The sequence below is a fragment of the Oenanthe melanoleuca genome, chromosome 11, assembly GCF_029582105.1.
Source record: "Oenanthe melanoleuca isolate GR-GAL-2019-014 chromosome 11, OMel1.0, whole genome shotgun sequence".
NCBI lineage: Eukaryota > Metazoa > Chordata > Aves > Passeriformes > Muscicapidae > Oenanthe > Oenanthe melanoleuca.
The window spans coordinates 12249002-12392767 of NC_079345.1; the positions used below are offsets into that span (position 1 = coordinate 12249002).

Below are 143766 nucleotides of genomic sequence, written 5' to 3' on the forward strand. Positions count from 1 at the left end.
CAAGTACAGACCTTCCTCTTGACAGAAACACATGAAATAAATGCCACTTAACTCTCTACCACTGAAGTGTCCCAACTCCTGTTTCAAACTATGCCTGTGAGTGCAATTTTCCCTTCCATTCGCATTCATTGCATCAGAGGTACTGCAACCTAGACTTGTGATGTGACTGAACCACACACACGTGGAGTTTCAATGAAATGAGAACTACATCAATGAAGAAATATTGAGATATGACAGGTTTGGGTCTTTAAGGCAATATAAAGTATATTTCATTATTTGAAATTGTTTTGCTTTGTTTTTTATAATTAAGTGTAAATATAAAAATGCCTAAGAGGGGAGTGAGAAAAAAATACTTTAATTGCAAAATTTACTTAAAGCTTCAACAGTTATCATCTCCTACAGGAGTTAGCAAAAATATAAAAGACAAAAAAACCCAGACCTGGAAGGGGGAGGAAAGGCACAAACAAGGAGGCATGGGATTAAAGCAGCCCAGGAATGCAAACGTCTGTAACAAACTGAGTTTTCTTGTTTTGTTTTGTTTTTTTTTTAACAAAAAAAAAAAAAAAAAAAAAAAAAAAGAAAAAGAAAACAATCACCACCATCAATCAAACAAAAAAAAAATACAACCCCGAGTGGCCTTTTGTTTTTTCTTTAAAAAAAGAAGGAAGGGTAGAGGAGAGACCACTAAGGGAAGGAAGAGAAGGATGCAACTAGAAAACCCCATTGCCTGAAATGATGGCACTCTAGAAAACAAGGTGAAGTTACTTCTCAGAGATGACAAGCTCAGTGTCTACACAAAGTACATGTACACTTTATACAAATGAAAATCTTCATTTGCCACCAGAAACCTTTCTTTCAGAGGAACAGCTTTTGCAGATCAAAAGTTCTATGAGCTCTTCCAAATGCCAAGAAAAGAAATTCTGAGCAATATAACTAGTAATGTCTCTTTATATGGATGTTAAGATGACAATTCAGATTATTTTCCAAACTAATCCTGAGAAAAATTTATGTTTACAATTTAAACAGTAATGTTATGTAAAAAGTATTAACAAATCCACTATTACAAATGTCAGTTTTCCTATATGGTCATCTATATATACACAATAAAATGGTAAGTATATGCAAAAATAATTAAAAAATCATGCACAAATTACTTTCACCTTTAAAGGCTGGGTTTCCCTCAAAATACAATTTTTTGCCTTTTTTTTCCTATTTTTTGTGTTTTATTTGTTTGTTACCACCCCCTAGACACACTGAGTACTATCTCTACAAGTCAGCATGAGCTGATGGGAAATACATTTATTTTACATTCAAGCTTTTATATCCTAAATGACCCTGTTGTAGCATATGACTTATCAAATGAGCAGCCTTTTTCCTCTTTTAAAAAAATTATTTTTTCCTTTTTTTGTCCATTTTTTTCTTTTTTTTTCTTTTTTTTTTTTTTCTTTTTTTATTTTGCAGTGATCAATCTTCATGTTCCGTTCCGTGGCGAGCTGGGAAAAAAAAATGCAGTTGCTAATCTATGTCTGAACAGTCTGAAGCTCCAGAAGAGATCCAAGGAGTCACTATCAAACTATCCTGTAGCATGAGATCATTGCACACAGAAGAACAGTCATAAAGTAGGCAACTATCTACAAAGGTCTGACAGGGCTGCATCCCTCTTGTGTTTCCTCTTTTTGCCGTGGAAAAACTGATGGTGTGATTTGCTGCCTTGGTGCTGTTTGTTTGTGACTGAGGTACCATGGCTTGAGTTTGTTGGACCTTGGAAGCCTTTGTTGGACGAGCGAAATAACCGTGCAGATCCATGCTGTGGAGGAAAGAGAGCAGAGTAAATGCCTGTGATGGGAATAAAGCATGGCAATCACACATCCCTGCTTCTGCACCACGAGCATGTGACTTCTGAGAACACACTTCAACAGCTTGCCATGCCAGAAGAAACCTGGTCATTGGCATGCTGTGCTGCTCTCAGCAATCTCCCATTTGGGTGGCTGCAAACAAATGTTCATCTCTAGCCCCAAACACGTCCAGAGAGAGGAGCAGAGCACTTGGAATTTTGGAAAGTATAAAGGTATTTTACTGAAATGTCCATAATCCAAGACAACACAGGAAGATTTCTCAAATCCAGGACTAATCTTATGCTACATCTTTTCAGAGCTGGGGTATGTCAGATCATGGACACCCACATTCCAGCCTGGAATTGATTCTGCCCAATAACACAAACATATGCTCATGGCATAGCCAAGGCCAGGTGTGTGAATTGTCTTATTAAAAGACATATCATCAGCAAATAAGATGAATGTCTTCAGAATTATTTTCAGGGGAAGTATTCCAGAAGGTTCTGGACTATGTTTCAAACATAAAACATTTAAAACATGTCTGAAAAAGTGTAAGAACTTAAACTGCATATATCCAGGGTATACTGTATATAGAGGCATGGAATAGTTCCAGAATACTGAGTTGCCATAGAAGCATTCCTCAGCGTGGGAAACCTCCTAAATGCATAAGCTCTGATAACATCTGATCATAAGGATGTTTGGCTACAGGGGAAAATGAGGGGGAATGTCATGCATCAGCAAAGAATCTTCACCTCCCTTAGTGGAAGACAGATCAACAAGTATCAACAGCTGAAAGAGCAGCCAGTCAGAGTTTTAAACACACATTTTTGCTAACTGCTTTCACTAAGTGTAGGCATGCCTCATTTCTCAAGTTTTGCAATCAAAACTGGACTGACATGCTTTTTGCAAAGGAGGAAATGGGTGCAACACAGCTGAATACCTCTGGCAAATCTGGTGTCCCAGAGTAAAGTCAGACCAATTTCATCTGTTCTAAAGCTGGGAAAGCCACAGTTGCAAATTCATCTATGCTTAACAGAGAATCAGGTGGCTGTAGATACCATCAGTGCTGAGAGCTTTTTAATGGAGCAAAAGGGAGGTAAAAAATGCAGTGTTCCCTTTCCAGAACAAGTACCTTTCCATGGGGAATATGTGTAATATTCAAATAATCTACACAGTTGTTGTTTTAAACATTTCACAAACCTGAGATTTGTTCGTGTTGCTGGATGTATTGGCTGTTTGGCTATTTTGTGTTTTCCCACTTGACTGGGAGGATTCCAGTGACACTTCTTGTGACCCCACTCTGTTTGTGGTAGACTGACGACAACTCAACTGTTTAGAGGTTTTGCAAGGTGTTCCATCAGAATCCTTCAGGAAAATGTAAAGGATTAGTGAGTTTTTCTTAAGAGTGAGTATTTCTAAAGGTGAATTTTCCTTTAAAAATAAAGAGTGGACAAAACTGAAAACTTTTATTTTACATATTAAAATTCTTTCAATCCAGAATTCTTATAGAGTAAAACAGATTTAAAGATGTATTGATGTGTGATTCTGTTTTTGAGATTTCCCTTTTATTTTTTAAATGGAATTCCCAAAAAGATTTTTTTCAAAGCTTTTGGCCTGTTTGTTTTTTAAAGCACATGGCTTAGGACTAGGAGTCTGTTTTACTTTTGAAATACAGTTTTCCCAGACAAAAAAGAGGGCTGTGGAACTTTGTATCTACTATATTCACTTTCTACATGTATTGTGTCAGGAACACACTGCAACTTATATGTGTGGAAATTGCATAAGAGTTAACATCTTATGCAAGTTAGGATTCTGGATGAATTGATTGACAAGGATTGTGAGCTCCCAAAATGTATTTTGTGACAATACAAATCATAAGAAAAATAAATAAACAAAGAAATTTTAAAGTGTAGTCAGAAAACCTCCAGTACTTACTACATCACTAGAGCTGGACAGAGTGGATGATGATGATGATAAAGGACCTGATGAAGAATTTGAAGAATGTTTACTAAGTGTTTCTGAGGTTTTATTTCTAGGTTTTCCCAGTGCTTCATTCTCTTCAGCAATATTATTGTTGCATTTGTCCAGCTGCTGAGTATCTACTATCAAGGTTACTCCATTACCTAATAAAAACAAAAGAGAAGCATCATAACACATTTAAATGCAAAAATATGTTGCCTTGGGTTTTTTTAATACAGCCTCTAAGATACAAAATATGTGTTATTTTGTTATCATAGGACATGCACGGATATCTGGACACATCCTCACCCTAAATCCATGCAGACACACATGAATGCATCCTGTGTGTGCAGTGTAGGCCAGAACCTCCCAGAGGGATGGTGGCTTCCTGATAGGATCCATTAATGCACTGAGCATTGCTCATGGTTTGAGATGGAAGTTAGGGACAGAAGACATGGAAGAAGGCAGTAACGAAGCTCAGATGTACTGCTGTAGATTCAACAGCACTCAAACACATAGGTTTAAATTCTGTTCCTATATCCCTGATACTCAGCAACTACAATTTTTCTTTTGCTAGGAAGCTGCCAGGATCAGAAGAACTCCAAATAAGCCTCATTGTTTTGTAGGATTTCCTGCATTGAAAATTCAGGATACAGAACTCTCATACCTCACTAAGCTCTGCCTTAAAAAAAAAAAATAAAAATTGGAACTTAAATATGAACTAAATCAATAAGACAACCACTGCTACTGTCACCATTACTTTCCTAATATGGGGTTATTTTTCTTCTTTTGATCGCTGTTTTATCTCAAATAAGACACTTAGGAGGTAGAGATTTACATAATGTCCATGCATGTAGGCAGGTAAAAGGGAGGTGATGGGAGCTCCTGGGACTGAGCACCAGCCATTCCTGGGGACAGCAGGGCCACCAGGGCCTGTAGGCTGGCAGCTCAAAGGCACAGAGCAGATTCAGCTGACAAATCACTAATACAAGTTCTAAAAGCAAGTAAACAAAAACCAGCCTAGGCAAAAGAATGGGTCCTTGCAACACTTTCTCTGATTAATGGCTAACAAGAGAACACTTCTGATAGGGAACATTCTAAAATTAACTGGAAAGTATAAAAATTAATTCTGGTTTGAAAACTTCTAGACAGCAGATACACCTGCATCAAAAGAGGGTGGCAACTAGCTGCTTGAGTCAGAAGATGGGCAATGGATTAAAGGTGATTCAAAATGGCATTGCCAACAAGTTCTCTGGCTAGATTTTGTGTGTTTGTTAAAAACAAGATTGATATTTCAGAAGTTTTCTGTTTAAAAGATTTATTCCACTTGCATAGTGAATCCTGACTTAAGTATTGCTTCCTTACACAAACGGAATGTTAGACTTTAAAATGAAAATAAAAATGCAGAATTTAAGGATTCAGATCGAAACTAGTATGTCCAGTAATTCTTGTTAAAATCTTGACCACACTTAAAGGACAAAGGAAGTGTGACACTGACAATGTGGTAACTTAACCAAAGTCTCTTTTTGGAAGGCAGCACTCGTTATAGACCTCTCTACTGACCAAATCTATTGTAGCACAAAAAAGATGGGGATATTTTACTCCTGTACAAGTCTGACTTTTCTGGATGAAGAGTCAGGAATACTGATCAAAAAAAGGAAATTGCTATTAAGATGCACACATTAACTTATGTGAGGCAAGAAAAACAACAAAATCTGTACAAGTAAAATATGCAGGAAGTTTCCCCCATCAGCCCTGCTGAGTCAAAACTCACCATTACATGAAGATTCTGTTCTGCTTTGCATTCCCCACTGCTTGGATATCCAGTCTCTGTAGGTGGCCACTTCTTGTGTTACTCTAATTATTCTCCCTAATATACTGCAAACCAGGGAAAAACCAAAACCATAATCACAATTAAACTTTAGACACAAATATAAGCACTGAATGTCAGAGATTTAGACTTGGAGACTTTACCTTTCTGTTTCGTTGTTAGGATAATATTTAGCTATGGGGGAAACCGCATGGCTCAGAACAACATAGGCATAATCAAAAGCCTGCTTCACTTGCATGGCACCATAGGAACTCCTCCCAACATCATTACCTTAAAATAAGAATATAAATAAGTGAGTAAGATTTAAACTGTGGTTATCACCTTTCAGGCAAGAGACAAAAATCTGTTTTTAAAATTGCCCTTAAGTTCCAACTAACTGCAGCCACCTCCTGTAGAGCAGGATTAGCATAAAGTATAAATATTTAAAAGAGCCTAAAAGATCTACAGATATTTTAAAGAAGTCTAAACCAGCAATTCTCTGGGTAACAGTACAATACATGATGGAAAACAAAATCCCTCAGTGCATCTATTAAACATTTAACAGTTCTGTTATTCCATTTTGGTTTCTGAGGATACCTGGCTGTAATGGATCCTCAATGTACAGCATTGATGGTCTGTAGCCATCCAACATGCTTTTCTGCACTTCATCCTTGGCAACATAAGAGCCACCATCCTTTATTCGGATTCCAGTCTTCAGATAATTGAAGTGACGTCCATATAATTCAAAAAACTCTATTAAAAGAACACCATAGTTGGCATTGGGCATACAGGCATCTTCCCTGGGATGCAGCTATTAAGAAGAGAGAGAAAAAATTCATTCTTTTAAGACTTCAAATTTTTCTGTTTTTCACAGAAAACATGTCTAAATACAGTAATAAATAATATTAAAACAGATATGTCTAAATATAGTATTTTCCCTTGATAAAGTTTTGCATCTTTAAAATAAGATGCTATGACAACGTTTTTAAAATAATTACCTCTTAAAAAAACAGGCTATCAAGTACTAATCTTTTTGCATTTGAACTTTCAGTCCAATAAGTGAACTTCCAGCACTAATGGCAGGGTTCTTGTGAAAAAGGAGATATTTGCACCTCACAAACCTGGGTCTGCAATATAATACAGACTTCTCACGTGCACAACTACATATAGGATTCCCTCTGCTGTTAAGTAAGCAGCCTGAGAGACTGAACAAAACCAACTCAGAATTGTAACAGATATGAAACTTGATTTTTTTAAAAAAATATATTTTTAAATGAGCAAATGGAAGTGCTGTTATTCAACATTAGAAAAATGTGAATATGGAGAAATTTTGGTTTTAAACTACATGCATATTGCACTTATTTCTTTTGTGCTCATCAGGGAACTGCAAAGACACTCAGCAAACACCAAGCTGTACTTCCAGGCTCAGGTTTTAGAGTAATTAGTCTGGAAAAGTATGGACATATACTTGCAAACACAGTTATAGATAACATTTAGTTCAGGAAAAAGTACAGGGTTGACACAGCCAGAAATCAGCTACTTCATATCTGTCATGTATTTCCCTCCCCAGGAACAGCTATATAGATGTAGCTCATGCATTTTGTTCTATTAGATTTAAGAGAAAGTTGTGGAACACATTTGTCTGATATCAGCTTAGAAACCCAGAGAACCAAGATTACACTGCATTCATGAAAGCACACACAGGGTGTGTGACCTGGAGACCAAGTGTCATAAAGAACAGCTGCAGCTAACACCAACCTTATGGAACTTGTTCCAAGCAAGTTATACAATATTTAAGTTGTTTTACATGAATGACACATGTCATATCATGTGTATCATATCTATCAGTGCCCAGCATTGGTATAACAACTGATGTTCCAAACATCTTTTGTACCAAAAGTATCAGCATCAGAGAAAGAACAGAAGACAGGTGGGACATATCTAATTTTAAATGAAAAGGGGGTGCAACCCCAAAAAAATGATAGCCTAAATGATTCAATTTAAGGGTTGATCAAATTCTTTCTTAAAGTGATGTCCTTATGCACCAATGGCATTGATAGATTCCATTGAACTTACCTGAAGGAAACTGACAGCCATTAAAAAGAGACTATAAGAACCAATTCCACCTGTAAATACTTCATTAAGGTCCCTCTGCAACAGGAACTGTTTCAATACTAAAACTAGAAATGGCAACACAGGGTATTTCTGAAAGAGAAAAACAAAGCTGTTACAATACTGTGATGCATGCATACAGTGGATGCTAAGAGAGCATACTGAAACTATCTGGTTTATTGTATTTTGTCTTAAAGCTAATTATAAATCCAACCTAGCATTTTTAGTAACAGTGGAGAAGTCAATGCCCTGCCTGCGATACCAACACAGGCATTTTACCTATTTGACTCTGATGGCAGATATTAACAACAGAAAAAAGTTATTACATCATAAAATCTGAAGTATTTGGATCAAATATAAATATATATATATATACACACTGGCTTTTCTCATACAGGTGAAAAGTATAGCTAAGGAAGAACTGTGGAGATACCCAGGTCTGTAACAAAACCTTCTTGCTACAATTGAGAGGTAGCTCAAAGTGCACTGAGAATTTTGTCCTGCAAGTACTTTGGATACCCAGAGTTAAAGAAAGCCCTTCAGAATTACGACACCCAGGTAAAATTTTCAAACAAGTGAAATACCTTTGGGTAATTGATCCTTTAATGGGTTTATCTGCATGGATTCCCCTAAGAGGTGTGAAGAACACAGACCCTTGGGACAGCAGTGGAGGCTGGGCTATGCCTGCACTCTGTACACCCTCCACAGGGGAGGAGCAAAAGAGGCTCAAAACTATCACTGCTTTTATCAACACAGAGCCAAAAAGTTCCTTAGTGTCACAGATGAAATATGGGTCATGATGTCCATGACTGCAAAAAGATTAAAGGGAAAGAATTTGCTGAGAACTTCTCTGCATGAGCCTTACAGTGAGTATTGGGAGTCCTATTTAACTGAAGATCCCTAACTATCTAACTGAAGATTTTGTATTATTAAGAACTCCCAGTCACAAGCTGAAGTGTTGAATATGAGTATATACCAAAATTTAAAGATGAGATTTTTCTCAGAAAACTGCATACCCTTAATAAAGGCTCCAACTGCCTCAGACTTCCTAAATAACCTGGATGAAGAGAAAGAGGCATTTCCAAGCATCATGCCAAATATGACATCTCAGTTAGGTATTGTTATGTGGGACAAAATAAGACCCAAGAGAATGCCCTGCAAGTGTTTTACAGAGAGTGCCTCAAGAACACCACTGAAGTCACTTGGCAAGAACACAACAAGTTTTCTCCAAGTCACACAAAGGACCCTCCACAGCAGCACAGCTGCCTGTGCCCAAGGCCAGCTGCACAGCCTTGGCTCAGCCTGCTGGGAAAACAGCCCTGTGGGAAAGCACCGTGTGGGAAGCCTTGCTGGGAGTGCCTCCACTCTGCTGGAGAGCTGCTCCCCATCTCAGCTGTGCCTGCTCTGTCAGCCTGAGCCACTGCTGCTGATCCTGACCCTACCCACAGCCTCCACATCTTCCTGGCCACTGCTCTGCCAGGCACTGGCCAGTCTGGGAGCTGACTCCAGCTACTGGCACCAGACCTGCTCTGCCCTTTGGGCTGGGGGTACCACAGGGCTGCAGCCCTGCTCCTGCTGCCACCCGCAGCTCCTGCTCCATCCCCAGAGCACAGACCCCTCTCACCCCCTGACCCAAGGCCAAAGGGCCACATGTAACCCAGGCAGCTTGATTTTCTATGCTTTCACACACAGAAACTCCTTCAGGCTTTCATGAGAAGACTATCTCCCATCTTGAAATTCTGAAGTGCATAGTTCAATGAACTGCAGCTAAAAGAGCAGAACACTTAAAATAGGGATTAGTGCATTTTCCTTAATCATTGTACCATTAAAACTACTCCACATTTAGTTCTTGTATTTTAGTATCTTCATGCCTTTCAAGACAATATATCTAAAACTTAGCATTATAAAACTCAGCATTATCAGACAACAAAAAAAACAACAGAGTAAAAGTGCATCTCTAGTAAGGATGCAGTCTAAGTAAGAGAGAAAATAAAATTAAGTTATCAAATACTCAGCATGTAGTTCCATGAGAGTGTTGCCTAACCTTGATAAAATCTTTGATGAGCTGGGCTGCTTTAACCCCATTCTGTACATTAAAGCTTATATCAACTTTTACTTCAGTGAAAGAATCTGTCAGTTTAATAATAGGTACCTGCAAAAGAAAGATACAATAAGTCAATATAGATTTCCAAGACACACTTGGTTTCATTTATAACTTATATGCACCAGTAAACCTGGAATTTTTCATGAATTTATAGAGAGGAGGCAGGCAGTGAAATCAGGACTCCTATTTATGAACTCACTCGCCTTGCCAATCTGTTTACATAAACTTTGCTTTTCTAATTCTTAAACACTATTTTCAATTTAGTGTCCTGCTGAACAGAACTTAATGCTTCACCTCCCAGGTGATTTATTTTGGATTGCTTTGGGTGAGCTGCTGTTGCAGAAGCTCAGCGCTGGTGGGGACTACAGACACCAGAGGGTGACAAACACTGGAAACACAGAGAAATGATCCTGGAGACATCAAAAATGACAACTCATGTCACTGGGGTCTTCATTTCCTCACCAAAATGAACTTCAATCAAGAAGTACAAGCTATGGAGAGTACTCTGATTTATCTCCACCTGAGTAATTGCCAAATTACCTCTCTCGACTGATAATAGCTATGACTTAGATGTCCCAATACTCTTTCATACTCTTACAGAAGGCTGTACTTAGTACTTCTTTGTGAAAACTGATTATACATGCTTACTTGCAAAAACAAAAAAGAAATTATTTACTTATGTAAAGACTCAGTCCAGAAATGCCCTAGTTTAAACACATCAATGCACAACACTGACTAGTCCAATCTCTCTTAAAAGCAACATGTTGTGCATATGAAATATCAGACAATTTCCACAATAGAAAAAAATGCTTTTATTATTGTACTATCAATTATTTTGTCAGTAATAAAAATCATACTAAATAAAAAAGTTCTATATGTTCTATTGCAAATTTAATATACAAAATAGTTTCTGCTTATGAAAATTTGTTCTTTTAACCAACATCTTTCTTTGATTAGAAATTTAGCTTGTAACAAGGAAATACCCTCTTCCCCCAAACTTACAGTTGCTTTATCTAAAACTTTTACTGAGTTTTCATCTGCTACATTGTGCTTTCTAAGAGCTTCTTCCAGGGTCCAGAGAGGTAATGTCTCCCATTTTCCAAACACAACTAAATCAATATCACTGAAATGGAAAAAATAAAAAAAAAAATATTCAAATTAAAAGACCAATACACATAAAATACAAACAACTGACATCTATATATAACTCAAAGTCGACAAAATATAGCTTAACTTAAATAATTAATTCTGATTTTTCTGAGGAAATTGTTGGAGTTGAACTCCTACACTTGGGGAAATATAGACCATTTCAGGTTACCTAGAGGAGGGGACATATAAACATAAATCAATTAGGCTGCTAAGCCTATGATTAGTCTCCTCAGGCCACACTGTGAGCAGAGAGGGATCAGCTCCTCTGGAGTGATTCAGAGCAAGAAATTAACATCTTGTGAATCACCACCTTTGGGCTGTATTCATCAGGAATGTTGATTTAACAGCCTAACACTGAAAAGTCCTGTTTCCCATCCCCTACCCCCAGAGGCATGACCCTGTCTCCTCCTTTGCTCCAGACCTGGTGTTTGCCTAATCCACAGCAAGTCAGTTCAACCTATAAATGGGTCTGGCAGAATCCTTCTTCACTCTCCCTTTAAAGAACCCACAGAACATTCTGGGATAATTTCCTGCCTCTTTGGATCTCTAAGTTGGTTTTCTGGATAATCAGAGCACCAGAGGACACAGGGTTAGCTGCTGGCCTGTCGTGCCAAGAACAGGGGCAAGGAAAGGGAAAACATAGCAACTTGGACTTCAGGAAGCAACAAGCTACTAAATAAGATCAAGCCACCTAATTAACTTCACTCACTAACTCAGCTCCTTGAAGGAGCGTCTCCATCCCACTACACTTCCTCCCTATACACACACACACAGTCATTTCACTACACAGGGAGCTGATACCCTAACTCAATCCCTGAATTCAAATCCAAAAGATGACTGGTGTCACATCTCGAGCCAGTGATGGCTACTGTGAGATGCTGAGCTTCTCCCTCTTTGCTCCCCAAGTCCTTTGATTTCCCTGCTTGCCCAGGAACACAAAGGAGGTGAGCTTATAACCCTATAGTTATGCTAACAGGATGCTTCAGTGACATGGAAAACTAATAGAAAACACTGAAAAGTTTAGAAATACTTCCCTTGAAACAGATTCTATAGATCTCCTGACTGCCAAACAGCACAGCTTTAACAATCCCAAAGAAACTACATCTGCATTAGATGAGCTGTCTCCTGCCAAGCAGCAGCTCAGCCACAGGCCATTGGGCTGACAAGGACAGGCAGCCCCAGGCCACTTTCAGAAATGTGTTCAAAACTGGCCTGGAGAGCAGGAAACACTGCTGGACATTTCTCTTCTAAACCAAATTAGTGTTAAACCCACTTCTGATAGGTAAAAACAGGAGACATTTTTCTGATGCACATCAAGAGAGAAAAAGCAGCTCTGTTGCCACCTTGAGCGTAGATACTGCCTGCAAAAAGATGCAGGGATCCAGCAGCAAAGCAACTGTGTGCCCAAACCTTCAACAGCAGCTTAAGTTGATGGATATAGAGCAAATCCCAAAAAAGAGACACAGCATGAAAAGCACACTTCAAGCCTTTCAGAATCCCAGAGCCTGAAATCTAAACAGTTACTCAAGAAGTAGGGAAAACCTAGGGCAAAGGGAAGCTTTGATAGAAGGCAACAGTGAATTAATGACCAACACACATATGATGACTATTTTGAAAGTTTGGCAAGCACTGCCACAGGAAGGTTTTCTATGGATTCATATACTATATTTGAAGTTTCTGCATTTTTCTCCCCCAAAACCTCACTTCGAGAAAGGTGAAACACTCAAGAAAGGCAGTATATGACAACAGAAAACCATTTTTGTTACATCTGAAAAAAATCAAACAAATATAGTAAAGCATCCATCAGCTGGCCATGAATATCTCTCCAGCATTCCCAGCACTAAATTGAATTTAATTAAGCCTATTTAAAATAAATTTTAAAAAGGCCAGGAATGAGGCCAAATGTGAAAACAATGAGTATTTGTACACCTCACTTCTGGCTTTACAAACAAAAACTGAGAAATTAAACTCCCTTACAACTCCTGAAACTAAAGCAGGTACTAAAGCATCTGTCAGGTTCTTTCTTTTACAAATAGAGATGAAACAATAAGAATATCCCTCATCTGCAGACTAGATGTCCTCCTGTTCCCAGAGTATGGAACTCAGTTCAAAAGTTATCCTCAGATTTATGCTATTTAAATGTGTTTATCTCCTGCAGCCATTTAAGCCTTTCACTCCATTGCTGTTTAATTGTTGTAAATATTCACAAATTCTACACAGAAGATACCAGTGTCACTGATTAAAGACTCTTTATGAAAGCTAGCAATAAATTTGGAAAAGGTAGATGTTGACTGTTGTACAGATTTCACAAAAGAAGACTGAAAGAAAAAACCAATTCCGTTTGTAACATTTTCTCTTCAGTGATAACATTGCCAATGTGATGTTAAAGGTTTCAACTTAGTTGTCTGTGGAGATAAAGTTTAGCTTTTCTTCTAGGGCCAACAGCTTCTTTTGGTATTAATGAAGTCAAATGCCAACATAAGCCTTTTGTGACCACATGGTAATTCAGATCCTTCTACTGTTACATTCAAGATCTATATAATGCTACAGTCAATAGTCTTACTTATTGTATTTTTGTACACTTCATAGAGAACCAATAGCTTAACACTTTCTTAGCATAACATTTGACACAAGTATTGACACAAGTAACAGATCTTGGGAGAGGAGAGCAGATAAATAACCCCAGGGTTACAGGTCCAACAAGTTACTTTTCTTTTGTACGGAATTTAAACTGAAAAAATACTAACCTTGTAGGTAAATATAAACCAGTTTTAAAACTTCCAAATATCTGCACCTGAAATAGAAGAAAGGGATATATAAGAAAACATATAGGAAGAAATAAGAAATTTTTCAGGCTTCAGAAGATAAAGAATTCTATTAAGCTGCTTATAAAAGCTGGCTATTGCTACCCTCCATTGGTAGATTTTGGTATTGCTAACAGGCACTCAACAATTCTGTTAATGCATACTCATCTTCAATGTACTACAAACAGCTGATCCATTGTTTTTACTCATAAAACATTAATAACTTTGACTTTTTAAATAAAAAACTGCTTTGCAATGTAAAAATTGTTCCCATGACCAAATTTGTCAAAAAACCAGAACCCAAGATTTTAAAATGTTTAACGATGGCAGAACATTTAAGAAAAGCATCAATTTAATATATTTTTTGTTTTCACATCTCAAAGTATACCTCTCAGTATTTAAGTATTTTTGAAGTTCAACACATTTCCATTGCTTTGCATACTTTAAAAAAAATCAATTCTATCATGACCCATTTTTTTCTGCATTACAAAGCAAGTAGCACAACTGTCTATTTCTGCTTAAACAACAAACCAAAGTTTCACAAAGCTTCACATCCCACAGAATTACTTTATTAGCTGGATTTTTACTAGCACTGGAGGTGTAAATCATCAGGTTTCCCCTGTAAGCTGCCCAAAACCACACTCTCATTGCCTTGCAGGGAGGTCAGACTCATGTGCTGAGTCTCAAAGAGGGGGTTGGGGAGACTTCAAAGGAAAAAATATCTACACATTTGGGCTAATTTTCAGCCATTCTTCTGATGTGTTTCCTGGAGCCATCTTATACAGACTTGAGTATTCCACTTTAATGAGTCTCATACAGCAGCTTGATTGCCACCTATTTGTATGTCAAGTGACCCACTTTTTATGTTTTTCCCCTTCAGGATACGCAAAAGTGGGAGACAGGAAAAGATGATGCTTTGCAAGTGTCTTAATACTTTAGTAGACTAAGAAGCAGTTTGAGTGCTTCTTCCTGATTATTTTTTACGACTTCACTCCTCTTAGCCTCTCACCCCATGCCAAATAAAAAGTACATACACAATTTGATAGTGAAAGTTCATAGCTTCTCAAACTGGCAAAGACTGTGAGAGGTGCCACAGCACTAGCATCAATACTGTACAAAAGCATATAGGCATCACAAAGCTAAGAATGTAATAATAATAGTTATGACTATTTTTAATCCAGGATAGTAATAGAAGTACCCTCTATGAAACTGGGTTCAGTCAAATCAGGACTCATTTGGGCACCAAAAAAACCAGAAAAGTACTTTTGCACAATAAAACAGCAACTGATGGGTTCAGAAAATACTAAATGTGCTTTCACATTATCAAACAAAATAGTGTGCTCAGCTGAACAGCAAAGAGAGCCTTTACTGAATAAACAACCCTGAAAGTATTCATAAACTTACTGATACAACATATATGACCTTTACCAAAAGGAATGAGACAACATCTGCTCTTGTACAATAATTTGGAGCATGAGAAACACTGAACTATTAAAAAAGAAACCCACACCCACACTTCAACCACTCTGTCACAGAAATTGGAAAGATAAAAGAGGAAGGGTGGGGAAATCAGAACACAAATTTTAAAGCATTTTGATTCATTATCAATTTGGAATTTAAACTGCTGAAGCTCTGTAGCCACGCATGTATTTAAAGCATCCCAAACACAGAACACTACTATGGCTTGAGACATGAGCATTATTAGTTTTTGTGGTGTGCCAACACTGCCAATCCCAATCATGTTTTTATAGTTTGTGGACAGAGATCTGTATTTGCACTCATGAGGTAACTTTAGTCTTCACAGTACTGTAATGACTCCTGCTCCTCTATGTTATTGTTACTGTTTATCCCACATTTCAGTGAACTTCTTCATATTAAATTCCACAGTTCCTGAAGGAGCTTTAATTACAGTATGTGTACATGCTCACTGAGCAAAACAGAACTTGGAAACTCACAAAAGCTTGGTAAATTTCTGGAACCAAAATCCCTCTGTCAAAACAACAACAAAAAAAACCAATCCATCCACAGCAAATTTAATTTCCCTTTCTTCTATATCTTCCAGTAGAATTTTCTGAAGTTTGAAGAACTAAATAGAGTTCATCTTTCAACTTTCATTCCCATAGTTTTTTCATAACTGAGGTGTGTGAAATATGCAACATTTCCTCTTTTCAGATCTATGTGGTCACATGGACACAAAGCTGAGGATATTATGACAAATGTATCCTAAATGCAACTGTGTAAGTACCTATTTGTTTAGTAGCCAAATTTTCCTACTGAACTGGTCAAAAATCTTTGTCTTGAAAAGTTTTCATTTAAATGTTTTGGGTTGTTTGGTTTCAGCGTAATTAAACTGTTTCTTATGGTCAGAGCCCTGCTGATGCCAAGAACAGTTCTCACTTACTAGGAATGTTTCCTTCTAAGCACATTCCCTTGAGTAAGACAGCAAATGACACAATTGCAAACTTCTATAAATAAAGTAACAGTTTAGGATACCTAGTTTTATCCCCCCTCCATCTGCTTTTTCAGCCTTTTCCTAAGTGGAACAGGGGAGGGGGAAAAAAAAAGGACATGCTCAGGCACATTCCACATGTACATTCTCAGTACATTTAAACTCATGAAGCCTTATTTTCCTTTTTATCTGATTTTTATGTATTTACATATTTTTAATGTCTTACCTATGTGTTTAGTGAGAAACTACAAGCTAAATGTGCATGTTTAACTTCCAAGTTTTTTTAGCAGGTTTGGCTGCATCAACGAATCAAAATGAACAGCTTAAACATTAACTCATCACTTTACACTACAGCTAGAGCTGAGGACATTGGACCAGATAACACACCACCTTCTCAGAGCATGTACTCAAATCTTGAATCTTAGAAGTAGCTAAACCAACACAGATTTTCAAAAGGTTAGTGATTAACTCAAAGGACTGAAAAATTACAAGAAGCGACTGTCCAAGTCGAACACAGTTGAGTTCAGCAGTTCAGTTCCCAAGCTGATCTGGCAAAGCAAGTTTTAGAAAAATAACATCACAGTAATGCTGCTGTCACCGTTCAATTTCCTTTTAGCCTCCAGAAAACGGAAGGACATACAAAAGGAGAATTCTTCCTCAACGTAACAACTGCAGACAAAATGCAGTTGGGCTTTGAAGAACAGCTACTGACTTGGGAAAAAGGAACTGGCACGCTTTCGTTCTCTAACATTTTCAAGCACAGCAGAGAAAGACAGTCCTGGCAGTTTTAACTGGCACTAATTGAAAAGTGAACTTCAGATTTTCAACTACACAGTGTGTGCTTCCTCTCAGTCATGTTACAGTGGTCAGCTGTTGCTTGTGGTAGAGCTTTAATTTGTTTCCCCTCCTTAAATACCTGGTAGCTACAAAAAACTTTCATCAGCTTAAAGAAAGACTATTTTCTCAAGGATGCAAAGTTATATATATATATATACACACACACACATATATGTATGTTATATATGTAAAAAGTTCTTTCTTAAATACAAAATACTTTTACAGATCAAGTTTGTCCTACAGAGTATCTCTGGAAGCAGTATGTTCTTGTGCCCCAGTCAAAGTGGTAGTGGAGTGGTAACAGAGATCCCCTGGTAATAAATCCATTCACCCCATTAGACAATTAAGTTTGCAGCACACAAACTTGCCCAGGAAATGGTAACATCTCTAGGCTGAAGCAACCAGTGGTTTTGATGAAATCCTCTCCTCCAAGGTACTGGCAGTGTATAGCTCAGCATACAGTTTCATACCCACACTGCTCCCTACACTATTGCCTGTCAGACCACTATTCCTGCTCTTGATTAGGGTCCACCTGACTGTTTCACTGGGTTAGAGGAGAGCTGTGCAACACCTGTGACACATGCTGCTCTCTTACACAGTTCCCATGGAAAGGTTACTGTGTTTGCTCAAAGAGAAAATTGCCAAGTACGTGGAGTAATGACTCAACGACCTCCCTCCAGCTGTGCACAGGCAGCAATCGGAGTGGAGAGTGCTCCTTCCCTACCATACTCACTGATACATTGTCCATAACAATAATCACTTTGAAAATGTGAGTATATTTTACACACTAACCCACACACCACATACACAGAGCTTATACAAAAATCACATTCTGTCGTATTCTGCCAATTTCTAAAAAGGCACTCCAAAAAACAGGTTAACAAGATTTGAAATGAACAGTGGATTTAAGTCACTCATGTCAAAACACTGTCTTTTACTGTGGCAGGATCAAAGAGCATTCCTTATACTAGAGATTCTGCTGTCTGAATCTGGTTTGCTATTCTGGCTAACAAGCCCTTATTTTCAGCTACTGTCATCTACAAATAGATGACTACTGCTAGAAATTTACATTCTGGAAATGAACACAGTATTAGTAGAAGAATACAATTAAACTAGATTCAATTATGCCAGAAACACAACTGTGTCCCCATAAAAACCATATTGACTTAAAAACTCAACCTCTCTGTCTTCATTTTAATCTAACCTTTATCAAAAAACTAAGAACTCTGCATAGGAGAAACTCTTGTTTTGAATGAGTATGTACTAACAAAAACCCATCTTCAGTAGAAAGAGGCATTACAGATTTTAAGCTCAGCAAACAGATCTACAGATTTGTTTCTCCTAAACACATACAATCCTGAGATTTTTAAAATTTGCAATATATACCAATTTAGCACAACTGACCATTAAAAATGCCATGGTCTATGTAATGTGGCATTGCCAGTCCACCACTTTAACAGATTTATGCAAGATCACAGATCTCTGGACTAAAAGCTCTCCTACCAATGACAGGAATTTCATAAGATTTTTTTAAACACAATACATGCATACATTTCTGATATGTTCCCATTTATCTTATCAAATAAATATTCATGACACTGAACATTGCCACATCTTATGCCTTTTCTTTGAATACAAGCAGGACTAATTTGTCTTTATCCGATGTATGACAGAAAATATTACTTTGCATTATTTGAGAAAAAAAGATCACCTCTCTAATTTTACCAGAAGTCTTTTTATGTTTAACATGGAAAAATAAACAACATTTGCAATATTCAGTATTCCATATAGTAAACATGCACAAAATGTTGCTTTTATATATTAACAAATAAAATAAGGTCCTACTCACATCTGCATTAGGCCAGAGCTCTTTGATAACATTTTCTATTCTGGTCACCACTTCCATCCGCATTCTCTCTTCTTCAGGTCTGGGAGACATATACTTATAAAAGTCAATGATTTCTTCATGAAGACTAATAAAGAGAAAAAGAAAAAACAAAAAGTCAGAAAAAAACCATATGCAAATGAAATATCAACTACTCTAACCGAAAATGCTTTTTAACCTCCTAGTTTCCGATTTTGTTAAGGGGCAATTTTAGAGCAGCATGTAATTAAAGAAAATCCACATTCAGAACACTTTGTAGCATTTAGTTCCACATTAGCTTCTTATGCCAACAGGTCAATATTGCACTTGACTTGCTAAAAGCATGGAAACAAATCTAAATCCAAGTGCTTTCAACTCCCATTGAAAGTCACACTCTATTCTAATGCCAGCATAACACAGAAATGGTTCAGTCTTCAACTATGAACGCAGCTGTAGCTCTGAGTACACACTTCACAAAAATTTAAACAGGAGGTTTTTAGCCAACACTTCCTAGTCAGCCCCTTGGCACCAGGCAGGGAGTTTCAGGCTGCAGTCTGTATTCAGTACCATGCTTGCAAAAGTTGACAGTAATTGTGCCAGTACTAGAGCTAGAAAAACTGCTTCTTTTACTGCTTATAGAAGTCACATAAACTAAAAATGTACTCTCCCCCCATAACCCCAGAAAATAAGTAGTACACATGCAGCAGCACTTGCTCAGAAGAATAAGTGACTGACAGACAGTTAACCCATATATAATTTGCCATATTACATGTGTTTTTCATTGTCAGTAAGTTATGTTTACCTTGCCTGTAATGAGAGCTGAAATAAAAATGTCTTCATACCGTGCTACAAATTTCTGTGCTTCTGTAGTACCAGAAGCACATCATCAACTTGACTAATAATGTAATTCCAGCCACAGAGTAACTAAATTAATTTCATTTGTTTCCTGCAGTGACCATTATAGTAATAGCTAGTTATCTTCCAAGAGTGTATTGTTTCTAGTTACCAAGTACAACTGCATCTTTCATTAAAGCTCTGAGGCACCACCAGAAGAGGGCAATTTATAAAGACCAAGCCCTTAGCTGAAATGGGGAATCTAATACTTCCCTACTGCACACACACTTAAATAAATCAAATGTTAATAACTGGAAGCTGTATACAGGTGTCAACAAAACTGATTAAAATACCTGACAGTTGTGTTTAACAGAGTCAGAGCAGGCAAAGAACTCAAACCACCTGTGTTAAGTTCTTCCAATACTGCAGTGTCATGAACAACACAAGCTTCTCTCCCTTCATCCCCAAGTTAGGGGAAAATTATAAAATCCTGGCAGCTTGTGGTGGCCACCACCATGACTCTCTATATAGATAAGGCTAAGAGAAAAACTCCTCTGACAGAGGAAATCTCTTACCTCCTCCTACAGCTGCTTTCTTGCTTTTCCTTGGAAGCTCTCATCCTGGAGTTAATGTGCACGTTCCAAACCACCACTTACACTTTACACCACAGGCTACTCTGCCTTCTGCTTCTCAGCCTCTCCTGTTCTTCTACTCTTCACTGCTATTCCACGTGTTGGCATTTAAACTATTTTACAGTCACCTTCCCAGTGCAAATACTGGATTCAGGTGAGAAGTATGTGAAAGAAGACAAGCTGAGCACTCCAATGACCAAGTTCACTCTCTGGCCTCACTGCCAGTCACATGTACTGAATCACTAATTTAGTTTCCACATGACTGATCATTAATCTAGGTTTCAAAACCAGAAGCAGTAAGGAAAATGGGCAAAACCCCAATAATTAAACTCCTGGAAATAAAAATTATTTTTCAACTGTAATTTGGTGAACCAGCTTACAAGAAGACCTGGGAGTCAGGTCTGTCTTTAGGGGGTAAACAGTGGGGATGTGATCAAGAAACACAGCCCCATTTCTGCCTCTGCTCCTCTGGACTAGCTGAAGCAGACTAGTTACGTGCACAGGGCACAAGATTTGCCCCAGAGCAGTGTTTTCAGCAAGCACTGAATGCCCACAAGCACTGTGAGCCACAAGGAGCAACACCATGTTGTCTGAGGGCACTGAATGGTGTGAGACATGCTGGGATGATACCAAGGGAGTACCCCTGGGGAGAAATTCATGCATGGTACAGCACAAATCCATACTGCCCATCATTAGTGGGCCCAGCTGCTCTTGGGCTCGTGCTTTATGGGAGTTAATTGTTGCCCCATCCCATCAGGGAACTTTGAAAGAACAAGGCAATCAGAAGAGAGGTCCCCAAAGTGCTCAGAGAGCCAAGCCATACAGACACTGCAGTCCTCAGGGCACTGCTCTTTATTAACTCCACTGACACTCTTAATCCAGATAATTAAATCAATTGGTGCATTCTTTAGAAGCACATAAAATAATGATGTATTGTCAGAACCAGATGTATCTCTTTTTCTAAAAACATAAATAACAGATGTCTGCATTTCTTTAAATGGGATCCTTCTTATTCTTCACTAGTCATGAAAAGCTTTGTCATAAAACAAAGAATTAAGCTACCTGCAAACACACAAATTCACATTACACATGCACAGAATGTTAGCAAACACTGCATATGCAGAAAAAAATGAAACCTGAACTCTTTCAATGATAGAAGAAAGACTTAAAGACTTTACTAGAGAGAGTTCTCATCAGCACTTCAGTTGGAAACAGCACAGACATATCTGTGCTTCACCTGCTGCAAGACTGCCCACTGCCAGGACCTCCTGTGCTGCACAGAGCCATGGTGTGCAAAAGGCACACCACAAGGGCTCATGACTACACCTGGATCCCTATTTCCCTGCCCAAAAACAGGCTGCTGCCAAAAAATGAGGGAATGATTAATTAAAGCCAAGACAAACAGAAGTAGGCACACGTGGATTTCAGAGCAGAACAACATGACTTAGAGGCGTGACTCCAATTACTGTGGAGTTAACTCATGCTGTATTGAAAATTAAAACTCAAGGTTATTCACTGTCTTAATCAACATCTATTATAGTCACTGTTTTTCAAAACAATTTGTTAGGATTAATGGAGTCTGTTTACAAAAGTCTCTAGTGAAATTTTCTATATTTAGCCAAAATGAAGATCAAAGAGACTGAGATGTTCTTCCTGGCATCATAACAGTATTTTATTACTTAATACCATTACATTCATCAGTAATTTCAGATAAAAGTTCTTAAAAGGAGACTTGTTTATAAAAGGAAATTACACTGTAATAAACCTGATTTCACTATTGAAAGATATTTCATTTGGCTTTATAGCCATACTAAAGCATACCCAAAACATACTCAGGATACATGGAGACAATTCTCTGCCATGCATAAGAGCATTAGCTTGCCATTTTTGTTATAGCAAATAGGAGTAAACAAGTGGGTCTTTGTCCTGTAATGCAGGAAATCTTTACACATGGGGAAAAGTAAAACAAAAAGTTCTCTTATGTGTTCTCTAAACAGGTTTTAAAACAAAGTTCTACCTGAATCACACCTGTTTTCAAGCCTGGTAAGCTGATTCCATCAGAATTTCAAAGAGAGAACAGAAATATAGAGAAGCAACTCAATTTAATTTCATGTTCATCTGAGGGGGACAGTGATGCATCATTAAAAAATAAACTATGGCTGCAGAAGTTGTAATCACAAGAATGACTTCCCATGGCAACATCACTGAATAACCCCACAAGGAACACAAGACTGTGAGACTCAAGTCTTTTAGGTGAAAAGTCACAGCTTTTGTGAGGTGTGAGTACCATGGAACACAGTGTATTACATTACTTCCTTAGTTTGATCACCACTTACTTTATTTTGAAGCACAACTTGTGGGCTCTACATACAAAATCAGGAATCTCAAGCTCCTTTACATAAGATGTTGTTCTGGAGCATGAATCTTGCTGCACGTCTGGCAATCAATTAAAAAATAATCACGTATGAACAAAATGTAATTTCTGTTTGATACGCAGAGCACACAGATAACGTGGCCAAGCACATACACTTGATGTATGCACTTCAGCTACCTGACACCTAAACCAACACAACTCTCCCCTGCAAGTCCAGAATTCGAACCAAGACTGACACTGGGAGGGACATCACACTGTGAAACACAACTGGAGATACTACAAGTGTCACTCCCCTGCACTCAGATCCGGATGCAGAATAAATGAGCAGCCTGCTGTCCTCACAGATTTTGGCACCTTGCAGGAAGCCAGCCTGACTGAACCAGTGCCCAGCAGCAGCAGCTGCCCTGGTGGGACCATTCCCTCAGCCCTCACTGTCCCGAGCAGCTGAACAGCAGAGCCCAGTCCTGGCTAAATCAGAGCCCAGTCCTGGTAAAGCTGAGCCTGGTCCTGCCTAGAGCACAGCCCAGTCCTGCCTAAAGCAGAGCAGCCAGCAAGGTCAAAATCATCCTGAGCCGTTTTGCTTAATCACAGCCTAGCATTTATGTGTTGCTTTGTGTGTCAACATGCCATATTATGCTAACCAGAATAATTGGTTTTAATTGAAAAAATTCTTGCTTTGGTCATTCTGGAATTGTGCTATACTTCCACTCTCCTCTGGCTCTTCTTCATTCTTCATTTCACAGGAGAAATTACACAGGCATGCATGTTCTAATTTCCCTCATCAGGGCGTTACCCATGGCTTCTGCTCCAACTGTTCAAAATTCTGCTCATCCATCCCAAAGAGCTTATCTGCCCTGGGCTTATATATTCCTTTGCACACAAAAGGCTATTTGCAACATCACTGAAGATAATTTAAAACAAAGGATATCAACTATACTAAAAAAAAAATTATCTCATGCACTACAGTTTGGTTTTGGCAGGATTTCTGAAGGAAGTTTCATCTGCAGATTGATGAAAATCTAAATTATTTAGAAACTCTGTGGATGGTGGGCTGAAGCAAGCAATGAACACACAGACAACTTTCATCCTCCCAAACTTTAAGAGTTTAAGGTATATTTGCAACATAGTCCTGCAGCACTAAATAAGCCTTCTGTATCTGAGTTTTCTTTGAATAAATAATTCCTAAAGGACAGTATTTAATTGCCCCTATTATTTGAAGTCTCCTCTGGACTAGAAAAAAAACAAAAAACAATGAAGGAAGCAAGGAGAAATACTGTAGAATTTCAGGATTATAATTGTTTCTGGAGAAGAATGTGAAGGAGGAACCTGAGGTATTTTAGCCACTGAAAGCATCAATACTTAAGAATCCAAACTGCATCCATCCTTCCACTCCCAAAAGGAAAGCGAGCATTGCACCAGAGAGAGAATAATTTCAGTTTGAAGCATCCAAAAGTATTTTACTAAGAAAAAGATGGCACTGGTAAAATCTGCCAAAATTCCCTAAGCTTCATGAACTAAACAAACCTTTCATCTCTACCATTCATGACCTACTTAAATTCTGAAATAGTTTTGAACAACAATTGTACTAAGGTAAAGGAAAGACACAGAGAGCCCAATCTTCACTCTCCCCCTCACAATTGTATTGGGGAATTCAACACCTTCATAAATTAACCTTCAATTTTAACACTGATCTTTCACAATCTTAATAAAATAATTTCTAGATTGCTATTACTATCTACATGTGTTGAATAATGAAGTAGGAACAACAGCAGACACTGTAAAGATCATAAATTATCTTCCCACCTACAAACTCAGGCAAAACCAAACATGAGAGTCTTGATGGGAACTGTAAATATGAAGCATCTGCTGAGGTCCTTTCCCTACACCTGGGCCTCCACAGCAGACAAATCCTTATAATATTTGCTAGCTTAAGCTACTGAAAAAAACCACTTAACTGCATTTGCAGGTGATTTAATAGGCACTTAAGTTTCATGGTGACTGACCCATCAGTCTTCATAAGAAAATAAAATTATGCATAATAAAGGAAACAATTTTCAAAAGCCTCAGAGACTTTGACCATCATTTTTTATATCCCTAGTTACTGAACCATATCAATATATTATAGGTCACATAGTAACCATATTTTGAGACACATATGCCCTATGGGAGCTTTAAAATCAAACCTCCCAAAACATGTCCACAATAGCAACTTGACAAAACCAGGAAAGCTTAAGGAGCTGGGTTTTTGATATCACATTTTTTCTTCGGTTCACCCATTTGATTACAGCTTCACAGACCGTCTTTTCACAGTTTACTTAAAAACAGACATGCAGAAAAAACAGGTATTCCACTGCCATATGATTGCTAAACATCACTAAAAATCAGGATATCCACTGTATAAGCAGTTTCTTAAGGTGCAAATCTCATTTGCAGACAGGTAGGCAAATGAGATTTGTATCTGTCCCTGTCCATTGTAGCCCAGGTGCTTGTAACCACTGCCTGGCTTCCAGACACAGGGTCTGTTATAACAGGATTACACAAACCAACCTAATCCAGCCAGGGCAAAGTTAGCCAAGTTAAATCCCACCATCTTAATCAATTCAGGTACAGCAGCCACTTCTGAGAGCTGTGGGAAGCCCAAGGAGGAGCCTGAGCCCCCTGAGCCCCCAGATGGCAAAGGGTGAAAAGATGCAAGCAGAACTCCTTCAAAGGGCACAGCTACACCCAAAAAATCACCTCTGGCAACCACCTCTGGTAGCTTCCAGAGTTTACCCAACAGCAGCTTGCCCTCTCTAATATTTGTTGTCTGCTGAGAAATTCACAGAATTGCCTTTTAGGACCAAGGGAGAAGAAAATTTCCACAAATACACATATGATTTAGGAACTCTGATCTTGGTCTCAGGACAAGAGTCTTTTGGGATTAATCTGATACTGAGTTTTGAAAACATGGAGATACTTTGTTCTCTTCCACCAATTAGGGTAAACTGATTATGCATGTTTCTTCAAAAGCTGGGGAGAAAAAAAAAACCAAAACACTAAATGCACACTACAAGACCTACACCTTCTATTTCATGCAAATACCTGAAAGCCTATTTCTTCCTCCCAGTTAATACACACTGCCCCAAATCCCTCAAATTAGTGTTGCTTTTTTCACTTATGTTCTGTATTTTACATTAACTTATGGGTTTAACTGCATCATAAAAGGCAATAAAATAGCACTGCTTTGTAGAAACAGCATAGTGTAGTAGAGACATTAAAACATTGGACAAAGAAGAAATGTGGACAGTTCTTTTTAATTATTTAAATTTGTATCTCTATCTTTCTGGTTTTTCAATTTATTTTATAGACCTTTGTTCCAATCAGCATGAGTGCTCACTTTTTTAAATTCATTTGAGCTACTTCTAACTAAAAGTCCCAAGCATATTCTTTAGTCAAGAAGTAATGCAACAAACTCCCTACCAAGGTAAAAGTTAGCATCTTTTGTCTGTTTATAAATTTCATTGTGTGCTTTGCCTTCCTAAAATACACTTGGATGTACTAGAATCTTTTTACAGGAATTTGTCTTTCAAGAGGAGGAAAAATCCTACTGAACTTTAATTATAAATCAGATGCTCGAATTAGTCCTACCAGTAAGTGATTTGAAGTGTAACTCGGCAACTAATCCACTGGCTTTTAAATCCATGCCATATGCATGCTCAGTCTTCCCCTTTATTTTTGCAGTATTTCCAGCAAAACATCAAATGCCAACTGGAAAGACTGTTTTGAGAAATACCCTTACTTCCCACTGTTTTTTTTGTTTTTTTTTTTTTTTTCCCAAATCACACTGTACATAAAAACAATCTGGCTGAATCACTGCATGTGTGGGAATAACCTTCTATTTCTTCCCTGGAAAGTATCTACATATCATCCCTCCTTCCCATCTCTGTAAGCAAGTGCTGTGAGTCTGTTGCTTCTCTTGCCTTAGGTGATGGAAGATGCATTTTGCTGAAAGAGGAGTGAAAAAAAAAAAAAAGAGAGGAACTGCTACCTCAACTATCTGAAAGAAAAAGTACTTACAAAACAAAAAAATGAAGCAGGAGAAAAAGGTTTTGTGCAAAAAAAACAAAGAGGGAAGAGCAGCAATGGGAAGAAGCTGATTTATTTCATAATGACAAAGAGTTCAACTCTAGTAATATCTAATTATCTTGAAACACACTAGTAATTCTAACATCTCCTATAAAAGACAGCCACACGGTTTTTCTTCAGCTCACTTACAAAACAGTGTTAGTCTGCTGGAACAGTTGTACGTACAGACTATGCAGTTTGCAACCTCATCATTCAAAATACAGATACATATTTTCAAAGTCTTAAAGTGCAACTATTAGCATGCACTTTGTATATTCTGGAATTACAGCTTCAAGTAAATTTCCAAACATTTAAAACCACAGAGAAGTTGAAGGTATCTTTTTCCAACAGTGGGGAATTAGTAATTCCTCAGCCTGCCAATTCCCTTTGCTTAAAAAAGCACTCAGAAAGACCAAGCAAGAGTTTATAAGTTTGCTTTAAAACAAGAACTTAACAAATAAAAGTAATGATCAGTATCAACAGTAGTACAATTAATATTAGCTAAACTTTCCCAGTAAAATAGCAAAATTTGGGGTTGTATTAGAGCTCTAATAAAAGCTACAGCTACTAAATTACTGTAAGACTCAAACAGCTCTGACCCCCTCTGAACCAGCACAACAGGTACGAGCAGGGAGTTTTAAAACAAATAAAGATCTATTACATCATTTCTGCAAATCACACCAGTGGTGTTAAACCAAACCAGAAGGAAACAGCAGGTCAGGTAATCTGCCTTTCTGTCTGTCTCCATAAAGCCAGGCAGCACAGATCTTTATAGAGCTCTAGCATATTGCTCCTATTTTGTTAGTGTAGTAAATATCATCCCAAAAACAAACAATCTGTGACCTTCTGATAACTAGCACCACATGCTATCTAGGCAGAGGCGAGACTAACACGCTCCCAGCAGACTGATGAGCACTGCTGGTGGATAACAGGCTTGGGAGAAATCCTCCACCTGGAAACTCTGATGGGAGCAAAAAACCTGCAGCACAGACCTTTGCCACCATGTGCACAGCAGCAGGTCACCCAACAGGAAGTCTGGCAAGCCTTGCACAGGGTTTTCTCACACAGAACAGTGTGAAGAAAACCCTACTTCCACACACACAGTGGGTTCTGCCTGGCAAATATTCTTGTTTATGACTTGATAAATTATTTGACTTGAAAGATTAGTTACATGAAAGAATGGAGAGCAATGTAATTATTAACTCCTGTCCCCTTCCATCAGAGTAGATTCACATTTTTAAATGTCCACTCCAAACAAGCCCACACCTGTCCCCAGGGAGAAGGAAGGGACAATACCAGGCTTACCCTGCTCACCTCAAAGCCAAGACAAAAGGCAGTCTGAGGTCCAGGTTCCACACTTGGCCACCAGATCAGTTACATACCCTGAGCACTGTGCTGACTCCAGAAACCCTCTGCACATCCATCTGTGCAGCAAACCTGCTTTGTAACTGCTCAATAGGCAGGGCAAGAACAGAATAAAACTCTGAACCCTTCTCCTTCAGGAACATGGAACCAAACTGAAAATAATTTAATATAAATATATTAGGTCCAAAAACAGTTGCAGTTCATTAATAACGTTCAGCTCCAGAATAAGAACATTTTGAAATTAAACCTGAAGTGCCAGAATGCCATCTGGAAAGTCAATGCAGAATCCCAAGCCTTTCCAGCATCTTCTTAAATTTACAGTCTTTTGGACAGTGAGGGTTTTATGGGGTTTTTTTAGAGGAGGGATTTTTGCACAGCATTTTGGAACATTCAAGGAATACAAAACTGCGCCCCAAGTTACTTTGCTACATTTCCCATACCAGAAGTATTCAAAACTTCTTACAGAAATATCTGAAGCTAGCAATTACAATTAAAACCACGAAGTTGAGTTTGTAGGTTAGATTTCTATTCCCTGAGCAAAATGGAGAGCGATCCCAAGTTACCTGTTTTAAAACAAGTTTATCACCTGTTTATTACTTGTTACATTGGTAACACTCTGCTACAGTACTAATACAAGTTTAGATGCACTGCTGTGGTACCCAGGCAAAAAGAAAACAACAGATGTAGATCCCCTTCTCACTTGCAAACGTTTAAAACCAACTGCAGTGGGTGCACTTTGAAGGGGAAGAACAGTCACACCTACTATGGTAAAAATACAAGGAACATTTCAGGTAACTTTTTACTTTGATGAATTGTTATCTTTACAGTAGAAATCTGCACAGTGAACTATGTTCAGATTAAACAATGCAGTATTCATTTTGGGATTCATGATGTAGTATTATGCTCCCTTAAAGATATATATTAAAACTACTTGTTCATAATCTGATTTGTTCTCTTGTCCTCAGACACTCTACTTGCAAGGCAGGATGCACAGGTACCAGAAACACCATGGACTGGGAGAAGTAACACTGTGAAGTATTTTGGGGTCAACAGTTCCCTTATCACCCCAGCATAGAAATCTACAAAAAGTAACAATCAAAAGAGGATCTAGGCAGATCACAGCAAAATGTTTCTTGTGGTCACCTCTATAAGCCCAGCGACAAAAATGCACACTTAAGAGCTTCCATGTCATGAAGTACAAAAATGCTTCTTCCTCTAATGCAGGTGACAGATCTCATCCTTCCAAGTACCTGGAGAAGTTGGTCTCTGACTAACCCTGTGGATCAAGTCATGGGGTTTTTTCTTCTAATTTCCCCTGAAGCTTCAGCTAGCATATCTGTCAGAAAACTACTGATATAAAAACGAGAAGAAAATACTAGAAAATATTGCACTGAAATACTTCTCATGAGTCCAAAATGTTAAAAGACCAATCCACACTGAAAGATGACTTAGTAAAGACTCCACACAGCTACCTCAATTGCTGTGTTTTGCTTGGACATAAAGACAGAAGAATCAGCACATGATGGAAAAAGGGCATCTTTTAATGGTCTGACTCAGACCTAGTATCACAAAGGTGACTACTGGAACTCACTCCAGGATGGAGCATCCCTGGCATGGTACACCTGCTCACAACATCCACATGTGCATTAACACATCTGCCCACAGTCTTCCAACAAAAGTAGCAAATGTAGAGTGAGAGGCTGTGCAGAGCTCTGAGAAACACCCTCAAGATTCTTCCAATTCATTTGCTGGAACCAGTCTCTAAAAATAATTTGAAGATTACACAAAAGTGTCCTGTGTACCCGAAAAAGAGTAGAAGATGCAGCAGTGACCATTGTAAGAAAGGTGTAAGAGGGTTGCTGTGAGCTCCACAAAGTGCAGAATCAATAGCAACTGAAAGAGCAGGTTTCAGCATGCCTGATGAAGGTTTGCTTCAGAGGAACAAAGGCTGAAGTGAACTATTCCAGCATATAATGTTCAGTGACTTGCTGCCTACAGGCAAATACCACACAGCACAGAAAACAAGGGAGGAAGTTTGTTAATGCAGTTATTCTCTTCTTTACTCCCAGGTACTTCTGTGCCAGGAGCTGACACTGTTACTTACCGCCAGTGAAACTTTATTTTTTATCAACTGGATGTGCCCTGTCACATTTGTCCAGGTTGTAATAACAGCAGCTTCAGAGGATCACTGCTTAGTTCAAATTTAGATAGAAAAACAATCCAAATTATGTACAACATAATTACAAGAGAGCAAAAGAAGCAGGACTGTACTGTCCTTTCTGCCTCATCTCAAAAACTATCCCATAAGAAGCAATCTAACAGCTTGTGGAGGCAAACTTCTTTTCCACCTGATGTTGGAAGCAGAGGTGCATGTAAAGAAGCTGCTTACCTCAATAACAAACTAGTTCTTCAAGGCAAATATCAACATGAAAATTTTTTCATGGGTACCTGCCAAGTATGACTACTACAGTAGTCATTCCCCATGGATGAATGAGTGTAAGAGACTGAGTCTGAAGCACAACCTGAGTATACAGAAGGATGAGTATGTAGAAGATCCTCAAGCATATGAGTTGAATCTCACAACTGGAGAGTGTGACAGAATAAAGCAAAAATTAAATAAAATTAACCTTAGGACCTAATTTTTTCAGCCCGACTCAGTACTGTGACCTAAGACTGTGATCTGCAATCACGACCATTATTCAGATCCAGACAGTTCCTTCACCACATTATGCTTAACTCAATACTTTAACTGGCAGCTGTGGAAAGCTTGCCAAGCAGGAGTGCCTCTGAATACAGAAGAGATAAAGCTAGATGCAAGGCACGAGTCCTTCACACCACTTTCAGAAACGATATGCATACTTTAGGTTAAAGCCAAAATCTTACTGAGGGATAAGGGGGAGGAATGCAAATGCATAGAAAGGAGTATACTTTTTATAACAACCCTGTTGAAACAAAAGAAAACCTCAAAACCAGAACACAAAACACTTGCTTTTTGTAGTGCACAGGAAAATTTAGCTGTTCCTGAAGTAACATAGGAAGTGAACAGCTCTAAAATTAACAGTGAGAATTAAGAAAGCTTAAGAAAGTAAGTTATCACACTTCCTCAGTCTAGCTTAAACACAGCATCAAGAGGTCAGGCAGGGTCAACAAGCTTTGATTGAGGACTCCCTGTCTTCAGACTATACACACTGACTCATAACAGAAAGATCAACACCTTAGTCATCACTCAAACTGCAGCACAATATTCCTGCATGCTGTATTTTAGAGGACATTTAAAGAAGGGCTTATCTATACTTAATATTTGTGACAGGTTAATACAAGTTCTTTCAGGTGTTACTGCATCCATAAACAAAGTAATTCTAAGAAATCATGGGATACTTTCAATGGGTGTACTTAAATGTAACCAAAAGTCAATATACACTAAGTGAAGGTGATGAGCCAATGTTACTACTCATCTGTACACCTCTCACCTTATCATAGAATACTACCCTCATTTCCCTGATTTGGAAGTTTTTAGAGGATTTTAATGTTTGAATTTATCCCTTATTATATTATATTACTTGTAGAATCACAATACTATCTCCTCCACACTGTCTTAAAATCTTCCATATAGTGTTGGCTACTTCTCCCCTAAGAGATCACACTGACAAGACAGAAGAGTGGAGGTGCACAAACGCTAACTTTGATTTTATGCCTCTGCTACCATTGCTGTCCAATAAAAGTCCTAAAAAATGCAATGTGAAACACTGCACAACACAATGCACTATGGTGATGCAGAACACCATACCATAAAGCCTTCTCAAGCAATTGTAGCAAGACTGTGCCTCTTTCACTGAACATCACTTTTTAATAATTCAGATACAGATGTCATACCATGGAGGATATTATGAGAGCATCAGAGAGGCTGACCTGGAATGAGGGCTGCCAAATAATCCTAATTGTCATCATGGGAGGAAGAAAATTAACAGATGTTGCATCCCAGCATAAGACAACCCCAGCCTCAGGCAGCCTCACTCTGAGCTGCTGTGTAGAGCTGCCCTCCCACCAGTGACCCACCCTGAGAGCTTGGCAGCCTCAAAGGACACAATCAGGGTGGCACAGTCTTGCACAGATTTTGTGACACAGCTTTAAGGGTCAGGAAGACAAGCATCAGGGACTGGCAGTATCAGAAGACCTGTACTGAATGCAGCAATACTGATACCTTGACTGCACAGCTGTGATACAACACACCATTATCACCAATACAAAGTTCCTGGGAAGATTTCTACCAGCTCTAGTGATCTGTAGGAGAGAGTTTTGTACAAACCTATAAACAAGAGTTCTGCTCCCTTGATTCATGTCTCTTGTTTTGATATCCTAAGTTCATAGTATTGCCAGAAAAAAATCCTGCTGTGTTATCTATTGCTTAAAGTTACAAAATGATTAAAGTTCAAATTGCTCCTGCTACAGCTATTTGCAGCCTAGGAAAAACATCTGAAGCTCATATCGAGTTCACCAACTTTTCTCCCTTTTTCTTGCTTATAGAAATATTTCCCTTAGCCCCCATTTCTAGGCAAAGGCACAGAAAGTAATACTTAAATGCTGATGACATTTTGAGCACTCGTTGACAGCTCATCCAAAAAGATAATTCAAAAAGAGAAACACTCATAATTTAAGAATTCCTAACATGTTCAACTAATAAATTAACATTCTAACTGCCCACTAAGAACAGCAATAGCATTCATTTGCTTATAATATGTAAGATTTCCACTGGTTGTGTTGCTCTATCACTACCAGCACAATTCCCTCCCTCAACACAACACCTAAGCTGGCTCCTGCTGCCAGTTCCAACATCCAGAAAGGAGAGCATAGGAACCACTGTTTTACATCACATACAACATAAACAAAAAGCTTTGAAGCAACAGCCAGCCCTGAAATTTTGGCATATGAATAATTTTGGGAGCATGTACAGCATATTGAAAGATGTGTTCAGAAAGATGTGATGATGAGATCAACAAAAAAGAAATATTAAGTATTCCAATTATTGCCTATTCTATCAATTTAATAGTAAAGTTATGCACACAACTCCTGAAAACCCCATTTAAATTTTCCAAAGTAAGTTCCCAAAGTGAAAAACAGACTTTAATTCTAATTTAAGATAAATTATTAGAAAGGGCCAAGGAACAAAATATAACATGGAGATAGCAGAAAAAAAATTGAAGGGGAGAAAAAAAGCAATAATGTGCTCTCATGATACAGGTCTCCATCTCTGTTTCCTAGTACTGACAATATGATACCAGGCTTGCTAAAACTGACCTGAAGCTAACAGTTTGACAATTAAAAAATAAGAGCTACAACCCAAAAATGGTTTAATATAACACTAATAAAGACCCAGGGTGAAGAGATCCTCCTTCTTCAATGCATACTGCTACGTAAAACACACAGCGGCTCTTGGGAATCAGCAAGCACACAAGAGGGAATGACACACGCTTCCTATTACTTAATATAGACATCTCCATCTCCCAAAAAAAGTCTGCCAAACTTCTGTTCCTTATATAGCCACTCCAAGGTATATAGGTATCCAAGTCCCAAAGAGAAGATATGAATTGGAGAAAACAGAACAGTTCACAAGAATACATCCACATGCTGTTTCCTGGCACATGCAGAAATAAGCAGCCTCTGAAGCTCTCCTTAAACTGTTTAAGCAAAATGTGCAGAATGTTGGCCCTATTCCAAAATCCTGCAACCCCAAGTAATACTGTTATATAATATTCACCATATATTTCTCAAAAGGTTTCATCAAACTGCCTTTAGTCCGCATCTTCATCCCTAGTAAAGCTGTTTCTCTCTCCCAGCCCTTCCAAAAGAGGTCATTTCCATTTCTTACTACAGGAGGCTGTGGGGAAATATCCAGTTTCACTTCCATAAAACCCAGCTGACTGCCTCCAAGAGCTGCACAAGCTGTCACAAGGGGAGTGCCAGCACGGTGCTGTGGCATGACTCAGGACGAGACAGTGACAGTGGATCTCATCAGACGGGTGCAAGGAAAGGATCTGCACTCCAGTCAGATCCCTGCACTTGTACCTCCCAGCCAGCATACACAGAGTGAGCACAGAGCACTGCTCTAGGAGGCTTTCTCAGGAAGCAAGCACATTTGTGTCTATGGATTCTTCCAAATAACTCCTTTTTACATGTGATGTACACCTGTAGCCTATGTTTCAATGTACCTGAGTTCACACATGCAACAACTCTAACAGAGGATGTATGAAGTCATGCACACACCTCGTTGTTTCATCAGAAGTCTGTGCACAAAGGTGTTTGTTTCACCTACATTAAGCTTTTGTGTCAAGTAATGTAAATCAGTCAACAAGTCTGCATTTGATTTAAGCACTTAAGAGTATATGATGAAAACCAACACAAATTGTTAGGATTTTATCAGATTTCCCTAAGTCAGGCATTCCAGCTGGTTTTACATTTTGCTGGAGGTTCACAGACTGGCTCTGCTCACACTACACTCAGCTCTTTCTGTTTGTGCTCCAGCCCACATGGAAATCGTGCTCCCATGGCTGTTACCGTGCAAGGGCCTGAGCAAACAGAGCTAGGGATGTGCAGGGTAAGTTATCACAGGCAGACAGCAGCCTTAATGGGGCTCCATGTCCTCTGGTCAGCTCACACCTGGGACAATGGGTTTGTGTCTGTCTAAATGTACTTTGCTTCTTTCAAAAATGAGACTAAAATACCTGAAAAGCTGACAAACTTCACATGAAAAGCTCATAATGGAATTTCTGTAGCAAAGACTTATGGCTTGAAGCTATTTTCTTCCCTCAAGTAGTTATGGTTTTATTTCATGGTATCCTCTGTAATCCTGGGAACCCTTCTATTAAACAAGCAGAAGTCTGCTCAAGTCTGTGCCAACCAGTTCAGCAGCATGGGAGAGTGTGCATGTCTGTGTGCAACCCCCTCCTATGGGGGTCACAGGATTCTCTCCCTTTCATGGCCAAGTTTCCATCAGTACTTCAAAACATGAACTCAGTATTTCAAAATGCAGTTTTCTATCTAATCCGTGTTTCTTCTCAGCAGTATACACCACAAATTTACCTCCTTAAACTCACACATTAACTGGTTTCTTGCCTTCAGTGCAGATTAGTGTGAAAACAGCTCCCTGCCGAGTCCCAAATCCACATCTCCTTCCTGGGAACTGTGTAGCACTGGGCTCTTTCCTTTGGCACAAGAATCTACAATAAACAGGCCAAACTTAAGTGCAAGTCTCTATTTTTGGGTTTTGTTGCACTTCAGGCTTCTCATTTCAGGAGGTTTTTTTTGTCACATTTTAGCCAGGCTCAATCTAAACACGGTGAAAGCTGTAAAATAGCCATTTCAGTATCCCAAATACATTTTCTTCCTTTCTAATTGTGACACTTACTAACATTATTTACTGCTGCCCTTGAGAACACACACACACACACACACACACACACACAGAATCCTGTCCAAAACCCCCGACCCACACAATCTCCTACATCCTTGAGTTTTGCTACTAACTCCCCTGCCAAAGTAAACCAAATTTAACTCTTCAAAGGCATGTATTAAGTCAACAGTAACATCATTCTCATGCTGTGAAACTTTTCATTCATATTCTGCATTATCTGTTCTTTTCAGAACTGCTGCCTGATGACAGTCCCCTGAGGATGGAAGACATGGAAGCTGACACTGACTGGTGCAAGGCAACTTGCAGGCAGCACCACACAATTGACTTACAGTGATATTTCACAAGCCACCACGTTAAGAGTGCCACAACAAAGTAGAGTACCTGTCATGCCAACACCTGCATTATTAATAGAACTGCAAGTCTGAGGACTTAGACTAAGGAAAAATATTAAAGATGAGCCAGAAATCAACATACACAACAGCACCATTAACTCTAATGGAGCAAAAACTCCCTTGTGTTGAATGCATTTCAGCACAGGTAAATGTTAGGAAATATTGTGAATATTTTGTAAATAATCTATCTTGAAACCAAACCAAATACTGTTCTGTGTTATTTTTTAATTATTTGATTATCTCTTTATATGTGCACATAGCATTACCTAAGAGAGTATATTTCTCAATAATAAAAAAAAAATCTCAGAAAAAAAAAAAAAAAAAAAAAAAAAAAAATCAAGATTTGACTGAACAGCTACTTAGCTTTTAACAAAAATCTCTATTTTAACATGTTTACCTTACCCAAATCTTTAGACAGCTAGTTACACACTATTATGTGTTTACATAAATCTGTTCAACTTGCTAAAAATTATTGGACTGCTTTTCCAGACATCTGATCAATATAATTGCATATTCAGAGCCGGCTTTGCAAAGCCATCCACACAAGTGTCATCCTTGCACTGGAAATATGAATGCCACATGTCAGCTTTCAACTGTGTTTGTCAGCAAATCTGGTCTCATCTTTCTGAAAGTGGGACTGTTCCACAACTCCGTTGTATTCCAAAGATTCAAAAGTTTAAAGTGATCAATTTAACAAAATGGCATATAGGGAAAAGCACAGAGAGACGTTATTACATTTTCACAATTTGCACAGTAACAATTAGGGAAGAAAAAGATAATCATTAACACACAGGTAATGACATAATAGCAATGCCTGTATCTTTTTTTCCCCAGCAACTTCTAGAACTACTGAACACAATTTTGGAAATTTGCATTGGAAACAATGAATTTAAAGTATTTACTTTTGCAACAACCCCATTTGCTAGGTTACAAAGCCCTCTCTCCATCCTTACTGCCCAGCGTCTCAAGATGCAGAAAAATACTTTAGAACAGACAGGTGATGAAGAGAAGCTTGCAGTGGGGAGAGAGGGCATCACCTCAGGTCACACCACAGGCACAGAAGGCTTCACCCAGCCTTGCCAGCAGGTCACACTGCAACCTCCACAGCACCTAGGCATTGTCTAGGCTTTCCTAGGAAGCATTTCCACTATTTTTCATTCAAGATTGTTAGCCAACAGTCTCTAAAACTTGTTATAGCTTTTTAAAAAGGAAACTTCCACAATTTAGGAAAAGCAAGGTAGGGGTGTACTTGAGAGACACTCTACCTTGCTCTCCTTGGAATAAAGGAAATAGCTAAAACAGAAGCTCAGCATCATGTAAATATATGCCACAAACTAGACAGTCAATGCACACGCAGACTAAGATATCAGAGTATGTCTTGATGCTGTTAAAAAAAACTGCACAAGGGCCTACCACTTGGAGTTTGAAACTGATTCCACCAACTGATTCCAACACTGAATACTTTGGCAAAGTTGTTGTTATTATTGTTATTAATCTCTTGCTGAAGCTCACTCTTTTTTCACCCCATTATTATTACTATTACTCTCTTGTTGAAACTTACCCTTTCTCATCCTATACCTTCAATACAGAAAAAAAAGTACAAATTTACAAGACAGAGAGAGAGCAAAGCACTTCTAAAAATGTTCCTCAGCCTTCAAGTAAATAAGTTACAAGGCAGAATACGACCAGAGTCCAAAAACTAACTTACAAAAATTCAGTACTTAGTTCTACACACATTACTTTTGTGTGAAGAAAGTTGCAGAAAGTTCCAAGGTACGGTGACTAAAACATTTAAAACAGCATACTTCTGCCATGCTATTTTATGAATTATTATAACACTAGCAGTAAAGTTAATATAGGAGCTGGCAAGGAAACAGGGAGCCAGAGGTGGTAAGAACTTGCCTTCCAAAACAACCAGCAAATTCGCATATAGTCATTTTGACAAATCTTACAGAACAGCAGTTTCAGAAGGCAAAGACATCATTACTTTCCTGTGTGAGGGGGCTTAAGGACCCTTAGGTACAAGCTGAGCACACAACTCATGCAACTAAATCACTAATGATTTCTCAAATGAGCTCTGCCAGGCCTTCAACTCTCACCATACACCTCTGTCATCTAGACCATGGAGGGTTCAAGGCAAAGGTTATGTTTTGAAAAGCGTGAACTTTACAAAAAAGAAAAAAACACAGAAGTTACCAAATGGCCTTTATCCAGGGCATCGCCCCTATCACAAGCCATCACTGTGTTCTAAAAAAGGGGAGGGCTCAAGCCAGTTTCCAGATAAACAGAAGATAGGTGATTGCCTGCCCTCCGTCTCCATGGGCTCGTGCAATGCCAACTGATGACCCCTAAGCTAACAGAAAAACGCTAATGACAAAATTTTCAGATCAACATATGCTGATCCATAGTCAGGGATCCATGACAACCATTAATAACCCCACACTAAAACCCACTGCACATTACACATGCATGGAAGTTATTTCTGAGAGCAGGTGCCTGCCTGTATGCATACCTTCTCCGTCAGGTCTCAGAAAACACACTCCCTGGGAAATTATCCAGTCTGTGCGCTTTCTTTTGACACCAGCAGATGATTATTGTTTTTTTTAAGTTCTAGTTCCTACCACGCATTTGTTCCACAGGCAGCACAAAGCGTTCGAGGCGAGCTTGACAGCGCTGCGGAGGGCAGGCGTGCCGGCCGTGTGCCTGCCCCTGCGCCTGTTCCGGCCTCTGTGCCTGTGCCTGCCCCTGCCCTGGCCTCTGTGCCTGCGTCTCTGCCTGCCCCTGCCCCTGTGCCTGCCCCGGCCTCTGTGCCTGCCCTTGTGCCTGCCCCTGCCCCTGTGACTACCCTTGTGCCTCTCCTGCCCCTGTGCCTGCCCCGGCCCCATCGCACGTGTGTGAGCAACGAGGGCAGCCCCGGTGCGACAGCAGCGAGCACAGCGCGAAGCGGCGCTGACAGCGGAACGCCGAAGAGCTCGGCGGCAGCGTGTAACACGTGCACGGGCGCTGACAGCGGAGGGCCGGCGGGGCTCCGGTCCCTGCGGATAGGCGTGCCCGCCCCATCAGCATGCACACGGGCACCGCCGCCGCACGCGTGTGGCCCCGGCCCCGCGGAGCCGCCGCCCCGGCGGGCGGGACGCTCGGCGCAGGGGCTACCCCGCACAGGCCGCCCGAGCCCCGGCGGGGCGTAGTTGTCAGGCCGGCACCCACCGCCCGCCGCCCCTGCCCGACCCCGCGGACGCGGCCCGGCTCCCTGCGCCACCCGCCGGGCCCGCGCCGCGCCCCAGGTGCCGCGGCCCAGCGGCCCCTCGGCGGCCGCTGCCCGGCCCCGGCGTGCGGCCCCGGGGCGGGGAAGGACCTCGGCCCCCGCCTCCTCCTCCTCCTTTTTCTCCGGAGGCCGAGCGCGGCCGGGCCCGGCGACCCCCTCGCCCGCCCCGCGGACGCTCACCCCACGACTCCCTGGCTGTAGTTCCTCTTCTTCCAGGGGGTGCCGGTGTAGAGCGGCTCGGCCAGGCCGGGCTGGGCGCGGGCGGCCGGCTCGTCGGCCGGGGCGGGGACGCGGCCCAGCAGCAGGCTGTAGTTGAGCCCGAAGGTGCTGGCCTTGTTGTCGCGCTTCCTCTTGTTGCTGGCGGCGGCGGCGGCGGCGGGCGGCGCCCCCCGCGCGGGTCGGGCCCAGGCGGCGGCCCCCGGGGGCGGCGAGGCCTGGCGGTGCCCGCGGCTGTGCGGGTTGTTGGCGCTCTCGAGCGGCAGGAAGTCGGGCGGGGGGTCGGCGCGGGGGGCGCGGTACATGCCGGGCGGGGAGGCCGGGCCGGCCGCGGCGGGGGCGCTCTGCTGCTGCTGCTGCTGCTGCTGCTGTTGCTGCTGCTGCTCCTGCTGCTGCTGCTGCTGGAAGTAGAGGTTGCGGACCCCCTGCGTGGTCTCCCAGATCTGCATCCACAGGCGGTTCGAGGGGCCGAGCTGCTCTGGCTGGAACCAGGCTATCCGGGGATCCATCAAACGGGGACCCACCCCGGCTGATCCGCTCCCCGCGCCGCGCCGGCCGCCGCCGCCGAGACCCTGTCAGCGGGTCCCAGCGCTAATGGCGGCTCCTATGGAAGGGCAGCTCCGCGCCTGCCTGCTCGCTGCTGCCGCCGTCGCTCCACAGCCCCCGCCCCTCCTGGCGAGCGCGGCGAGGCGGGGCCGGGCCGGGAGAGCCGCCGGCACGCGGGCCGCGCGCAGCACGGGGGGCGGCGGCGCCCCGGCCGCTCCTGGCCCGGCTCCCCGCGCTGCCCCCGGGCCGCCCCGGCCGCTCCTGGCCCGGCTCCCCGCGCTGCCCCGGCCCGGCCGCTCCTGGCCCGGCTCCCCGCGCTGCCCCCGGGCCGCCCCGGCCGCTCCTGGCCCGGCTCCCCGCGCTGCCCCGGCCCGGCCGCTCCTGGCCCGGCTCCCCGCGCTGCCCCCGGGCCGCCCCGGCCGCTCCCCCGCGCTGCCCCTGGGCCAGCCCGGCCGCTCCCGGCCCGGCACAGCCGCTGCCAGCGCGCAGCGGCCCCGCGCCCTACGGGGCAGCAGCCGCGCTCCCAGGGCCGAGCGCTCGCTCCGGGCTGCGGCTCGGGCACACGGAGAGCGGGGGGCAGACCCGGGCCAGCGGCCTGTCCGCACACCGACAGCTGCCGCTGCCCCCTAAAACTCTATTGAGGACGCCTAAGGGTAGTGCAGGGTCCTGCTGCCTTTCATTCCGCACCAAAGGAGGGGCAAAGGCACCTAGGTGCAGCCTTTTTTGTAGGTGGAAAAATACATCACGCACAAAACCCCAAACAGCAACACTGAGTAGTACCGGTTCTTGTCAGACTCGGTTTTATTTTTAGCGTTTTCATACGACAGCCTTAAAACATCTTTAATATCAGCTACAAAGTTTCCAGCATTTTGCAGGAAGGGCCTGGTGCTTCCCCCACTTTCAGAATTGCATGGGAGATGATTTCTCTTTAGGAAGCTGGAGGTGGAGGGTTTAGAATTAAAAAGTCACATTCCAATTTCAAGCATTCCGTGAAGTGAATATTTTGCAAAGAAGACTTAGCACCATTTTCTGGTGACAACCAAAGGCTGAAGTTCTGGCTTCTCCCCACCATCCCAGAGCAGAAGACACTGCCCTCCGCCCTTCTCTGTTATGTCACAGCATGTCTGATGTGCATTGCCCAAGAGAAACAGAACCAAATCAAGAAGGTGAAATCTGTGGGTTGCTTTGAAATTTTTGAAATTTAACTCCTTTGAAAATTAGGACGTGTACCTAAAACCACTACTGAAAGCCAAATGGAAACTGGTGGGACTTGAACACATCCTGGAATTGGAGAATAGCCACTATGAATAACCCTATTTTTCAAACCCCACATTCTTCAGTTATTCTGAGGATTATAAGCATAGCAGGAAAAGGTAACAAGAAAAGTCTAAATTATGTTCCCTGTATATCAAAATTTCAAATAACGTTTCAATTAATAAACTTTTTAAAATGCAACAAAGAAAAGGTGTAAGTCAAATAAAAGATTTCCCTAACAGGAAAAACAACTGACTTGTTGCCTTTTCTTTTTTAGTAAAGTTAATTCTGCAAAAATCCATTAGTCTACACTCATAGCACATAAATGCCAACAAGTTTTATTATAGGACTGACGTTTATTAATTTACAGGATCCCTCAGTAGCAACCATAGTCCCAAGCAAATATAGCTAGGATGCAGGTGATGTAGTAACACAAATGCTTTAGACTAGCAAGTATACCATGGGGGACATAAAAAACAAAAACCACATTTTCATATGGTCAAATTGGATTTTTTTGATCACTGCAAAAATTTTAACTCTTTTATTTACTAAAAAGGGAACTTCCCAGGAGAGGTTCTTTGGAAACATCATGCATTTACTAGCTGAATCAGCCATTCTTCCATGAAGTTCTAGAAGTGCTTTTCATTCTCCATTTGAAGGGACAGAGAGGAGGGAAGAAGCTAATGCAATATTCCTTAAAAGTTAAAAAAATTTAAAAAAAATCACATCAGAGGAGAAAGAAAACAATTCTCAATGGGATTTTTATCACAGCAGGAACACAAAACCAGAAGCTTTACTGGAAGCCCAACACATCTTTCAGGATGGTGCAGGGATTTATGTCAGCACTTCACAATGCCAGGGCTGCATCAGGACCCTCATTGTGCTGAGAACACGCAGCAGCCACAATCACTCCAACAGCATATAGGTTATTACAGGGGGATCTTAATTCAGTTCCCAAGTAGTGTGATTTAAACCCATAATGTAACAGTAGTGCAAGGAGTTCCTGACACCCAGATTCAAAAGCAAAAAGCATCTTGCTATATCCTTGTGTGTTCAAGCCTCAAACTACAGTTTATGTGGTCACTGATTTACATCTGTATGTTTGACAAAATGCCCCTCACAGAGACAAGAAGCTTACAAAACTGATACAGAAACAAAATGAATTTTAAGTGAATTTACTTATGTCTCCATTTTTTTCTCAGAAGGTACAAAAATTAACAGTTTTAAATTATTGAAAATTAGACCAAAAATAACCCCACTACTCAAGTACAAGCTTCTTCAAACACAAAGGCTCACCATGTGTCAGCCCTGGTGGAAAAACTTCATGTTCCTTAATCTATTGTCTGTCAGAGACCTCAGATTTTGCCAATTATCTTAAAGTTATATATCTTAACAGCTTGTCCAGAACAAACTATATATAGATTGTTTGCTAAAGTCACTTGTGCCAGAAAGGAACAATTACATTATTTTCAATTACCACCACCATTGCTTGAATTGGAATTTGCAACAGTAAATGTAAGGCTAGACATTTCTATCCAGTCCTTGGGAATGTTTTTATTGAAAATCTCTCACAAAGAAAACAGAACTTGAGTTTATGGGCATTTTTGGTTGTTTTATGTTGATATTTCACAAGATATGAATTTCATTTATAATACTTAAACTACAAACTAATTTTAAATTCATGTGTTCTCCAACACAGTTCTCGTTTTGTAATTTTACTGCTCTCATTCTTTTTTGTATTTGTCTCTCAAAATACAAACATCAAACTAAGCCAAGTGGTACTGGTTGAAGTTATTCTTGTTCCTCGAAGAAGACAATCTTGAAAAAAGTAACAGCCCATACTGTGCAAAAAATTACCTTCAACACACACCATAACCCCCAAAAAGTTAAACTGTTGACTCGACTGTGGTATGCAGCCATCTGCTTGTGAATGTCAAGGCAAGATGTATAAACAAATGCACATTTAAATCTTGCCACTTGTTTCTTTTCATAAAGAGGAAGAATAAAACCACACAAGTGATAATTTCTTGTTTCTACAGCCGAGAATTCAACATTTTGCAGGCTACAGAAACCAAGGCAGCAGAAAATACCAGTGGTCTTGCTGCTCCTGAACAAGGCAAGGGAGCCACAGCCTTCTTCACACTCTACTTGATACCACAGAGCAAGGTAAATTCAGCAGCTATTTTGGTATTACAGCTCAGCTCAGAGCCAGTCTGTTGTGCTCAGCGTCAGACAGGGACACAAGCAGAGCAGCAATCCATACTTTCAAAGGACTGTGGTTTTCAACTGAAGCAGACAGATGATGCCTTAGGGACCAGAACAAGCTACCCAATTCAGATATATGTTTTGATACCAGTCTTATCTGTATGATGAGATTAACTGATGAAGATCACTTACATCTATTTAGTATCTATTTACTTATGCTACACACTGTCTACATCAGTCCAATTTCTGCCACTCTCAAAGTATCAGGATCTGTCTTTCCCTTTGTAGGCTGTAAAGGATCCTGGTCTTTGTCTGAAGCTTACCCTAGACCTATTAAATAAACCAGTGTTCAAAGAGTCCCCAAAACATTTAATTTGCACATCATCATCACTTCTGCTGCTGCCTTAATTTTCCTTAGTTGTGTCAGAACAACTTTTAGCCCCAATCTTGTAGCTTAGCTCTTTTGTGCCAGTGTATCTCATCTGGTTTTAGTCCCTGATTTGACACTTCTTTAAATCACTCATAACTTGCCTTGTCTTCCATAGATGCATTACTATTCTTCTTTAAGTGATACGGTTTGTACTATGCACCAATCTCATTATAAAAATATTTTTTCAAGACATTCAGCTGATCACTGTATAGCAAAAAAAAATAATCTATGCATTACTATTGCCAGAATAGTTTAAGATTTAAATGTCAGTCTGGGTTTCTTTCACTTGAAGGAAAAAAACCAGGGCCTGATTATATTAAGGAAACCATGTTTCCATGGGTGCCCTATCCTTTGTATATTTACCTGTAACTTTGAGATTTGTATTTGTAGATGAAATGTTTCTTGTCATTATCAACCTAAAAGAAAAACCCAAACCAAAAAATAACATACTTTGGTTTTTTAACAGTCTCCAGGAAACAGATTCTGGCTACTACACTTTTAAAATGCCAAGTCCTACATTTGTGACAGTGCTCCTGATGAATGAGCACAGGACAGCTTTGGAGAGAAGGACCAAAGGGTCCTGGTGGACAGTAAGTTGAAGTCAGCAGTGACAACAGCTAACAAATAACAGGCTGCACTGGCAGGAGCATGGGCAGCAGGACAAGAAAACCAATTACTTCTCTCTATTCAGCACCTAGGAGATCACATCTGGAGAAGTGTGCTCAGTTTTGGGCCCTCAGTACAAGACACAGTAGAGCAGGTCAAGAAGGCCACTAAGATGGTTGGAGGGTGAGAGGGCATACAAAGAACAGCTGAGGGAGCTGGGTTTATTTGGTCTAGAGAAGAGGGAAATACAATTACTGTTTTCAGCTGCCAAGTGGGGGTTAGGAGATGGAGCCAGGCTCTTCTTCATGGTGTGCAGTCAGAGGACAAGAGGCACATTTTGCAGCAGGAGAAGTCCTACAAGGCACAAGGGGAAAAGGGAAAGAAACGTGTTTCCAGTGAGAACAGTCAAGCCCCAGAAAAGGCTGTCCAGAATTTCCATTCTGGGAGATGTTCAAGGCCTAGTACAACCTAAGTCAACCCTGCTTTGATCAGAGGACTAGACTGAGAACTTCAGAGATCCCTTCCAATCTAGAATATCCTGAAATTCAAGGTAGCACCCAGAAAATGAGAACAGGACTTTCCATGTGGAAGTCCTTTAAGTGCTCCAAACAAATATTAATACCCTTCATCAGGCTAACAGTATAGTGTGGTCAGTGTACAGCAAGTATAACTAACACCAGGATTAAAATCCACACACTGTAGGGTATTATGCCATAATCCACCTTTCCTCAGCTGTTACATTCCAGATCTCTTCTCTGCCTGCCCTGCCAAATCCCTGGATAACCTCTCATCTACTCCATGCTCAACTTCTCCTGGTTTTCTCTAGTCCAGCCTCAAAGGCCCTTGAGCCCCCCCAGTCCCAACCTCTCACTACTCCTTTGACTAGCAGGCATCACATCACACATTTCATCTGACTCCAGTAAAGTAATAGCAGTTCCAGGCAGTACAGCTGCTTAAACTCCTCTTTCTCATCCTCTTGCATTTGACAAAATGCCTTGTCAGGATTTTAGAAAGTCAGTCATTTGCAAGTTACCAGTTAGTTCTCAAGTCTACTTTCCAATCTTCGAGAATGAAATCTAACAAACAGAGCAAATTTGGTATTTTTAAATTCCATGCTTCTAACATGGGAAAAATTCTGCAAAAAACTGGATGCTAGAGCTAAGGCAGCACACTGAGAGAGGAGGAAAAAACCTCCCATTTCAAAAACCAGCACAACAAAATGTTTCCATGTTTAGTGGGGTTTCTTCTTGAAAAAGTGAGAGGACCTCACTGATAGAAACAAAACCAGAGTTTTGATATATGGAATATATCACACAATTCACATGGAACGATATTTTTAAAAAATATTTTCTGTTTTTTACAGCTTAAAAATCTCCATCACAAATATTTGCAAAAGGTGTTTTAAGCAAATATAAATTTACTTCAGGTAATACCTCAGTATAAAAAATACTTTCTGCTAGGTTTACTACTTCCCTGAATTCAAGTTCATCCTGACGCAGAATTACAAGGAAGACTGTAAAACAGGAGACTTAATTTTCAGAAATACTAATCAAAATAAAGACAGGGAGATGTGTCTCAGTGTAGAGTCTGCTTAAATGGATTTTCACAGCAAAAAGCTATCATACTGAATTTATCATAAATGATAAATCTACACATTTGTCACACATTCCTTTTGGGAAGTCTGCCATAAGTGCCTGTGCAATTCTAGGAACAGGTAAGAGCAAACAGCAAATATGAACATTCTCCCACTGCTCCATTCCCTGAAATAGATCTTGAGATTTTACTTTTTTCTTTTTTTCCCCCCAATCCATCACACGACAAAGAATATTTTTGGAATTACTTTTTTACGCAAGTGTAGTTTTCTGCCAAGGTACGTGAAGATATCCAGCAATGACAGTGGTGCTATGTACAGATTTCAGGACCTAAAGAGCACCTTCTTATCACTCCAGCAATCTTAGGGTATGCTATGGGGTTTTTGATGCTCATATGTCTTTCATATTGCATCAACCCAAAAGTATAAAAATACTGAATGTCATAAAATGTTGCATTAACATCAAAGCAAAACTGCTCTGCTCAGTAAAGTTGGGAACTTCAAAACAGTTATATTTTTTGTAAACGTTTCTTAGTAATGAAAACCTTAAAGTTCCTCAATGTGTCAAGTTGGGGTTTTCCCTAGTGTCTCCTGATATGCAATGAATCTTCTCAAATTCATCTTCACATTGTCAAGAACACACAGTTGATCTGTACTATATTGTCCTTTGCCTTCTTTTCGCATCTGTAAAACCAAAAGAATGTGATTTACAAATGGAGAAGTTTCTCCTGTTAGATCACCTCAAGTTTACTGTAATTCTGCATATAGGTGTTCTATCAAGAAATGTTACCCATGTCTTGTGAGAACTCCAAGGCATTCCCATGTGCACATGTGCAGCTTATTTCTGCAAGCCAATTTACTGTAATACACTGCTGCCTAAAACTAGACTAATGGCACATCATTTCACCCAAAAATCTGAGACATACACTTCTTTTCTGTGGCTTTTTATATGGAAAACCTTGTACATTCAACCTAACAACTGAAGCACCATCAGGTATGTACTTTGTGTGAACAGAGCTGAGCCTTCAGACTATGGAAGTCACGCCTCAGGCTGCATCTGACCAAAGAAACAACATGTATGAGGTCATTCTCTGTTTAACTTTAGGATGTACCTAAAACTACAGTTTAGAATATCAGCCTTGCTATTGTTGAAAATAAAGGATACATAAACTGTTTAATTAAACAAGAATGGAACAAAAACATCCAACAGCAACTAAAAGTTAAAAACCAAAGATGTCAATATAACTTTAGAAAGAACTTTTCTCTCACCTCCAGAGACATCTGTAGGATTTTTTGTACAACTGTCTCAGAACAATACAGTGATTTGGACATTAGTAATACTGATGGTGTAATGCAGATGTTGCAATGCAGGTGCTGCACTGTTACCTTGACACTTCCATGTACTTTTAAGGTAAGTGTATTTGCTTTCCTTTAAAGTGGTGCATCAGAAAATCAAACACTTTTTTTCTGTCATCTTATAAACTAATCACCTCTTCTAGGAGCCCAAAATTCAACCTTTAACCCACATTGTGTACTGAAACCCTGAGTTGGCTGCCCTTGATGCCTACCCTCATTCTGAACACTGGCTGAAACTCCTTCAGTGTTGGAAGCAACTTGATCTGTAAGGCTGCCTTTTCTGCTTCTTTACCATCTGCAAATACATCAAAAAGTGCATCCAAGGCTTCCCCTGCTACCACAAGAGAAGATTCCTTCATAGCAACCTCAAGAAGAAATTTTCCAATCATCTGTAATAAGAAAGACGATTTTTTTTTCAGCAATGCTAAAGAAAATTGAAAGAAACATCAAAATGCTTTTAAGCTTGTAATGCAAAGCTTGCTTTTTCACCTTCAGTGTTTCAGCTGTATCTTGTCCTTTTGCCAGGACACTGCCAGAAATTCCAAGGATGCTCACCACATTCACTCTAACACTGGCATTGCTGCTTTGAATACCAGCCTCACACAAAGCCAATAGCTGCTCAGGAGTCATACACTGGTCAGCAAGAGGAAAGGAGGGGAAGAAGGAAGACATATACAGTTACATTTTCATGAAAATTTTGAAATACGGCATTTAGACACCATACTTTTACAGAACATAGGCAAATTCTTCACAGAGAAACAGAGTCCTAAGTTTCAAAAACTATATGAATTCTGAAAATGCAATTACCAAGAAATTAAAATTCCCTTTCAACTTGTCTCTTACAGAACATAACCAAGGCTGACAGGAAGTTGAAGGAAAAGTTGAGATTTTTCACAAATTTATCTAGGTCAATAGCTGCTTCCAATTCATTACAAATTACAGTATAGAAGCTCAGTTTTCAGTTTAATGCCAAAAAGGACTAGCAGACTATCTAATATTGTGTCTTGTATAACAAATCATTATGATCCATTCCTGTATTCAACTCACTAATTCATATCCAACCAGCTTCAACTAGGTGACATCAGGAAATAAAGAATCCACATTTCTAGGTGCTAGTTTTCTAAATATTTGTCATTATAACTATCTTTAAAAGATACCTGTGGCTTATTCTATTCTGGCTTCGAAATACCATTCATCTGTTTACATGTTGATGAGGTGATATATTAAAAAAAACACTCCTGTAAGGTCCATGAAAAACAGTTAATCCTATTGAATCTGTTCTTCCAGTACTCACAGTTGCTGAAATTTTGAACTAAATTTATATTGTTTTGTTTCAGAAACTTTCCAGCCCAATCTCACAGGAATTTGAACCTACCAGAGCATTTGAGTTTGAAAGCTTTTACCTGGGAGATGTTCTTTGATGCCATTGTTTGTAGGAGAGCCCTCAAAGCACTGGTTACAGCTTCCAGGAATTCTGTGTCTGTAGGGAGTTCTGTCAGAGCCAGAAGTTAAACAGTAATATGAGGGACACACAAAGCAAAGAAATACAAATTCCTTAATCCCTTAATTGTTCCTCCAGGTACTACAACAGGAAAAGCTAGATTTTCAGAGACTGGTCTTTGTAGGTTGTAACCACAGTGATTTGTTTGAATTCAGTGTTGACTGCATCTGGAGGTTAGAATGCAGCTGGGACTCCTTTTCAGGCACATCCCTGGTTGAGACACTTGTGTGACCCAACAGACAGTGCCAGCCACTGTCACCAGAACAGCAGCTGAGGACTGGTATCACATGGAGGGCATAATACAGGAACTGAGAAAACTACAGAATCTGACTGCATACTTTACCTCCTTTTTTCTGCCTCCTTAAGCAAGCTTTTCAGACACCCGAACACTGGGGTTCTTTCCAATTCATATAAAGAACATGTTTTCTGGTGGTTTAATAACATTTCAGGAATGTATGACTCAAGCTCTGCATTATTCTTGTTTAACTACAAACTCTTTGGTAGCAGCCATCACCTTCAATCTATGTTCTGCATTTCTTGAGGCTTTTCATTTTTCTCTAATGTGTTTATTTTCTGAACCACTCCAGATGCAGAACTTCTTGATTTATGTGCATCTCCTCCCTTTTCATGTAAACAATCAGATCTCTATTCCTCTTTTTTACCCTGTAAACCACAGAATTCCTTCTAACCACATGTTGGTATGTTATCAGCTCCATCTGGCAGTTTTCATTACACAGCATTTAAACATTAAAAAATGGGCCTGTGCCATTAAATTAATTTTAGCATCCTTAGCTGTCTTCAGATAGCAGCTTCTCCAGCTTCATCTGACAACTTTCTATTACAAAGCATTACATGTAGACCCAAAATCTTGGAAGTTCTCTCTTCAAGCATGAGACATATTTTATGTGAATTTCCTTGCATATGTTTTCATGGGTATTTTAATTTCTGCATTTTAATTTTCCACACATCGCACTCTCAGTAATGTTCCCATAGACTGATCACACGTCTTTAAAGACATTGAGAAAAAAGTGTGTTTTGCAGGCAGATGCATTTTCAAGCACTAATGCAGTGTCATTTTATACAGCAGAGCACTAAGTAAGCTACACCTGTGGCTACAAATGGAGACACTTGAAGGAAGGGAAGGAAACTGAGTTTCTTGAGCTTCTAAAAGATGAGAAATGACAAAGCCACACATATGCCATACTTCAACAGAACTGTCTTAGGGAAAATGCTTTCTGACAGTTTGGAGAATTGGCAGCTTATCCAGGCTCTAAGAATATATTTTATTTTTTGAAAACCCATCACCACTTACCTTAAAACAAAGATTATTAGAATAATCTGAAGGAAACAGCCTGTCAGGGACCCATATCTTCAGTTTGGAAACAGGTAGAGATTTCTTAAACCTTCTTTATTTTTTTTTTTCCAGCCTTAGTTCAGCTTATCTCATGTCAGTAACAGAGAGATCACAGCATTAATGATCCAACAGGATTGTGGAAACTATGCTGCTCTCATGCATAGGATCACAGAAAGCAGCTGGAAATGCTACCTGCTATACAGATGATCAAATAACACTGTACTAGCAGATGTATGGGGAAACCTTCACAGTATGTCTATGAAATAATGCACCTTGGAGTAACTACAGTGAAGATATTCCAGTGTTTACCAGGATGTATCACAGAATCTGTGAGGCTGGGAAGGACCTCTGAGATCAGTTCAACCTGTCACTATTCACCACCGTGTCAACCAGATCCTGGCACTGAGTGCCACATCCAGTCTGTCCCAAACATCTCCAGGGATGGTGACTCCACAGCCTCCCTAGGCAGCCCATTCCAATGTCTAAACACAGACTTAATATATATTCTAAAATAGTATTTTTAGAAGAATTAAATTTATTACCTTCTTTGTTGAAATTGAACCACAACCAGAACAGGAAGCTGAGCAGCTTTAACATTTAGTCATAACAACTTTGTACACTTTCTTACTACAAACATAATTCCAATAAAGCTAAGCCATCATAAGCACAAAGCACATCCTGGGGACAAGGTGGCTGCTCTCTTTCCTACTGTAATAAGCACAGACACTCTTGAGATTTTTGCACCAACCACTTTTGCTATAATTTGGTAAGATTACTAGGAAAAAAACCTATGTGAAACTATATGTTTTGTTTTCATATCTCCTTACACTAGCTAGTACATTTAAAAAGAAAATGTTCCATCTTCTTCATGCTTGTCTGATTGCTGAAAAACTTATTACTACAAATACAATCAAGCAAACAGTTCTGGTCTTCCAACAAGGCAGTGTTAATCCACTAAGAGACTTTCTGCATAGACCCAAACATGAAGCAGATTCTTGCACTATGAGCAGACTTGCTCAAGGTGCAGTTTGGATAAACATCTCAACATCTTATATCTAGATGATCAGCAAAAGCAGTCAACAAGTCCCCTTTAAAGAACATCTTACCTGTTTTAGAAAAGATCAGCTGTGAGAGATGCTGTGCAAGGGACTGAAGTGCTGAAGCTCCCCCAAGACAATCCACATCTGACACCAACAAAATGCTCTGAAGACACGTTAAAGCTCTACACTGCACTGCATTCAGTCTGAAAAAACCAAAAAACACACTAAGCAGGTATTTCTGAAAACATCTGTCGTAATATAAAGGGGAATCTTGAATTTAGTAAGGATGTAATCCAGTATGCAGTTCACAAAAACATTTCTATCTCTTTATTCAAAATCATATATCAGATTGCCAGTTTCCAGATCTTAAGAGCAGCCCAATGATGGACAATCCTTCTAAGAGTTCTAAAACAACTGAATATACATGGAAAATAGTAAGAGAGACAATGAAATGCCTACTTTTTAATTAATGGTTTCCAAGACGGATTGTGCATACAGATGTCTAGAGCAACAGTGTTCGGAAAAGCAGTTTTTTCAAGAATCTGAGAAGGAGAAAAAGAAGGTTTAGCAATAAAGCCCTTTTTTCCTTTCTTTTTGCTTTTCTTTTTTTTTGTTATAGTCTGTTCAGAGAGAGACTGAAATGTTAGTTTAATGTCAAACACATACTTCAAACTACATATTTCAAAGTTTTCCAGATAGCAAATACCTCGCCTGCTAAAACTGCCAGAATTCTCCTCAATCATTTAAATGGTGCAGTTATACACTGGGTTTAGCATAGTGTATTTTAAGTGTTCAACTGTACTAACAACAGGAGATTTCCTACTTTTCTGCTATTCTTTCTTATTTAGCTCTTTCTTCTTACAGATTCTGTTATAGAATTTTCAGATAGCTGCAAGTCTGGAAGGTCTTGCCATGAAACTCTGGCTATTAAATATAAAAAGCCTTCAAAGTTTTCACCTTGCACCTTGATGTCTTAGCTCAGAATTCTACAGTGCTGCTGAACTGGCACAGTAACTGATTCAAATATAAACTTCACCTTTACAACCCCAAATAAAAATGAGCAAAACAACTCTGAAACAAAAACATCTAATTTCCTGTCAGTGCCAAAAACTATTTCAGACACTTTGTATAAGACAGGGAGAGAGGAACTTGCACTTTTTCAGTGCTGACTGTTGCCATTCATTAATGTTACTTCCACCTCATTTAGCTAATACAGAAATCTGGCTGTCATGCATCAGCCAAGTTTCCTTCCTCCTCGAGGGTAGTCTTTTTTCATATCCAAATCAAGGAATAACAACCTTTGTATTTTGGGAAAAACACAAAACAAAATTAAAAATCCCTACCAGATTTCTGAAACACATGACCCCTCTATTCTCACTTACAGGAGGAAACTATTTAGGTCATGCAATGATGCACCACCTCTAGGCCAAAAATGTGAGGTCAAACTCATTTTAAAAAATGCTCCCTTCAGGTGGATTGAGATAATTTGTTTGCCTAACCTGGGATACAAAGTAGGAACAAGGGAAAGCATGAGTAGGAAATAATACAGAAGACAATACCTTCTTTGGAATGAGGTTGTTCAGAAATGCTGAGTTAACCTCATCAGAGAGGCACAGGGGTGACAGCAGCAGCCCACTCCCCTCGTTGTACGAGTTTTCCATGAACAAGTCACTCTCATCACTGCTGGAGAGTTCTTCCCACTCGTCATCAGAGGGATCTGAGAGCAAGACAAGGTAAATGTAAGTTTAACAGCCCTCATGCAAGAGGTATCCTACTTCCCAACTGAAATTGGCTCCTCCAAACTTCTTGGTTTAGGAATCTTTAAGCTCTTGGGCTTTAACAAACTCCTCACAAACCAAGCACCATTAAGCCACAGTTCTAAATATTTTATTTAAAAATATTTTATACTCACTGAGGCACAAATATTTTTATGAGAGACGTTCTTCATACGTGGGCATGTTAATCTCTACTATTAACAATGTGTGGTTAAAAATATCAAAAAAAGGTATAGAAGAAACAGTTCATAAAAATTTACTGATATTTTAACTTGGATTGTACCACTTCACTTTCTGAGGCCGATTCAAGCATGCAAATACACCAGTTTAACTTAACTTGTCTACACTAATTGCAGTCAGTTTAAGGCAATTCAATACTGAAGCCATAGGCAGATGCTCTCTGCCTGGGTAGTAACTGGGCTGGATGAAGATGTTACTGTCTCCACAGCAAGGTCAGTTGAAACAAAATGATGGCAGCAAAGAAAGACAAATAATCTCTGATAGTCATTTCAGGCAACACATTTCACATAAATTAAACTAGGTTTATAATCTTAAACCTAAACTAGGCCATACTTACATGACTTATTCTACTAGCAGATCTTTAAGGGCAGATATGGTGAGAGGAGTTGAAGTCCTATTACCAACAGGCTACTGTGTGAGTAATCTGTCCACAGCTGAAGGGGGACACGGGCTGACAAGCACAAACTAATATCATCCTCATTTATATTTAAACTCATATATCTATATCCACTGAGTTCACACTCATTTAGCTGAAATTTCTTTCAATCTGGTTACATTTTAACTAGTGTTTACCCAAGTCCTAAGTCTACAACTTGGACTGATCCTCCTTTCCAATACATGCAAGCTCTGTGTACATAGGTCAGAACATTTAAGTATTGTGACAGAAAAACTACCATATTCACCCCCATGTAATCTTGTTTGACAACACAGATTCTCATAAGAGTAGGTCCTGTAGTAACTACAGGAACAGCCATGCATTTCTGTGGCAAAAGGTAAATTCACAAAAATACAGCAAGAAAGATCCATATGAAAGCATTTCACTTGTACTGTGCAAGTTTAAGAATTTATTTGAAGGTGATGGTTATGGTTTATCTGATGTAAAGTAACTCATCAAGGTGAGGCAGCTTGATCACACAGGCAACTTATGGTAATATCCAATTAATTCTACAGCCATAAGGTGCTGGTGTTAATAGCTTTTGCATGAGAAAATGGTTGTCTTTCATGCTTTACCAAAATATTGCAGTAAAAACCATGAAAATAAAGCAGACATCCCCCTTTCAGTCTCTTGCCTCTTCTAAAAAATACATTTTGCATCTTTGGAAAAGAAAGAAAGCAAAAAATATCCCCTGAAAACTCATTGATAACAATACAAGCTGAAAATGCAATTGAGTAATAACAAAGACAGCAGTTGTCATAAGCTGACAGCAAGGGACCACAGCAGAGCAGGAACTGGGATCTAGAACACTGGCCCATAACTCTGATCAGGTTTCTCATAATGTTCTGGGAAACACAGAGGCATTTCCAGCAGTAATCCCATCTTACCTAGCACTGGTAATCCAAGACTACAGACTGGACAGCAATGCTGGAGTCTCTTGGCTTCTTGCCCAGGTGCCATCCAAAGGGAGCACCCTGCTGCTTCCAAACACTGGCCAGTGCTCAGTAAAACACATCCCTCACCAGCCTGGTTATTTCTCTCAGTTCTATTGCAAGCTGAGTGTTTTTATGAACTCAGCATAATGGCTAAAGCTATTTTAGTCCTCAATAATTTGAAAATTAAATGAACAGCTGCCTCTGGATTCCTCTTAATTTCTAGAGACTGTCTGCCCATGAATGGGTAAAGTACTGCAGCGAAATACAACACAATCAATCTTACATTACACTGAGTGAATGGCAGAATATGCAGCTCATCCACAAGAGATTTTCCAATTAAAGGGGAAAGCTTATGAATTACAGCTCTTTAGATGAGAAATGCAGTTATGAAAGGAGCTTCATACACTAGGTGCAGAATTTTCTTGTGCTGTAAGAGGAAAAAAAAGTCACCATTGGGAATAACTGGGTATTACTGTGGATTTTATTAGAACCTGAAAGTTTTACTCAGTTACTTTCTACACAATTACTCCTGCATCAAGCTAAAACTACAATAACAGTCAAAGTTTTCAGGTTTTGGAGGGTTTAGGGGATTAGTTTTGTTTGTTTGTTGGCTTTTTAAAATAGAATTCTATAATCTCTCATTTGTTTTCCTGAAGATTAGAAAAAAGCTATCAAAGCAGAGTTTCACAGTTCATAAAAGATACAGAATATCCTACTCCTCTCCAAATAACAGCCTCTCTTTCTCCTCCTCCTCCTCAAGGTCATAACGACAGAACTCTGGAAGCTGAGATCTACATTGTTGCCAGAGTTGCATGCAAAAGCATTCCCTACTCCTAATTTTGCAACACTTGTAGTATCAAAACTAAATCAAACAAAACTACAAGATTAAGCTACTTTTAAAAAATGGATGTCCCCATCCTGCAGTCAGATTCATACACATCCTACATCAAAAGAACAGTCAGACCATACTCTAACAGAACAAAGATTTTGCTGTAACACTTTTGGAAGTATCTCTCTGGTGCAAGTGTTTTTTCATTTGTTCTTAAATGTTGGCACATCCAGGATCACTCAAAAAAAAAAAAAAAAAAAAACAACAACAACAAAACAAACCAAATCAAACAAACAAATAAAAAACAACTTAAGCAACATAAGTCACTTAAATGAAGAACAAGCATTTAAATTAGTAATAAAATTAGTAATAAAAACGACAACCTATTTTACCCCCAGATGAGGATATCAGGGACAATATGCCCACGGATGTTTGCCCTTAAAAACATAGATGACCAAATATCAAACTAAACGTGACCTACTCACAAACAAAATACACCATAACACTTGCAATGAATGAGAGTCCTACAAACCTTCACTGCAGCACATATTAACAATGATTTCCAGAGCAGTCTGCTGAGCCGTCAGTAAAGCTGCCACTTCTTTCAGTTCCCACTTATCAGACTAAAAAATTAAAAACATGAACCAAATTTGATTTTGGAAAAAAACATTTAAGTGCCATTTAAAGTATCCAAGCTGTCAGTTAAAAATACAGCCCAGCCATTTTCTCTTCTCAGTCTACACCCAAACTTGGAAAAAAAAAACCCAAACCCAAAACACAAACCCAAGCAGTGCTATCTACAACCTTTTTGTTGGATGTTCCAGAGAAAATTTTATTCAAAAGGAATGCCACTTGCACTAAAGCTGTCCAAGAGTCCGTCAGCCACACTTACTGGAAGTAAATCTGAAATATCATTTTCTCTTCTGAGTTGTCCTTTTGGTACTTCTTCCATGTTTTCATCTTCACTCAAAACACAGTTTTCTGCAGTATCACCCATGTTTTCCTCAGTTTCTGCTTCCACAGCAAGTTTTAACCTATTGTTTTCAGCTTCATTCATACGAATAATTGTTTCACCAGCATCTATTGCCAATGATTCTGAAAATATCTTCAGGATCGCATTAACTGTGCTTCCCAGGCTGCCTGGTGGAATGGTATCCTTTATATTCCAAATAGTGCCTAAACAGAAGGTAACCAAATTACACAAATTATTAAAGTGCTCGATTCCCAGCTCTGTAATGGCCATTTTGCAAGGACATAGCCTCCACTACTTAAAATACTCTGTGCTTATATTCACTATAAATGTTCAAGTCTTTTCTCTACAGATTTTTGTGGGGTGTTTTTTGTATAACATTTCATATGCTCGTCTGTAATAACTGCTATGCCCACATCTTAAGCTCAAGTAAATTTCAGCATGTAAGTATTTACAGAATATCCATGTGGAGTAACCTTGGTGTTACTCTGTACCCAAGACAGTAAATCCACATGCGAGAATCATTTTCTAAGGAGTCCCAAAATTAATTTATTACACACCAGTATCAAAAATCATCATGGTTAAGAATTTGAGGTAACAAGAACAATTCAAGGTAGACAATCTGAGGTTAAAAAAATCTACAGCTAGTAAGATCAAAACAACTCCTGTACCAGTTATTACTGACTAATTCAACTGTTAAAAACTAAATGAGCAGTTAAAGTGGGGTATCACACTGAGCAGGGGCTGAATTCAGAATCAAGCATTTATCTAGTTTTAAAACTAGTTGCAAATATCTACTTGTAGTTCCAAAAGGCAGATAGAATCTCACAAAACATCTGTACAGGCCTTGACAACCAAACGTCCAGACTACAGCAGAGAAGACTAAGCCTTCTGTCCTTTCCAGACACCTTCACCTGTCACACTCCCCATTTCAAAGCAATGAACCCCCTGAGCACTGTACCTGCTATCAGTGTTCTCAGAAGGATGTGCTTCATGGTGCTCTCTGGACACAACATCACTGTTTCCAGTATTTGCTGTGCAGAAGCATTAAATGAAGAGAGAAGATCTGGATTATCTTCTGTCACTGCCTGCAAGCAGTTTGCTGCAGCAAACAACAAGAGCAAACAATCAACAAACCAGTAGTAGCTTTTGCTCTGCTAATGAGAAAGCATTATCTTCCTGAAAGCTGGAGTAATGAAATGCTGACACAGGAAAAAAAATTCATGCAGCATCATGTTGTAATGGTCTGACACTGTCCTTCACAAGCTGTGTTTTGCATTAAAAGACATTCTGTGGCAAACCCATACGTAAACCAGGTGAGGACAATACCACATCAGCCATGGAATTGGTCATATTAGTTTCAGCTACTCAAAATTAAATTTATCCATCATATACTGACAATGGACAACATAAAAACATGCTGTATGACCATTATGAAACTAAAATAACAGTAATACTGATAAAACCAGACTGAAAGTGACTGGAATTGCTTGGGTTTTTTTTAGAAGGACTATCTCCTCTGCTCAACAAATTATACCCTCCATTACCAGAACACAAAAACAAAAAGTGTAACACAGCCTTCCTCTAAAGCCCTCTCCCCACAACATTTTTCTTCCCGGGTAACCATCAACAAGCCATTCACTTTTGGACTGAAAACAAGCACAACAGATGTCAACTTCTTTATTATGTGCTGTTCATAAATGAATTTAAAGTCTTACACTCAGTGCAAAGTTAAGCAATGCTAAAGCGGGTCCATTATGCAATGAATGTATTATCAGTGTTACATTTATGGAGTTAAAAAAAAAAAAAAAAAAAAAAAAAAAGTATCTTTAAACCCTTATCTCCTCTTTTTACCACTTACCTACTGAAATAGCCAGATCCACATTCGTGGCAAAGTTCTTCATGTAATGTAACACAGGCTCCAGACATCCTTCTTTATTGAATATATATAGGGCAGTATTGTTGCATTCACTAATGTATGGGAAAGATCAGTCAAACATTTTTCCAGGAAAAAAAAAAAAGAACTCTAGCAACATCTTAAGCACCCCATACTTTTTATTACTCACGTTTTTACAAGATACCTAAGAATTATGCACTAGTCAAAGACCTATCCTTCATTATCGAGGTTATGATCAACTCTATATTGCTGAAAGAGAAGCTGCAAAATCCTGGACACTTTTGAGGAAAGCTGGCTTGTGCCAGTTGCTTTCTCACACAGTTTTTGAGTTTATTTGGGAGCCTAACCACAGGCTCCTGCTGGAGTGTGGAAGGCAGCTCAGAGTTGCGGGCTGCAAGCCAGCCCAGAGCTTCCCACAGCCACAGGAGACTTCACCCACAAACCCACTGCCAGAAGAGCAGGCTGCTGCCTTTCACATCAGTACTCACTCACTCCACAAAATGACTGCTCTTACCATTCAGAAATACATTTACTTTCATTATCTAACAGTGGGATTTGTGTTTCTTCGGGATCTCACAGCTACTCTCCCTTTTAAACTGATATATTGATACAAGACTAATTCAAACTAAAAAAAGCACAGGAGATAACTAGCTACAAGGGTCTTCAAAAATTTAATTTTGAAAACATTGTCTCAGCATCAATGCCAGCCCTAATGTTACCAGGATAAAACTTAGTAATGAAATGAGCACTCGTTGCCACAAAGTTCAAAATACAGAAGTGATTTGCATCACACTTAATGATTATACTTCCTGTTCTCAAGCACTGACTAAAAAGAAAAAAAAAAAAATGAACGCACAACATTGCTGAGTCAGAGTTACAAAGGGTCATGTATTCTGTGCAAGATGCTGAACAAGGAGTTCATCCAATTGTTCTAGATTCCAATTCCTAAAAAATGAATATCCGCATTCAGAAATAAGGCCTCAAGCCAGCAGCCATATCACACAGACAGGCATGCAGGCAGGTCCACTGAGGCACTGCACAGCACTAAACAAAATCCTGTATGCAAAGTCTACAATGTGAGATAAAATTAAGAGAAACAACACAAAGTTCAAGGAGAACTTTTGGAACAGATTTGTATCATTTCAATGTTTATAGTCATTTCTGTATTAATACTGTTGCCATTTGTCTTCCTTCACTGGTATTTCAAATGCAAACTACTAATAGAACAATTTACATTATTTTCTCACATAACAAATTTTAACCAGTGTCTCAGTAACTAAGGGATAGTTGCCCCAAAGAGTTAAGATTAATCTTTGGGATGACCTGCAGAGGGAGGAAGTGGTATAAAAACTCTTCATACTCCTAGAGCACTGATCAGAATTTCAATTTCTCTGTTTCTTGTATCGTGATATGGATTGACAAACTGTACAACAGACTATGTTCAGAAAACAGGATCAGAATTCAGGATGAAGAACCAGTAGAAAAATAATTTCTTACTATTCTAAATCTAATGACCAACTTTGTGCACTTTTAGAATCCTTCACTTAAAAAAAAAGTGATCTATACTAGAAGATAAACTTTTATTTCAGATGAGATGAGGGCTCATCATTATTAAAGCAAGGTACATGTAGGAGCAATACAATCAGAATCAGCAAATGAATGCATATATTCCCATGCCAGGACAGTAATTTCTTTTCTGCCTCAATGACCACACTCTTTTTCAGGAACAATTTAATTTAGCTAAAATGTAAGTACTTACACAGTACTTACCATATATTCCACAGCAAATTAATAGCTTCATTGGCTATATCTTCAATATAATTTTTGTTCGTCCCTCTGCATTTCTTTGGAGAGAGCTGGTTAGCATCCAGTCCAGTGCTGCACTACAACCAAACAAAAGAACTAGGATTGGGAAACAATCATGCCACAAAGAGAAGTAAAACTTTAAAGTATTGTCAGCATTGAGTGGAGAGATCCTCTCATGAAGTGCTTATTACCAGAACACCTGACTAGCTTCCTTTCTTTATGAAAACTTGAACCATTGATAACTTTTTTCTTGTTGAAAGACTCTTACAGTACTTGCTTTGCAGCTAGTCTTTAAAGGAATTTTCTAATGAAAAAAAAAAAAAAAAAAAAAAAAAAAAATTGAGAATTTTAGAACCTGAAGTGCTGTTTCTGGCTAATACTGTATATGCAGCTGTCAACAGTTGTTTCTAATCACAAAGATTAACTCAGCTAATACCTTACTGTGCTTTATAGTAATGCTATTATTCATATTTTAAAATGGGGAAGAAACATACAGAAAATGATGGTATTGCTCAAGGTTGCTCATAAAAAGACAGCAGGTAAGAGAAATCAATGCAATTTCCAAACTGCAGTGCAACACACCTGGACCAAACAAAGAACACAAATTCAGTACAGGTTATTCTATAGTAACTACCCAGTTGTATATCCAAACATACATTTAGACAAAATTGCTCACCAAAAAAACCTCACTAGAATAATGCTGCAATATAAATGAAGTACCTGGATTCTCAGTGACAAAACAAACTTGTCTTAACTGACATTACAGACCCAAAATCACTAGACCTTTCACTCAAAAATCATCCTAGGCAGCAAACCTCACCGTGGACACAAGTTAGCTGGCCAGAAGCCAGAACGTAGTGGCTAGAAATCTCTGGAATAACTTTTGTATCACTAAACCTATGGAAATATTCTTTTAAAATATCTTTCAAGCATCTTATTGTAATAATAGCCATAAAAAATAGAACTGTTTTTGTATATGGGACAATTCAATGCCTAGGTCAGGTTTAAAATAAAAATAAACACACCTCTTTCAGAAGTGCAACCAGGGGTGTCATGATGTCGTTTGTCACCATGTCATCACAGACATCAAATCCTCCACAAGCACTCAGATTTCTGGTAGAAAAAAAAATTAATGCTTTGGATGAGACACAAAACTTTCCAACAATGTTTCAAAAACCCCCATCCCTTTGATATTAGTCTCTAAAGGTTATGGTACTTTTTGTTTTAAATTCAATTTGCTTAAACAGTAGCTTTAGTCTTCTACCTCACTAACATGAGAAAACAACTCCGGTGTTAGGAAAAAAAATATGATTGTCATTTATTCATCAAGCGTAATTAGAAATATTACCTGTACAAAAACATCATAACACAAAATGCCATACAAACTGCACTAAAGTTCTCTCTATAAAGCCATACATTTCTAGCATAAAGCCAGATCCTGACATTAAAGTCTCACAGAGCAAGAAAAGCCCCTCTCTCACAGACCTCAGCTGATGCAGGCACAGCTCCTCAGACCAGAATTAAAGCAAGAGAGGCTGCTCTCACGTTCACAGCTGTCCCCAGCAGAACCCCAGAGTTGCCTCCCGTGCCAGGATGCCCTGACTCTCCCTGAGCAGTACCAAGTGCTTACCGGAGAGCGCCTGCAGCGGTTTCCCGCACAGCCAAGCTGTGATCCATCAGCAGGGGCCCCAAGCAGCGCACCACGTCCCTCTGCACGAAGGCTGGGATGACGTGCTTCTGCTGCAACAGCTTGGAAATACTGGCACAGGCATACTCCCTCACCTCAGCACTTGGATGCTGCAGCTGCAGAGACACAGGGCACATCACAGTGAGGGAAAAGGGAGCTGGAAGGTTTTATTGAGTGAAAAGATTGATCAGGGCCAGTACTGTGGCTCCTATCTTATTCCAGGAGCCACATGGATGTAGGAGCTTTTAAGTTCCATGAAAGCTTATAAATCCTCATCTGGGTTACATGTGTTAACTTTATGTCTAGAAAAAAAGTGCTATTCTGGATATTTGACAAGACAGCCATAGTCACAGACTATCATAGACACAGATTTGACACTAGCTGGCACTGGTGAGACCTCAATTACCATGTATTAAAAAAAAAAAAAAAAACAAAACCGAAGTGGAGGGGAAAAATATCATCAATGGAGTACAACAGACATAAGACACCATAAAGAAAAACTGAAAAAACAGGAAAAAAAAAACGAAAAAAATTACAGCCTGTAAATTAAAAGCATCTCCATATTAGAAAGAAACAAGTGTTCCCTACATTCCCCAAGACAATGTTGACTTGAGCTGTAATAGAGTTTTAGGTGAGATACAAAAATTGCAAACTGCAAAAATAATAACATAGTAGAAGTGCATATCCTGGCAGGCCACAGAGTCTGTTGAGAGCTTGGCAGATAAGCATCTGCTGAAGAGCAGAACAGAACAGTGGTCACATCAGATCCTACCTCCATTGAAAAAGGTGCCCCAGCTCATCCTCACCTGTGCCTTTATTTACTCTCTCTTTCCCTCTCTCTTCCTTTTGGAGGTTAGTCCAGAAGAATAATCAATCAGTGATCGGCTAAATGAATTAACTTAGGTAAAGTGAACAAAGGGGATTTAATTACTTAAAGGAAAATGGATTTTTGCTCCTGATTCTAAAGTCACACCTGCAGAAGTAGATTTACATCAGTTTTCATCTGCAATACTTAAGCCAGGACTATTGCATACAAGTGGCCAAACTGAGTCTTTTTCAGCATTTTCTATCAGTCGATCATTACGTGCGGCTCTCGGACTCTTGGCTCTGGCCACCTGTAGCAGTCTCCAGCCGGGAGGCCGAAGGCGAGCTCCGCAGGGCCGAGGGCGCGGCGCTCCCGCCCCGCCGCAGCAGCTCGGGAGCGCGGGCGGGGCCGGTGCCGGTGCCGCCCCGCCGGGCCGCGCGGCCGTGACGCCGGGGGAGCGGCAGCAGGGAGCAGCGGCCCCGCGCGGCCGCTCGGCTCCTTCCCGGGGGGCGGGACCGCGCCCGGGCCCGCGCCCGGCACCGCCGCGGGGGAAGCGGAGGCCTCGCCCCCCACGCCCGGCCCGCAGCCCCCGCCGCTGCCCCGGCCCGGCGCGGGTTAGCGCCGAGCCCGCCCGCGCCCGCCGCCCGCCCCGGCCCCGGCCGCACCTTCTCCAGCAGCTCCGCCGCCGCCTCCTCCTCGGGGCCGCGCTCGCCGTCGCGCTGCGGCGCGGGCCCGGCGGGGGCTCGGGGCGCCCTGCGGAACCGCCGCGCCCGGCTCTTGCCCATGGCTGCTCGGCGCCGGCGCGCCCACGTGTGCGGCCCCGCGCAGGCGCCGCGCCCGCCCCGCTCGCACACCCCGCCCTGCCGCACACCGCGCCCGGCCCCGCAGCATCCGCACCGAGCGGACACCGCGCTGCGCTCAAACACCAGCGACAGAAACGATTTCCTCTAAGGGCACTTACAGAGGCGGGATTGACCTGGAGCATGGAAACCTGGAAAGGGTTTCCTCTCTGGTGTCAGTATCTTAGATTATAAGAACCACATCAAATACAGGAAATGTTACTCCGGTATGAAAGTTACAGAATGCAGCTAAAAATTTTCTGAAGTTCTTCTGTGTTCAGTGGAGATCTGTATTTGCACAGTATAAAAGAAAATAACACCTATTTATACAAAGATTTTATTTTATACACATTTACCTACAAAATATACAGCAGTTAAAAATAATAGATGGGCAGAGGACTCACTGGAAAAAAATCCAGAAAACAATTCTTAAAGTTTCAACTGACAAAGTTACATCAATAGACTGCCTTTAAAAGCCAGTCTACCCTGTACTAGGGGTTACTGAAGTTGCAAGAGCTTTGCAGTTAGAATCAATTTAAAGAGTTCAAAATATTTAAAAAGGCACCTTGAACAACTTAAACTCTTAAAACTTGACAGTTTTAGCTATTCGAAAGTTACGCTTTATGCATATATCATCCACACCTTGTTTTTAACACTCTGAATAACAAATTTTCTTATTTTATTGTGGCACTCTTTAGATTTTCTTCACCAAATCTGAAGTTATACATTTGCAATACGAGTTTCATATTCCAACTATCACAGCATAAAAATCCACTCAGAATGGTCGAGTGGATTTAGATACAGTACGGTCATACAACTGGGAAGATACAAGCATATTTAAGACAATCTTTAAAAAAATTAAAATCTTAAAATAAGTTCTGAACCAGATCAAACAAGGAACTATGTATGACCACGAGGAAAGTGGCTGGTGCACTATATACAAAACTTGACAAATATGATCCTTGATATATTTGCGAAGTTCTTAAACAGTAAGACCAGTTTTCTCCGGCATAAACAGTCAGTCCTCCTGCGAGCCTTTAAACCAGTTCCAAAAACAGTGACCAGGAGACAAGGACAGCTGTAATGAGGAAGTGTGCTAATAAAACATCAGGAGAATGGCAAACGTTCCTTTCAATACTCTCCATGAGAACAAGAAAATCCATACACCAGATATTACTTTTTTCCTGAACATTGGCATCGATTTGCTATTTACAATAGCTTACAAAGACAACACAAATGAGGTTTCATTTTCAAGTTCCATTTCATTGCCGATTAACATACTTCACCTGTATGTTCTGTTCTAGCTGAAGTAAAAAAGTGACACTAATACTGAAAAAGAGGTAATAAGAAGTAGCAAAAGCACTGATAACGTGATAACAAAGAATTTGGATAAATACTCAAGAAAGTAATATTGCACACTTTCACTGTCAACTGTGTTAAGACTTCTACTCCCAGGCAGTGACAACCAGTCCCATTCGATTTTTTGCTATCATACTACCTTAAAAAAAGGTCATTTTTGGTTTCCATGGCAGTGGAAAAAAAATGAAGGAAGACAGCCCTTATTGAACGTGAGGCCTAGGTTTCAAAATTAATTTTCCAGTCTGCAAGAGAAAACAAAATAAATAAAAGTTTAAACCCTAAAAGTTGAAGCCAACAATTGCACTTCAAGTTCAATGTTACAGGGAGAGTTTAAAACAACACACAAAATGATACTAAGTATTCCACGTTCCAGTTTTACAGATGCACAGAATTTGCTAAGGTATATACAAGTGCTGTTCAGAAAATTTTTTAATTATTTCTTTTATTTTTTACTTTTTTTTTTTAACAAACAAGGTTTAGGCAATGAAGCACTAACACTTACATCATCACAGGACATATTATATTCTGCCAAAACAGTTCGACATCGGGCTGCTATACTGCGTGGATTGTGTCAAGGAAAGCAGCAAACACTTGTACACACAAGTAAGTAAAAACTAAAAAAGCAGCAGAGGCTTCAACAACTGCAGTAACTACACTTTTAACATGACAAACATTATCAAAGGATACATTGATGGTGCCACCACTCTTTTATGTATTCCAGCAAAGAACAAGCCTATTAGGGTAATACAGCTAATTGTGAAAAATGGGTGATTCCACAGTGACGTGAAAAATGATACCTAGGAAAGAAACCAGATTAGTCCAACTGCATGCTTTCTAAAACCCATAAAGTCACTGCCTAGATCACTTTAACTAAAAATAAAATATGCTCCTAACCATTTCCAAGTACTTGTGAACAATTTAGATAAGCATTCCGGGTAAAGTATTTTGGCAGGCATTGTCCCAGGACACATTCCACAACAATTCCAGACAGCTTGATAGCTTTACTAAAAATCACCTCCCAGTTTTATGTAGGTATGTGTTTAGCCTTTCAGTTTTCAATACACCACTGCAGCACCAAGCTATGGAACACAGCACAGTTGGCATTAGCCTGATCTTACCTTTTGTGTCTCTGGGTCGATTAACCAGTTCCAAGCCCCAGTTGCTGTGCAGACTGACACCACTATCAAAATCACTAATGAAGAAAAGAATGAGAGTCATAAACAGTATATTTCACTCATATTTAAATGCATTTATTTCTCAGCAGCAACTCTTAAACACTTATTTCTTTACTCACTTCTGAGGGAGGAAAAGTTTCTAATTGGAAAGCAGAAATAAAAATAAGCAAAAAAACTTCTAATATGTGAAACCCTAAGGATTCTGTACAAACTTCAGGGACAGAATAAGTACATCTGAAAATCTAAATTCTGTCAAGTAAAAACATCCTGAAAGATGAAATCAAAGTTATCTTTTCAAAAGAAAGTTGAAAAATAACTATTGATAGCACAGAGCTTTTTCTCTACATCATATAAATACCTTCCTCTCAGGGTAACAGGAAGAAAAGCTAACATTATAACATTATAATTAAAACAGAAAGTCCCTCTTTTATGTGAAATACAAAACAAGCAATTTGGGAAACACATGAGCCACTGAATACAATACTAGTCATGCAAACTTCATTTAAATATGCTTTAAAGTTTCCACTATTTTATTTTAAATTATAACTGACAGAAAAAAAAAATATTTTGGAAGCCAAATGCATTCCTAAAGTAGGTGTGTGCAAACCCAGCAGAACTACATATAAATATCTGATTGCTCTGAAACAAGTGGGTTTGAGGTGGTGGTAGTGGTGTTTGGTTTTGCCTTCTAAGTAGTCATTCCTTCAGTTCCTTCATTCAAAACTGACCTCTCAGGAGAAAAGATATACAATTTTATGTGTTCTAAAAACAGACTGTATTCTTTGAGTAGGAAAACTTCAGCAGAGTCTCAAAAACAAAACAAAGTTGTGTGATTACACAACAAACCACTGATCCCAAAGCTGGCAGCATATCTGTGGAATTTTTTGTCTTCCTGCCTTCTTCAAACCTTCCTGTCATAACAAAGTAGCCTTTATGGTACACTGCTATAACTTTTTCATCTTCAATTTTACAGGGATTCTCTCACCTGATCATATTTCTTTTAAGTAACTACAGCAACTGTCTGGGAAGTCTGAGTCTTGAAGAAAAAAACTTCAGTAACATAATAAAAACCAAATAAAACAGAAACAAACACAACTTATTGTTTCAGATATTTCCAGAATAATTCAGCCTTGAGCCAATTCAACACAAACATCATTTTTCTAACTATGGCTAAAATATCAGTTTATTATCCTGTATTAACTTGTTGCAGAGTGTATGCCACAAATTTTAAAGCAAGTCTAAATACAAATTCTTCTTTGGGCAAACTTAAAAAAGAGGATACACAGTGGTAAATCTAACATACTTGAAAGACAGATTCCTATTTATTCCTTAGAACTTCAAACTTACTTCTCCAACGTCCTGTAGCTGGTTGCAAACATGCAATGTATTCAGTAAGTCTTCTTTCAAAAGCTTTGAGATCTGGGGAAGATGCATATCAAGCATAGTTAGATCTTCATCTGTTTAGTCATATTTTAAAGTAGAAGAGAAAAAGAATTCATTTTTCCCCCATGCACACCGAGTTCTTAATTAGCCAGAGAAAACTAATCCTTGATATGCAGTAAAAGTCCCGTCATAGTAGCTTTACTCAACTTCAGGCAAAAAGTACAGTGGTGGAGTAAATCTAAAAGCAAAAAACATTCCCACTTACAAAAAAGAAAAATCAATACAGCTGAGAAACCACACTATTTCAGACACCCTTGGAAATAGTGACTTAGATTTATAGTAACTTAAATTGTCTCTCAAAACAATAAAAAGTATCACATTTTTAAGTACTAAGTATATCAGGAAACCATTACATTCTACTATCAATATAATGGTATTTTGTTTAAAAAAAAGTTGGTCATTTGCCAGTGTTCAAGTGATTATTTGTAGCAGTGTGGCTTTGATGACCTTGTTTTGTAGAAACTTTGAGTGTCATGATATAAATACACATATATAAAAAAAATCTCACAGCAAGCACTACTTCCATGAAATTCCACTGAAACTGCTCTTAAATCCATTTCAATTTGATTTTCCTAATTGTCTCCAAGGGGCTGTTTTACCTTGAGCCCAGGTTAGATTTACACTTCTGTTCAACAAGGTCAATATTTGATATCATTCCAGTTAAACCTAGAATTCTATGTGAAGTTAAGTTTTAATTAAGATCAACTTAACTTTCATCTAAAGTCTCTGTCAGCATAAACGTGGAACTTCAACTTTCAACTATTGCCATATTAGTTATCACACCAAAGCACTTAAAGAATAAGCTTAGAAAACATAAGCTTATGAAAGCAGTTTTTTACACTGTGAATTTACTCCTAAGTGGCTTGCAGGTGAACTTAAAGGGGAAGAATACAATATCTTGATTTCTGCCACAGAACAGCTAACTAGTCTTAATTACTGCCAAGAACACGGTAGTTAATGGCCTGTCCTCCACTTCCCTTCTGGGGAAGTTAAAACCACTGCCAGCAATTACAGCTAATTAACTGTTCCCTGACTAGCACAAACCCCTCCAACTAGTCACTGAAGCGAGAGGGGGAACACAAGGCACCACATGAAAACCTGCTATTTGAGAAACAGCACCCCGCAGGCATCAAAACACGCTATTGACAACAAAGCTCTAAGAAAACACTCACAGAATGCAGACATCACTGAAACAAAATATGAAAAAAACTTTTTCAGAAAAAAGAAAATATAAGTTTTAACTTATTTTTAACTATGCACGTTGTAAGAACCTTCTCTGAGCGGGTCCCTTTGGCAGCTGTGACTAGCAGGGCACACTTCTGCGAACGCTCAGCTTGCACAAGCATAGCAACAAAGCCCTGACAACGCCGGACTATCGGCATCTGTCGACATTGCCTACTCCTAGCGCTAATTCCGGAACACTGGTCCATTTTAAAAATCTCTACCAGTCCTTGGACACTATCAACTCCTTTCAGGGTTTTGACATCCTGTCACTTCAAGGAACCTGTAACCCAAACCACCAAGTGTCCTAGACAAGAAGGGGCTATTCGAGGTCGCGTTCTTCAAATGCGAAAGGAGCCTTGGCTCAGGGTAGCGCCTAGTGGGGCTCAGGAGCTGAAAGAAAAGCGAAAGCCGTGAGCGGGCAAAGAGCTCCCACGGCTCAAGAGGATTTTGATCCGCCACAGCCGAGCACGGCAGCGCAGGGGAAGCGCGGGCACTCCCTCCTCCCAGCAGGCAGCAGCCCCTCAGCACAGGCCCTCCCGCGGCCCTGCTCCGCGGGCCGGCCCGAGCGCAGCACAGCCCGCCCCGAGCGCAGGACGCCGAGGAGGCCCCGGAACCCCGCCCTAGCTCGCCTGTCTGGGCCGAGGAGGAGCGCCGGGAGCGCGGTGCAGAGGGAGCCGAGGCCTCCCGCGGCCGCTTCGTCCCGCTCCGCAGGGACGGGGCAGCGCGCTCGGGCAGCCCGGGCGCAGAGCCGGCAGCTCCCGGCGCGCCGAAGAAGCAGCTCCGGGCTCGCTCCGAGCGGCCGCACTCACCCTCAGCCTGGTCCAGGGAGTTCATGGCGGGCGGGCGGAGCGGCGCGCACCGGGCGGAGCACCGAGCACGGGCCGTTCCCCGCGGCCCCCGCCCCGCCCCGCCGGCCCGGCCCCGCAACAACGCCCCGCGCTACTCGCCCGCCGCGCCGCCCGCAGCAAGCGCGCCTCGCATTGGCCACGGCGGGAAGGGGCGCGGCTCGGCCGGCTCAGGGGTGTTACCGAGCGGCTGCGTTGAACTTTGTCTATTACACTGCAGCACCGCGGGTTTTTCTTTTTTTTTGGCGCCTCCTAATATCCTCACATAACTTGAGACGGCTGTTCCATACGTGTCTGGGCAGAAAACAAAAGCTAGAAAAGAAGATACAATGTTCTTCCTTCAAGACAGCCCAGGGCCAGCCTCTGCGCTTGTTCATTCGGGGGATTTTCTGCACCCTCCCGCTCGCCGTCAGCAGCAGCGCTCCGGCACGGCCAGGCTGCTCGCCCAGGCGCTTGGGAGAGCCATGGCAGTGCCCACATTTAAAGGCTGCTTGTGAAAACTGGGCCAGTAAGACTGACCTGGGGTCTCCTCAGTAGGGCCAGGCAAAGCTCTTGTGAGCTACAAGCACGAGCAGTAGGCTGAATATCCTGCACACACAATCTCAATTCATCAGGGTTTCTGTGCAGGAGGATGGCACTGGGGCACATCTGTCCATCTGACCATCTGTCTGTCTGTCTCTGGGTGTGTATCTCTGTTAGAAGGGGTGTGAGGTGCTGCCACACGTCATTGCTGCAGGAGCGGTGTGGCACCAGGGGCTGGCCTCTGTGACAGGGACAGCAGCAGCGCTGTGTCCCTGCCCTGCTGCCCGGCTGTGCTCCAGCGGTGGCAACCTCAGACTGGATGGCAGCGGCGGAAGTAATGGTCACCCAAAAGTAGTGCAGAAGGGTTGGGTTTCTTTGCCGGGTGTGAGTGTCCCGTGGGACATACAGGAATCAGCCATGGTGATCCCACAGGCCTGCCTGCTGCTAGCCCAGCTGGGCTACAGAGGTAGCTGAACTGTTTGCCAAATGGAAGCTTTCTGAGTTACTGAGTGACTCGGTTAGTGAGCTCTCCGGGGACCCGGGCTCTCTGCACTGCCATCTGTTTTCAGCTAGCTGGTACTGGAGCCTGGGTTGTATTTTGTAGTCCAGTAAGAATTTTGTGTTGCTTAAAGCAGAGGCACTGAAGTGCTCTCGGGGTTGAGTTGTAATTTCTCTCCTTCTGTTTCTTAAAAGGAACCTAGAAAATAATGAAAATATGATTTATAGTAATTTTGCTCTCATTGATTTAAACATAATTACAAAAAAAATTGTATTCTAGAAATTCATACATTATTTTTTCTTTGGTGATGGCTCACTGAATGTAAATGATGGCCTTTTATTTTCTTAAGAGTGTTTGAGTCCAGTTTATTATAGTTTTGTCTAGTTAGTTTACACCAGTTTTGCTAGTTTAAAAAACAGAAGAAACATGATACTGGTGGTGGTTGGAATTATGTCTTCCATGTGGAAAGGCGGAACACCTCAAAGGTGTTTTTTTCTGGCTGTTGAGAAAGATTGTAGCAGATATTAGCACTGGAGTTTGACTGAATCAAAGACTGGCATATGGGAAATAGATGTTTTCTTCCTTTCTACAACTACAGTCTTGCAGTTTGTAGAACCTTAAATTAATCAGACCCCAGAAAACTGGATGCTATTCTGAAAAAGTGAGTTCTCTGCATAGCCCTTGAAGATTTCCAGCATGCTGAAAGGATCAGAAAGTTGTCCTTTGCTTAAGCTATTTATATTTATGTGAGCTTGCAGATGTGCAGATCTCCTCTGATCTTTTCTGTTGCTCCAACTATTAGGTTTATGTCTGAACAGATAGAGATATCATAAAGCTGTTTTTTTATTCAAACTGCAACGATTTGGGCTGAACCTCACTTAGAGGCTGAACATCAGGAAAAAAATTCCAAGAGCTATAACCCTTGAGATACTTAAGTATCTCATTGTTTCTAAACTGTAAAACTTCTTGGACTGTTAGAAATGTTTTAGGGTTTCCACCCCCCCCCCTCCCAAATGTCTTTTACTGTCTGCTGTATAACTCTATTGACTAGCTAAGATAAATGAGGCAAGGCAGTGTGACTGTAATCACACTACAGCTGTGACTTAAATAAACTGTTTCTTAGAGTTAGTGCATCTGTTAATAACCCTTTATATCTTTTTCTGCAAACACCTGTGAAGTCTGAACTTCACAAGGCAGAGGTGGTTGGAAGAACCGTGCTTTGTCAGTTTAGAGTGCTGTCTCAAGTATCTCTTCTCAAGGTGCAAGGGATGCATCTTTCTGAGTTTAACATTTTTGGTATCTAATTCTGGTTCTCACAGCTGTACTTGGAGCATAATGTGAGAGCATCTGTTGGCAGCATCTGCTATCAGAGATAATTAGGATGGGTCACTTGTTTCTTAGTTTGATTGCTTTTCCAGCCTTCTGCATTTTTTAGTCTACATATCCTTTCTCCTACTCATTTTCCTCTGAACAATCCCTCCCTCTTGAGGCAATATGTTACTTCAGAGATACTGTGGTAATGTTTAAGATTGTCACATATTCAGTCTTTTTGAATTTACTAATCCTCTATTTTTATAAATCTGTTTACTGTAGTAAGTTTGAAGAGTATAATCCTAACTTGCATTTAGTGATACAAGGATAGTGTTTACATGCTTTATATTCCTTTTTTGAATAGATTTTGGAAGCTTAAAGCTTAAATCTTGTCAAGAGATTGTCCTTTTTTTCTTCATTATATCTCATTTTCCCTGAAAAGTCTTTTACTTATCTGCAGTACTGCTGGGATTTTTTCTGTAAGGGAACCTGTAATCAGCACTTCTCGGTTTAGACAGCAAAAAAAATCTGATCAGAAAACTCCATACTTTTTTTTTTTTTTTTTTTTTTAAATAGTAACAGGCCTATAGAAAATCTTTTAAAGTTTATCCTGTAAAATAAGCTTCATCAAGTAGTGCATATTCTGTAGAGAAAAGAATGCCTTTTGTTAAACATTTGAACAAAAACCAGAGGATTGTCTCTACACAATGTAAGTATAGTGCAGAAATATGGATTTTGTGTGCATGTGGCTTGATGAAATAGAAGATTCATTTTCACTTCTTAGAAGTGTTGTATGAAGCTTGTTCTGTTACATTGAACATGATAAGTTATGGCTTGAGATGTTATAATGGTTTGAATTTTGGTAGACTATAAAGATAATTTGTGTTCCTCTGCTCTTTTTCTGCAACTGGTATAAGATTTTTTATAATTTTAGATACTTATAGCAGGTGTGGTAAAACTTCACCATCATATTCCATATAACACTTCAGAAGACAGGCTTCTTTTATTCAGGATAACTTAATTCCTTATTTAGCTTATTGTTCTTTTATTGGTCTTCTTCACACATTTGTCTCATGAGAGGCACATCAGTTTCTGAGCAAGAAATCAAATCACTGCCAGCAATCCAATAAGTATCTGCATTTCTGCTGCTTCAATAATTTGCTATCTGTGAATCAGGCTGTGATAGTTCTTATGGAAGGTGATTGAACTTCTAGTGCTGAACTGGCTCTGCATTTACTTATTACTTACTGTGCTGAATTGGCTTTTAGTCAGAAATTAGGCCCAGCCACCCCCAGCCCCTCTGATCACTGAGGACCAGCTGGAATGCAAGGGGATTTATTTTCTTCCAAATTTACTTACACTTAGCACAAGAAACTCCCTCATCAACTTCTTGTTCACTTTTTTGTCAGTTTTTAAAAATAGGATATGGATTATTGCTCATTCTTGAACCATATGTGTTCAGCTTTTCCATTTTCAAGTCCTTCCCATTTAATTCCCCAGTAGTCTTCTCAGCCTCCTAATCCCCATATTCTCCTACACATTGTATTTGGTTTTCTAAAAGCTGTCAGGGAACAGATATATTCACCTGATTTTGCCTTGTTTTCAGGGCTGCTTTAGTCCATCAAATGTCTCTCCTGGTATGACAATAGAGTGACAATGTTGTCTTCTTTTACTGACTTTCAGGTTGAAAGTTAAGTATTTAAAACAAGGACATTTTTCTTTGAAATCTTAGATTTATGCCAAAGATATTACACCATAACAATACAGGAAAACCAAACTGTTTGTTGCTAACAATGTAGAGGAGCCAAGACTGGCAGCTGGATTTGTTTTATTTCTTTTGGAGGTAGTGGTGTGGAATCTGTGCTGTGGGCAGGCAGAGCTGGAGAGGTGCTGGGGCCACTGTTCCTGTGTGCCTGGTCATTTCCCATGGGGTTGTCCCCATCTCCCTCCCTGGCTGGCAGTGCCACCTCCGAGTGGGGCAGCCCTTAGGTGTTCTCACCAGCTGTGATGGCTGCAGAGCTCAGGGACTGGTTGTGGTGCTGAAACAGCTGCATTCCTGTGGCAGCTTCCTGAGAGTTGGCATCTAACCTTTGTTTGAGCTGCTCTGCTCACAGCCTGCTTTGTGCCAGACACAGGAGTCAGAGGATTGCTGGCTTTTGAAATGATGAGCCATGTCCACTGCTGGCTTGCCAGGATATGCTGTATTTCTTGCTGTATTTCTTGCTGTATTTCTTCTTGTTTCCAACCATCGTTCTGGACATTTGTTTGTTCAGCCTGAGATCCTATTCACAGCAGCTGCTGTGAGGGTTGTTTGCATTCAGTTGTCTGCTTGTCCTGTAGGATTAAAGTTGATACTACTTTTGCACAACAAGGATTCCTTTCAGCCTAGTAAGTGCTTCTTATGAAAAACAAACAAAATAACCACAAGCACACAAACCTGGTTATAGTTTTTTCTCACATAGCTCCATCCTATACCTGCTTCCAGAAGGGCATATCCTGAAATAATATGGCAATCCCTCTGTTAAATAAATTTCTCTTGCTTTTCTCTCAGTAGTATTGCAGCTATACCAGAGAAGTGGGAGATAATTTCTCTTGAGGTTTTTGGTTAATCGTCTTCTGAGGAAAAACACCATTTCTAGATAAATACAGAATTTAAATGGATTCTTTATATTTGATTATTTGTACTCAGTACCTTTAAAAAACAAAATCCATTGTTAATGCCCTTATAACTGGCAATCCTGAACCTGCTTTCCTGTTGCTTCAATAAACTGTACTATTTATGAGCCTGTAAGCATGGAATTCATTGTTATTGAATTTGACCAGACTTATAGTGCTGAATTGATTCTAATCAGAAATCAAGCTTGGTCACCCAGCCCCTCTGATCTCTGAGGACCAGCTGGAATGCAAAGGGGGCATTTTTTCTGCTAAATTTCTGTTGCCTTAATGCAAAAGTAGCTTCTAGCTGCTGAAACTTAATGAAGGCACTTGCTGCTGTACACTTTTCAGTACCTCTTTACTTAGGGGAAAAATGGATGTAGCAAAAGCTTTAGAAGCATCTTGTGTAAGCAGAAAGTTTAGATTAAAATGTCCCACTGTGGCTGCAAATTTTGCTGTGACTGTTGTGATATCAGTGTACTTCTTTAGATTTTATTTAAGCAATGTCAGGAGGAGCTGACTGAGCTGCTCTAAGTGTGTTATAAGGCATCCAGTAATTTAGGCAAACCCAAAGAAGGAAATCTGACCTTTTCACATCTCCCTAGAGTTTGTTAATGAAGAGTGGTGAAGGAAAAATAGTACATCACTTCTAGTTGATGTGGCACTCTTTACAAAACAAATGAAGTGTGAAAATCTATTAAATATGCTTATTTTAACACTTTGGATTAGTCTAGCTTTTAAAAGTCTTTTCTGGTAACAATTACCTAAACTCATATTCTTACATTTTCTAGTAGAAATCTTTACAAAATGCACTATGCCTTTAAATCAAGGTGAGAGAAACTTAGCAAATAATTGTATTTAGTAGTATAGTACCATATACTAGTAGCTTAACCAAGCAGTGATGTAGATTCATTATGCAAATATTGCCTGAATAGAACTGTGTAAATATTCTCGTACTTTTGGTGTTTGGTATGCTGTGTGTATATTTTGCAGATCCTCAAAAAATTGGAAGGCGGTTTCTCTTGGAGATAAGCAAGCAAGGTCATTTCTGCTGACTCCTACATTGGTTTATGTCTATTGTGGCTTTAAATATATTTAGGAAAGATGTTTTGTAACACCAGTGAATGATGTTCCTGGTTAGTCTCTAGTGTCTGGCTCTAATCTGGTGGCTTTTCCTAGTCACACTGCCGTCCCTTGGAGATTTGAGTACCAGCATCAAAATGGAAGAAAGTTCAGGAGAGAATGCTACAAAAGTAATGCTCTATGGGTTGGAAGAGAAGAATGGGCTGCTCTCAGTAGAATAAATCTGAGAAGTTTGCATCCCAGTTTAACTAGCCATGTTTCTTATGCATTTTTTACATGTCTAACAAATATCCTCAGGGAAAATGAAAAGTGTTGGGGGGGGATACCCCTTGCTTTAAGGAACCGTTTTTATCATTTTTAGCAGTATTGTTGAGCAGTAAAGTAGTGAAACTTGGTGATGTTCTAATACAGTTTTGCAGTCTGTGCTGTTCCTTAATTGATTTTCCAGTTGGTTGCAGATGACTATACCAGGGATGATTGTAGAGAGAAGCTATACACACAGTTTTACCAACAGATGCAGAAAGAGTGAGACACCTTCTGACTGTCATTGCTACCACCAGCAAGGAGGAAAAGTAGGTTTCTATTAAAGGTAGGTGGGTTTTTGGGCTAATTCTGTTACAGAGATGGTAATTACATAGGTAGGTGTAAACCAGTTCAGAAATGTGACCCTGCAAATATGTAGATAATGTTTGAAGATCATGCCTATTTAATGTTTCTGGATCACCTTAAAACTTCTGGTTAGTTTTAAAATTTCTTATGCATCTAGGCAATATTTTCTGCAATATTTAATTCCCTTCCTCCACACTGACTTCCAAATTTTATATATCTCCCTCTGACAGTCATATGACTGGAACTACAGCAGAGAGTCTCTCTTTTGGTACATGGAGTCTTGCACTTGTGTAGCAGCACATAATCTCTTCAAATAAGGTCTAGAAATTCTCTGCCATTATCACAGTTTAGTGATCTATTGAAATGTTTAGGCACAGGAATCCAGATAGAGCTACAGCTGCTTCAGCTGGGTTAGTTAATGTGTCTGAAATGCAAAGATCATGTGGGATAATTGGAGCAGGTCGAAAATTGACTTATCTTTTTTTAAAAAACAATTGAATAGCAAATCTGAGAAATTAGTTTGTTTTCAGTTGTTTTAAACCAAATATGTGGCTTTATTATGTAAATGAAACACTTTTAGAACTGCTTTAAAAAGGTGTGTTCCAATATATAAAAAATTAGTTCTTCCTTGACTATCTACTGTTCCATTTGTAATTTCAGGATCAGTGTTAACAAACATTTTTGTTGGTGAATCAAATTTGGAATTCGTGACTTTCATCTCTCCACATTGCTAAGAAATGTAATCTTCCAAGTTAAATGACTCAAATCAAGTAATCAGTAAAATTCTCAGAGGTTAATGTTCAGCATCAATCCTTAGAACATATATATTTCTAGTCTTAATTTTTGTGCTATCTTCAGTATTTTTGCAAAAAAAACAGGCTCCTAACAAAATTACAGTAATGTCAGTGTAATAGTTCATAATAGTTGATAATTTTCAGCTGAATATTTCTCAGTATGCTAGGATGGTGAGATAAAATCAGATTATAAATATAAATTTAAATAGTTTTTCACTCTAGCACTAAAATATGACCAAGCTGAAATAATTGACTGAAAATCTTCCTCATATATTACAGTTTCCTACTATAACAAATAATTTCCAATTTTTCTGCAAAGCTTAAAACAGAGATCACAGATACTTCCCATTTTTGTAGAAGGTGTTTCTGATTAAAGAACACATTATTCTGTGGTTTTCTCACAGTTCAGCACTGGACTTGATACTTGTGGCTTCTGGCACATACAAAATGGCAACAACACAGCAAGGGGAAACAGTGACACAGACTTTTAGTTTTATATAACCAGCTTCTCTTTACTTCAGGGGATTATTCTAGAATTATAGGCAATCACTTACAAGAACCTGTACATGAGGTGAAAATAACATACCTCACTTAATTCAGATCTCACACCTGCACTCCAAGAAGTTAAATAACTGCTTTGTATTCTTGAACAGCTCAACTTAGCATTTTCCTCTTGCCCTGTAATCAGACTTCATTATTCTATCTAGAGAAAGTTTAGGTTGTTTGAGAGATGTTGCTTAAAATATTCTCCATTCAGAACTGCCATTTAAATTTCTTTCAACCAGTTTAAATTTTAAACACCGATTCATTGCACTTCTGGGTAACAGAATTTGACCTAGTTAAAATGAGACAGCTTTGAAATAGTTCACTGAATTAATTTCTAATAATGCATAATACATGTAGTGATTAAATGCCTGTCCTGGATTGCTGCTTACATGGCATAAAATGCACTTAACAAACTCACATATAATAATGAAATGATAGGAAGCTATATAGCAATTGCCTAATTATAATTTCAGTTTCTTGTGTTGGTTCTATGTAAATAAATAAAAATGCTTTAAAATATTTATCTCTCTTTGTTTCAGAACTTTTTATTGCAAATTTACAAATTTCACATATTTTCATGTATCAGGAATGCAGTAACAAAAATGCCATTTCTCCTGGGGCAAAAGGAACTTCTCTGTTCTTCAGTTAAAAATATTCTGAAATTAAGAAAAAATCTGTACAAATCCTATTATTTTGGGTGTAGATGTTTGTGAAAGTCTTTGTGTGGAATTGGGAATCTTTATCTTGTTCATGATCTAAAGTTGAAACTGACCAATAAAGGTTTGACAAGGGGAAGGAGAACTTACAGCTTTTCATTTATATTTCAAATTAAGTTCACGTACTGGTTCTAAATCAAAACTAACCTCTGCAGCTACAGGAGGGCTGTGTCAATACTGAACTGAAGGCTTTAAACATCTCACTCTGTTATATTGCACAGACTTAACAGCTGTATTTTTCTATCTGTCTGGAGAAGTGCAAAGTCAATGAAAACAGTGCTTTGATAAAGCCATCTCTCTCTTCTCTGTAGTACATCATAATGTGCCTGTGCAGGATGCACTGGCTCTCACAGTTAAAGCTCTTGGGAACAGATTTGCTGAATGTACCAGGGTTTCACACAAGACAGCTGATCTGGCAGGTGACTGCCTAGCATAGGAGCTGTGAGATGTGCAGTGTGCCTCTGACATGAGACTTATTTCTGTTACAAGCAGGAAAATACTTGGATTGGTTGGAGTTGAACCTAATAAGAAAGACCTTGCAACTACCAAAAGATAGATAATTGAAGGTATTCTTTTTTTTTTTCCCCTCTGAAATACAACTTGAAGCATCTTTTAAATCTGATACATAAGAAATAATCTGTAAATAAATGACAGGCACTAGAAATCAAAAGTTTACGTATAAAATGCTGGCATGTCTATTAATGGGCATGTGCATCCTGCAGTATGTGCAGATATTCACAAATTAGACATGTTGTAAAGACATATACACATTTCCCTAATGGGGAATTGCTCTCTCACAGGTTACAGTTGCAAAGTGTTTGATCATCTGCTGGTGCTGTTGAGGATTTAAGTTGTAATAGCACTGTACACAGAAATGCATTTAAGTTAGTGATATCTATCAAAATAAAATGCAACCCTTGGTTTAACAGGACTCAGTAATACAATGCCGTATAAACTTATTTTAATTAAAAAGTTTAAAATTCAGCAGAATACCTCAAAAAAAGTCCCCACCTAACCACATATGTAAATTATAGAATATCAGTGTCATTTCGTTCTGTAGAACTACTCTACAGAAAATTCTTGGATGCCCTTGTGATAAGAGGATAGTGAGATTTTCATAGGCTTCTACTAGTGCTTCTAATTTCTTTTAAAGAGTTGCTCACCACTTCTGTTTATTTAGACTCAGACTTATTGAGCAAACTCATGCTTCACCTGAAGACACAATCTCATGAGGATGTAAGGCCATGGACAGGCACTGCCATCCACACCTTAAACACACCTTCACCTCCTCTGCTGCCAAGCAGTGTTGCTGTCTTAGTCATCCTTTCCTAATGTTAAACCCTGATTTGGGTGAAAGGCTGTCAGGGCTTTTCTTCCAGCAGTCTTTCAACTTCATATTTCAAAGTAATTCTGTTTCCATGACTGACTTGATCACTTACCACAGTACATTTATTCATAGAAGTAGAACAAAACATAGTAGATACTACATGAACTGCAATCAAGTAGATGGGTGAGATGTGGAAAAATCTGAACTTGCAAATATTTGGCAGTGATCAAATAATAGTTGAAAGAGTGGAACTCAGCCATGCTATTTTCAGAGCAAATTTTATGTGAAAGAATTGGAGAGTAGGGGAGTACACTATTCTTTATCTAAAAGTGAATTCGTTCTAACGTTATAAAAGCATAAGAACATAAAACTCATCTTTCATGTCCTTAGTCTGAAATCAGATTCAGCTACTGTCCTTGCATCTGTTTGAAGTTGGTATGGGTTGAGGTGAACACCTGGCTATTTTAGAATGCTTTTTTTCCTCCCCTGTTGTGAACTTTTCCCATTCCACAAAGCTTTCTTTTTTAGTTACCAAGTTGGTTGCAATTCTTTTGAGTTACTGAAGCTCATGGGGAAACCAGAAGGGCAGCAGAAACGGTGAGGGCGGTTCAGGTTTTAAACATGAATATTCTTGGATGCATAGGATTGGAGTATAGGGTTTTGTTGTAAATGAAATACTGTTTTAATGATCGAAAATGATGGGGAAGTCAGCAAAAAAAAATATTGTGACATCTGCTTAATTGGATTATTTTCTTTTATTAAACGCTGGTGTAAAAAGAAACTATATGTACACTCTTGACAGCTATTGATGTGCTTATTCCTTGGATGAATACTAGGCACAAACTCTATGAAAACTAGTGACCTACATTATAGTCATGGATTAAATCCTTCCTTAGAACCAGCCTCAGATGACATCTGTTTGTCATGAAATAAAATCTGACTTTAACTTTTCATACTAATTGCACTTCATTTGTCAGTTTGTTTTAACTTGCATGCAGGTTAACATTAATATCAGAGAGTTAGGCTGTGTATTGTGCTCATGATTACTAACACTGCAGGTCAGCGTGCTCTGTTGTTAATACCTACAGGACTGGTAGCTCAGTGCCTGTACATCTTTTAAAGTAGGGCACTGAATGAGAGGGGCCAAGGCATTTGTAGCTGTTGGGGTGTGGTGCCACTGCTTTGGCTGCAGTGCTCATTGCTGTATCCACTGTCAGTTACCTGTTTTCAGGCATTTCTTAAGCCTGGTGGTTTTAGACCTTCCCAGTTTAAGAAATGCTCTGTACAAACAAAGGTAGGTTTCACTGTTTGTTTTAACACAGTTGACAATAAAACACAAAAACTATTTCCAAACAGGACTCTCAAATGCAAAGAATAATCCTTGACCTCTCCTTTTAGCACCTGTTAAAAGGTTTGGACTTCTGGGATGTTCTTGACATCAACCAGCAAAATGGCCACAGCTTAGAGGGACACCTGGCCTTTTGCCACCAGGTGAGTGACAAAGCCCTGTACTGTTTGATTTAATAACTGTAAATCATTTCTGGCTAGAACCTGATGCTGACACCTACATATCTATTCTAGCTGGACAACTTAAATCATTTAAATAATGGTTTAAATAATGAAAACAGCAACCATTTTTCTTCAAGCCCATATCAGCCTGAAAGGTACTGTTTCTATATTGAAAATAACTCCTTCCTTCCTCCCTCCCTTCCTCCCTTCCTTCCCTCCCTCCCTCCCTCCTCAAAAATCCACCACCATGTGTTTATACTAAAAGGGACTAAATACCCAGTTTTTCATGCCAAATGTTAAATTTACTAATAAAACTTTGTGAGTTTTGTGGTACCTCTTACTTCTGTCACTCCTATCAAGCCATGGGCATCTATCCAACTGCCTGATTCTTTCCCTTTCAGGATGAGACACCAAAAGGACATGGAACACACAAAAGTGTATATCAAATCATTAGGTTTGATAATACAATAAAATGAAACATCAAGGTGGCAATTAACCTTTCATTGATAAAAGAGAGGATTGATTTTTAGATGCAAGCAGATGTGGGGAGGATGGCCAAATACAGAAACTACAACTGTCTTACAGTATTTGTTATATTTTGTCACAGCCATTCATGTTAAACCAATGCAGCACCAATGGAGAGCTTCAGCTAAGAAGACACTGCTGACAGCACTGAGAATAGTGGAAGTCCTGTAACCACCATCACACCCTGTCACCTGCGAGAAATGAAAAATTTAAGAAGGCTTCCCGTTATAACAAATACTCATGAATGTCACTGCTGCACCTTTGTGATTTTAAATGAATAAAGTTGTAAACAGTTGCAGAATAAAGTTGTGTGTTTTACACAGTTGCCACCAGTTTCAGCTTGTGTTTGAACTTCATCAGATTATTCAGATTAGAATAGGCAGGTGTCATCAGACCTGAGTTTCTCTGCCTGTTGGGAAGGATGGATGGATGGAATTTTTCTTAATTCATGGAAAGTCTTTCAGTCATTTCTGCATTTTACCTTAGAGAGGTGAAGACACTGAGCAAGAGTCATTGGTGTGAATTTCTGGTCTGTTAACTAACAGTTTGAAACAATTTTATATCATTCTCTAGAATGCTGAAATTGCTTAGGATTAGGTGTTTTTAATTTCCATCTGCTTTGACTTCTGTTATAAATTGAAATTATAACAGTGGGGAAATTAAAGAAAAAAATGAAATAATTATAATCAGAAAACTGGTGAAGTAAACTAATGTGAAGAACTGCCTTAATTTGTAGTTACATACATTCCAATCAAATACTAAATTTAAACATTTTTAACATCCATTCTACAAAAATACCAATGATACTTGGATTTAAGTCATGCAAAATAAATGGCAGATGCTCTGCCAAAATAGTTAATATTAAGATATCACTTATAGATTGAACATAAAACAAACGTGCCAACAATGCTGATCTTGAAATTTTATGTGGATTTTCCAACTTCTGAGAGAAACAAATGTTTTCATACAGAAGATAGTTTAGAAGTTTGTGAAGTATATGTCAAGTTACTGAAAGTAACTTTTGTAATGCATTAAATACATCATTACCTGCAACAATAATAGGCACAGCATCTTTGCAGAAATTAGTGAAATTTTAAAATTTTTGCCACATCTTTAAAAATAGCTTTTGCTTTATATTTCTGGTGTGTGATAGCTGTTTTTCATAATAGTGGGAGAAAATTTCCACTATTTAGTGAATAGCAAAGAACTAGTATGAATAGTAAGAACTAGTATGTGTTCTTACAGTATATCAGAGTAATTAAATTGTTTTGTTCTTTTTGTAAGACAGTCTAATGTCATTACTGTGCATTGTGTACTGCAGCACTTCACTGTCTAGAATGTTACACAGTGACTTCAGTATTATGTTTTTCTGATAGTGCTTGCTGGATTTTCTCTATCACAACTCATTGTCAGATGAATTTTCATTATTAAATTCATTCATTCTAAGAATTAGATTAATTCATAAATTTATTTTTTGCCAAGAAACAATACCAGCTATGAATCTTAATGGAATAAAATTTCTCTTCAGTGCAAACCATAGAAAAAAATCCTGTGCTTCAGAGCTAAGTGGTGTCTTTCTGTAAGACCTGCCAATTTATTTTTATCTTGCAGCTTTTTTCATTCATTCATCATTTTCATTAATACATTAACTAAACCCTTAGGAGCTACCTGTCAGCCCAGGAGTAAGTAATAATGTAGCTTACTATTTTTCAAGAATCTAATATCAGTTTTTAAGAATGATTTGTGATAAGTGATAGTGTAATGGTAGTGCCCTTATTGAATAGGTAACTAGTTCTCAAAGTTATTGAACCTCACCTAACTCTGAACTATGAATTTATTTAGCTGTTGGTGCTACAATGTCTGAGGGCTGCACACACTTACAAATTGCCCTGCTGGTGTCCATGTGAGATAGGAGATTGCATAGGCTTTCCCAGGGGAAGCTGGAAGCTTGTTTCAGAGTCTGGAATTGAACTAATTCTCTTGAGCCCCACAGTAGGTCCTTAATCACAAAATCATTCCCCACTTCCCCCAAAGGGATTAAATGTAATAACTTGTATCATTTAAGGGCTTTTCTTTTTTAACACTTGAGGTTGAGGGTTTGAGGTGAACTCTGTAAAGAGTTGGCTGTCATGGTTTAGAATTTCTCTTTCCAAAGGCAGGGAATGGACGTTGAGCTGCTGCTCTGGCACACGGGCATTGATCAGACCCTGCTGGCCCTGCAGTGGCCTCCAGCTCTGAGTGGCACCTTGGTGAACACCAATCCCTCTGTGTCCTGGGGAACTGCTGAAACTAGGTGTCCCAAGGAAACAGAGTGAAAGACGTGCATAGCTGCACTGTGAAGAATGGAAATGAACGTGTAAAAGGGAAAAGGGATTAATTTGTTGCCAGTTTAGGAGTCAGCTTAGGCGTCTGATTCCACATACAAACAGGAAATTTAAGGGAGCTAAAAGATGCAAAACCCATTTATACCTGCATTTGGACACAAACAGAGCACTTCTGTGGATGCTTACTTTTCAAGTGAATTAGATAAAAGTTACTAAGTGTTTTGACATGAAATTAGCGTAAAACTAAATTCAGCATGCTTGTGCACAAAGGAAATAATGTTTGAAACTTCAGTAATTTAAATACAGGGGAAAAACCCACACAAACCAACCAAGTCAAACAAACAAACCCAAGCCTTGCAGAATGTTGTCATCTAAGTGAATTGTAATTTATTTTTCTGAGGAAACTTCTGAGCAGTGTATGTACTTCTTTCATTGTTCTGCTATTTTCAGATTCTCATAAGTGGTCTTAATCACTATTAGGCAAATAAAAATGCTTGTTGCTCCCGCAATTAGGTGTTTGGGTGAGGTATACTCTTGTAAAATTTGTTTAAAAGGCCAGTGGTCCTTAAACATTCACAGTGTTGGGAAGTGTGGGAGAAGAAGGTATGAAGCACTGTACAGGTGAGTAAAGAGAAAGCACAGGTGAAGTGAGCTTGGACAGCTGCTGAGTCCTGCTGCACTTTGGAGGAGCTGGCAGTGCTTCCTTGGGGAAGAAGTGTGCCGCGGCTGAGGCGTGAGGGAGGGGACAGCAGCGCGGGCCAGCACGGAGCATCGCCTCTGCCAGCAGCGTGGGGGCTCCAGCACAAACCGCCCCACAGCCCTGCTTGTGCAAAGCCAGGGGGAGGCAACAAATCCCACCTGGCTGCTTTTGCTGTTCCTGAGTCTCCTGTGAGCTTCGGGAGGTGCCCGCGCTGCCCTCAGAGCCGCCGGCCATGTGGGGCTGTGGGAACAGCCGCCTGAGGCCAGGGTGAACACAAACCCGCTCCACTGTCTGTCTTCAAACCTCGGTGTTACACCTGAGGATGGGAATGAGCCCCGCCTTTGACCAGCATCAGTGCCCACAGGAAGGCAGAAAATGGCTCTCAGCACATCCTTTGATCAATCTGCTGTTTGTTTTCCGAACTGCTTTGCTGCGCAGGAGTCACTTGAGGCCTACATCGCGTTTTACCAAAAAGAAAACTTATCAGATGAGACTTTAACCAGAACTCTGCTCCAGTGATCAAGTAGAAAAAGGAACGATAGCTTTCATCTATAGTTAAGGATGACATATGGCCCAGAGTGCTTGAATTATTGACTGCTCTTCATATCGTCAGTACTTCTGTTGATTTCCACTTCCTCAGGCCTCATGTGGTGATATATTTTAAAGGCACTGTATTTTTCATCTTGACCTCTTATATCTTTAGCTGAATTTACTTTTCTGACAGAAAACTTGTATTTAAAATATTTTTCAAATACCAGTGCTATTCTGACCTGCTTTTGACCTCAAGTATTGTACCTGGAGTAAATGAAAATGTTGTTGCCCTGTAGTCCCTCCGCAGATGCCTGGTAAATTTTGAGTAACCAAGGCAGGAGAAAGTGACTTCCTTGTTTAAAATGTGTATTTAAGGGCATAGAACTTTTCTGCAGTGTACCAACATCCTGGCTGCATTTCAGCCTGATGCTTGCCCTGATGCCATGCACCTGAGATGACAGAGGCAGGACAAGAAGTGAAGGGAATGGGAGGCTGCCTATTTCCCCAGCTAGCAGCTGTGCTGCACCTTTATGGGCAGAGCTGCCAAGGAGGAAAACAGCTCTCACTACTAGCCCTTCACCAGGAGCCTGGGAATTGAGCACAAATCGTGGAGGGCAAGGAGGCATCTGAAGCTGGTCTCCTGCTGGAACAGATCAAAGGGACACAGAGAGCCTTGTAGCTGCTGCAACCCAACCAAGAGGGAGGAACCAGTGCCCTCGCTTTGCCTTTTATTTCCATGGACAAAATGCAGGTGGCATGCTCTCTACCCACTGCAGAAATGGGGGGAAAGTATACTTCTCCAGGTGCCTGTATTTTCTTCTATCCTGTTGCTTCACCGGCTGGCAGCTAGTGACAGGCAGGTGAGCATTGTGGACAGCTCTCCCACTCCACCTTGAAGGCTGCCTGCTGCTGCAGTGTGTCAGGAGAAGGACCCTGCTGCAGGTAAGAACTTCTTCATGATACATTTGTCTAAAGTAATCTGCAAGCTGTGGAAGAAAGCTTCGGTCAATGCAGTTTTGCTTATGTTTGTTGCAAAGCTGTATATAAAACCTCAGCACGGTTGGTTTAGTGGTTTCTGTGCCTTGTGGTGCCCAGGCACAGTATCAATCCTGGGTGGGCTGTGGGAAAACCTGTCAGTTCAGTTCCCCTTAAACACTCACATGAGCTGTGGGATTGAGAAGGAAGAGTTACTGGTTTATGAAGGTGATTTCTCATGTTTTCCATCTGCAGAGCATGAGTAGGGGGACTGTGGCAGGGCAGCAGCAAACTGTCTTTACTGTCTAAACAGTCTTTGCAACAGATGCGTTGAAAAATACAAATAGTGGTTGGCTTGTTAATTGCTGAGTGATGAGGGCTGTTGCTTTAGTCTGAGTGCACTGATGATTAAAATAATTAATCATCAAGCTTCCATCATCTTGCACTTGTCTGAGTGTATGATGATGGAAGCTTGATGATTAAATATTTTAATACATTTAGATACTGTTCTTTTAAGCATTTCCTAATTCTGCATTTTTTCTCGAACTGGGTTGTTTTTTTGTAGTTACCTGTTCTATATAGGGTTGAGCATAAGTTCTTTATTGTGTTTTTAGTTTGCTTTTTTGGTTTAATGAGTTTTACTAAAGATGAGAGTGTTCTGTGGGTACCAGGCAGGATACTGTTTCCTCTTGTGTTAAGAAATTTTCATGTGTGCTTGGTTTTTCTTGGTTTGTGGGCTGAATAAATGGTGTGAGCCTAAGGCTCTTATCCTTTCTTTTGGGCTCATTTGTGTGTTGTAAACTTCCTACTGATGTTTGCAAAAGTACATATTTTATTTGATATTTTCCTCTTTAGTACTTTTTCCTTATAATCCTTTTATAGTGTTTAATGGGCTGTAACGTTGGGGAGGTAAGTAGAACATGTAGAGGAAAGAAAATTTCCATTCTCAAGTCTGTTATGAATGAAATTATGTACAGTGTTGGCTTGACAGTACTTAAACTACTTTGATGTCTTAGCAGCTTCTTAATATCCCTTCAGTGAGAGCTAATTGTTCAGAAATGTTCCCTGGCAAATTCTGGCATCAGTAATTAAAATTCCTGATTTCCTGGGTAGATCTTAGACTCAAGTCTAATTCAGAAACTGAAAACTGTGGAGTTCTGATTCATTTAAGATATGTTCAGTGCTGGTTTATGTATTAGGGCTACATTAACAACACTAAAGCTGCAACATCAAGTGTTTAGAAGACAAAGAACTGAGTCTCCAATCCCATCCCAGGTGTGAATGTGATGTTGCTGTATTCCCTATTTATGTGTGTATTCCCTAGTTATGTGTGTGACCATTGTTCACTTATTTGTGCAGAATGTTTGTCTCAATATATCTAGGGTATTTTAAAATCAAAACTTCCTTATGTAAAAAAGGCAGAGGATATTGCCAAAATTGGAAGGCTCCTCATAGATAAAATTCAGCAACACACTGTAGTTTTCTAAGGCTGTGATTAGCCTGAGAGCTGAGTTATCAGAAAAATCATTACATTCTTCCTGGAGTTTCTTGCCCATCACAGCATTTCTGTGTAACTTTGGGCAAACCAAGTGTCTGTAACTGGATCCTGTTTGTGTAAGGATTTCTTTATTTTGAGTACCCAGGTTGATATGCTGTCAGTGGATATCCCAAGTTCTTTTGTCCTCAGTGTCAAGGGACAAAAAAAAGTTAGGGGAAACAGGACACTGTGTCCAGTGTATGCTAAATGCTAGGTGATAACAGAAGGCACTCCTCTAGTCATACTTTCTATAATAAATAATTCTACAATAAAAAAACCCCAAACTTGATGATAAATAAAATGATGCTTTGTTGCTTATCAAATAGACAGTCACTCAATTAAAGTGGTGCATCTTTATTTAAATATGCAATCTTGCAATCAGAGCATGTGCCATACTTTACATGGATATTGGAAACACCTTCAACTTGGACACATTCTGACACCTGAGCACTTTGCTCTGCACCTGTAAAGCTTCAAGAGGCTTCCTAGGGTATGAGAAGCAAACAGAAGCATCACTGTATTGCTTTATTTAGAGTCAGCATTGCTTTATTGTATGGTTTTGCTTTATTTATTTTCCTACATATTTTGGTGCAAACCAGCTGTGGAATATTTTAGTGATATCTGCTTGGGTCCTTTTTTCTGACTCTTGAAGGGAAGAGTGCTGGATTGAGTAATTTGTGTAAACTAATGAGCTGTACTGAAGTAAGACACATATTGCAGATGGCACGAAAGGAAGTAGAAACTTCTTGGAAGTGTATCTGCTGCCTCTTGTGAGCTACTCTGAAATTGCAACAGGAGGTGTACTTGTTTCTCATGAAAGCTGTGAGGCTTCAAGCCTCTTCATCCTTCCTTGTAAGTATTTAGGCTCTTGAGCTAAGTCTTTCTGAAATTCCAGCTATTGACAGAGACAGGCTGTGGCAGGCTGAGTTGGTTTGTCAAGCCAAGCACAGCCTCTGTGCCTTAGATCTGGTTCTTCTAAGTGATGGGAGCCCTTTTGTGGCAAAATTTTCAAACAGCAAAGCAGCAAGGTACTAAATAACCAAGTTTTTGTTTCTGGGTGACTCATTTGGCGAAGTGGACTTAGTCAGCGAATACAGGCACAGGCCAGAGCTGGCTTTTGCACATCTAGGCACAAAGAAAGAACGTTGTGTTTCAGCTGGGGGACTGTGCTTTGCAGCTGCTGCTGTAAAGTGCTGTACTGCACTGAAACACATAAGCCAAATCCTTGCATGGCTTTTTTTCTCTTTTGGTTCCATTAGCAGAAGGGAGAACACTTTTATGAGAGCTGTTTTCAGGGGAAAAATACTGGAATTGTCTGGTTTGAGTCCATATTTTGGGGAGGATTTGGAGATACACCAGTGTGCTATTAGAGACCACAGAAATGAGCCATGGCTACGAAAACATGCATCATGCTGTTAAAGTGTTAAGAGATTGATTTTTCTCAAAGAAAAAAAAAAAAAAAAAAAAAAAGAAAGAAAGAAAAGTTTTTTGGATGTGATAAGAGTGTCCAGGTACCTCAGCAGAGAAAAGACATCAAATAACTGGGAGGTTTCTTACCCTTCCTGACAATGAAACCGTGTGCCTCAAGTTCCAGGGCCGGACCCATTAAATTAGGGACTTCTCTTTTTACTGTTTTGTTGTTGTTTTTTTTATTATCCTTCTTCTTGTCCTTCTTAGATCTTGCTGAGACCACTGTTAATCCGATGTTTCTCTGATGCTTTTTCCACAGTTTTTAACTCCAAGGGGTTAAGTTCTTTCGGGAAGTCACCTAGCTGAATGGGCAGAGTATGTATCAGATAATCTAAGGCTGCGGGGCTCAGGACCCTGGCAATAGCCGGAGGGGTTATCAGTGCCTCCCGCCCGTCCAGCCGGGGTTGTCGCACATTTCCTGAGCTCGCTGAACGGTCCCGTCAGTGCTTTTGTTTTCTGCAGCCCGAGTCTGTGCTTCAAAGGGATGCCGTATGCCTGGAGTTCTCAAGCAGTGACGTAAGGGGGAAGGAAGGGGAAAACGGCTCTTTACATAAACTGCTCCCCGACTTCTTAAGTTGTTTGCATACAAATATACCTGTGCGCTCTGCTTCCTCGGACCCCCTGCTCGCAGGGACCCAGGTACCAGCTCTCCGACTTTGCGGGAAAAGGCCGTGAGGGTTAGGAAAGTTGGGCTTTAAAGCGAGTGTAAGATGGGAGCGGGTCGTTAGGACTAGCAGGAAGCTGGAGGGCTGCTTGGAAAGTTTTTGATAGGCGTTGCCAGGCGGCAGCAGCGCTCGGTGGACCCCGCTTTATCTCGGTGCTTTGGCAGAGCACGGAGATGTGGAGTTGCAGGTTAAGACAAAACCCACAGGAAACCCAGAGGCTGCCCGTGCCCGCGGGGCGTGCTGGCTCTGCAGAGCCCTAGAGTGCCGCCCCGGGGAGGGGGAAGTATCCCTGCAGCAGGACGAAGCGGAGAACCGCCCTCCTTGAGCCTCCGTCCCGGGCGGGGCCCGTGTCCGCAGGGTCCCTGCCCCGGTCCCCTCGCTGCGCTGCCGCCCGTGCCCGCCAGGGGGCAGCGGCGCACCGGGCAGCGGGCGGGGCGGGGGATCCCCGGCCCGGCTGGAATCGCGCCGCGGCCCGCGCCGTTCCCGGCCGGAGTGCCTGCGGGGAGCCCGGCCCGCGCCGTTCCCGGCCGGAGTGCCTGCGGGGAGCCCGGCCCGCGCCGTTCCCGGCCGGAACGTTCGCCGGGAGCCCTGTCCTTTCCCGGCTGGAATGTTCGCCGGGAGCCCGGCCCGTCGTTTCCCGGCTGGAATGTTCACAGGGAGCCCTGTCCCTTCCCGGATGCCATGTTCCCAGGGAGCCCGGCCCGGGCCGTTCTCGGCTGGAATGCTCCCAGGGAGCCTTGTCCTTTCCCAGCTGGCATATTCACAGGGGCCCGTCCTTTGCTGGCTGGAATGTTCACAGGGAGCCCTGTCCTTTTCCGCTGGAATGCTCCCAGGGGCCCGTCGTTTCCCGGTTGGAACGCCCGCAGGGAGCCAGCGCCGTGGGGGATGGCCCGGGCGGCACGAAGCGCGGGCAGGGCAGGCTCAGCAAGGCTCCTGCCGAGGGGCGGGGGGAGCGGCAGCAGGATCCTGGCGCTGCTGGACACATTTGGCTTCTGGAAGCCATCGGAAAAGAAAGGAGCTGGGGAAAAGCAGGAAGAGGAATTAAAATAATGCGTCTTAGCATTGTTCGGCTCGGTTGGGATGTTTCTCTTATAGGTCGGGATGCTTATGTCAGTAGAACATGATGGAAGGGCTGTATTGTTTCCCTGCTATCCATCTATACCAGTACCGTATCCTATCGTGTTTTTAACCATTCAGTATGGAGCCTGCTCTGGCTGATGATTACAGAAAGAACAGAAAGGAAAAATAGATCTGCATGACAGAGGACTTCCTTCCCCGGGCTGAGAGGTTTCCCGTATCCTGAAAGCATCAATCAGAGCCGCTGGGGCAGTGTGTGGCGGGTCAGGGGGGCGATGGGCGGGAGCTGCAGCCCCGGGCCGGGCGCAGGGAGCGGCTTTGTGCGGCTGCACTCCGGGGCCGGCCCGCGCCTCGGCACAAGGGGCGCAGGAAGGCTCATAGCACCACGAGGCTCAGGAAATCACCAGCCCTCACTTGATTAAACTGCAATTTTGATTTAAAGTTGTTTTCTTCGGGGAAAATCAAAGGTGGTCTTCTGTTTCTGCATCTGTGCTCCAACTGGTATGCCACTAAGAGCTTGTGGAGATGAGCTTGGAAGCAGAAGGCCAGAAAGTTGTTTCTGGGTTGCAATTTCTTTGTTCGACTTCCTACCTGGAGGATTTATATAAGAACATATAACGAAATTAAAACCTTGGTTTAAAAGATGGGAATTTCTATTTAAACATTGGGTTCGATTTGTGTGAGAAATTGATATTTTTTTGTTAGCTACCTCTGAGTTTTAAAAACAAGCAAACAAAATTGCCTAAAAATTAGAAACAAACTCCCCTGGCTCTGCCCACCACCCCAGCCTGTCCCAGAGGGGTGACTTCAGTGTTTAGGGGCAGTGGGAGTGACGGAGCACTCTACCTCCTCTGCACCCACCTAAATGATACAGATCAGGTAGAAATTTGTGTCTTGCTTTGATTTGCTATGATAATATATAGCAAATGCAGACTAGCTCGTGTATTAACAATTTCCTCAACATGCTATTGAAAGACTTGATAAATGCAACAGCACTTAAACAGCAGTTTTTGTACAAAATTCCCCAAGTTAGGAACCCCACCTTGGCACACTGGGTTCTCTCCTGTCTTCCCACAGTGGCAAAGCAGGCTTGAAAACTCTTCACTCATGAGGCTCAAATGGGACTCTGAAGGAAACAGTTTAATTTCATTTTTTGATGTAGGAAGTTAACAAAATTAGCATCATTGTGCTCTGCAGGGTGAGTGCTGTGCAGGCCAGCCAGCCACACAGTGCTAAGCTCTGTGCAACAGAGCAAGGTGCCCTGGCTGCTGCTATATTGTACACCTCTCCAATTATTCTTGCTGATTTTTAGAATGAAACTGATTCCCTTTAATAATATCTTTGTGGAGAACTGAGAAGTATTCAGAAAAACATACTTGCTCCTTTCTCCACATGGCTGTGTCGAGGAGGTCACTTGGCTCAGGGGTATACTGGGGCTGCTGGGGACATTAACACATCTAGCAGCCCCTTAGCAAAGGGCCTGGAGCTGCACCACAGTCCCATGAAGGCAGGACCCTCGTGTGCTGCTGATGATGTACCATGTGCTGGCCTGGGCAGGGCTCATGCCAGTGTCCTGGGCCTGTCGGCCATGGAAAAAGGCATCTCCTCAGAAGTGGAATAGTTTTTCACTGTGGAAAACAATCCTTCATCACACTGGTGTGCAAAGGTCACCTCCTGTGCTTAGACACAAACTGAATTACCTGATTAATGTTAGTCTTCATCTGTACTTCCAGACCGGGCTAATTTTAGAGCTTGGAATAAGGTGGATAATGGATTTGGCTGGTCAGAAATGGCTATTCTGCTTTGAATAAACCAAGCTGGATGGAGATAAATTTCCCAACAGGGGCAAGTTGTTGAAGCTAAGTGGGTTTTGCCCATATAGTGTGTCACCTGCAATTAGCCATTGGGACAGGGCACCTTTCAGAGGTGGGCACTGGGCTCAGCTGGGCTCCTCAGCACCCATGAGGGCCCCATTCCATCCAGAAAGAAACAGGGGGCTCCAGCAGTCATCCCAACCTGCCTGCCAGTCCCAGCCTTTCTCTGTGGGATGGGGGACCTCAGCCCCCAATGGCAGAACTACAAGCTCCTTGGAGGCACAGGCTGGTTTTTGTACTGTTTATTTATGGTTCCTTGCAGGTGACACTTCACTGTCTGTTTTGTGGGTTTCGGTTTAAAAATAAATGCTGTGTCAAAAAATTGTTGCAGATATCTGGAATGTTTTGGAGAATGACAAGGTTTGGGATGCACACTTGTCTATGAATAAAAGTGGATAGAACTTCCCTTACAATCTCCCCCCTGTACATTTGCATTTGTAAGCCTCTTCTACATCTTCCTGTCCCTACTGCAGTGCTGTGGGTTGTGGTTATGCTGCCATTACACAGGCCTGTGACAGTGCAGTGCCACTGGGAAGGTACCACAGCCACCTGAGCCAGCACACAGGTCTGTGTGGAGACATTGGTATTTCAGGGAAGTCTTGAAAATAATTAAAATTCCATTTGGTCTCTTTTTTAAAAAAATACTGCCAAAGAGAAATGGGATGCCAATACGCCTTCTCAAGTTTGATAACCCTCTCTATGGGGCCCTCCTTTCATACTGCAAAGCACCTGCCCAGTGGAGATGTGGCTGTGCTGGGTATGCCAACCACACAGTGTGCCCCTTCCCCATGCTCACTCTGACTCCCAGGCTGATGGAAACATTGGAGGTGAGATTTCAATATTGAGGTTCAATACAAATGAAGCATGGCAGGGATATTGTTTCATGAAGAAATTGTTTGAGAGCAAATTGCCATGGATCAATGTAATCTAATTCCTTTGCTTCTGTGATCTAAATACATGCTTTAATAATTTATTAAGGGGGAGCGTCTAACAGGCAGGAGGGAAATTATAAAGGGTGGTTTAACAGAAAGAGGTATAGGGCAATAAAATATTGAAGTCAATCATTAAAAGGTGGGTGATGTCGAAGTAGTTAAAGGTGGGAGGAGAGAGAAAGTAAAACAGTCTTCGTGTGTTGGGCAAGAAGCCCTTCAGGACCATTAGAAAATCCAGTGTGTGTGAGGTTTGTTCTGTGCCTTTCCATAGAGATCCTACAGGCATGAGCTAGACTAAAGGGTTTTCATCTCTGAATTAGATTTAAACTTAAAACAGAAGAGATACCGTAGGAGGTCTCTGGTTCCCAAAATTCACTGCTCTTTTCTCCTCTGCTATTAGCTTAGTTCACAGAAAGGGTTTGTTGTGGCTTGAGCTGCTGGGCTTGGGGCAGAGCACCCCTAAAGCAGCCTTACAGGCAGCTTGGTGCTGTTGGGGAACCCAAGTGCACAAAACCATCCAGGTGCCATTGTGTCAGCCATCATTCCTTTCCTCTTGTTGTATGGCCCATTTATGGAAGAAAGTAAAAGCAGACAAAAGCTGTTCTGAGGTGCTTTGAAAGGGAAACATCCTCACTGCTGACACTATCTGTCCACAGAGAGTGAGAGGGCTGAAGCTGCACAGCAATGACAGTATTTGGGCAAAAATAGCACCAGGAGGTACCAGGAGGATTTAATTGTACTGAAAGTTCAGCAGATGTTGTTCAGATCTTTGAATGTGAGGATTCAGCTGAGTCTCATCAGGATCATAGAGAATGGTACATTCTACTTCTTCCTGGACCTTATTTTCTACTTGTGGGGGTCTTCACACAAACTGACACAAAGGGAATGTGGGTCCTGTTCACACTGTCTTTGAATTTGCTTGTACAAAAGATTTTAGCATGGACATGACATGGACATAATCTGGTAAACAGGAAGAATTGAGGCTGGGGAGGGGGTAGATTTTTTTGCCTTATTATGTCTTTAAATACCTTATAATGTGCTGTATAGGTTCCTGGACATAATTCTGTATTAAATAGAATGCAATAGGAAGGACTTACCTGAGACTTGCTCTGCCTTTCAGACAAGGACTTGTTTAAGATATCAGTTTGATTTTCTGCCACATTGAAAATTCTTCCTTACAGATCTGAAGATGTTTCTGAACTCCAGGGTCCTGGTGATGGGACAGTCCTCAGGCTTGTGAGGCCTCAATGCTCCATGTGTTCTTGATTTTGCACCCAATAATTAGTAATCATAGGAAATTTTAATTTGCATTGATTTCCTGTATATTTAATGTTTTTTAAAGTTTATTCTGCAGAAAAGCATCATTGATGTCTTATACAATTCTGGATTCTGGCTGTATTCTGTGATCTCTTCATGTGTTTATTTTGCTAGTAATAGTACTTACTGATTTGTATGTAGTAAGTGATTTAGTCAAAACTATTTAGAGGCCAAATTTTCTAGGGACTTCTTGTGGTTTTACAATATCATTACTAATGGGAAGAATTTCAAATACATTCAAATTTGTTTAATATTTAGCAACCTGAAGTCTATGCAAGCATTCTGGCATGCCTGCTCTAAAAGGCCAGTGTGCATTAGGAGAGGCTTGTATCCATGACATTGCTTCAACACTAAAGCACCAAAATAAATAAATGCAACGGTAACACTTTGCCAAACTGTGTTCCAGACAAAATCCTTCCCCCCACTTTCATTCACCTCTAATTATGACTGGCCCCTCCCCCTCCCCCCTCTTGCCAGGCTTTCATTCCTGCATTTATGTGGTGCTCTGGAGCTGTTGGTTGGTGGAGCTCCACAATGGGGACAGGAGTTGGGACAGAGCGGCTGACAGGAGTAATGGCTTTGCTTTGTAAGTCTGTCATCTAATGCTTAACTAATGCAGAATTACTGTCAGCCTCCCGCGGAGCTCACTTTCCTCTCCACCTGAATGCATAATGACTCCGTGGCAAGGAATTTGAAATAAACACTTAATGGCTGGACATTTAGAAAATTAGGAAAGTAGCCGAATTTTGTCAGGTTATTGTCTCTCCAGCTCTCTCTGCCCCGTGACAGGTGTGGGACAGGAGCTATTATAAACCTGCCCCTCCCTGGGCACTGACCTCACTGGGATGCAGCGCTGCCTGCGACACCAGCAGCCACTGCTGCCTGAGGCTTTCTGGTCGAGCTGGGGCCGACTTCCCCTGAAGGGGTGCTCTGCATGCAGGAATCTGTCCCCGGTGCCAAGCCCCTTGCTGGCAGCTCTGTCCCACAGCAGTGCTGGTGCGTGGGACTTCTCCTGGGCTGCAGTGCACCCTGGAGCCACCGCGATGCTTCACCCCAGAGAGCAGAGCAGTCCCTGCTGAGCTCTTGTCGCTCAGTTTGCAAACCCCTCTGGAACCATGTGGGAGGAAATATGTTTTCTAAATGGCAGTCATTACCAGCTAATGGGAATGTTAGCAAACGGGGAGAGCTTGGAGACGCGGGGGTGGTCGAGTGGGGGCCAGCAGGAGGGCTGTGCTTCCACGGGAGCTTGGCAGGATGTGGGGGCTTGCTGTGGGCAGGGCAAGACAGCCAGTGTCTCCAAAAAAGGACCTGGTGAACCACGGTTTGGTAGGATGGAGGCAACCCCAGGTGACCTCTCCTTGTAGTCAGGATTATGTTCCCTCTCCTCAATGTCTGTTCCCTCCCACAGAGGGGCCCAATGATGTATGGGAACATATGAGTGTTTCCATGATGCTTTCAGACAAAGTGGCCTGGGTTACTTTTCATCAATTTTGGCTCAACTCCCCATGGGCTGTAGTGGCCTGCAGCCTGCCTCAGCGACACAGTGACAGCTGAAACCAGCTGTGCTTCCTAGAGATACTGCTGGGATCAGAGGCAGTTCTTTGTCCGAGGTCCAGTCCTCCTGAGGTCTCCCTGGAATCTGCACCAAAATCATTCTAGGTTGTGCATTTTTACCCGGCTTGTCTCTCATCAGGCACATTTGGAAAACAGCCTTGACCTCCCTGCTTTGGGCTGGAAGCGCTGATGTGCACAGAAAAATTTTGGAGGTGGAAACATTTCCATTGGTGCTGTTAAAAAAGTTATACATCACCTTCTTCAGTGAACTGAGTATCCTGCTTTCACATGTGGCGCATTAGCTGTGTTAGATCACAACTGAAGAAAATTGCCTGGGCTGAGATACCTGCTGTGAGTGGACAGTTGTGAGCTGCTCAACACAAGGATGGGACCACCCTGCCATGTGGGAGGATGTTTTCTGGCCTCAGTTATCAAATTTGAATTTGTTATTGTTGTTTTTTTCTCCCATATACTACTTTTCAGTTAGCAGAAAACATTCAGGAGAATAATTGGGTTGAAAAAATCTAAATCTACCATAACTTCTCAGTACAACCACCAGGGAAAATACATGGCACATGCAAAGCAGTGTCAGAGGTGATTGGTGTTTAGTCTTTGAAATTCTGAATCTTGTATTTGAAAACCCAAACACAAGCCAAAAGCACAGAGCAAAGGCTGGAGCTGCTGGGCTGTTGCACTGGAGTGGGTGATGGCAGGAGGCCACAGCATGGGCTGGTGCCTGGCTTTTTGGCCAGCCTCATCATGGGCACAGAGTTTCAGGAGGAGGTACCTGCATACAGCTGTGGAAGAGGCTGGCAGTGTCCTTGGGAGCACAGCCAGTGCCCTGCCCTGTGACCATGCCCTGCCCTGTGCTGCCACAGGTCACAGGTGCCTTTGATCCACATGTGCTGTGTTATGTCCACGCTGCCTGTTGAAGGGTATGGCTGTAAGGTGATGTAAGCCCTTGGGAGGAGATGCCTGAGCACTCCCAGCAGTGCCCTGGGGCTCAGGCAGAACTTCCCACTTTCCCATGTAACTTGTTAATAACCAGACGTGGAGCAAGTCCTTGATGCTGGAATTTAATATGGGCTGTAGTTATTAATGCATCTGAAAAACAGAAACCACAAGTGAGATGCCATCTCCAAGTTGCACTAATGGAAGGATTGTTCCATTTTACTTTACACAAGCCATTAAAACAGCTTTCAACAAATAGCCTGTGCATAAAGAAATCTAGAAAGTAACTGGTCACTGAACCTTGGTGTTTGTGTGCTCACTTGTTTGCCGAGAGAATAAAAAATATGCTTAATTAATTAGAATCATTAATTTAATAAGTGCTTACCGCTTTTGAAAACAGATTGAAAGTTATTTGTGAAGGCTGTGTCTTTCAAGGATGTGTTGCACATGTTATCTGCCCAGAGTGCCTTGAGGCTGGTACCAGACAGCCTGGTCTGCATATCTAAACTCACACCATTGCTGTAGTGACAAATTGCAAAGCCATTAATCTGTCATGCATCTCTGGTTTGCTTCTCTCCACTGTGTCTAATCCAGGCTCTCTGATGTGGGTCTCAGGGCTCCTTTGCAGATCATGGCACCACCAGCAACTTCTTGCTGTGCCCTGTTAATGTGTCCAAAGCAGGGTGAGCATTTTGGGTTGCACTAAGTGCAGTATCTTTTTTCCTTGTGCCACACCACTATTCTTATGGCTGATGCTTAAACTGAGTAAAAAAACAAACAAACAAACAAACAAAAAAATTATCTCTTTTACATAATCCCTTTTGTAGGGGAGGCTCCATGCAGGCTCATTCGTGTAGTTCCAGCAGACCTAAAAAGTCAGTCTTCACTCTTCTTGGTACAGCTCCATCTGCAGAAATCAGAGCATAAACGCAGAGTGAGAAAGGGCAGCAACAACAAGAGCAGAAGAAAGCAGCGTGCCTGGGAGAGGGATATGAGGAGTAAAAGAGAGAATTGTCTTTGATGTATTCGTTTCCTCTTATTAGTATCCATCTAGTGGTGCTCAGGCTGAGATAGCTGACCTGTCCAAAAGTTAGTGATCCACACACAATCCACTCCCAATAGTGCAAAAGTACAGACATCACAGAATGAAAATAGCAGAAGTCAAGATGAAGGAGGAAACCACGGGCTGCCAGATATGAGTGGGAATAACCTAAGTTCACCCAAGTGGCAGAGGTACTATCTTAGTTTGTGGAGAGTGAGGGGAAAAAATGTCTTAACAATCTCATTCTCCCACCTATAAGCACATCTCTTCTGTTTTCTATGCTTCTACTGATAAAGACTGCCCATGCTTGAAAGGACCTGGCAGGGTACAAGGTCAACCTTACACAATTTCCTCTAATTGTGTGGGTCTGGCTGACCTCCTTATTCCAGTGCAAGGAGGGATAACGGCAGGCAGAGATGACAAGGGAAAAAGACAGCCAAAACTTTTCCTGTCCCTGTGTCCTACCATCACAGAGTGCAATTTCCATAAAACAGGTTCTGGATGTGCGGGTGGCTGGCTCCTCCCATGGCCTGCCAGGGACTACAGCCTGTCCACAGCCTGACCACAGCCTGTGCAAAGCACATGGCAGGAGGCACAGGGCATTGCACACCCAAATTAGCCCAGCCTGCCTGGAGCACATGGCAAGCTAAGGTTTGCCCCACTCTTGGCTTTCTGTTTCTCTGCCAAGGCATTGGGCTGTTCTACAGAATAGAAAAAGGGGGGAAATACACCTGTGTGTGTCTTTACCTGTGTGCTGTGAGTCAGCCCTGCATTCTGCTGCATAATTGCCTCCTTCAGCTGCAGGTCCTGGACATGCTATGTGCTCTTTTCTTAATTCAGAGGATGGAGAGTTGCAGAGAATGTTTTGCTATTTGCAGGAGATTTGCATCATCTGCATGGGTGAAAGTGGTAACTCACCCCCTGGGTGACCCACCACCCAGACATTGTGTGATGGTCCCCAGAGCATCGGCCACACCAAATCAGAGGGAAGTGCATCTCACAGCTCTTCACAGCAGCACTTGGACAGCTCTTCCCAGTGAGTTTCTGTAAGTCTTGCCAGGCTTGGAAGGAGGTATGTTGGGCATTGGTACTGGCTTAAAAGTCTATTTGAATTGTTCCCTGCGGACATGGCCAGCTCTGTGTTCAGCTCCATTGGAAAGAGTTGAGAAGAAATTTCACAGAGACAGTAAGTCAACAGGTTTCACTTATAAGCTCATAGGTATCGCTTCATAATAATCTCTTTTGATAAATGGATGTCAGTTCTCCAGAAATTTAGCTCAAGAAAGCAAAAAATGAAAACTTGCTACATGTTTTTATTGCCAATGCTTCGTGTCCAATCACAGGGAGCCTGCACCGTCTCCTTTCTCAGTGGTTGTGTTCCTGAGGAAATGAAAATCTAATAGATGGACAGCAGTAAAATATATCACTGGCTCCTAAAACTATGGGAAATAGCATCACAGGGAATAATTATTCAGAACCACTAAAGAGTTCTGTAAAGAGGAGATGTGTTTTTAGAACAGATCTGTCACTGCTAGAAGAAGCTGCAGGGTGTGCCCAGGATCTCTGTGGCTGTGCTGGCCCAAGGCTGGGTTGCTAAGAGCAGCAACCTGACATGCCATGAGAAATACTCGGGCAAGAGGGAGCATGCTGTCCACTCCTGCAGCAGGACTGCTGGAGTTCTCTCTATCTGCTACCTGTCCATCAGGTTGCAGATGCACTTTGGGCGGTGTAAGGACTATTGTCTTGGTTTTCCTGCTAATATCACAGTGAGAGAAAAGGTAAAGCATTGTTGATTGTCAGAGAAGCCATGTGCTGGCAACTGCCATTGACTCTTGTGGGACCTTCAGATGCTCAGCTCGTTGGCAGTGGCCCACCCCAAAACACAGGTTGTGCCCATGGTTTTCACTGTGCTTTTCTGGACTTTCTGCAGCTCATGGTGGGTGGCCACTTGTGCTGGTGCCTGGAGCTGCTGCTGCTGTTGGCTGAACCACAGTGCTGATTTCTCCACTGGCATTGCTTAGCAGAGATGGGGCAGTGTCTGGGGTTTTCCTCACCTCCTTCAAGCTCCTTTTCAAATGTCTCACCTCACTCCTGCTGTAGGAAACACCAGCAGTTGAACTGGGAGTGTGGCTAACCCACACCCAGCTGCTCCCTGGGCACTTGCTGCTGCCACCCTGCACCGCTAGGGCTCAGGAAACCAATCTTGTCTGTGACTGGTGTTAATGCCATCAGTCCTGGCCTCCCAGAGCTGCTGGAGGTGAAATGAATCCAGTCCCCCACACAGGGAGTGAATGTAGCTAGAAAGTCTGGCAACTGCATCCACCTCCAGCTCCAGCACTCTTCCTGCCCCAGTGCCATCCTCCTGCACAGAAACCCTGATGAATTGAGATTGTGTGTGCAGGATATTCAGCCTACTGCTCGTGCTTGTAGCTCACAAGAGCTTTGCCTGGCCCTACTGAGGAGACCCCAGGTCAGTCTTACTGGCCCAGTTTTCACAAGCAGCCTTTAAATGTGGGCACTGCCATGGCTCTCCCAAGCGCCTGGGCGAGCAGCCTGGCCGTGCCGGAGCGCTGCTGCTGACGGCGAGCGGGAGGGTGCAGAAAATCCCCCGAATGAACAAGCGCAGAGGCTGGCCCTGGGCTGTCTTGAAGGAAGAACATTGTATCTTCTTTTCTAGCTTTTGTTTTCTGCCCAGACACATATGGAACAGCTGTCTCAAGTTATGTGAGGATGTTAGGATGTGGAAAAGAGAAAAAAATAATAAATAAATAAAGTTATAAATTAATAAATTAATAAAGAAAGTTATCGGTTGGCATGTCAGCGTGGTGATGATACAGCAACTCTATGTGCCCAAGACACCACATAGCCACAGGCCCTTTGGGGGTGATATACTAGGGCCAGACCTGCACCCTTCAACACTGTTTCCCTCCAGTGCTTGCAAGCCACCTCAAATAAGCACAATCCCCTGGCTTTTACTCCAAAGGCTCAGTGCTCATCTGCTATTAGCTGCAGCTAAAGACTCATTGTCCACAGAGAGCTTTCCAGTTGCACTGTTAAATCCTTAGATATGCACTTAAATCTTATGCTAACAATAAAAATGTGAAAATGTGCATATCCAGGTAAAGGCTTCATGGAGAATGGAAGCATGAGGCTCAAAAATATCTTGACTATATAAATATTTTGTTTATTAAAAGGATAATGCTATATATATAATTTTCCAAGGAATTTCTAGCTGCCTGTTTTCCTAAGTGCCATGGTAATATATTGGAATAATTACAAAGTAGACAGACAGACAGATAGATTTAGCCTTTTATGTAACAGAGCTTTTTAAAGCTGGATGTTGTTTGTTACTCCCCATGCTGTACAGTCATACTTGGCCCATCACGTAGGGCTTCCTGGGACACTGGGATCAGATGATGGTATGGCACTTTGAACGTCTATCCATGGTACGGATACCATTAAATAATCTTACCTCAGGCTTTGCAGGATTCAGGAGTGTGAAGTTGTAGAGAATGGTGGGTATAACTGTATGAAGAAAAAGAAGAACTAATGCTGTGGAATAAATGAATACCCAAATATTTTTAATTTTAAAAAATTTAAAAACCAGCTTATGCTCAGAAATGTTCAAGATGAGAGCCACTATCCTTTTACACTTTTGGCCAACAAAGATATAGGCTGCAGGAACGAACAGCCTATGGAAAATATAATTTAATTCAAAAACTGCATAAAACTACAGCTGTCTATAAATAAAAAAATTTAACCTCACATCCCAACTGTCCTACATTTTCCAGCACTGCATTTATTTTTCAGTCTTACATTTACCATTCTGAAGGTTACCAGAAATTAACATGAAACCCATTTATCCCAATGTGGTCATTTTAGTTTCTATGTGTGTGCTGCCTGAAACAGCACATCAGTGATTGCTCTAACCTCTATAACCACTATTTACCAGCTGACATGAAAGTTATGGTGACACAGAAAGTGATTTTATTTAATACTGAGTGTACTGACTGAGACTCATTCTCTTTTTGGGGAGGACAAGCCAAGAGTGAAGCAAGGCTTCATGTGAGATGGGGCTCCAGAAGGAGGGATGGATGCTGAAGCAGTCACCCTTGTTCTACTCTTTGAGCAGGCTGTTTTGACACAGAGACACTGGATTTGCTTGGTGTAGAAAATCCAGATTACACAGGTGATTTCTGCCACAGGAAGCATCTGATGCTTTTATTTGGGCTAGCCACTATGGCAAGTACTATTTTCTCCAGTTATTTTAGACATCAAGAAAACCTAATTCCTTGGGGCTGCTCCTGGTGCTGCAGCCTGAGAAAGCGCAGCACCGTGTTGGTGATCTGTTTTCCACTGGGGCTGCCTTGATATGCTGCTCCAAAAGAACTGGGGCTGCTGTAATTAACATAGCAAAACCTTGCTTCTGGTGCTAAGTAATTCTTTATGTTTATATGGTGAAGAGTGACGAAGAATGGAACTAAAATATTCAATGGTGGAAGAAGGAAGAAGAAAGGCAAAACCAAGAAAAGATTGCGGGGATGAAACCAACTCCTGTGCATAGAGAATTAGGCTGAATTGGCAGGCCCAAGGTGTGGTGGAAAGGGCTTGGAGAGAGCAAGGTGTGCACTCTGGCTGTGGAGACCTCCCATCATCCATTTTGCTTGAAACTAAGACAACCATGGCAAAAATTTTGCAGTTACATTTGCAGGCTGATGAAGGGCAAGAAATCTGCTAACTGAGCAGGACCCCCAACAGTCTCACCTCCCAGTTAGTTAACTGGTGTCTAAATGAGACCTGTGGGTGTAAAAAGCAGGGAGCAGGAAGGGTTGGTGCTCTTCAAAACAGGTCAGTCTTAAAATACACATTTCACTGTCCAGACAAAAGTGAACAATTTGCATATTTTACCTAGAATATTGTGAGTACAGTGCAGCTCCTGCTGCTAGACTTTCGCTGACTGTTGGTATAAGGTTTCAGGCTTATTTCTGGATTTTCGCATTCCTGTCCACATGGAGCTGCACCTTTTCAGAATCCCCCAGTAACAGCACTGATGTTTTTACACTTGTATTAAATTCATCAGGACCTTCAGGTCTCAAAACTGGACCTGAAAAAAAATTTAATTGAAGGTTAGCTAATTGCTGTCAGAAGCAACACCTACTATTTGTGTTTGATGAACACGAAGACTGGGACTCTGTGAAGCTCAAGCAGGAGAGGCAGCATGGCCCCAGTGTCACAGGAAGCTTATCAATAGATGAGTAATTGTAGATTTCTCTTTGTGGGGATAAACCAAGGAGTCGGTTACACTTAAATGAGGATATGCTTAAGTTAAATTGATTTTCATACTAGATAAAGCATGGTGATCATTCACCTAAGCAGTTGAGGTCAGAAGAAAGCTCTTTGCAGCCTGAGGAAGGCATACACTGAGACCATTTAAGCTCTAGCTTCCCCTGTCCATGGACAGCATCCTCCTCTGGAGCCTGCTGGGCTTTTGGGGAGACTGCACCTCCCTTCCCTGGGGGATTGGTTCCACTCACAAGGATGTTTTCTAATTCTCTTCAGCCCAAATGGGTCACATTAGGGCAGATTACCCATCTGCCTGTGAGCTGGTGCAGGAGCCCCGGAGGGGTGCCTGGCAGCCGTGTGGAGGGGGAGGATGCTGGACATTGTTGTGTTCAGAAGATGATGCCCTAATTCAGTTTCCAAACAGCATTTTGCATTTAGGTTATGTTGACAGAGAGTACCCTGAGCTAAGCAGGGAAAAGATCCCCAGATTTGCATGTTTGGGGGTTTGCACCAGTTTCTCTTCAGCCGTGTATAAGCAGTGCAAGTGAAACTGGGCTGCAGGCTCTGCAGGCAGACAAAGCTCAAACGATTTGCCGGGCCAGACGTTTCACTGCAGCAGAGCCATAGCTGAACCCAGGCATCCTCTGCCTCGTGGGCAGCTGCTACCCAAAGCCTGGCTCCGTACAAACATCCTTGTGATGTGTTCCCTCTGATGGGCGCTTGGCTTCCTAGCTGCCGAGGCCAGCTCATTTTTCTGGGAAGGAGGCAATGCTGCAGGCAGCAGAGCTGCTCTCCTGTGTGCTACTTAGGAGGACCTCCCATGCCCCAGATACATCAAAGTGTATAACGTTATCTACTCATGGAAGCGCTGGGATTCTGCTTCAGGAGTTTGCAATGTTGGGGCGGTTTCTCACTGGGAGAGCAAGACTCCCAGGTGCCGGTGGTGTGGGCAGTGGCAGCAGGCAGCTCGAGGGTGTGGCACCTGCAGGAAGCAGAGACCTGCCAGGAGTTTAAATCGGATATCCCTGTCAGGAGCCCCGTGTCACAGGGCACCGGGAGGTCTCTGCTGGTGTTAACCTCACTCACGTCTCCCTGCTGCACTCCCTCCAGGGATGTGTTTGTAATGGGGCTGGAGGGCGCCAGCAGTGCAGAAGAGTGACAGACAAGCTGTTACATTGCTATATTTTGCTACCTATCATTTTAATGTCACTTTTAATGTATGAATTATACCCCTATTGTGTGTAATTATATTTCTCCTCCCAACCCTGCTCAAGGAACAAGGAAAAGATGGAGCTGTTAATATTAAAAACAGCACATCTCTCTTGAAAAAGTTAGAGGTCACACCTTAATTCCTAGTGCATAAGGATAGTTAATCAAAAGATGATGGGACTAGAATGAGTATGGGGACAAAAATATCCTGCACAATATCTTGTGGAATTTAATTAGAAAGGAAGTATTAATAGCATCTATATGTGCAACTCTATTTTGTCTTGCAATGTGAGTAGCCTTACCTGGAGCCAGACTGATAAAAAGCCCATTGAACTTCTTTTTCTTTCCTCTTCTTTTGTTTTTATTGTTTGGTTTTTTCCCCTTCCTTTAATAAAGGAAAATAATGAGCCAAAATCAATAATAATAATAATAATAATAATAATGAAAAAATATATCAACAAACCCCAGCAGGAATCAACCTCCTATCATCTCTCTTTAGAATTTCTCTTTTAGGTCAAGAGATGATGCTAATCAATGAGGCATTTTGCAAAAGTTCGTGCTCTACTTGTCCCAGTAATGAACCTTCAACCTTTAATTCTCTTAGTAGCACGTAGTTCCTCGATGGGAAAGTCACTGTGGGGGCCTTCATGTTGAAAAGCCAATTATTTATGCTAACTGGGGGCTTGGTACTGTTTGCCTTTAGTCCCTGGTTGCTTGGGCAGGCCTGTTCCAGGCCACCCCGACACTGCGGGATGAGAGCTGGCTGCAGATCAGAGCTTCCAGGCCGCTTTCTTCCCAAATGAGGGACTCTGCTCCCAGGGCAGGGACCTCCTTCTGCCTTCAGATTCACAGAGTATGCCTGCTGGATGCATGACTGCAGAATGTTTTAGCAGAAATATAGATAGTTCATTATAACAAAGAAGTAGATTTTTTCCCTTCCCACTTGAAACAGGCTCAGGTTTTTAATACTCTTTTTTATTAATTTTCTCACAAGATGATAAAAAATTGAATTTAGTCAGTGTCTTGAAACTTGATTTCAATTACGAGATCATAAAGCAGATACTGTTTTTTTAATGCATTAAGAAATTAAGACTTTGTTAACTAAATTCACCATGGCTTGTAAAATGCTTCGTTCAGATGAAAACTGTAACTAAAATGCAAAGCATTTTTTATGGTTATTTTGTTTGATTTCCCTTTGTGGTTGCCACACAGGTGGGCTGGATGCCGGCTGGGGGCAATGAGCAGAGCATGACCTAGCTGTGCCTAGTGCTGGGGCACAGGTTTGAAGCTCTGCTGGAATGTAATGGAAGCTGTGGACCATGGCGAGGTGAGAGAGTGTGAGGAGGAAGCCAACACTAAATAGGATGGGTCATACATCTGTTCCCAGGTGTGCTCCAATGAATACTGTATATGAGGCAAACAGTCCATTCTTCAAATGCCTTTTTCCTTTTTAATTATTTCTTTTCTGTTTAGCAATCCTGATGCTAAAGGAGATCAGGCACATAAGCCAAATTAAATTTTATCCTTAGTCCCCAAGCACACTCTGCTGCTGGCGCCAGAGACCTGAGTGAAGCCAACCCCGCTTTTGCCATTTCCTTTAGCTGGGGCCAGGAACTTGTCCAGTGGTTTCAAAACAACAGGAAGTATGCTCAGGTGTCCCCTAGGACACCTCAGCCCAACATAAATGCTTTAAATTGTCCTTCTGCTTCTTCAGGTCACTGTTATATTTTCAGAAATACGTTTTTGCTTAGGACAATGAATGACCTGCACCAGCCCATCAGTAATGTCAGAGCCTTCCCATGGCAGTGCCTGTCCCTCAAGGAGCACAGACCAGACAGCCATGTGGTGCAGCAACTGCAGGGAGACAAGGTGTCTCTCACACTGGCATAAACAAAGACCATTGGCAATCAAATCACTTGGCAAAGCCAAGCCCTTGCCCTGACATGGGGCTGTTTGCCCACCGAGGTTTTACAGCATCACAGATAGAAAAGAATCCAAGATTTTTGCTGAACTGCATCGTAAAGTGACGGTGTTTCAGCAAGAGCCACCTCCTTAGTAGTGGTGTCAGGAGTCAAGATTTCCAGAGCAGCAGCAGTGGGATTAGCCCCTCAGCAGGGATGGCCAGAGTAGGGAGCAGTGGGAATGGCCAGAGGGGGAGCGCAGCAGACTGCTCTATTGGCAGATATCTATTAGGAAGGGGGTGCACTTGGCTGCCGCTTAGCTTGGATTTCTACTTCCCTACGCAAAAAAGCGTGTTATGCAAGGGAGGTTTGCATTGACCTTTAAAGACAATCTCTGCTAAGCATTCAGACTGTTATTTTGTAGTAGTACCCTGTTTTCCTGAAGAGTCTTCAGTGTGGGCTTCCAAGGAAAACCGAGATCTTATTTTACATATGACATATACAGAATGATCTCTCATCATGTCTGGAAAAGATTTAAAAATTGTATGTGGGAGCAAGTGTCATCTGGGCATGAATGTTTAAGCACAGATCTTCTGGGATAATTTGAGTCCCTGGGCTGAGGGCCTACACTTAGATGATTGACTCGGCTGAGTGATTTTTATGATTATATGGAGCCAGGCAACATGCTAAGGGCTGAGCACCTATGTGAATAATAAGTAATCTCACCATTTGCATTCTTCCAGCATACCTGTTTTTCCAGCCAATGGCCCTGTCTACCATTTGGAGGTGGTGGAAGTCAGTGATTGGTTTATATCTCATCAGATGGTTGTACAAAACCAGCGAGTGCATCGACCTGAGATGCTGTGCTGCAGAGCAAGCTGTGCCTGCCATGGAACCACTGTGCTCATGCAGCCACAGTGGCTTGTCCAGCCAGCCAGGCACTGGAGAAGGGGATCACGGCTGGAGTGACAGTCCACTGCCAGAAATGCAGCAGAGAGACATTTTTGTGGCAAGGAACATATGTTCCCAAAGGATTGTGACAGGATGAGCTCATGGTTTCTTCTGCTTCTGCAAGGAAGGTGGAAACCTGAATGGGCCTGGGCATTCTTTCTTTGCAAAACCCCTTATTTCTGGAAGGGAACAAGTGGCTGCAGCATGCGTGGAGAAGAGGATGGGTATAATCTCTGTGCAGGGGCACAGGCATGTTCAGGCACTGGGGCTGCTGGCAACTGTCGAGGATTTCCAGCAACTCCTAACTCTCAGGCTCATGCAGGCACTTGGGCTCCAATTATAGTGATATCTTGCTCTCAGTCCAATTAAAATTTCATAATCTCTCTACCAGCTGGGATGGACAGAGTGTACACCAGGTCAAGAAATATCTTCTAGCTACAGTACTTCTCTGGGAAGTTTTTGGCTCCATGAGGAATAGTACCTATACAGATCTGATGGAGAAGGGCTGTAAAACCGCAGAACTTGCAGCTTCCTTGCAGCTCTTTTTGCAAGCTATTTTATTCTACGTTTGGGGGCAGGAAAATTAGGCTTTGAAATACGAGTTGTAGATAAGGCTGTGAGGAAGCTTAGGATCACAGCCTTAGGTGAAAATAAAACTGTAATACATAAAGCATTAAAAAGGTGAAGTATAATGGCAGCCTCCAAAGACTTGTGAACAGCTTCAAGGCAGTCTGCCTTATTGCTGCGATTTTAACATGAATTATATGACACTAGGAAAGACCTGCTCCTGATCAGAGAAATGGCTACATGGCTGTTTGCTGCAATACACCGAGGGCTCTATTTTAATCAGAGGTAGCTGCCATTCGGCCACCTTTTTGTTAATGGTATTATTGATTATTTGGGGCTGCTCACAAGCCTCAAAGCACTTTACAGAATTAGGGGAAGCCTCTGGAGCAGAGTTGTTGTTTGTTAGTTTGTTTTTCTTCTGCAGAGCAGTTTCGCTGCAGACCAAATCCTGTGCTCTGTAGTTAGCTCCATCTTAATGAGACCTTGCTTAGCCAAAGCCCCCTCTGGCTTTGGTGCTCACCCAGCAAATGCAGTGAGTGCCTCAGACACCGTCCAGTGCAAGTGGCCAGTGTAACTAGTGGCAAAAAATGCTTGGAATTTTGTCTAATAATGCCTAAAAATTAAATTTGTAAATAATACATGAATTAAGTATTTCGGATCATCTTGCAGATGCCCGTCTTTGAGCTGAGTGTTGGTAACAATTTGGGAACCGCTTGTGGGCAAAGCCAGGTAGGATGCACTGCTGCAGCCCCACACAGAACAGGAGGTTTGAGGCATCCAGCCCAGGCACTGCTGGTGCACTTGAACATGTTTTGATTCACCAGCCTCAGTGAACAGAGATTCAACCCCAACAACTGCCCATGTCCCTCCGTAGAGCTTTGAATTGAGAATATGATGTGCTGGGAGATAATTTGTTCTCTGAACTTGCACTGGGAATGTAGCTAATGCGGGCCAAGGGGATGGACAAGCATGACTTTTCATCAAGTAGGAAAAGTTTCCTGAGCAGAAGTCATTGCCTGCTGCGAGCAGCTTCGGGCCTGGCATGACAGCAGCGGTGCTGCTACCATCTGTTGGTGAACAGCAGAAAAGGAGCAACAATAAACCCTCAATAAATCATAGCCCAGACATGCAGGTACACGTGGCACACATTGGCCATCCCTCAGGGAGCACAGGAGGGTGTGCTGTGCTGCAAAGACCCCTCAGAAAAGTTGGGTCAGAAGCTGCCCTGGGGACAGTGCTGGCTGTGCTGGCACTGGTGAGCAGCAGGTGACACAGCTTGGGGCAGAGAGGAAGGCGGGCAGTGGGAATGCAGGCAGAGCACTGCAGCAGGCTGGCAAGCAGCAGCGGCCTCCCACCTTGTTTTCCTCCAAAATCCCATCCCTGGTGGCTCTCCTTCGGGGAAGTGGCAGGAATGGCAATGTCAGGGGGACAGCTCCTGAGCTGCAGCTTTGCCAAGGCCACCCCTTGTGCTGTGAAGCACAGGTTCTGCAGGCACAGCAGGTGCTGGGGCCAGCAAGCCCTGCAGGCTGGCTTCTCCAGGGCACAGCAGCTGTGTGGAGCAGCCCTGGCACGGTGGGAATCTCCTGGTGAGTTAATTCTGTATTCCCAGGCCCCTTTAGCAGAATGTCCTAGTGTGAGGGAGCCTGGCAGAGCTGCAAAGAGAGTGGGCTGAGTCACTGCAAACAATGGCTTTAAGAAAGCGATGGTATGTCTTAACATCCAAGAAATGCTTGCAGAGATCTGAACCTGCCCTTGAAGGTGCTACTAACCCTGGCAGAAGGGCTATGGCTACAGAGGTTTATTTTTTGGTTTAGAGGACACTCTATTTATCATTTAAAAGTGCTCTCTAAGATGGCAACCAGCCTTGACCACAGCTCATCTTCCCAGCTCCCTGTGGAGCAGGGCTCCCGCAGCTCCCACAGAGGTTTTCTGTAAATGCTGTAAAGCTCTTTTTGTATTTTTAATAACAAGGTGGACAATAACTCTATTTATAGGGAAATCTTCCTTTTGCAGAAGTATAATGTATACCTCTTTCTTATTTGTTGCTCTCTGTTTCTACAACCCTATTGCAAACGGGTAATCCTTGTTCTGATTTTTTTCTAGCAGGGATGTTTTGTTTTCCTGTTGGCTGATGCTGTCTATTCAGTCTGTGGAGGATTAACCTATGTGCTGTTGCTAGGTGGCCTTAAGCAAAGAAATAACGCAGATCACAGATTCCTGCATTCCTACAGTATGTAACCCCCTTGTTTAGCAAGATTTTTCTTTCTCTGTCGCTCTCATGTTTTGTGCTTATGGTTGGAAAGGTATTTATTAGAAGATGCACATATAATTTGAAAAAAAATAATGGACCAGAGCCCTCTAAAACATCAGGTTTATTTGATCTTAAAATATTTAGTAGTACTCTTTGCCAGCTCTTTCCATGGCTTGTCTTCTGACAGTGTCTGAGCCTCTTCCATAATTTTTTGATTTTTCTCTTCCTCATGAGCTCCTGAGGGATACCCAGTTCATCACCACAGCCCACAGGCACTGGGAGAAAGGGGTTCCAGTGGGGCTGGTGATTGCACCCCTCTGAGACCACCAAGGTGTGTCAGGGTCTCATCAGAGTCAGAGCATGATGGGTCTGGGCATCCCATTTTGTACAAAAAAATACCTAGAGCAAGGAAGAGTTCAAGGAAGAGCTGCAAAAGTGATTGCAGGTCTGATAGAATCATCTGGGGAGGGAAGATTAGAATTTTGTAGCTCAGGCATGCCTTACTGCCAGGCCGCTGTCTACCAGTGCCTGTCATATTTTGCAGCACTTTAATGCTTTTGCTCAAAGGACCTTTGGAGTCTCTTATGACCCAAATACAGCCGAAATCATGGAGCATTCCCCAGAGAGACATAGCAGTTATTGGCTTGGTTTGCTCCTGGTGAAACTGAGGCAGAATGATTCAAGAGTATTGTTTTCCTCATGGCATATGCTCAAATGTGCAGTTCTCAGAGGTAACTGCCCTTCTCACTTCTCATGGACTCAGAGCCAGAAAGGCACTGCCCCAAGGCCATAGAATACTCACCAAAAACCCAGCCACACTTCTGTTGACTCCAGAACCTAACTTCTGTCTCTGCTCCAGCTCCTGGCCCTGCCAGTATTGCTCTGGTTCTCGGTGCTGTTCCCTCACAGGCATATTTTCTGCTAACAAAAATAGTGAGAGGGATTTGTGGTGTGGTTTCATAGTAAAATAGGATTCTGCAGCCTTCTTTTGTGTGTGCATATCTGTACCAACTTCTGACAGCATCAGAGAGGCAGTGAAATCAAAGGTATCCTGTATCTTCAGGTGGGTGGTGGAAGAGCAGCCCCTGTGAGGGCAGGTGGGTGCTCTCTGCTGTGTGTCCTTGGAGAGAGCACCTGGAGTTCCAGCTCTTCCTGAGAGGCTGATGTCTGCACCTCCAGAGATAGTCATCGGAATGAGCCCATTGTATTTATCTGGGAAAGTCTTTTATCCTAACCCTTTTTTTATCCTGTTGTTGAACAAGTAATTCCCTCTACTGATTGCTAATATCCTGGGATTTAACTTCTTTTTTAATTTAACCCACCCTGCTATTTGAACTGCTCGTAAGCAGCATTTATCAGCCTTCTTCAGACACTGATTAGAGCTGAGCAAATACATCACTGCGAATATTTAATGACTTGATGTTTAAATTTTTCACATCTTTTCTTGAAAGTTCATTTTACAGACATTTTCTGATATGCAGTTACTCTTAAATTGTTTGAAATCTCCTGAAATTGCACACTGGACTCCTAAATGAATATTTCACACTGATGCCACACAGGGCAGTTAACAACTGGCTGTGTAAAGCCCACAGTGCTGCAGGCAGGTCCAGCCAGCCCCATCCATGGCCCCATGCAGCTGTGTTCTGAGTCTGCACACTCAGGTGAGCAAATGTAGGCAGCATTTGGCACAAATATTTTCCACATCCGAAACATGTTTGCTGTTGCTGTTCTGTCCATGAATGCTCAGGTCATTTGACAGTAAGAAAAAGGCAGGTACAGTACAGCCCCAGGCAGAGCTGGCAAAACCCACACCAAATTACAGAGATCTTTGTTTTGCATCACTATCAGTGGCCCGCCTCTATTTCTGATTCCCAGCTAGGAGTGATGTGACGGGCCTGCCGAGCGCTTACCATGGATACATTCCTCATTCTCAGCCTCTTGTTTTTCAGGCTGTCTCACATGTTGAATCTGGCAGTTTGCATTAATAAAATAGGTTGGTCTGAAATGCCCACAAGACTTTTTTCCTCCTAGCACAGCAAGGTGGGCTTTTTTGTATATACAAAGGACTCCGATGTAAAAATACATATTTCTACAAAGCTCTTCTGTTCTTCCTCCTCCTGTAGCTCTTTAGTTTGGTGGCCCCAGCCTGGCCTGGTGCTCAGTGCTGGGGTGGCCATCTGCACCCTGCAAGCTCAGCACTGCAGCCAGGATGGGCTGATGTGGGTACAGCTGCACTAGGGGCCTCACACACACACTGCTGGAGCTCACTGCAGTGGGGAAGGGTGGGCTGGAAGCAGGACAATGGCCTGGGGTTTAGGAGCAGTCTAGGCCATGGCTAGCTCTGACACTTGGTAAGCCTTGGTTCATTACCGAGTGTCACTGTGTCTCATGTTCTCATGTGACCTGTTCTCATGCAGCTAGGCTGCCTTTATCTTGTGGTCTTTGAGCAGGAGACTGCTAAAAATACCCTGAAAAGGCGAACTTCCTTGTTCACACTGATGTTAGTAGCTGCCAGGAGCTGGAGGAGCTGCAGAGAGTGCCTGAGAACAGCCCCTGTCCCGATGCCACCCTGTCTGTGACAGGAGCCTTGTGGTGGTGCTGGACAGGTTGCACCTGAACACACAGAACTCCCAAGGCAGAGCAAGGGCTTGAGGACCCTTGGATCCACAGGCAGGACCCATCCCAGGGCTGGTGCCACTGACCCCTGGAGCTACAAGCCATCTTTTTCCTCCTGCCATGGCAGTGTCTGAGACAGCAGCCAACACTGCTTCCTCCTAGGGACTGGCATGCTTGTGGCCACCTAAGAGAGTGATAAAAGTGGCCTGGGATGAACAACACCATGTCTCATCCTGTGGGGGACTAACCTCCCTCTCCAAATTGCTGGACAAGAAACAAACTGCTGTGTGTTGGGAACTATTTTAACTCCTGAGGAAATCAGGACTGTTGTTGCTACCTTCTGAAATGACTCAGCCCTGCAGTAGCCTCCGGCTGAGAGCTCTGCCAGGTGCAGATGTCTGCAAATGCCAGAAGAGAAATTGTGATGCTTTGTCAACTTTATATACAAACTTTTGTAAACTTTGTACAAATAAGCAGTCTTCTGCAGTTTGTCTTTTTTTTTTTTTTTTTCTTTTCCCTTTCTTATATAGGAGAGGACCCTGCTCCCAGTTTAAATTAGGAAAGTGGTAAAAACCTTGCACTATTGATGTGTAACTTTCAAAATATGAAGGCTAAGGTTTTGAAAAGGCCTGAGCTTACTTGCTGGGAATTTGTTTCCACTGAAAGTGAAGAGAAGCTTGGTATTTAGCTTCCCTAAATTCATGGGAAACCCCAGCCTACATGCCTGTTAGATATACAGGACCCTTCAGCAGCATTTCACAAACTATAAGCAGAATCGTTGATATAATCGAAACTTCCTGAAGTTTCTGCTGGTCTATGGTATTGGGAGTGCTTAGCTGTTGGTTATTAATGATCACACAGCAAAGAGAAGGCTCATACAAATGTTATGTCTTATTGCTATTGATTGGTCGTACGGGTATACTTGACCAGAGCATGGTGAAATTGATTAACTTTTTTAAATTATTTATTGCGCAGTAACTAGATATTTAATGTATCTATACAGCTATTGTGTCTCCTCTGCATTTTGATTAACATTTACTTCATGCAGAAGAACAAACCCGTGCAGTAAAACACCCTTTCGGACATGAAATCCAGCGGCTGCGCGGTGCCTGCCCCCGGCGAGGCTGGTTCCCCTCGGGAGCGGGACCCTGTGCGGGTCCAAAGCCGCCCGCGGCCCGGGAGCGATGCCGTTCCGCAGCCTCGGCCGCGCCAGCGGCGCTGTGAGAGGCGCAGCCCGCGCTGGAGGGGGCACTCGGTGCGTGCCCCGGCTGCCAGCGCGGGGGAGGCAGCAGAGCCTGCGGGCCCCTCTGGGGGCTGGCGGCAGCGCCGTGCGTGTGGCGGCGGGCTCTGGGGGCCGAGCCCGGGGCAGGCGGGCACGAACCGGAGTGGCCGCAGACCGGCGGCTTTGGGTGGCGTACGGCTGGCCCGGAGAGGAGCCGTGCCCGGCGGGAGGGCCCGAGCCGCCCCTGCTGCCGCCGCCTCCTCCTCCTCCGCGCCCCCGCTCCGCGCCCCCGCCTCGCCCCGCGGCGCCGCTCGCTTTCTCACAGCTCCCGCTGCTTCCCGTTCCTCCCCCGGCTCCCGTTGCTATGCCCCGCCGGGCCGGCCGCCGGCAGGAATTCGTGGCCTGTCCAGCTGTTCCCAGCGTGGCCCCGCGCCCCGGCTGTGCCGCCGTGAGCCCCTCCGAGCCGCTCGCCCGAGGCTGGGCACGGCACCAGAGCTGCGGGCTCCCAAATGGTGCACCGGGCTCCTTTCCCACGGCGTGGCTACACGGAGCTGCGTTTTTACTCTCGAGAAGACATGTCAGGACCTGACATTATATTGTTCCCTGAGTGGCGATGGCACCCGAGAATGGCCATCACTTTGGGATCACATTGCCCCGGGATCTGCGGACAGGAGATCTGCGGCCAGAGCCTACCTCGCAGCGCCCACCGTGCCCGGCGGCTGCGTGGCAATATTCGATGAGCCCCGCTGCTCCGGTGCCGTGCTGTGCCTTTCCAGCTGGACCCTCATGGCAGTGCCGACCTGGGAAATCCCCTGGCAGTCCACGGGAGTCTGGTAGCCCAGACAGCAGTGGTGGCTGCCCGGAGAAGTGTGCAAGCTTCTGAGTAGGAGTTTTTCATCTGCTGCCCTCGTGGATGTTTGTGCCCGCCTCTGGGAAATTCCACGCACTGGGACCCTGGGCATTCGGTGCCTGATTGGAGGACACAACAATAGTACTGAGCAACGTAGCAAGATAACCAAATAAACAGCAGGGCAATTTTTTAACGTTGATACTGTTATAAGTATTTTAAGAATTTGCACTAATGCGTTTAAAAGTGTACCTTAGGACTTAAAAATAAAACCCTAGAAATAAATGTAAACAAATCCAGTTTTCTTTAAATCCTGTGGGTCTCCTATTTTGCGCAGCTGGCTGTAAGCCTTATTGCCGATAAGACTTATTCCTTTCTATCTATGAAAAGAGTCCTAATAAGAGAAAAATAAACACTGTCAATCATAGGATTTAAACAGAACATCAATTGGGCTGATAATAGGGAAATATGCTGCGACCCTTCCAAAACCCTCTGGAGAGATGAAACTGAGAAAGGTCTGAAGAAACCTATGCACATTCTATAGAAACTACTTGACAAATCTTACTGAATTTAATAGAAAATGAGATCTTTTCCCTGGGTTTTTGGCATCATAATTCAATACCAACGAGATAATTTTCTATTCAATAATTTTCTATTCAATAGCGAAGAGATAACTTTCTTGTGAAGTTTTTTACAGGAATAAAAAACTGCATGTTCTCACACTGCCACCTGCTCCCCACGACAAGCTCATCCATGTTATCACACCAAATCAGAAGAGGGACCATAAATATCTTGGTATTAAAGAACAAACTTTCTTTAAAATGCCTCTTTCAAAACTGCCTGCGGGTCTGCCTGTGCAGCTGTGGGGTTTGCTAATCAATAGCACCATGCAGTACGTTGTGTCTTTTTGTGTAATTACAGAATGAAAGCGGGCACAGAAAAGAACCAAGTGGAAACTATTAATTTTGTAGAATGGGACTTGATTTGTGTTTCAGTTTTCTTTTCTTCGCTTCACTGGGAAGGAGCTGGAAGAGGAGGTGACAGCAGCAGTTCGGCTGCCTGTCCTCAAGCTGCTTGGTTTAATGTGAAGCCGCTGTTCGGAATTTGCTTTTCTCGACCAGCTTGAACAGCTCTGAGAGTAGAGAGGCAGCATCTCCTCGGAACAGGGATATCAGGCAGGGACAGGCTGAGCTGGGACACATTGCACTGCATTTGTGAGCTCTGGCTTCGTACCACTACTTGCCGAAGCAGCCAGTGATGTTTTCATGGCAGAAACAATCTCGAGGGTGAGAAGGTTTTGGTGCAAAGCATCTTTACTTGGTGCACACTTTTTTAAGACACAGCAGCAGTAGTAGATGTCTGGGTACTGCTGGCAGGATTGGAAATGTGCTCAAGGACTATTATTTTTGTTTGTTTTATGAGGAAACAGAGGTGGGAAGAGACCACTTCTCCCTGTTGTTTTATTGGGAAAATACCAGTGGAGTGGAAGCCTTAGGAAATGTAGGAATTTTAGACAAGCTGTGCCTACCCACGTAAAATGTTTCTAAGAGTCCAGACCCTGGCGACAGGTTGCTCTGTGACTCCTGATAGGTGCTGGTCCACACGGCAGCTGCCTGGTTGTGTTTGGCAGTCTTTGATACCACATTTTGAGAATTTCCATGGCGTGGGTGCCGCCAGGTCCGGTTTCCGGGGTGAGTTTGCACCGAGGCATCACAGTACTTCCTAACCCCTGCTGGGACCGGGCTTAATGGCTGAGAAAATCCACCACCCACCTCGAGAGATGATCTCGGACTAGTGTGAATGGGACTTTTTGACTGCAAGGAAAAGTGATGTGCCTACTATTAGTTATTAACATTTGCTAAACCTTTTCTCTGGGTAGAGAAATCTTATGTCTCTGGAGTGTAATTCTGAACATCTCATAAACATTATACAGATACATGGCACAGAAATATATAATAATAATTAAAAAAAAAAAAGAAACAAGGATGCCTGAATATATGGGGTACATGAATCACTCGTAATGCTGGAGGTCGATCCATAATACCTTAAACAAGTACTCAGAGTCCAAGTGCTAATTATCTGCTAATGGGGTATTTGTTCTCTTTCAGTTATGTAAAAGCACACAGCATTCAACTTAAAGAGTGCACTTAAATGGCTTTGTACTGGTGGAGAAAGAATAGCTTTGAAGGCTGCTGCCATGCTTTGCCCTGGAGCTCCTGGAACCCCTTGCTGAGCTCCTGGTGCTGCCCTTGCTGTGCCTCTCCGGCTTTTTCACTTGTCATTCCAACTGACTTTCGCTCTCTGTATCTCAACATTATCCTAGCCAGCAATGCTGGCAAAGATGTGAATAAAAATCACGAATCCTATATCGTGGCTTTTGCCACCGCTGCTGGCCAGAGAGCAGTTAAGATGCCTGTTGAGTACAAGGGGAGCTTCTACCCGAGTAACAAAGCCCGGTAAAGTGAATGAGCTCTTTGATCGCAACCCTGGTAAGAAAGGGTCTCAGTGGGCACAGTGAACTACTCTCACAGGGAAAGAGATGCAGTGACCCATCCTCATTGCAGAAATGCCTTGTCGGAGCTTGCAGAGCTGAGCTGAGATCAAGGAGCGGGTGAGGGATAAGGGCCCGTGCTGGACCCAGCAGCTGGAGAACCTGTAACATACCTTCACTGGCCAGCTCACTCCAGAGCCACTGAGCACCTTTCCTTCACCAGGGCTTCACCCACTTTTAACTAATTCAAATTGAATAATGTACTTTTAATTCTTTATGTCCTTTGAGCAACAGTACAGGCCAATGGGGATCAAAAGATCCCCACAGAATATGTGGATCACTGGGAGAGACTTTTCTCTGAGCTGCGATAAAAAACATGGAAACATGAAATTTCCTTTTACTAAACATCCTAAGTTATTAAGTAAAATTATAATGCTCTAAGTTATCATTACAGGAATATTCAAAAGACAGATGCAGAGCCTAGAAAATTCTTTGTGCTAAAGGTGGTTTTGTCATGAAGTGCAGATCTCCTGCCTGACTTCCTCACCTAACTGGAACAGAGGCCAAAATGAATAATTTGCTTGGTCAACTATGGAATACTTGGTTGTATTTTTAGTGCATTGCATGATCTATGTCTTTAGCACTGTTAACAGTAATGACTTTTGCTGTAACTGTGGATGGGGGTGCGTATGTGATTCATCTACAGATGGATATTTTGTGATATTTGAGCTAAACAGCTCCAGTGTATGATAGTTTTTCAAAAAATGCCACTAACTACACCACTTTATCTTGATTTCAGACTATTGTATCTTCTTTAACTAAAAAAAAATACTGATAGAAATAAGAGCCATACACAAGTGAAAAAGAATTTAAAATCACTGTGCTTATTAGAGATGTATGAATACCAATATTGGTCCACATGGCATGTGCACATGAAACAGGCTCCTAATCCTATTCGTACTAAAATGTGTTTCACAGTAGAACTTCCCCTTTGTGTTTCACTGCCCTTGATAACATCTCAATCCCTTTTCACTGTAACTTGCCCAAGTGTAAACTCAAGCGCTCGGGCTGGATGCTGCCTGCAGACACACCACCGATTCTTCATGTGAAGCCGTTCCTGTCTGTGCACTTTCTCCCTCTGGATGGACCTACTTTCTGCTGATCTGCAGCCCAAATTTAAGGCTATGTCAGTCCTCGCTTATGACTAAAATGTGGGATGCCATTTATTTATTTATATAAAGTATTTGGAGGCTTTAACTCAAGAGCACCATAGAAACTGGGCTGGTATTGTAGTCGGGGCTTTTATTCAGATTGTCTGATGCGCTGCGGATGCCGCCTGCCTTTGTGTGCTCCAGCCACATGTTTATCCCGACGCTGCCTTTGTGTTCCCTATTTGACATATTTTACTGTAAATAAAGAGAGACACTGTGTTGCAGCTGTATCCACTGTGACATTTGACTCTCTGCTGAATGATTGCATTGTGCTGTGTGCTTTGAAAACATTATCTCTTTTAAGAAATAATCTAGTCCTTTAATAGTTTCCTGCATGTGCCTGTATCCTTTGCACATCCAGAGAGCTCAGGTGTTCGCTCACCTCTGTCAAACCTCAGCCAGAGCAGCTCCTGCTGTACTGGTGAGGGTAAAAGTGCCTTGGATACCAGGTCTTGGCACTGCTCAATTCCCATTTTGCCTGGTCTTTTTAGCTGCACACTCTGATCAGATTGTGCAGTATGGCTTTTTCTGGGACATGAGCCTTTTGCCACATTTCTTAGATATTATGCAGCATCTCTTAATTAGGTCTATATCTGTTATATATTCTTTATTATAGGTTGACTCTTACTGGCTGCTCTACAATTATGGTGATCTTCCCTCTGCTGCCTGGTAATGGGTGGTACTCTCAGGTTTTTTTATGTGTTGAAGATGCTCCTCTTTTTGATTTTAGAAAGTATAAATCCTTACTGAGGTTGGCTTTCTCAAAGCAGGCCTGATTAATTGGGTGCTTAACTCCCACAGTCCTTGTTTAACATCCCTTTTATGAAGTTTGTATTTTTGCCTTTACACAATTGTGCCATTTTTATGTAACTTGTAATTGCAAACTGATTCTGAAACACTTTCACAATAATTCACTATATTTAGAAATTTGTAGGGGTTTGCTCTAAGCATTCAATCTATAACTGTAGGCTGGTAGTCCTGCCTGCATTTTCCAGAGAATGGCCAATCAGTTTCCTATAAAGCTGCCAGGGTGGGACTATCTCAGATGTCACTATCGTTCTGGATAGCATCTTCCTGAAAGTCATCAAACTTTAAAAACTATGTTCACTGTGCATGCATGTGGCAGAAGAGAGCAGAGCAAAATGAAACTAACATCTTGAGTTAGCCGGCAGGAAAAGCAAGTGTATCAGTTTCCCCCAGAAAAGGAGCTCACTGAAACCAACACTGGTGTGTTTGAGGAGAAGCGTGGCAGTGAGTGCAGGGCACGGACCACCACAGATCAGAGCTCGGTGCCTCCCTGTCAGCCTCGTGGGGCTTGGATGGCAAATCTGATGGAGGAGGTGGCGGATGCTTCCACCAGCAAATCCTGTTTTCAGACAAGCCTTGCTGAGCTCGGGGGGCTCCTCTGCATCTCAGGACTGGTTCCCTCTCACCAGCAGCTGCGTTGTGTGTAGTATAGGATCTGTGTCATGCATAATATAGAACAATGACATTCCCAAAAGGGGTTACAAGCAGAGAATCCAGCATCCAAATTGTCCCAGCGACCTGATGAGACATGGACGTCATTCGGAGCTGCGGGAGGGCTCTTGATTCTCTCCTGGAGAGAACAGCTCTGCACTTTGGCAGTCTTGGCTTTGTGCTTTTATTAAAATTCCCCAGAATAAAAAGAAAAAGCATCTGTGAGGGAACAAGATTGATAAGAGATTCAAAATATATTTTTATTGCATTCTTAAATTACCATAATTAAATTAAATTATTAAATGTATTTTTATTAAATTAGCACACAGGCTGGTGTCACTTGTCTTAAATATTTTAATAAAGCCTGTGAAATCTTCCCTTGTTATTAGAGCTCTTGCAATGTATCTATTTTAATGAAAATAAGACCTTAAGTTCTGGTGTTGGGAAGAGAGCCTGGATGGGTGAACTCTGGATTTCTCTGGGGGCCCAGCATGGTTATGGGGTTTTCTTTGTACAAGAGTGGCTGCACATAAACTCCATGTACATATATCTGGAGGAGATGCACAAATGATGTGTTGTGACAATAGAGCAGTAAGGCATTTAGGCACATGTTGGAAAACTCTGGAGCAGAGATGTACTTACAGAGCAGGGCCTAGAGGAGATCTGTGTATTGCAGGGTTTGAAGATCACAGAGAGGGATGAATTAATAATTATATATGTGTGTGCTACATTTAAAGACAGATTTATGTATGTGATTCATTTTTTTCTGTCAAACCTACCTTTCCACTTTCTTTATCTCTAGCTATAAACTGGATATTTCTCAACACATGCCACCATGGAAGGTGGTGTTTTAAGGATGCTGCTGCTTTTGCAACAGCAGTAGGAGTGAACTTGAACCACTTTCATGGGAGGGACTGAGGATGCTCAGGCCAGGGCTCCTCACCAGGTAGAGCCTTGCCAATAACCTTCTCACTGACTCCCTGGCAACAGAAAAGATAAAAAAAAAATTAAAATGAAAATTAATAAATATCTTGATTACTTTAAGAAATTAGGAAATGTTTTTTGATTGTATGATTTAAAGTTATTTTTTAAAAATGTAGAAAATGTAGGAATAGAGGGCTGGATGGCAAAGGGGCTTTGGGTGGCGATGGGGCTTGGGGATCACTTGCTGAGTGGAAAGTGTAAAACTAAGATTGAAATCCCCTCTTTGCTTGATTGCACGGGGATTTGAATTTGGGTCTCTGAACTCCTCTGAGAGTGCCCAACCGCCAGCACATTCTGGGATGAGAATCTGTCCTGCTGAAGCTGTTCTGCTTTGTAAGAATAATTAAATATTCATTGGGCCAGTGAGAGAACAGAAACAAGTTGATAGCCTGGGGATTAAGCCTCTCCAATAAGACAAGGATGCAGAAGTAATTCAGTTCCTGATCCTACTCTGATGCTGAATGGATATGAATCTAGGGTCACACTGACCAAATTTACCATGATCCTGTGTTTTTCAATATATCTGTGTCACAACATTTTTCTCTCATTGTCAACCTTCCTTATTTCTTTATAGAAACTGTTACCACATTGGCTTTTATAGTGGTAAATCTATGTTCAACTGGAGTTATCCCCATTTTTATTTGAATCAGAATTGGGGTCATGGTCTCTTTTAGCAATCTGTCCTTGTTCCAGGATGCCTTTTGAACCCCGAGTTTGCTACTTAATGCAGTAGGGTGGAGGAAGCATATTTTGATTATAGGGGTGTTGCAGGAAACATTTTTTACTGTGTGTCCAGTCTGTGGTGGTAATCTGGAATTGAACAGTAGGAGGGAACTGTAAACCTTTAATATTACATTAATAAACCAAATAGTTGCTGTCAAACCTTAAGAAAACAGAAAATCAGCACTAAATATCTATTCAAATGTGATGCCGCACTAAGAAAAATTTTTACAGTTCTATACTGAACTCACCTGATTAAATGACAAACTCATTCCTGAATTGCTTTGGCTTCTTTTGGTGTGGGGAAAAAAGAAAAAAGGAAGATGTTTTCCAGATGGAGCTTACTAGGAAGAAAGCAGTGCGTATACCCAGCCCCCTGCACCCCTGTTTGATGCGAGCCCACAGGCTGGGCACAGCGCTACATCTTCACCACTGCCCTGGGGCCTGGCTTCAGCACCTTCCTCTGACAGGGCTATCTTCACAGGATCTTAGCAAAAGCCATTCCTTTCATTCAGGACACCTTCTCTTTTGACGTCCAGATGTACAACTGGGCTCTCCTGATGGCCAATCACGTGTGGGGGTGAGGATGCTTGAAGAGACAGTTCCTCATGTGCTGCTTAGGGCAGAGTAAATGAAATGCTGAGTGCACCTTGTTCTTACACGGCAGTAAAGACTCCGTGAAACGAACAAACCCTGTCTAAATGGGAAACTGATGGAGTTTTTATCTTGAGTAATTTCATTCATAACTTGGCACCAAGTGCTCCATGAGATGACAAGTTCAGATTTTTCTAGAAGCTGCCTTCCCAGTGGAGAGGTGTGGGCGATTCTAGATCCTGATAAATTTAACACCTTGGGAGAAGCAGAGTAAAGCAACTCTCCCTCCCAGCTCTGCACAAGCAGACAGCGGAGGGGTGTGTGTCTGTGTCTGTGTGTGTGTGTGTGTGTGTGTGTGTGTGTGTGCGTGCGTGTTAAAAACAGCCCGCGACTTTTCCCGCGGCCGCTGAGCCCTTCACGCTCGGGGGGGATGTCAGTGCCCCCGCCCCGGTGCAGACCAAGCCCGGCCCGGTCCGGCCCGTGTGCGCGGGGGCTGCGCTCTGCGGGCCCGGCCGCGGACCCAGCGCTGTTCGGGCCGGGCCGGAGCCGGCGGGGCGGGGGGGGCCGGGGGGGGCGGCGGCTCCGCGCGGCCGCGAGTCCGGTCCGCGGCGGCGGTCCGCGTTTTGCGGGCGGCCGCTGTATTTCCCGGGCCGTCCATGGCTCGGTGCTGTTGGCTCTCTCTCCGTCTGATCGGCGCAGGCTGCGCGGGGCTCCCTACGGGATCAGAGCGCTCCCCCGCCGGGACTCCACTCCTCACATCCTCCTGCTGGGACTCAGCTACATTTCCAGCCAAGCCTGGCTTTATTATGTGTGTCTGCACTGCAGCCCCAGCAGCAAGATCAGGAGGAGGAAAAGGAGCCAGGACAAAGAAAAGAGAGGGAGGCTGGCGAGAGCTAAAGAAAATAAAAACCCAGGGCAGCAGCGGCAGCAGCGGCAGCAATGAAGGCAGGAGCGGTGCCACCTTCCAGCGAATAATCCATGGAGGCAGCTAGCGGCCCCGGCATCGATGCAAAGAAGCACTTACCTTGTTCCGCGAAGTGCGTGCGTGCAGGGGAAGGCGGCGGCGAGCGCGGCCGGCCGCGGGGAGCCCACCCGCCCGCCCGCCCAGCTCCAGCTCCGCGCCGCGCACGGCCGGCCGCGCCGCGCCGGGGACACGGGGCGGCCGCCCCTCGGCCCCCGCCGCCAGCATAAAAAAGGACTCGTCGCCCTCCCCGGTCAGCGGCGGGGGCGAGGAAGGGAGAGGCAGCCGGGCGCGAGCGGGCAGAGAGGGAGGGAGGGGGCCGAGCGCGGCCGAGGGAGGATTTAGGAAAATCGCAACAAGGTCGCACCCCCGGAGCGCCCCGGATTGCCGGGGCCGGAGCTCCTCGTGGGTTTAGACACAGAGTTTTCGCCGCGCGCCCTCCCCCACCCCACAGCCAGGGACCCCGCACAGGGCTCTGCTGCTTGCTTTTTTTTTTTTTTTCCTTTTTTGAAAAAAAAAAAAAAAGATTTTTTTGAAAGTGCGAGCCGGACTGAGCCGCAGGGCGCCTGCAAACTTTAAAGAGAACAAAAAGGCGGGTGGGGGCGCGGGCCGGACTCTCTTTGCGTCGGTAGAATTTGCACATCCAAGCGGGGGGAGGGAAGGAAGGAACAAAAAAAGCCCCAAAAACCCAAACCAAAAAAAGAAAAAAATAGAAGGAAAAAAAAAATATTGCAACTGTTGCTCCCGCGATTTTTCTTTTTTTTTTTTTTTTCTTCTTTCTTTCTTTTTTATTTTTTTTTTTCTTTTTTTTTTTTTTTTTTTAAATTTTTTTTCCCCGGGGGAAGGTGCCCGAGGGGGTGGAAAGAGAAGTTGAACTTGCCGCATTGCAACAGGCGAAAGAAGTGAGAAAATCAAATAATCGATCCCGCTGCTGCCGCTTCGCCTCACAAAGTTTGGAGGTGCGGGGGGCGGGGGGGCGAGAGAGAAGGCAGAGAGAGGAAGAGAAGGAAGGGACAGGAGGAAGACGAGGAGGAGGAGGACGAGCCACGGCGCCCGGACATGTCCAGGAGGAAGCAAGCCAAGCCCCGCTCGGTGAAAGGTAAGGCATCCTCCGCCGGCCCCCGCCGCCGCCGCCCGGCCCCGGGCAGCCGCCGCCGCCTCCGCCGCCTCGACGCGGCCAATCAGGGCCGGGGCCCGGCTTGGCGGGGATTGCGAATCCCCCCCCGGTACGGGCTGCTGGTGGCGGAGACCCCCCCGGAGCCGACGGCGTCTCCCCACGCGGGGCATCCGCCCGCCCGCCGTCCGTTCCGGGGCTGCGTGGGTACCGCGGTGCCGGCCGAGACTCGCCGGCGACACGTGTCGCGATAATTGATGAAAGAAGCCGGTGGCATCGTTGAGGCGGGGAGGGAGGAAAGTTTCGCGGTGATGCTCGGGTGCGGTGGCGCATCTGCGGGCAGGGGAAGGGAGGAATGAGCTCACTCGTGTTTTAGCCGGTTAGCCCGAAATTAATGTTCCTTTATGATTGGGAATAGTAGCGCCGTCTGTTTGCTCCTTCTGTCCAATGCGCGTAAGGGTGGTGAAAGAAGGGGAGAATTAAACACGATTTGATAGATAGGGGTTGAGAATTTGCTTGGGCTTGAAGAAACAATGACCAAATTTAGTAATGGCTTTATGAATAAAGGTTACACATTAAAATACGAGCATCCTTCTCCATGCCCAGCGGAGCGGGGTTTAAAATCTCCTGTTTACCTCCATAAGAAAACAGCTGCTGGAGAAACGTAAAGGGAGGGCCGGGACCAACCCTGCGCCGTACTGCACGCCTTGCCAGCTTTTTGACTTTTAAGTGAATTGGTGCGAGAGAGAAGGCGTGATTCCCGAAGCCTTTCGCTCCCAGCCACGAGGACGTTAGCTGATGTTGGGGAAGGTTTTATTGTCCTCTGCACAAAGCAGAAGTCGCAAACTCAGTGGACCGGAGGCTTTGTTGTAGAAGCACAAAAGGATCAGAACTTTGGATGCCCAGAAGATGAAACAAAAAGTCCAAAGCTTTTGTAATTAAATAACTCTTGAGTGAACAAAATTAACATGCAGTTAAATCTACCAGCTAAAGAGCAAATTGAAAACCCATCCAGGCCCTTTTTTTAAATTTTATTTTCAAAATATTCATTCTTTAATAGATGATTGAAATGTAAGTTGTATGTGCTTCAAATGTTTATCAAGTTTTTGTAAAGTCGGTCCTTCATCTTTGTAACAACATTTTTGTAACAATCGTTTTTCCCCAAACTAAGAGCACCTTTTAGCACTGTGCTGTGGGGCAGGTTTGCAGCATGGCATTGTGACCCTCTGCAATCCCGGACAATCTGCTAAAGGAGCTACTTCAGTAATTGGTTACAGTCTCTCCGCAGAAGAAAGGGCAGAGATAGAGCTATTTCTAGGGGATACTCTGAAATACATTGTTTGAAACTGAAAGAATCGCAGTTTGAGAACAGTGGAGCAGGCCTTGGGTCATGACTTCTCTCGGATAAGGGGATCACATTTAGTGGCCAGGCCTCTGGAGTTTAAAATATTTTCCTGTGCTAAAGTGCCACATTTAACATTCAGGAAACTGTTCTATGCCAGTGCAAACAGTGTTTGCTCTAGAAGCTCATTTAGTAAACCTTGACATCTTGTGACATACAATGTTAGATATTTACCATTTATTACTCTTTTGTTTTCTTCCTCATTACTTTTAGGCATCAATATTTCTTGCAAGTGATTGATACGTTATAATGAAATTTTGACTCTAATTCTGACATAGGACTGATCACTATTTACATGATCACTTTTATGAATTAAAGCAGGTAGCTTACTGGCAAGTCATAGCTGAGGAACATTATCCCTATAATGTAGAAATATCTAGAAGGTCTTTGCAACAGTGAGCTGGATGAAGCCCAGTTTTTAAAGATTCTAAATATTTCTGAGGTCTCTAGGCACAAAAAAATGTTGTTTCCAGCTTCAGCATAAACTGGATGTAAATTACAGGTCTTAGCTTGAGCTGCCTAATGGGGAGCCTAAGAATGAGCTGAATCTGGGTGAAATTCTGGATAATAGGAGGCAGCTCATATGTGCATGTAGGATAAAGATATTCTTAATTTCTTTCTATTCACACATATCTTCTGCTTGTAAAAAGTCCGTTGTATACATTTTGTGGTCTAGGGAGCTGGCAACCCAGTAGATTGCCACAGTTCATGTTTCCATGGAAATAATTGAGATGTAATAAATAAAGGCATTCTGAGGTCATAGGTTTCCCAATTCAACTGAGAAGAAAACAAGCATAAATTATGTGGATATATGTGTGGCATTTAGGACTTAAAATAATTCAAAATTTTTCTTTTTTTCCATCTTTTATTTCATTTTATGTAGCAACTTTGCTATTTATTAACCACTATGAGATTTGTGTATGCTTTTTCATTCAGAAAGATTATGCACTAAAATAGGATCGGTCTGTGACTGTGATGAAAGGGATTATTCTGCATGCAAAAAGCAAGTTGCCTGCACTTTAGGTGGGAGCAATGCTGACTTTAAAGAAGGGATTTACTTTGACAGAAGTATTGCAGGTTGACAAGTCTTAGATGCACGTTATTGAAAATGAAGTGATAGCAAACCCAAAGTGGATGCCAGCACAGCTGCAGGTCAGGTGGCCCCTGTGCTGTATTGTCAGGTCTCAGGTTCAGCCTGGCAGAAACTTAGAGTAATTCCTGCAGCTGTAACTCCAGCAGTAGTCCTGGGCTTCCCCCTGACATGAGATTTATGATTTGCAATACAATTTACTGATTCATTTGGACCATTAGTTTGTGCAAACTTAAAGATACTAATCCTCTAGCTGATGGTTAGGGACAATGTTGGCTTAAAGGAAGGTGGTTTCACATCAGTGAGAATGGAATAAAAGTGTGAGTATTGAGTCTTTGCTGGTTCCCAAAATAAACACTTAAGGGAGAGTGTGGTGATAGTAGTGATGGAGTAAAATACTTACTGAAGCTTTACTTCACATCACAGATGAAGCCCATGAAGGTAATTTTCCTCAGCACAGGCCCTTGCCCTGCTCCAGTAACCTCAACTGCTGAGCTTTTTCAGTTCTCTGTAAGGAAGAGTTATACCTTACTCAGTGTTGTTAAAACCATGTGGACCTGAACCCCAGAACATAACACAGCTGTCACTCTCAAAGCACTCTGTCTTGTCCCCCATTACAGCTGATATTAACACCGGTGTCCTTAAAAGTTCATTTGGTGCTGGCTGCTGTAGGGAGAGGGGGGCACTCAGGCCACTCAAGGGGCTGAAGAGGACAGGTCTTCCTTCTCCCCCTTGGTCAAACTGCAGCTTCTCATGCTTGGAGGTGGTTCTGGAAGGAGCAGTGCTGAGATGCGGGTAACAGCAACCCGGGGATTTCCAGTCCCATGTAATGGTAATTGAGGCATTACAGGACTGCCATTTGTGGGACTGGGCTCACATTGGCACAAGGTTTTAAGCATCAGATGCACTTTGGCTGCTGAATTTGACAGTTCTGCAAATTGCTGTCAGCTTGCGGGGGTATTTTGTGCATAAACATGCTAGCTGATAATCAAACTGTTTTGCAAAAGAATGCACTAATTAACTCTAGATTTGTTATCCTACTTGAAGTTGCAGAATTGCTGTCATATTTTTTTGCCTTCTGTTGGCAAAAAATGCTGATAGAAACTTTTGATTCACACCCTACCTGCCTCATTTGTGTCAGTCAAGAAGAGAAAAGGGGGTTTGCTCATTACTTCGTTATCTCCAAAGTAAATAAAAATACTTCAACCATTTGCTGAGTTCCAATTAGTTGATTGCTATGAATGATCTTCTTTAAAGGAATGCTGTTTTACCTATCTGCTCATACAAAGGTTTGATTTTGAATGTCTTGTGAAAAGGATTCTCTTTGTCTTGATTGATGTCAAGAATAAAAGCATGATGGTAATATCCCTTTGAAAGCTATTGTATTGTCAGCTCTGGCTGACAGCAGGAGGCCCTCCTAGTGCTATAGATTAGCGCTGTGAAAACACTGACATTTTCTTTGTTATATTGCTGTTGTTCTGCTTGCAAAGTCAATTATACAATGTCGGAGCTCAGTTACAGAGTTGACTGTGGAAGTAACAATGTCTTTCATACTTGTCTTAAAGATATAATTTTCCTTTTTTCCCAGTTGATAAAGAAGAACCTGAAGGTACTGGAACAGTACATTCTACAAATTAAATTTTGACAAGTATAAGCATAATTGCCAAATACAAGAGACTTGTGCGATTATCCTTTAATTTTACAGTTCATTCAAGTTTCGGTGGAATTTTATTGATACAGTGAAAGCAGCAGCTAAAATTGATAAAACTCATATCAAATAAGATTACGCTCTTGATTGTTCTTTATCAAGTGTAGCTTTTGGGGGATTAGGAATAATTGGAGATGTTGGTGTTTCATTGTGGGGCTGGTGCCCTGAGAGCGTTTGAATCCATGCAGTATTCCGAGCACTGCCTTCAGGGATTAGCCTGCAGTTTTTAATTTTTGCCTGTGTATTTTGCTACAAGCCTAGCAGCATTCTCCTCTGAACTCCACAAGTCCCATTTTCCTTCCTTTCTCTCCCTCTGGTATGCTCTCCTGGACGGGATCTAGGTGGTATTTAACTGGTTTTACTGATTGAAACTCCTGCCTGTGTGCAAACACCTTTTAATTGCGGCCTGTTCCCATTGGTCTCAGTGAATATAACGAATAAACGTGGCCAAAAATTGAAAAGAGTGGGAGAGGTAATACAAAACGTTTAAATATAAATGGGAAGAAAATAGAATTCTCATATTTTTTAGTGATGCTGTGTCTAAAGCCAAAAGAACAACTGCCATTATACAGTTCTTTGAGAATTCTTCCTATATTTTTATTCAAAAATATTTGTGTACAATCAGTGCAAGTTAAAGAACATCATTCACTGCTGAATTGCTTCGGATGACACATGCAAAAAAAAATAATCAGAGACCTCTTGTAGGACATTAATTGTAGGATTTCTAAATTACTATTATAAACTAATAGAGTAACAAAAGATTCTACAGTTACCAGTAATTTGTCAGGATTTATTTTGTTTTTCTTCAATAATTGAAAATTAATGTCTTGAAGTGAAAGCAGATGTTCATGCCATCCTCTGAATTGGATATAAAAATGATGTTTTGTAGATGCGTTAAGCTTGTGTAAATACAGATTGTCTTATCATAGATGTGGCTTTGGCTTGGTTTTATCTATTGTTTGGTGCCAAATTAACTTTTAGGTTAAACGTGGATAAGTGGTTTAAGCTTGGTTAAATTAACTAAATTGAATGCTTGAGGTGGTACTCAGTGATCAGTTACTACAGCAAAGATTTTAAAAACCCTACTTCACCTGCTGGTTTTGTGAATGAGACTTTCTCATACTGTAGAATTAATATTTACTTCTGTTTGATAAGTGCACTTGTAATTGTTTACTTGGTTATTTTTATTGAATTGGTTAATTTTTATCTTGCTTTCCAATTCCAGTTTGTGAAATCAGTTTTCGATGATTACAACACTTGAAAAATGCAAACCACAGTTTTTTGGAAAAAGAAATAATCTCCCGGTCTCATGCGTCATATGTATTATAATATTCTCTTACACAAAAGATTATTAATTACCCACAATAATTGGACTGTCTTATAAAATGCCTATATCAGGTCCTCATCACTCCATCAATGTTCTCCGTGAATGCCTCTAAAAAAGCGTGGCTATTATATTCCCTTGTATCCTAGTAAATGTGCTGGAGAAATGAAATATTGCTAATATAAAACCTATTAGAGACTCCTGCTAAATCTTGACAGACAAATGGTGATGGAAGGGAGGGCCTGGCTTTGGTGCGTGCGTTGGTGGACATGGACGCAGAGAGTGTGAGTGGGAGCTGGAGCCAAGTGAGGACCAGCTCTGAGCTCTGTGCGCATTTATTCCACATACTTTTAGAGCCCAGCAGTAGATTCTCATGCAATTTCTTTCCTGATGTCCACTAGTAAATAGAGAGAAGCTAGTTCCTTTTTCTTTTAGACAAATAAGGTGGTGCGAGTTTTAAGTATTACATCTTCTTGACAACACCCAGATGTATATATATGTGCAGCAGTGAATTATGGTGGCTCATTGGAGTCAAATTATTCTGGGGAGTAGAAGGATGTGCAGGGACTAAAAGGTCTCTTGTGACATTTCTAGCTACAGAAGGCTCAGGCTTCAACCTCTTGCAAGTTTTCAAAAATGTAAACAAAGGGACCCGATGGTGTTGGAAATTGGGTGCTGCCATTTGGAAGGGGCTCACAGATCTTGTGGTACTGTGGGATGGCATTAGCTTTCCACAGAACGACTTTGGGTGGCACTGCAATACCCATCTGAATCTAGCCGTAGGCACCTTCATTATATTGTTTGCATTTGCTTAGAAAGAAAACCTTTTCCTTTCTAGCCACAGATTAGGCAACAGAAAGACCAATTGGTAGAGCTTGTAAATGCCACTTGTTAATCATATGCAGTACAATTAGTAATTTTTTCCCTCTTTCCCCTTGAATGTATTGTCAACTTTTTAGCTTTTTTATGTAATTGAAATATGCCCTTTTGTTACCTGGGCATGAATTATTTTTGAAATGTTGTCATTACCCACCCTGCTGTGAGGTTTATCTCTTCTGTTCATCCTAATTAAATAAAACATACTGTTGTTCGCTGGTCTCGTGTTGAAGTGAATTACCTGCCTGAAGGCTCGAGCTGGTGTTGGGGCTCACTTCTTGTTGCAGCAGCAGCCGTTGACTAACACATTTACTTTTAGATTTTCATTTCAAAGGGCTCAGTTTGTGCAGTGTGACAGGTGAATGGTGAATGCTTTACAGGACTTTCAAGAGCTGAGCAAACAGTAAAGGACTTATTGCTACTGCAGCTTTGTGGCAAGTACAAATGTAAGGCAGCCTTTGTGGCAGTGAAGTGTTTCCTTTGCTGGATAGAGGCCACTCAGGAGACCTGAAGGGCTCACTTGGGTATGCTGAAGGTGAAATAATCTCAGTCGTGATCTCATTTAAACCCACCCTACCTGTGTGTTCTCATGGGCAATTTCTAGTAGGGTTGATCTTGTCTCTCTTTGTAGCATCACCCACAGTCATGTTCTCCTTGAGTCTGGCACTGATAACGAAGGCTGCTTCAGAAGTGTAACAGTTGGAGTTTCTTTACACAGAAGTTATTTCTAGTTCATATTAGAGAATGTAAACAATGCATTCAGGTTTTAAAGTGAAGCAGAGGGAAAGATCCCTGCTTGTAGAGAAACAGTTTGTTTAAGCCTCTGATAGCACTGCAGAAAATGCCTTGCTCACTAGTGAAATCCTGTTATGAGTAAAAGTACAAGAATTAACAAGTCGCTGTACTCTGGTCTCTGTTGGCTCGTGCTAGGCTCTGGAGGTTTGGTCAAATGTGGCCTAATTCTGCTTTCCAAATATTAAAAAAAATTACACAGAGGGCAAAAAGACAAGTTCTTAATATGCATATCCTGGGAAAATCCTAAACCAGTATTTTTACCCCCTCCAGTCCCAAGGCTAATCAAAATTCCTTTGTTTCCACATCTACCATTAAAATATATGCCTCCCTTGGTTGCCTGCTGACTGTACAAGTTTAACCACTCAATCGATTGGACTCACAAAAGCTGTTACTGGGTTTACGTAGTATTTGCCTACGGATAATTTAGAGACTGGGATGAGGGTCCAGGCACCGTTCACCAGGACTGCTACTTAAATTTGCGCCTCTGTTCATTTCTTGATGATCCTCACCTGGCCAAGATGAGATTTTTCTGGGTTACTACTGAGGCAGGTTAGCCAAGCATCCACCTGCTGATTGCTGGAACTTGCTTCACATAGTGGGCATCTGAGTGGTAATGAGGATAATGTTAATGAAGGCAGACTTGCCATGTGCTTTGAAAAGAGAGTGGTGCAATGTAGAGGTGAAGTGCTTTGCTGGGTGGGCATCTGTTTTTGTTGTCTTTAGAGTGGGTACATTTTTTTCTCTTTGACAGCAGTTGGGGCTGGACTGTATGTTTAAGTGCAAGTCTAAGCTCTCTGAGTTAGCTCTGTTAGTTGAGGTTTGTGTTGGAAGACAGTGGGTAGGCTTCTATCAGCTGTAGGGTGGAGGCTCTGTCTTATGTTTGTGGTAGTGTTTCTTATATGCCTTGGTGGGGATTGGATTTCAGTATTATTCTTTGCACTGCAATTGAAAGAGGAAAAGCAGCAAAGAGATTTGATGGGAGTAGTCATTCAGTATCTAATGCTGGAGAGCATCTCCTGGTCCTTCTGCTGACTCTGAGATTGCTGCTGGGAGGATTTCCAGGGGAGCACTGGGAAAGTTTAAGGTGCAGAAGATGCAGTAGGGCTGTGGGAGTTCCTAGATGGCACTGGGGAAACCCACGAGACCTGGGTTGTGTTTAACACCTGTCACTGTAAGCAGGTACAGGTTTACATGAGAGAAAGTGACTGTGATTCTGATTCTTTCAATTTCCTGTCTGAAAAAATGGGAAACTAAAAGGAGGTAGAGAAAAAACATGGTAGAAGGCTGAATTTCATAATTTGGGAAGTGGAAATGCTAAACAGAGAGAGAAATAAAATAGGGAAAATAGGAAATTTGTTGTTGCTGTTTGGTTATGGAGGGTGCCTGATGATTAGGTGCAAAGCTCTGGCACAGAGGTTGACTTATCCGAAGCCATGTCTATATTATTTGTAAGTCTAAATCTAAAGATTAAGAGAAGGAACAGACCTGAAAAATTACTCTAGCTCCATAGAAAAGTGTATGACTATGCATAAGCAGAAAAAAAACCCACAAGACATAAAATAGCTTTTCTGCTCTTATTAGACAGTGGCAGCGCTGTCCTGCCTGGAGGAGTGCATTTGTTGTGGTACATAGTTATTTTCTGCTTAATAGAGAGATATTTGAGGACAAGTGTGATTGCAGTTATTAGTTCTTGGCATTTTAACCAACTTAGGATCACGGCAGATCTGAACTTGGCCTGTGAGGACTCACAATTGTTCAAGGTTTTGCAGGGAAGGGGAGATCAGGTTGGTAACTGGAAAAATAGGCTTTCAACACTTACTGTGGGACTATACACAAATACATACAGTATATAATGTGGGTTCATGTGTAAATGAAAGCTTAGAGTAATAGATAATAGCTTTTGTTGGGCCAACTAACATGGTTGCAAAATGCAATAAAGTTTTTTCTGATGAGCAAGCCTGCCTGCTGTACTGAAAAAAGCAGCAGCATTCTTGCTCTTTTGCTTGATAGGTAAACGTAGCTTTGTTTTAATTTACTTATTCAAGCTATTACTCAGCTTTCTGTTGCTTCATTAGAATACTCACATGAGTAAAGAGATACTGGATTACATAGTAATGCCAAGCTCGTGTATTATTTATTGCTGAATTCTGTGGATGCATTTAGGTCAGGTAATTTGCTCACGGACTCCTTTATTTCTAGGAAAATGGCATGCCTTGCCCTTCATAATTTCTTTGCTTTTACTGACCAGCCTGTTCCCCCAGAGGGCATGTGGGATGTGGCAGACTGTTGAAAATACTGGGATGGGGAAGCAGAGAAGGAGGGCTGTGTTATTGCACCTTATTTATGTTTATACTAGACCTAAATAGAAAAAGATGGTGTGTTTTTGGCAGGGATACTTTGTGGAGGATGTAATAGGCAACTCTGGGTGCCAAAGTTGTTGCCTCAAAGATTTATTTATTTATTTTATTTATTTTTTTTTTTTTAAAGATAAGGAAGTACTTTGATCTGTCTCTGAGCATACTTGAAGAGGATGGTACAATGCATTATGAGCCCTTTTATAATGAAACTGAGTGCTTGCATTTGGATCATGTACTGAGTTTTGTCCACTGACCTGATTCCTATCATTTCAAGGGTGTTTTCTTTACTAATTTCTTTCCTGCTTGATAACAGATAAGGGATATTTGTTTCAGAACTCCTATTTGATTTATTTTGATTACTATTTTTGGTCTCAAATAAACATTTAACAGAGCTTCTTTTTTTCATTCTTCTCAATATAAGCAAATTCAGTAATAAGCCTGAACTTAAAGGTGAGGGTCTGAAAAAGCCCACCCTGAGAGATGCTTGGCAGAGATGTGGTGTGCCTGGTTTGCAGAGCCCCGAGGGTGCTGTGGAGGGGGAGCTGCTGGCCCTGCCTGCAGAGCTGCCAGGCTGCACAGCCGGGTGTCCCTGGCTGCAGCAGGAGCTGCTGCTCAGGGGCCTGGGGGGACAAACCCCCTGCAATTGGCAGAAAGATGCTGCTTTGGTGGTGGGGCTGTTGGTGTTACACAGGCAGATAGCTCACAAATGGCTGCTCTGACATGCACCAGGAATTCTCCCAAAGACAAAATGCATATTTTTATAAAGAGCTATCTGAGCTATGATTTTCCTCCTTACCAGTGGGTCTGTATTCAAAATGTGTCTCCAAAGAAAGTGCATAGAAAAATGAGCTTTTAATTTGTCACCTGCTGCTGTACCACCCTGTCTTCCTTGAGATGCCAAGCTGTAAATGAGGTTTTTGTATCCCTGCACACGGCCATCCAAGAAATGTTCTGTCTGTCGTAGCAGTCAGTGGCACAGCTGAAGACATCAGACTAGTGGCTTAAAACCTGCTGCGGTCTGATTGGTGTGAGCAAAGCCAATGTGGTGCAAAACTTGAGCAAACAAAAAGGCAAGGCAGAGAAATTGCTGTCTTCAGTGGCTTTTGAGGTTCTGGATGCCTCCAGAGCAGGGGCTGCTAAAACCTTTCTGTCCCACAGTGTCAAGGTAAAAGGAAGCAAAATTGTTTCTTTATGCTGTCCCTTAGAGTGCCCTTGGAAAAACTCCTTTTAAATGAACCTTAGAAATGCAATACTGTTTTTGCAGGTCTTATTTGGGAGAATGGAGTCCTGCCTGGCTGCACATGGTCTCTTCCACCCTGCCTGTTTGGCCAAGCACTAGGGGTGGCACACATGCCTGTGTAAATTCTTGTCTCCCAGCAAACCTTAAACCACCTAATAAAAACATTTCTTGAGGTAGCCACCCAGAACTTGATTCTTAATTTATGCACAGATGATGGTGGTTTCAAGGGAAAATAGCCCAACTATGGGACAGGCAGGGAAACTGTCGTGATTATTTCTACATATCTGTAACCTAAGAAAATGTCAATGAAGTCTTGCTAGCAGCTTTGTTTCCCTTCCCATAGTGGAGCTTGGGAAGCTTTAAGTGTGTTTTGCTTTCAGGAAATACTTACAGGTAGGATTTCCTCCCCAGGTTGAAGCCCCTTTGCTTGTTTTTCCTCCTTTGAATCTTTGCTGGTTTTGCTCCTTGCAGTTAGGGAGAAGGTGACCACAACCCTGGAAGTACCTTCAGGGAAGGAAGCAGGCAGAGAAGGATGGGGCAGGATGAGCCTGCCTGCTGGGTAGTGAGCCCAGAGTCCAGCCTCAGCCACTGCCTAGCCCATGGTGGGGGCTGCTGAGGCCCTGGCAGACAGGGGATACAGTAATCCTGCTCTTTATGGGATGCTGAGGGCAGCTGGCCCCTTTAATAGGGGGAGTTTATCTGCTTCTCTCTTCTTCTTACTGTCTGCTGGCTTGACTTGATTTTCTTTTATTGGCACATCCCAACAAGTTGTTCTTCTGAAGATTTTCTTGATTTGATGTTGCCATGTTGGAAAAACACACTCACCAGGCCCTGGATTAAATGCAGTTTGCAAATTTGCATATGTTAAACACATTGTTCTGGAAGGTAGCATGGGAATGAATCCTGGTTGGTTTGAGGCTGCCATTACCTTACACTTGGACTGTGAAACTGCTTTTTGCCTCTTGGCTGCCTGACCCAGTCCCATGGCTGTACCCATTGCCGCTCCAGGTGAGGGCAAATCTGATGAGGTTATTTCTCCTTTTCTGGATCCTTGCCCTGCTGCCTTCTTAGTTTCTTTTACAGCTGATTTGACCCACCAGTCCACCAGAAAAGTAACCCTGTAGCTGTCTGCTGGCCATGCAGAGATTAGGGGTGTGTTAGGGCAGGGCAAGCCTCTTTATCAGTATCTGAGTTCTGTTGCTTTAGGTCAAACCTTTGTGGAAAGAACCTCAGCTGGGGAGGCTGGGCTGAGGTCCCTTGCATGGGTAGTGGGTGTTCATCTGTCTCTGCAGTAGTGTGATAGGCAGCTTGTGAGCCCCCTGAAAATGTGTCCCAAATGGCAGATCAATCAAATTTTCAAATCCATAGTGAAGCACAGGGTGCAAAGCCACAAGTACAGCATGGAGAAGTTCTGACAGTTATGAAGAACAGACTCAAGTTGTACAAGTGCTTAGTCTGCCATTCCTGGCACAATTGTATGTCCCAGCAGAGGTGTGAGCTGTGGAGTGCCTGGTCCTGTGCCCCTGCAGTGGCTGGATGCTGCTCCTCATCCCTCTCTGGCTGGGGGCTCCCAGCCAAGCAGGCTGCTGTGCTCTGAAAGGAATGCAAAGCAGAGAGGGAGAGCTCTCACTGTGAGGAAGGAAGAAGCACCCAGACCACAATTCAGCAGGCATCTTTCACTGCTCCTGTGCTGGTGGAAGTTGCTGGCAGCAGCCTTGCATGAGGCAGCATTGCTGGAGAACAATTTTCTTCTCTATTCTAACATAGTAGAAATAATACCACTAAGAAATTAGGTTATGTATCTCAAGGGAAAGGGAGATTTGTTATTCTGCTTTTAGCTTGCACCACAGACTGTGTCACCATGGGGCCTGCACCACCAAGTGGGTGCTTGTGTTAATCCTGGCACTTAAATGGCAGAGTTCTTTGTCACAGGCTGGTCTGTTTCCTGTGTTTGGGTGACAGGAAATACTATGGTAAATGCCAGCTTTTTTGGCTACTTTAGCCTGTTTTCTTAGGGGCAAATTTTGACTATGGTTGACTGAAATAGTACGGTGTCCCATGAACGTCATTCCTGGGCTTATAATGCCACAGTGGCTTTGTGGAGGACAAAGCCTCTGCTGCCCAAAGCACCCAGTCTCCTTGGGCACATGAAGATGGTGGCCAGCCTGGCCTCTCGAGTTGCAGCAGTGCCTTGTGCTTGTTTGTGTTCTTACTAGGATAATTCTGATACAGCAAATTTTGATGGCTTTCCCTGTTAGGAAGGGCTCCTCCTCCCCCTACCTTCCTCCTCCTTTCTACCCCATTTGCTTATTTTTAGTCACATGAAGCAAAAGAATTGGTTGTTTGCCAAGAAGAAAAAACAACAAACAAAAATCCCAAAGCAACCACAACATTGTACCTTTCCTTGCTTTTAAAAAACATTTCCTTGTAAGTGTAACTAATGATGTGGGTTTTTAGTAGAAGCCTGTGATTCAGTGTTAAAGCAATAGCACATCAAAGAATAAAAGAGACGGGTTTCTTGTGTGTTTTCCTATTTAATATTAATCTTGTTCAGATTTCAGAAAACTTTATGGTGTGAAAAGATGAAGAAATGTTATCTCTTATAAAGGAATACAGAAGAATAAGGTCATGTTTGTGCAATAGCATTGGTTGGGCTGCAGTCTGGGTTCGCAAACAACCTTACTTAAAAAATGTTTATATTTTATAAATATTTCTGCCTCTCTTTCTCTTTCATTTGCAATACCTAATGTACACTGTCTGTTCTGCTGTTAACTCCCTGATGCTGAATTCCTAAGTTTGGGCTAATAGAAAATTTGGAGGATTCTTCATTATCTGAACCTCTTGAGAAATACCAAATATGTTCCAGTAATTGTGGTGTAGTACAACAGGGAGTCACACTGGCAGTTTGTTGGAAAGGGTTTTTCCTGTAGTTATGAAAACCATACAACTATTAAAATCCCCAAAACTGAAACCGCTGGGATTACTCATATACTTACAGTTAAGCGCATGCCTAAAGGTAGATATATTCAGCATGGCATTTTTGACTGGCATTTGATTCCTAGCTTGAGAATATGAGAAAAAAACCAAACCATTCCTCAGTTGCTTCAGTCCTGTGCAGCCTTTTCGTTCTGTGCTCACATGCTGTAGTATGCTGGGCTCTGATTCATGACAGAAGCACCTGGGTTTGCTATAAAGCAAATTATTGATAATAAAGAAAAGTTTGCAAAACAGTAAGATATGCCAGGCTACTAGAAGGGACTTAGTCAGATTTTTCCCTTCCTGCCTTCTCTTCCGCCTCCTCTGCTATGGCTCTTGAAAGAATGAGAATGTCAATTTTTTTTTTTTTAATGTCAATGTTTTTTATCGCAGTTGTATGCAAAGAGGGTATAACATTTGTGCTTTGAAGGGTAGAGTGAATTTAATAAACACTGAGAGATGCTGGATAGGTGAAAGTGAAATATAACACCAATGTTATAGTTCAGGTCATAATATTTGGATTTGCTTTGTGGTTATTTCATTTTGCCTATTATAGATGATGTTTTTCTTGTTAACTCTCTTGTATCAAATGGAAAGTGATGCTTGACTTCTAGTTCCAGTACAGAGACTTTTTTCCTTGCTGTGCAGTCTCTTACTGAGAAGGTGTTGGTTGCCTTGTTCTTCTGTCCACAAGGTAGCAATAGTACCAGCTCTCTGTGTTTCTCAGTTTCTCTCTTAAAAGCTTCCTTTTATGAAATATTTTGAATCTTCTATGTGGCTTTCTCTTGGAAAGCATTGGTGTGTACTACAAGTGTACTGATATATATCACCCTAAGCAGTTAGTTAGCACACCTATTCTTCTTATGAAACTGAATGCATTTTGCACCTATGAAACTGTCTAAACAATTTGCTTTGAGCCAAAATTTGGAAATATGAAGGTTGTGGAGGGTAACTAATGGAAAAAATGGTTTTGTTACACTTCTTTAAAGAAGATTCATTTGCACTAGTATCAATATGTGGGGGAATTTAATTTTAAAACCAGCCCCAGCCACTTTGTAGAAAAATATAACGCAGTACATAAACTCATTTTAGACACTACTTATTCTACTGTGTCCCATTAGTTGATGTTTACACAGTGCTTTGAAAATGTAAAGCGCTATATAAGTGCTTATTATTACTACATTATTATTATTCTCCCTCTTGAAAAAAGACCCTCTAGGGAGAGAGAGACTTGCTCTGCATTTCTTCTGTAGTGCAGATCCCACAAGAAGTATACCCACTTGTTTTGGTTTGTACATTCTTCCCATTTCCATGCTTTTGTTAAAAAAGTACTGTGTTTTAGAGATTAGACCTTTTATTTAGTTTATGCTGGGTAGCTACAGCAATGAGAAATTATTTGAAGGCATATAAAAATCTTAAAATAGCTTTTTATTACACTGTGCAAGAAAGTGAATCACCACCCTGGCATTGGCCCCTGTGGTTTGTGGGTGCTGGGGCCCCTCTCCCAGCCTGGCACTAAGGGATAAGCAGAAGCAGGTGATGATGCCCTTTGCTGGGCTCCTTGTGGTGTTCCCTCTTCCAGTATGGGCCCAAGGGCAAAACTAGTGAGTGAAGGGAGTGCAGGAACAGTGTTAACAAAGCCTGCGAAGAATTTCCCTCCTGAAGAGAGGAAGCACTACAAGTTTTTCTTCCGTATCAGAACTATGTTTTTTCCTTGTAACCTGTATCACTACAGGAGGACAAGATTTCAGTTTAAGTTACTTTAATCCCCTTTATTCCTGAACTCATTATAATGAGAATGGCTTTTAGTGGGCAATATTAACCCTTTGCATCCTGAGACTTGAGAGCAATTCTCTTTGTGTTATATATACTGTGCCATCCCATGGTGGGGGCTGTAATCATGGCAGATGAAATTTGGAGTTATTTTTGCCCAGATACCCCTAGGTTTGCTTTGTCATAAAATGGAGTAGCAGTAACCATAATCCTCCTTTAAGCATGGTGTGAAGCTTTCTACTCCACTCCTACTTTTACCTTTGTTCCACTGTTGTTGGGTGCTCTGGCCCTTGTCTGGCCTCCTGTTGGGTTCCTTGAAGTGCAGCTGCTCTGCTTCCAGCATTCCTAGACCTCTTTACAATCAGCTCCATTTTGGGAAAAGGAACAGAGGAAAGGGAAAGAGGCCTTGAAAATGTGAAGGAGGGGATAGTCGGAGGATATTGTTTATTACACAGCATAACCTGACTTAGGTTTGTCGCTGAATTTGGCCCTTAGTTATGTCACACAGGGCCACTGAAAAATGAGGTCACATGCATCATTTCGGCCTGGTTTCCACCAGAAATGGGATTTTAGACACATACCCTTTGCTGATGGTCCAGTCTGAGCTGGAGTCTCCATGCAATAGGAGGGGGTGCTGGTCAATGGTAGCTGTGGTCCCAAACTTCTACAAACAACAACAGGGTGAAGGAGGGAAGCCCTTTAAATCTGCTGAGAGCTTCAGCAAATGGTGAGCAGCTCATACAGGCAAATGCAGTGTGGGAGAGGCTGCAGCATGTGCGAGAGGGGATGTGATGACAGGTTGGGCCAGTCCTGGCCATGTTCAGAGCTCCCTTTCCTTTATTCACTTTGAGATAAACAGTTCAGCTGTGACTGACAACAGTTCCAGGCATTGTCTAAATTAAAGCTGAAGTGTAAGTGTGGTCTGATAACTCATACCCACATATTGTGTTAGTACTTCTTAATGGGCTCATCAGCCTTGTCTCTGCAGGTCTTATGCTTTAGCTTTGGAGAGAGAAGCACTAGGTGCAGGGGTGGGATGGGGCTGGCATTGGCTGGAGGAAGCAAGGGATGGGGGAAGCATTTTGTCCCTTAGTTTGCATCCTTTCTGAAGCTGCCAGTCCTGAAATAATAGCCCAGGAAATTGGCCATGGGCAAGTTTTGCTGTGCTCAGTGCCCAGGGACTTGTCAGTGGTGGGGAAGTGGTGAGATGGATTGGCACAGCCTTGCATCCCTCCCTACATAATTTCTTTCTGAATAACAATTAATTTGGGAGTGGGAAAGTATAAATTTTTAGACTGAAAGCTCAAATTCAGAATGAAACCCACTTGGACAGTAGAATGTGTTCAGTTCATTGCAGATGAATGCTCAGAGACTGAGCCTGAGGCAGCAATAGGTATATATGGACTTGATATGGTTAAAAAGGACAAAAAATTTCTACAATTTCTCTTGCCTCTTTCCATCCAAGCCTGACAAGTTTGTAGAAGCCTTGTCAGTAAGAGCAGACTTGTTACTGAAACCTGGCTCCAGGTCATACCCAGTGCAACCCCTGGGTGATGGAGGGCACTTCCCATACCCCTAAGAGGAGACATGGTCTAACTGGGAGAACTCCAGAAAGATCAAATATACCTGCTGTGGCTTAGCAAAGGTAGCTACCGCAATGGGAGTGGAAGTCCTCAGAACAGCATTCTTGTCAAGTTTCCTTGACAGAGCTCATCCCTTTCCCTCAGGGTGTCATTTTCTACTTGTATTTTATTGACATAGAAATGACAAAATGTAAATGAAGGTGGCAGTCATCACCCTCACTGTGGCATAAGTCATGGCGTACGGGGTTGGGGCCCAGCCCTGGAGCAGCTCTGTGGGATGATGGGGTGGCTGTCACTGGTTCTTCAGTGTCCCCACAGCTCCCTGAAGGACAGGGGATGTCCCCATGCACACCGCGTAAACGCTAAACACCAGCGGGTACAAAGACGCTCCAAAACCACAACCGGTTTGTGTGGTGGCATGGGAGAGCGAGTAAATCCCGCGCAGAAAATGCAGCGCAGCTGCCCTGTGATTCCGGCCAACAGCCCCGGCCCCCCGTGTCCGTGTCCGTGTCCGTGTCCGTGTCCGTGCAGCGCTGGCTCCCGGGCCCGGCCCGCGGCGGGCGGCACCAACAGCCCGGGGCCGGGCAGATGGCTCCTCCGGGCCGCGGGGCCCCGCTCTTCTGGGAGCGAGCCCCGCTGAGACTGCAACAACAGCAACCCGGGAGCCGGGCAGATGGTCTGCTGCCGGACGCCAGCATAATTGCATCAGCTGGTTACTTCTGCAGCCAGCGGAGCCTCCTATTTGTACCGCTCTGAAATGATCCTGATTTGTTTTCCTTCTTCCCCCGCCCCCCTTTCCCTGCCTTGTTTAAGTTTCTGTAATTTTTGTGAGGGATGGGCTGAGGCCGGGGGCGGCCATCTGCCAGAGGTGTCGATGGTGGGGTCCCTGCAGCAGCCCGACCCCTGAGCGGGCGAGGGGCACTGCTGCGGCCCCCTGCTCCCGCGCCGCGTGTCGCTCGGGGCTAGAATGAGGTTGCGAAGAGAAGAGCTGGACCAGCACGACCCTTTCCAGCCTTGGTGGTGCACTGCAGTCTCAGTCCGTGTGCAATACGTCTGCCAGCTCCACCTAAATTGCTCCACATAGCCGAGCTGCCGCTCCCTGGAGCACGCCAGCCCGAGGTCTGAATACTGCAGCAAACCCCCTCGGGTCCCGGCGCGCTGCCTCCCCCTCCCTGGGTCGGCACCTCGGCGCTGCTGCTGCAGGAGCGCTGCCGAGATGTCCGCTGGCGCTGCTGGGGCTCTGCAGCCCTGCTCGCTCGCCTGCCACCCTCGCTCCTCTTTTTGGGCTCTTGCTTCACAGACAAAAGATCTGCCTCTTCTAATCGGGGACTCTTCTGTTTATGGGGATTGCTGGGCTGCGCTGACTTTCTAAGACACAAAATATTTTTGGAGGGTAGGCAAAGAGTCCCTGGGGATGGCTGATGTCCCTGTGTTGTGTCGCTAAGTGTCTCGGTGCTTCTGTGCATCTTGCTCTGGCTTCGGTGGGGTAGAGGCCAGGAACGATCAAGTGGCGCCTGCTGCTTGCTCTGGTTTTAGCTCTCAGCATGGCACAGGTA

The 143766-nt window shown here is 42.2% G+C and overlaps 4 protein-coding genes and 1 long non-coding RNA gene across 14 annotated transcripts in view; 2 read left to right on the plus strand and 3 right to left on the minus strand.

The window, feature by feature from the left end:
* Window positions 1-556: 556 nt before the first annotated feature.
* On the minus strand, window positions 557-40176 carry TENT4B (terminal nucleotidyltransferase 4B). The gene is made up of 12 exons (XM_056500755.1): window positions 39478-40176; window positions 18909-19032; window positions 13717-13763; window positions 10823-10943; window positions 9761-9868; window positions 7681-7809; window positions 6202-6415; window positions 5769-5895; window positions 5569-5672; window positions 3771-3958; window positions 3036-3200; window positions 557-1807 (listed from the first exon to the last, which is right to left on the minus strand). The coding sequence occupies exons 1-12, from the start codon at window positions 40020-40022 to the stop codon at window positions 1628-1630; spliced, it is 2052 nt and encodes a 683-aa protein (XP_056356730.1). The 5' UTR covers window positions 40023-40176; the 3' UTR covers window positions 557-1627.
* A 375-nt stretch (window positions 40177-40551) lies between these two features.
* Window positions 40552-41564, plus strand: LOC130257737 (uncharacterized). The gene is made up of 2 exons (XR_008841375.1): window positions 40552-41110; window positions 41145-41564. It is a non-coding gene; the product is annotated as an uncharacterized LOC130257737 (long non-coding RNA).
* Window positions 40843-63607, minus strand: HEATR3 (HEAT repeat containing 3). 5 transcript variants are annotated; one of them, XM_056500550.1, is made up of 16 exons: window positions 63442-63598; window positions 61915-62087; window positions 61310-61397; window positions 60249-60361; window positions 58443-58552; window positions 57543-57683; window positions 56504-56787; window positions 56144-56234; window positions 52956-53113; window positions 51856-51938; window positions 51463-51599; window positions 48905-48993; window positions 47991-48134; window positions 47714-47890; window positions 46691-46829; window positions 41928-42007 (listed from the first exon to the last, which is right to left on the minus strand). In XM_056500550.1, exons 1-15 carry the CDS (start codon window positions 63559-63561, stop codon window positions 46710-46712), a joined length of 2028 nt encoding a protein of 675 aa, XP_056356525.1. In that variant the 5' UTR covers window positions 63562-63598; the 3' UTR covers window positions 41928-42007; window positions 46691-46709. The 5 variants fall into 5 exon arrangements, with proteins under 5 accessions (XP_056356526.1, XP_056356525.1, XP_056356524.1 ...); XM_056500549.1 differs by lacking the exon at window positions 41928-42007 and adding an exon at window positions 42473-44908; XM_056500548.1 differs by lacking the exon at window positions 41928-42007 and having other exon boundaries at window positions 42473-46829.
* A 329-nt stretch (window positions 63608-63936) lies between these two features.
* Window positions 63937-69733, minus strand: CNEP1R1 (CTD nuclear envelope phosphatase 1 regulatory subunit 1). 4 transcript variants are annotated; one of them, XR_008841374.1, is made up of 7 exons: window positions 69626-69733; window positions 67497-67568; window positions 66093-66166; window positions 65662-65771; window positions 65477-65531; window positions 65114-65216; window positions 63937-64693 (listed from the first exon to the last, which is right to left on the minus strand). XR_008841374.1 is itself a non-coding variant. In XM_056500555.1 (6 exons), the coding sequence occupies exons 1-6, from the start codon at window positions 69648-69650 to the stop codon at window positions 65175-65177; spliced, it is 378 nt and encodes a 125-aa protein (XP_056356530.1). In that variant the 5' UTR covers window positions 69651-69733; the 3' UTR covers window positions 63937-65174. The 4 variants fall into 4 exon arrangements, 2 of the variants coding, with proteins under 2 accessions (XP_056356530.1, XP_056356528.1); XR_008841373.1 differs by having other exon boundaries at window positions 69446-69726; XM_056500555.1 differs by having other exon boundaries at window positions 63937-65216.
* Window positions 69734-123628: 53895 nt separating this feature from the next.
* ZNF423 (zinc finger protein 423) overlaps window positions 123629-143766 on the plus strand; it is a 227824-nt gene continuing 207686 nt past the window's right edge. Inside the window, exons 1-2 of one of the 3 annotated variants that reach the window (XM_056500808.1) lie at window positions 123629-124225; window positions 124818-125071. In XM_056500808.1, the coding sequence (XP_056356783.1) occupies window positions 125032-125071 (40 nt within the window). In that variant the 5' untranslated portion in view covers window positions 123629-124225; window positions 124818-125031. Of the gene's footprint in view, window positions 125072-143766 lie in introns of all 3 variants that reach the window. The other 2 variants (XM_056500807.1, XM_056500809.1) reach the window with 2 other exon arrangements.

What these genes read in the sequence shown, in the direction of transcription:
- TENT4B (XM_056500755.1), bottom strand. Translation starts at nt 40,022, where the DNA reads ATGGATCCCCGGATAGCCTGGTTCCAGCCAGAGCAGCTCGGCCCCTCG. An exon ending in AAGTTTTAGATAAAGCAACT is followed by an intron (nt 9,869 to 10,822) that starts GTAAGTTTGGGG and finishes TTTCTTTTGCAG; the next exon opens with GTACCTATTATTAAACTGAC. An exon ending in TCATCAAAGATTTTATCAAG is followed by an intron (nt 7,810 to 9,760) that starts GTTAGGCAACAC and finishes TTTCTCTTTCAG; the next exon opens with AAATACCCTGTGTTGCCATT.
- HEATR3 (XM_056500550.1), bottom strand. Translation starts at nt 63,561, where the DNA reads ATGGGCAAGAGCCGGGCGCGGCGGTTCCGCAGGGCGCCCCGAGCCCCC. An exon ending in CGGCGGAGCTGCTGGAGAAG is followed by an intron (nt 62,088 to 63,441) that starts GTGCGGCCGGGG and finishes GTGTCTCTGCAG; the next exon opens with CTGCAGCATCCAAGTGCTGA. An exon ending in ATACAGCTGAAACACTGAAG is followed by an intron (nt 47,891 to 47,990) that starts GTGAAAAAGCAA and finishes TTCTTATTACAG; the next exon opens with ATGATTGGAAAATTTCTTCT.
- CNEP1R1 (XM_056500553.1), bottom strand. Translation starts at nt 69,650, where the DNA reads ATGAACTCCCTGGACCAGGCTGAGGGTGAGTGCGGCCGCTCGGAGCGA. An exon ending in AGCTACAGGACGTTGGAGAA is followed by an intron (nt 66,167 to 67,496) that starts GTAAGTTTGAAG and finishes TTTCTTCATTAG; the next exon opens with TGATTTTGATAGTGGTGTCA. An exon ending in ATAATATGTCCTGTGATGAT is followed by an intron (nt 65,217 to 65,476) that starts GTAAGTGTTAGT and finishes TTTCTCTTGCAG; the next exon opens with ACTGGAAAATTAATTTTGAA.